Source organism: Ptychodera flava, chromosome 19 (assembly GCF_041260155.1).
Source record: "Ptychodera flava strain L36383 chromosome 19, AS_Pfla_20210202, whole genome shotgun sequence".
In the NCBI taxonomy this organism is placed as follows: domain Eukaryota; kingdom Metazoa; phylum Hemichordata; class Enteropneusta; family Ptychoderidae; genus Ptychodera; species Ptychodera flava.
Window position 1 is genome coordinate 13,765,191 of NC_091946.1, and position 144,179 is coordinate 13,909,369.

General features: G+C 37.7%; 4 protein-coding genes across 4 annotated transcripts in view; 1 reads left to right on the forward strand and 3 right to left on the reverse strand.

The window, feature by feature from the left end:
- The first annotated feature begins 24,652 nt into the window (after nucleotides 1–24,652).
- LOC139118649 (CMP-N-acetylneuraminate-poly-alpha-2,8-sialyltransferase-like) lies at nucleotides 24,653–54,676 on the forward strand. Its single transcript, XM_070682070.1, has 7 exons — nucleotides 24,653–25,160; nucleotides 47,047–47,476; nucleotides 48,746–48,896; nucleotides 49,113–49,225; nucleotides 52,730–52,819; nucleotides 53,182–53,426; nucleotides 54,136–54,676. The coding sequence occupies exons 2-7, from the start codon at nucleotides 47,079–47,081 to the stop codon at nucleotides 54,357–54,359; spliced, it is 1,221 nt and encodes a 406-aa protein (XP_070538171.1). The 5' UTR covers nucleotides 24,653–25,160; nucleotides 47,047–47,078; the 3' UTR covers nucleotides 54,360–54,676.
- A 26,295-nt stretch (nucleotides 54,677–80,971) lies between these two features.
- LOC139118240 (uncharacterized) lies at nucleotides 80,972–83,510 on the reverse strand. Its single transcript, XM_070681519.1, has 3 exons — nucleotides 82,950–83,510; nucleotides 82,297–82,388; nucleotides 80,972–81,335 (listed from the first exon to the last, which is right to left on the reverse strand). The coding sequence occupies exons 1-3, from the start codon at nucleotides 83,384–83,386 to the stop codon at nucleotides 81,208–81,210; spliced, it is 657 nt and encodes a 218-aa protein (XP_070537620.1). The 5' UTR covers nucleotides 83,387–83,510; the 3' UTR covers nucleotides 80,972–81,207.
- On the reverse strand, nucleotides 83,499–95,892 carry LOC139119003 (acid-sensing ion channel 1A-like). Its single transcript, XM_070682614.1, has 9 exons — nucleotides 95,795–95,892; nucleotides 92,133–92,300; nucleotides 88,755–88,961; nucleotides 87,891–88,012; nucleotides 86,271–86,452; nucleotides 85,620–85,782; nucleotides 85,157–85,213; nucleotides 84,280–84,494; nucleotides 83,499–83,516 (listed from the first exon to the last, which is right to left on the reverse strand). The coding sequence occupies exons 1-9, from the start codon at nucleotides 95,890–95,892 to the stop codon at nucleotides 83,499–83,501; spliced, it is 1,230 nt and encodes a 409-aa protein (XP_070538715.1).
- A 28,164-nt stretch (nucleotides 95,893–124,056) lies between these two features.
- Nucleotides 124,057–144,179, reverse strand: part of LOC139118650 (uncharacterized) — a 25,912-nt gene continuing 5,789 nt past the window's right edge. The window contains exons 3-11 of the mRNA XM_070682071.1: nucleotides 131,974–132,179; nucleotides 131,102–131,223; nucleotides 130,480–130,661; nucleotides 129,820–129,982; nucleotides 129,176–129,232; nucleotides 128,355–128,523; nucleotides 126,932–127,498; nucleotides 126,286–126,377; nucleotides 124,057–125,337 (exon numbers count right to left, since the gene is read on the reverse strand). Of these exons, the coding sequence (XP_070538172.1) occupies nucleotides 125,210–125,337; nucleotides 126,286–126,377; nucleotides 126,932–127,498; nucleotides 128,355–128,523; nucleotides 129,176–129,232; nucleotides 129,820–129,982; nucleotides 130,480–130,661; nucleotides 131,102–131,223; nucleotides 131,974–132,095 (1,602 nt within the window). The 5' untranslated portion in view covers nucleotides 132,096–132,179 and the 3' untranslated portion in view covers nucleotides 124,057–125,209. The remainder of the gene's footprint in view (nucleotides 125,338–126,285; nucleotides 126,378–126,931; nucleotides 127,499–128,354; nucleotides 128,524–129,175; nucleotides 129,233–129,819; nucleotides 129,983–130,479; nucleotides 130,662–131,101; nucleotides 131,224–131,973; nucleotides 132,180–144,179) is intronic.

A 144,179-nucleotide genomic window follows, 5' to 3' on the forward strand; every position in this document is an offset into this window, starting at 1 on the left:
AGGGATTTTCTTGGCAAATTGGGAAATGTATCGCGGCCTTTTCCTGTAACAGCTATTCTATTGCACGTGAAGGTTTCCAGCAGTATTGATTCATTCTGCTTATCCCCCTACTCACTTGTAATTGTTACATTTTGGTTATCTCATTTGCTGCCTTCCAGCAAGACGCAAAAATTACATCAATTTGATCTCATCCAGGGCGGAAACCGCCATGTGACATTGTCATCTTAATTAGTTCTCATCTACCATGATGTGTGTCATAGACAGTTTTTCTGCATCGAATTTTATTTTCTGGTATTTTGAAAGCTATCTTTTGCTAGGGTGTTCCTTCTCGGGGTGTGAGATTAAGTCTCGTGTATTCTTCCCATTTTATTTCTTCTCTTTTGGCAGTTACTTTTGCTTAACGGTAAGTTTTAACGGCCTTCAGAAGTACTGCTTTGAGTTTAAACAGCCCGCACGTTGCCAATATGTGAATTGCACGATTTTGAATTGCAGTGATGTGTTTGGTCAGCCTGCAGCTGAGTGCGACTTTTGTTCTTCGTGTTCTGTAGTTTCTTGGATTTAACATGCTAGTTTTCTCGTGTAGTGTGGCTTTACTAGTACTGCTTTTAACTATGGATAAATGCCATCTTTCTGTGCGTGAAGGTTCTAGTGTTTGCGCTACAGCTATATGTAGGAAGATTCCTGCTGATGGCATCCATGACAGAAGTTTTGCTTTTCGTAAGTGTCAAAGGCTGAGCCTTGTATTATTTGCAAGGATTGGGCAGATCAATTATGGCGCAATATCCATAATCCAGAATTGCTGCAAGAGAAGCAAGGTTCGCAAGGTAGGTCTCAGAAGGAGAAATCCAGAAAGTCGGCTAGTAGTACAGCAGAGAGTTTGCCCTCACAATCTTCAAGGAGTATGGAAAGTTTGAAGGTCTTCGTCCCTCATATCTTAGGGAAATTGGTTCTTGTAAGGCCAGACAATTCAACTGTACTTGGAGTTGGGGGACCTCGCGCCCATCTCTCTGAATCCTTACTGGGTATCTAATGAATTGTACATTGTCAGAAACATAGGATTAGGGCAGCCCACATACCAGGCACATGCACTTTGACAGCAGATGTTCTGTCCAGAAGATGACCTATCCCAACAGAGTGGGTATCAAAACACCAGGTTGTCCCTTTTCAAGGTGTTGAACAAGCTCATATTATATAGGTCTGTTTGCAAAGGTGCACAATGCTCATCTACAGGTGTACTGTTTTCTGATACCAGACCAGGAGTAGAGGCAGGGGATGCCTTTCAATTCCATGGACAAACATGTTTGCCGATAGACTTTTCCTCCAGTGTCTCTGATTCCCAGAGTTCTAAGCAAGATATGGCATGAGGAGTGTGTTGTCATTCTGATGGTCCTTAATTGGCCGACTCGGAGACATTCATGGTCCCATCGATTGCTCGACTTGCTCGAAGAGATTCCGATAAATATACCAGAGATCCAAGACTTTCTGAACCAGTCGTTGTCAAGTTTTCTTCACCAAGATTCATCAGTCCTCCAGTTGACTGTTAGGAAACTGTCAAGAAATGCTTTTGTTCAGGGAGATTTTCAGCGAGAGCTGCAGAATATGCAGCAAACTCTCGTCGGTCATCAACCAGTAAATATACAGGAAGTATTCAATGACAGGTGAAGAGAACATGTTGACCTCATGCATCCCCCTGTTAGTTCTAAAGCCAGGGGCGGCAAAATCCAGGGGGGGTCATCGTAAATTTGGAATCCGCGAAGGGGGGGTCATCGCTTTTTCACTGGTAGGAAAGGGGGTCACCACATTTCAAAAAACATAATACCTACAATAAAGTTCACTTTATGCCATGGCCATGATCGACCCTCTTTACCGGCGGGCCGCCTTGGGCGGCCCACTACAATAAATATACTTTATGTATTACCCATAACCCTCTTAACGGGCTGACGCCTTTGGCGGCCCAATCCAATCAGGTTTACTTCATGCAATGGACATGATACCTATAACTGGAGTTCAAATGCAATGGCCATGATCGACCCTCTTTACCGGCGGGGCGCCTCTGGCGGCCAACTACAAAAAATTGACTTTATGTAATACCCATAACCCTCTTAACGGGCTGACGCCTTTGGCGGCCCAATCCAATCAGGTTTACTTCATGCAATGGACATGATACCTATAACCGGAGTTCAAATGCAATGGCCATGATCGACCCTCCTTACCGGCGGGACACCTTTGGTGGCCCACTAGAATAAAGTTGACTTTACGTAATGGCCCATGACCCTCTAACCGGAGGGCTGCCTTTGGCGAACCACTACAATAAAGTTTACTTTATACAATGTCCATGGACATAAGTTATCTATGGAAATTAAGTTAAAAATTGCCTTACAGTCGTCCTAATTAACAGACGTTTGCATGGATGTGACTGAGAAGTTTGTGCACTGGCATCTCTGCTACACGAATAAAGTGCGCCGCATACCGGAGTTCAAATCCAAACCGTGCGGGTAAATTTGACATATGGCTTTGGTTATTTTTCAGCTGGGGGGGGGGGGGGTTAATCAAATTTTTTCGTCTGACAAAGGGGGTCATCTTTTTTTCACGAAAAATGCAGGGGGTCTATATTTTTTTGAACACCGGCGACAAGATTTTGTCGCCCCCCAGGCCGTAAAAACTGAACGGTCCCTAAAATCCCAATTTTTTATCATACTGTGTTGAGCTCATTTCTTCAGATTAATGGTGAATGTAGTGTAAGGTCAGCATCCGCTTTGGATAGACTGGTTAAAGGATCTTTTGTAAAATGTCCTCCTCAGGGAGACATTTGCCTTCTTGGAGTCTTCCATTGATATTAGATTCACTAAGACAAGCTCCTTATGAGCCGATGAGTGGCCTTTTTCTCAGCTCTGGCATTTGGACGCAGACGTAGTAAGATTCATGCTTTGTCTATCAATAGTGCTTAACAGGTGTTAGATTGTTGCCTAGGGCAGGTCTCCTTCCAAGAATGAATCTGTATCTCATGTTGGCACAGATATATAGTAAATTTTCGATCGAATTGGAACTCACAATGTACGACAGCCAGTCACACAGCGAAGACGCCACAGTCAAAACCACTCGTCTAATCCCCCGCACTTAATCATTCCTAATCTTGATAATACGTCTACTGATCCATGGGATAAATTGAATTGTCCTTGTAGGGCTCTTCGCCCATATGTTAAGGCGTCTGCACAACTTCCTGGTAAAACAGACAGTTGTCCATTAAGGTGTTCCAAGGTAAGCACGGACCTGCGTCCGAGGACATTATTTCTAGATGGTTAAGGGATCCGATCCAGCATGCCCATGGCTCTTCCAATGGCAAACGTATACACATGCATTCAATCAGAACACATGATATTCGAGCTCTGACTGCATCGTGGGCTGTGCTTTAGATGTTTCAATTGATGACATTCTGGAAGCTCGTTTTGGGGCATCGTCAAATACCGTTATTTACTTGTACCTCAAGGATTTGCCTATGCAAGGTAGTTTTCCTTTTAATAGCGTCTTTGAGGTGTGGTTCTACCCATGCTGAGGGAATTAGTTTTGATGAATCCTCATCCATATTATCTTTGATTCTGCTTAATTAAAATGTAACAGAGGCAGGAAAGTAGGAGGATGAAACAGAATGAAAGTCCCCCTAGAAACATATTACTGCGAGACCTCGTACCTGTCACTCCTCCCCCTCCCAAACACTGATTTCTCATAGTCTATCAGGGACATTGAGATCTGGTTAATATTAGGATCTTATGGCGGTGTCCTCCCTGGATGAGCTTGAGATCACATGTTAAAACAATTTTGCCTCGTTCTAGAAGGCAGCAAATGAGATAACACAAATGCTAAAGTGACAGGCAAGAATGCTATTCTGGCAGAACTTTCATTTTCTATGTCTTTGCAACCCATGATAAGGGTTTTTGAAGGATAAAAAGTGGACCAATTATTTGTTGTCTTTCGCAGAAAAACCTGACCCATTCGGCGACATGTACCTGTATACCTCACCATGGGAGTATCCGCGGGAATTTTACATATCTCAAAAAAGTTTGATTCCTCAGATACAGCTTACTTTTGTCGCCTCTCAAGTAGAAAACAAATGTCCATTATACCATAGTTTAGCATCTTGATAATTATAGGTTAAACCTTATACATACGTGGCGCTTATTAGTATGTTGCTATGGGTCCAAGCAAAGCACGCCTGATGGGCCAGCCATTTTCATTACTATAGTAGTTTATAATCTTATTATTTATTTTACTGTGCGTAAAAGAATGTTTTCGAATAATTTGTACGGATTCATTCTTAGTCTATGTTCTAATTCTAATGACAGGTACCATGCAATACTTGTATATTATTACATAACAAGAATATTCATATACTTCAGCAATAAAGCACACTCAGCGACGGTATACCAGTCGAAATTTTGACCAGTTCACGACAACGACATATATGCACGAACGATAGCGAGTGCATAACAGTGAATTGGTCAAAATCGAGTATATTGAAATTCAGTCATTGAAAGTCAAAAAAGGATGTTTGCCCAAGCCGAGAGCTCATGCTTGTGCTAGCCGTGGTATATTGCCAATATACCACTGTTTTGTGCACGTCTCGACAAATCAGATCACTGTATTCGCGTTATCAATATACTGGTATGGTATAATATTTGGTATACGCCAGATGATCACGATGTTAATCAGTGTCCTTGAAAATTATTTCAAAAGCGATTGATAAGGAAACGCTCAGAGACCACACAAAAGAAGCTCAGCGACGACACCAATGATGTGGATGAAGATAATACTTGATAACACTTGATGCCAAAAGCGACAAAGAAAAAGACGATGACAAACAACAATGACACATGCTACAAGGGCGAATACAAGATCGAACTGTCGGAACGGTATGAATATTGTTTTAAAAATGTGTCGATCTCATGGATTTTTTAACCACAGAAGTTACCAAATATTGTGACTTATTAAGAAATTAGAGATACCTAGAATGTTGTAACATTTTCACACACAACACCTGGAATATGGATGATGCTTGTCAAAAACATGGTGAAAAGTGATGCACCATTACTGTCATTATATCGATATGCCTGGTGATGCACCGTGCCCTTGCAAGTCATCATCAATGCATATCAAAACTATTCTTAAAATAGACAACACGAGGGACGCAGATTTAATTACACAGAGATAAATTTGTCATGGTGGCGTTTATCCGGGATGCTGCCTTCTTCAGTGTATGAGTAGACCGAAATGTTCACTCTATTAGCTAAGCTCCCTATGATATCCTAACTTCTCAGTTTACATCAGATTCAGTGTACTCGAAGGTAGCGAACGCGTCTTTTGAATTGCAAACCTGGCCACAGTAGTGTTCATAGTCTTTTCAAGATACTGAAAGGATGAGTTCATATTAAAAACTAATTGTATATTACGCTAAAGGTTGAATGCAACAGAGGAATAGATAGTCCGAATCATTTTTTACAAATGCTTTCTGATCTACCATTTGTGGGGGCTCATTTTAGATCTCCTGGAGTGAGAAAGATTTCTTACATTTTCGAAAATCACGAATTATATTTTTTTTTCGATAGATTTAACACGGGGATGGCGGCATTCGAATTTCAAATGTCGGTAAATGTTAGGGAATGTGTTTCTTTAGTACACAAATTTGCGAGGTGACCCCTGATTTTAAATTCTTGGTTCGGTAAGAGAGTGGTTGAAAGTGTCATAGAGGAAAGTTGGAGCTTATAAAATAGGCTGATTTTCCGTCATCGTCCATCCGTCTGTCATCAATTGCCTTCTCCTCTTAAGCCGCGAATCTTCTTCAAACTGCAGATAGCTTTAATATTTGGAATATAGGTTACCAGGGATTACCTATTTGAGATTTTTCAATTGTGCAGAAATATGCATATTTATACTTTTAATGCAATTTTTGTCATTTTTGGTCAAAATGTATTTCACCAAACCGCCGACATATTGTTAGGGGTGATCTTCATGTGATATGCTCAAATAATGATGAAATCTTCAATTCTTTATGTTTCGAGCCATTTTCTGTCAGGCCACTGAAATGAGCTATCAAACATTCCCCCCTTCATCAACACATATGTCACAAATAGTTATTCTTTAAATAACACATCGAGACTGTATCGGCCGTTCGGTCGCTTGTACATTGAAATGAGGTGCATCTTTTTATGGTGTATTTCCATTATTCTCTAATAAGTCCTTGATGATGTTGTTGATTATCAGATAGGTTTGTGCACTTACATGAAAATGCTGAATATTAATATTGATAACATCATCATACATAGGCTCCGATGACGTAATGTTCTAAAATTGCACACTGCAAAGCAAATCTCAAATTATGACAGGTAAAGGAGCTTTTCATTCCGATCCTAAAATATTTAGAATTTAAAATTCGCCGACGACTGTCATCTTTTTTCACGTTTTTGTATAATTTTAGTTTAATGAAGAAAACTAGACAAATTAACAAGACACGGTGAATTTCGTTCGCGTGTTCATACTAATTCGTAAAATGGATCTTAAATCGGTAATTGTATTAAAACAGGGACAAACTGGTTCTTTTTTCATTCCATTGTAATCACTAAGCAAAGTTTTGATTAATTTCAATGTGTTCGTCATCCTGTCGACAAAATAGTCTAGGCCAGGATTTCACTGGATTTCGCAAAACGTAGTGACATCTTGTGCCCTTGCTAACCATATTTCATATATGCAAATTTCAAATTTCCTTTCCTGTTGTTCCATCTTTAAAGTTAGCATATGCGCTGTACTTTGAACTATGGTGGCGCTCTCAAAGAGGATAATAATAGCGGACCAATATATCCGCCTCATATCAGAATGAGATTCTTGTAATGTTAGGAGACTTACGATCATAATACTTATCAAACTTGAAGCATGTTCGAATTCTTTCCTTGATTAGGTGATTTTTGATACAAGCACAGTTATCTTGTATTTCAAGTTTCCGTGCTGTCGAGCTTTATTCGCTTCACGAAACTTTGGAAAACCCCCAAAGTTTGACAAGCCTTTTAAGCTTAACTTCAAAACCCACAATACTACAGAGATTTGAAATGCAACGATTCATCGGACTGGGCTCGCTAATGTTCTGAATCTTAGAGAACCTTTTCCAGTAAGTGCATATATACATAATACCCCTTCAGGGCAATTAATGTCGCACAAATGCAAACAAAATACAATTTGTACCCGCAACTCTCGCATATTTAAAATGACACATTGTAAATTTCTATTTTTCTTTCGAGTATGGCGAGTCAAAAATAGAATCGCCCTGTTTTTACTGAGGCACAATACAGGCTTAGCAGCATCCATGTAGTTTTTATTGCTGTTCATACAACATGTTTGTCTAAAGTTACATTAAATTAATGTTTTGACATTCATTATGTAAAATACCTTTCTATACCCTGTGGTCAAGTCTGTCAAAAATAATACGATTTCTTGTTAGTGTTACCTTCCCTTTTACTTGCACTTTTTTAGTATATACACTTACACATTTACGCCTTTTTACCTTTCAGAAGGGCTGTCGAGAAAAGTACAAAAAATGCCTACATCTCGAAACACAGAAGAAAATAAATTCTGAAAAAACGAGCAAATTAATCGCTCTGTTTTGTTTTCAAAAGACAGAGGTTGTATTACATCACTTGTAGTTCGACAACACTGACATCTCTCGTAGTTTTTATATTGCCAAAATCTGTTTAGGAAAATTTAATTTTATGACATATCTGTGTAACTCCTCTATCGCAGGACATTAAATAACGTTTTTTTAAAGGTTGTTTTAATGACTACTTCTTACTTCTGCCTCATTCATACATGCTTAGCAGGTGTTGTCTTTCGCCTAGTAACCTGAGAGCACTTTAGAATATGACGAGCATACATTGCATTAATTGACTTGCACGGGTATGTGGTTTTGATATAGAAGCATCCTTAGGCATTAGCGAACTTTCAGTATGGCACAAACCATTAATTGTTTCTGATTCATTAAACCGCTGTCACGGGATGAGTGGACACAAATCTTCAGAATATGACACATATGGGTTTGAATGTTGTAGCTAGAATGTAGTTTCCCTGTTCTTAAACTAAAGACCCGAACGGTTCTCTTATAGTTATAAGTGTTTAATGTGGAACGCTTTCGTGTCCCTGTCTGCTAATCTTCAATCTTAGTTGCCAAAAAATATAACTCGTCGTAAGATACATTGATACTGTGAATTACAACACTTGCACTTGTGTTAAGAACGACATGAACGTTCTGAAAATAACCAACCCTTCTGCTATTCCTGAGGATTTCAACCAATAAAGATAGACGGGAAGAAAACACGATGAGTCGGTCCGATCGCCGTAAAGTCGATAATGTCAACCAAATCCAATTTTGACGGCATTTAGGAAGTACGGTGATGCACTGTACCGCTTTCTGCAGTTTACTTTTTTCTATTAAGTAGCGAAACAAATCTGTAAATGTTCTGTTTATTCTCGGTCACCGTCTGCAGAGATCCAAAGAAGCCTACAGCATTGTCTACATTGTACACGCTTCCGTTCTTCATATTTCATCGTAACACTTGATCATTTCCCATTAGTTCGCCCATTTCTGGACATTTACATAGCCTAGGCCGGCAAGTCATATACTGTTCGCCTTTCATCTACTCACCAGAAGTCTATTAGACCTAGAGAAGAACAAGTAATTGATAGTGATCTTTGCTCGGCTGTCAAGTGTAAGGTGATCTAACCACGCCTAGAGCTACAAGACGACGTATTCTTCGGTACGTCGTGCTGTGTAGATTTACATGAGAGAAAAGCTCACTTAACCCTTCGAGTGCCAAAGTCGATTTTTGTTGCCTTTAGACAATAAAATGCCATCAATTTCTTTCAGATCTAGACAATTTTGTCTCATTTTTTACCAAAATTTTAGTCAACAAAGTGTAGCCAATGAAAATTTATGTCCATTTGGTCCAAAATCTTAGAAAGAATTACAGAAAAAAATCATAAGTATTGGTAAAATGTTGCCCTGATGTTTTTTGAGAAAAAAATTACAGTGCTCAAAGTGTTACGTTAAGCTCATTTAAGAATAAGTGAGAAGTAAAATCCTGTTACAAAACAACACTTGCATACTCCCTTTGTACTGTTGTGTCGCCATTAGCAACTGAAGAATTTAAATGGAAAGGTTTAGCAATCACAATTCATGTTTTTTCCTGTTGTCTAATCTACGTAGATATTGGTCTGGGTCTAGAGCAGAAGTCTTTCGCCTTGTTAGGGTAATCTGAGACTCTCGTCGTTTCTGTTCGAGATACTTATTCCTATCTATCTATCTATCTATCTATCTATCTATCTATCTATCTATCTATCTATCTATCTATCTATTGTTACGTGCAGAGAAAACGAACAAAAGGGTGAACTCAGCAGTTAACGTTTAAACAAAATTTATTACGAAAATAAAACTAATTGCTAAGTCAGGGATAGAGTACAAGCTTTAAAAGTGTACAGACTACTTATCTCAGCTGGGACGGCAAAGCTCCAGTCTCAGAGTTGTAACAGTCAGTTGGATGAATGAACAGTCCTTTGGCTTGCAGGCTTGAAGCTGCACAAAGTCCACAGTATAAATCCAGCGTTGGCAGTGAAGGTCTTGAAAAGTCTTGAGAATGACTACTGCTGGAGTTTAGTAACACACAAGAGACACGATCCCAAAAGTCTGACTGGAAGCTGAGCACGTCCCTTTTATAAAGGCATATAAGAACAATCTAGAACTTTTATTGACATGCTAATTACTGTTCTAAAATTATCTCCCTTACACAACTAATCAACTTTCCAGAACATTCCAAACATGACTAATTGAATTCAAGGTTGTGAGGTCATTAAGGGCAGTGACCTTGAGAATGTTCTAGACTAATTGAACTCAGGTCATGATGAGTGTGGGGAAATGACCTACATAACACACCCCCTCTTCAAAAAAAAAGAAAATTTTTCAAAGAAAAATCTTTCTTTTACAAATGTAATCTTGAAAAGAATTTAAGTACTCAATTTTTTTTTTTTTTTTTTTTTTACTCTAAAGTAAAACTTCTTGAAAGCGAACAACAATAAACTCTAAATACGAGAGAGACAGTCTGCAATTAAATTGTCTCTGCCTTTGATATGTCTAATATCAAGATTAAACTCCTGTAACATTAACTCCATCTTAGCAATCTCTGATTTTTGCCTTTAAATTTCTGCAGAAAACAAGAGGGTTGTGATCAATATAAACCACTATTGGCTGATTTGAAGAAGTAACATAAACTTCAAAATGCTGTAAAGCTAATATCAAAGATAAACACTCTTTTTCAATTGTAGAGTAGTTTCTCTGGGATTTGTTAAATTTGCGTGAAAAATAGCAAACAGGATGATCTACACCATGACTATCCTCTTGCAATAAAACAGCACCAGCAGCCGTATCACTAGCATCCACAGCTAATTTGAATGGCAAAGTGAAATCTGGTGCAGACAACACTGGAGCACTTTGCAGTATGGCTTTAAGTGTATCAAATGCCTGTTGGCATTGCTCTGACCAAACAAACTTTACTTTCTTTTTAAGTAAGTTAGTCAAAGGCTCAGTAATTGTGGAGAAATTTGGACAGAATTTTCTGTAGTAACCAGCCATACCGAGAAAGCGCATCAGTTGTCGTTTGCAGTTTGGTATGGGAAAACTTGAAATGGCACTGATTTTGGCATCAACAGGTTTTACCTCACCCTGTCCTACAGTATGTCCGAGGTAAGTTACCCTAGCCCAACCAAACTCAGATTTGGCAAGGTTGACAGTCAACATTGCTTTGCTCAGTCTCTCAAAGAACTTCCGCATGAGCTTGATGTGTTCCTCCCAGGTGTCAGTATACAGGACGACGTCGTCAACGTAAGCTGCACACCCGTCTAGGCCGGATATGACGTCGTTGATCATCCGTTGGAACGTTGCCGGAGAGTTCTTCATTCCGAATGGCATCACCTTGTACTGGAATAATCCGTCTGGTGTAACAAAGGTGGATATTTCACGAGCACGATCCGTCAGAGGGACTTGCCAAAATTCCTTTAGTAGATCAAATTTCGTCACATACTTGGCTTTTCCCACTCGATCGATGCAGTCATCAATCCTCGGGATTGGGAAAGTGTCTGTCTTTGTTAAAGTGTTGACCTTCCTAAAGTCCGTGCACATACGATAACTGTGATCTGATTTGGGAACAAGTATGCACGGCGAACTCCAGTTACTTTTACTGGGTTCAATAAAGTCATTGTCCAGCAGGTATTTGACTTCTTCCTGGAGATATTTCGCTTTTGTTGGATTCAGTCTGTATGGATGTTGTTTTACAGGCTTACTGTCCCCAACATCAACGTCGTGATAGATGACGTTTGTCCTCGTTGGAACATCTTGAAACAGGTGTTTATATTCATGGAGCAGTTCTTTCACCTGTTGTTGTTGTTCTGGCTGGAGGTGTGCCAACTTTGTAGACTCCAGCTTCTCCAGGATTTCTGAGTTCTGAAGCTTGACCGAGCCCAGCTTTGAGTTTAGAGTATTTTCACTCAAGTCAGTTTCAGTATCACTATCTTCATAATGGTTTGAACTGACTGCACTGACAGGCTGAGTTATAGTAGGATTATCCCTATCAAATATGGCTTAAGCATATTTATGTGACATAGCTGTTTTTGTTTTCGCCTGTCAGGTGTTATTATGATGTAATTTAAATCACTCAATTTCTTATCATTAGGTATGGCCCAAAGTAACGAGCATGGAGTGGTTTGCCAGGAATTGGAAGTAGAACAAGAACCTTTTGACCTGGTTCAAACTTCCGTTTTGAGGTGCTTTTATCATATTTGATTTTCATTGACTGCTGAGATGACTCAAGATTTTCTCTGGCTAATTCACATGCTTTAGAGAGTTTCGTACGAAAATCTGACACATATTGCAAAATATTCAGACAATCATCATCGTCTGATAGGAATTTCTCTTTAACGAGCTTAAGTGGGCCACGGACTGTATGTCCAAATACAAGCTCAAATGGGCTAAAACCAAGAGACTCTTGAATTGACTCTCTAACAGCAAAGAGCAGAAAATGAATTCCTTCATCCCACTGCTTCTCTGTGTCAAAACAGTAGGTCCTAATCATGTTTTTCAAAGTTTGATGAAATCGCTCAAGAGCACCCTGACTTTCTGGATGATAGGCGGATGACCTATACTGTTTAATGCCTAGCTGATCCATTACTTGTTGAAAAATTCCAGACATAAAGTTGGAGCCTGATCGGACTGGACACATTTAGGGAGGCCAAATAAAGTGAAAAATTTGACTAAAGCTCTCACTATAGTCTTTGTCTTTATATTTCTCAGTGGTATGGCTTCTGGGAACCGAGTTGATGTACACATAATTGTCAACATGTACTCATTTCCTGATCTTGTTTTTGGTAGGGCCCAACACAGTCTATTAGTATCCTACTAAATGGTTCTTGAAATGCAGGAATTGGCTGTAAAGGGGCCTTTGGAATGGTCTGATTTGGCTTTCCTACCATTTGACATGTGTGACAAGTTTTACAGAAATGTGCTACATCCTGCCTGAGATTAGGCCAATAAAAGTGACTGAGAATTTTATGATAAGTTTTCCTGACTCCTAAGTGACCAGCCCAGGGCGTTTCATGGGCCAGGCGCAATATTTCAGCACGATAGGGCTTTGGAACCACAATTTGATGTTTTATAGCCCAATCGTCATCAACCAAGACATCTGGAGGTCTCCATTTACGCATGAGAATACCAGATTTTGTATAATAGGAAACAGAGCTATCTGAAGTTTTACCTTCATCATCTACCCTGTCAAACAAAGACAAAATATCTGGGTCTTTGTGTTGTTCTGCAATGAGATTTGATCTAGAAAATGTCTGACTTTGGTCAGCAGAAGTTTTACTGGAAGTTTCAAATCCACGAGGGATAACGGAATGATCCGTGTCAAACACCTGACTGAGAAAGGTGTCATTTAAGTCAACATCTGTGACATTATTTTTGAGAGTATTTTGATTCTCGGAAGTTTTCTTTGACATGGCTCGAGTAATGACACACGAAGGGAAAAGGCCGGGAATTTCTTCCTCTATTGGCTCTGGATTCTGATCTAAACTAGGATTATCAGTCACAAGTGGATTAGTAATGACCTTGTCCCAGCAAGGTCGTTTCCAAGAAGAAGGTGAATCCCTTCAAAGGCAAAAAAGGCCTAATACCTAAAGTCACAGGTCCAGAAACAAAGTCCGAAGACAAATAGACATTATGGAGAGGAACAGGAATGTAGTCATTACAATCTACCCCCTTAATAAGAACTTTAGAACCTGAAAATGACTTTTCAGAAAACGGCAGGATATCTGCCAACAAAAGAGACTGGGAAGCCCCGGTATCTCTTAAAATTTTGACAGGGGTAGCGGAAAGAAAATCACTAGAAAGTGATATAAAACCATCATGAATAAATGGTTCGAAAATACCCATAATGCTATCTTGAGAAGAATTGACCTTGACCTCATTAATTGGGGATAAGAGGGGTTTAACCTCAGAAAATGTGTTGCACACATTATTAGACTCTAATTGAGTTGATGAAGAAACAAAGCCGGTTGGCTTAGATCCACTTTGACCACTTTGACCTTCACGTTTTCTTTTCAATTTGAAACAATCTGACAATAAATGGCCGTCTTTCTTACAATAATTACAAGAAAGTGTACCAAACTGTTTGTCAGAAGGAGATTGAGACTTGGGATCTGATGATGTGGGAGTGTTACTTGAACTCTGTGAACTGTTGTCATTTGATTTCTACTCTCCTTTGAAAAATTCTTGGATGAAAAGGACGACTTAAATTTACCTGCATTGTTTCTGTATGAAAAGGACTGGGATGGTTTGCTGAGAAGTGAAGATTTGTGGGTCAATGAATAATCATCGGCCAAACGTGCAGCAACCTCCAATGTATCTGCCTTTTGTTCATTGATAAACGTCTTGATGTCACTCCGGATGCACCTTTTAAATTCCTCAATCAAAACAAGTTGTCGTAATTTATCATAATTCCGACTGACCTTTTCCGAAGAACACCAGCGATCAAACAGTTGTTCTTTTGTTCGAGCAAATTCAACATAAGTTTGATCTTTCGCCTTCTCACAATCCCTAATTTCTGACGGTAAGCTTCAGGCACCAACTCATAGCCCTTGAGAATTAATTCCTTCACAGAATCATAATTTGAAGCCTGCTCTACTGACAACTGAATGTAAATTTCTCTGGCTTTACCCACCAAAGCACTCTGAAAAGCATAGACCAGGACTCCTTAGGCCAATTCAGACTCTGAGCAATTTTCTCAAAATGAAGGAAATATTTATCAACATCCTTTTCTTGGAAAGGGGGGGGGGGTGGGAGGGGGGGGGAGGTGGGGAGGGGGGGGGGGGGAACTAACCTGAAATGCTTAGTGATGTCAAACTTGTCTGAAGGGAAGAATTTTCCTGACTGTCCAAGCTCTAAACGTTTTATTTCTACCTGCAATCGCTGTTCTTCTAATCGCAATTCTTTTTCTCTCTGTCTTTCTTCCATTTCTAATCTTTCCTGCCTTTCTTTTTCTTTCATTTGTAATTCCATTTTCTTAATTTCCAAATCTGCCTGTATTTCTAGTTTTCTTAGTTCAAAAGTAGACTCGGGCTCATAATCTTTCAAGGTGGATTCCTCAAATTGGCCTAAATCAACTAAATGTTTTGCAATAATGTACTGTATTTCCCTCTTGCGCATGGATCTTTTGACTTCTACTTTAAGGAAATTGGCCAGTGCTATGAGGTCATCTTTTCTGAGGGAATCAAATGTGTCCTGATCAAGGTCATCCATTTCCTCTGGTTTAAATTCCGCCATGATTAAATTTCGCTGAGTTCACAGTATACAGTAGTTTTGAAAAGGCTGGCAAAATGTTGTCAAACGGCTCAAAATGTTCGTATCCCGGACGAGCCCCCAATTTTGTTACGTGCAGAGAAAACGAACAAAAGGGTGAACTCAGCAGTTAACGTTTAAACAAAATTTATTACGAAAATAAAACTAATTGCTAAGTCAGGGATAGAGTACAAGCTTTAAAAGTGTACAGACTACTTATCTCAGCTGGGACGGCAAAGCTCCAGTCTCAGAGTTGTAACAGTCAGTTGGATGAATGAACAGTCCTTTGGCTTGCAGGCTTGAAGCTGCACAAAGTCCACAGTATAAATCCAGCGTTGGCAGTGAAGGTCTTGAAAAGTCTTGAGAATGACTACTGCTGGAGTTTAGTAACACACAAGAGACACGATCCCAAAAGTCTGACTGGAAGCTGAGCACGTCCCTTTATAAAGGCATATAAGAACAATCTAGAACTTTTATTGACATGCTAATTACTGTTCTAAAATTATCTCCCTTACACAACTAATCAACTTTCTAGAACATTCCAAACATGACTAATTGAATTCAAGGTTGTGAGGTCATTAAGGGCAGTGACCTTGAGAATGTTCTAGACTAATTGAACTCAGGTCATGATGAGTGTGGGGGAAATGACCTACATAACACTATCTTCTGTCTATTAATCTATCTGTCTATTCGTCTATCTATCTTTTCATTCGTTGTTCGTTCGTTCATTCATTCATTCATTCATTCATTCATTCATTCATTCATCCATCCATTCATGGGCAACAACTTTGTTCGAGTAGAGTGAAATGCAATTTGAAAGTCAATGACCTGATTTATAGGAAAACGTTTTATGAATTATTGCCACTCATATTTAGTCAAACTTCATCGTCCATGAAATGAAAAAGGTGATTGAACAGACGGAACAACCGATCACTACTGACAAGTATACCTTTAACATTGTCTCGAAAGACTGAAAGATCTCGACAGAAAGCGATACACACCGACGAACATTAAAAGGTTAGCTTTGATAGATTCCACATCCTGATATCATCATAACAAGCTGCTTGGCGAGAGAAAAACTATTATGGCTTTATCATTTCTTGTTGTGGTGGATGTTGAATTGTCAGTTGACCCTGTGATATGCTGTTTTCTAATTTTACTTTCGATCTCAGATATAAAATATGGAAATATATGATTGCGCGTGAACATTCACATATAATTATATGATTACAATTATGTAATATGTTTATGGGCTTTGTCATCTTAAACAAAGCAAATAAACTTCAGTAGGTTACAAAATTATATTCAATTTGTTTCTGAAAGTCTTGCCGGTATAAACGTAGCTAGTTCAGTGTCAATGTATCATCTGCAAAACAGACTTGTTCTTTAAAGTGCCATTTTAAAAGCAAGACGACGTGATATTGAGAATTTGGAACATCTGGGGCACACAGGTTGATGTGTTACAACGACGACATCGGTGTGTGTTCGTGAATACAATAGCGAACACCGCTTTCGGTCGTTGCTAGGTCAATAAACTGATGCATGTCAAATTATCTTGATAATGTAACATTACACACCGAGCAGACGAATCATGGCGACGAATGTAACAATCGGACTGAAAACAATTTGCTGGCGGCTACTGTATACGCAGTATAATCTACTTTGGATATTGTCATTAAAGTCACTCTATGCTTTCAACTGTCTGTCGGATAGATTTTACCCGCAGGTTAGGTATTAACTCATCGCTACGCAAGGGTCACAACTCATGACCCATAATGTGGAATATTGACACAAAGATTACAACGACAAGGTCAAATTCGTAAAATTTATAGTTCAGTCCGCGCGCGTTGATTTTGGAAGCAAAGCACAAACACTTCATGTAAATTTTCTTTGTTGGTTTGCTCCATCACAAGACGTGATGTGCTCCATCACAACACGTGATTATATCGTCCCTGTGTTCACATAAGACGATAGCCTTAATTACCATCGCTATTGAGGAACAGTACAAGAGTCTCCAGCCTGTTTGCAGAGCCTGCAAAACAATGTGCATGTTGATTGCGCAATGAATGACATCAATCGATGTGGGAGAAAAAAGGTGGTTTTGACGGCTTAAATGAAATTTAGTATTGATCAATCCTGTAATGACAGTATATTTTTGGTTACATTGCAACACGTTGATTACGGGAATGTGACTATTCTACAATGTAAACGCTGAGTTTGTGTTCAAGTTTCGCGTGTTACTTTGCCTCCCATTTACGCGCTGACTTTCTTCACAATTTGAATAAAAGCATAAAAGATAGTTATCCTTTTTTGTGAAACCACGGCTTTGTAAACAACGAAGGGCATGTCTGTATGAAACTGTTTTCGTCGTGTGCATCGAAATACTGATAGAACAGTACAGCATGACGTTGCAATGCCTCGTTCTTCGACCGTCAGGTGACGTACTCTTCAATCATACTGCCACCGGCGATGTAATTTGAGTAGAATATACCAATTTATCAAACAACCTATGCAGAAGGGCGAGAAGTGAAGCGTATTAATCATTACAGCACCATGTGCCGATAATATATCTGTAACATTGTATAACCTGGAAAATTGTCTCTGTAGGTCTGTACTTATCGCCATAGCATGACAACCACAAAATCCTCGAAAATTGTTAATTGCGAAAACGATGCAGACAGCAGCTGCCACCATGGTTTATTAGTCACAGAGCGGTATAAGACACAGTAGTCTCCTTCGATCGTCATCAGCCAATACACCGGTCCAATTAGACGCGCCATTGGGGCGCTAATACACAGATGAACGCTTAAAGCGCCTTGCAAGATAACAGTTTTGTGACTTTCACCAATGGGCGCCATGAGCACAACATCCAAAACTTGAATGGGATGGCGTCTGCCTATACCTATGACACGTGGAATAGCGGAGAAACAGCCGAGGATTATAACATATTTTATATATATATATATATATATATATATATATATATATATATATATATATATATATATATATATATGTCATAATATATATATATATATATACATATGTGTGTGTGTGTGTGTGGGTGGGTGTGTGTGTGTGGGCTGAAAAAACTTTCATATTTTATACTTACCTCCCGAGGGCGCTGTGTTTTTGAAACGTGGCTTTATTGCAGACTTTGAGACAACATTTTTTGTAAAACTCATTATAAGAAATGATGTAGTATTATTTTACGATTTTATTTTGACAACTCTATCGTCTTGTATTATTAACTCGTCTTTTCTCGTTTAGTATCTTGCTGAATAATTTGACCACAATGCAATTGTTCTGATTATAAATATCTTGCCACGTCAACAATACGCCGTACACCCTTGCTGCTGTCGTTGACGTTTCATCACCCTGTCTCTAGTCTTTACGGATCACGAGTTAATCAAATTTGCGTCTCATTGAGTGAGAAAAAGTTTGTCTCCAAGAGAATACTGTTGACCGACACTGTCATGGTCTACACCTTTATTCACTGAGTTGGGGTTAGACGTAATTTTCCTGCGAAATATTTCCACCTGTATAATTTTGTTCGTACTAGAAAACTTGTAATTAGCGTTACGAAGGTGACGTGTCATATGGACTTGACACATGGCATTACTCTAACTTGACAAAGACAAAGATTTTTCAACTTTTCCATTCGCATGTTCGAACCCTAAAATTATTTGCTGTGAATTTACAAATGTTTTTTTCTCTCGAAAGTTACGAATTATTATTAACATTGTCGAGAGATTTTCTATTGATTTTTCAACTGTTTCTTTGTTATCTTTCAACTGATTCTTTTCAAGTGTAATTTCAGAGTTTTTTTTGTCTATCTGTGTTCCAACTGATGTCCAACTGGAATAAAGGTTGATGTCTACATAGCACCAGTCCTGTGTGTCATTCTCCCTGTTATTATTAACCAGGTCACAATTGGCGTAGTCGGCAGTATAGGGATATTTATAAGTTTTGTGTGTGGTGACAAGATTTGTGGCTTTCTATCAATTCTGGGAATCGGATCTGAAAACTACTGAAGAGGAACCTCAACGCTGGAGTGTTAACTTTCTGTCCCTTCAGAAGTGGAACATCGTAAGATTCAACCAGTTCAACTACGAAGAGTTCGACCTTCCGACAAGCCACTACATTTTTGTCATATCGGACACGTGAGTTAGTCAATTACTGCTGCCATCTGTACTCTCAGCGGTGCCAAATCAACGAACGTTTTCTTAATCCGTTAAACACTGACTTAATTGAACGAGCTCTTGAAGTATCAATGTGTATTTTTATTATCAAGACAATTCAGTATTTATTTATATTATTATTATCACGATAGTACAATATTTTGGAACAAAAAAAATACTATTTTTGAAGCGGTTTGATAGTTTCTGATAGCCTGTATTTAGCATTTTCGAAGACTTTTGAACAGTCTTTTCTCTGCTTAGTTATTAACTCTGTTTAATTATAAGCATATATACCGGGTATTTAATTGACAAGCTCGTATTAGATTTCGTTTTTGCTTGAGTATCAAACAGATAGATTGCGGCCGACCAACTTTTGTCCTAAATTAAAAAACTAGTTCTAGTTGCTGAATTGCCATAATTGTTGAATCTCTGAGTGTCAATATTTAATCTAGTTTGTTGAATTCCAAAACAAGAGTTGACGGCTGCGGGCGTACTCATTTAAATTGCATTTTTGTGTTGATTAATATAGAGTCTCTCGCGTTTTCGTTATAATTGTAGCTTGATTATTATTAAAGTTCACGCTAGTAATATTGAATTTTTTTTATATTGAGATTTGAATTTACTCTCGTATTGTAATATATATACTGGAAGGTTAGTTAAAATTAATGATGAACTTGAATAAATAGTAGTTAAGTAATTATGAATTTTGGCGCTGCGAGTAAGTAGATTTAGATTTCTAAAATTGTTCTGCTGTGAATTTACGAATGTTTTTATCTTGAAAGTTACGGATTATTATCAACATGATCGAGAGATTTATTTTCTATTGATTTTTCAACTGTATTTATTAACCCATATATATATATATATATATATATATATATATATATATATATATATATATATATATATATATATATATATATATATATATATATATATATATATATATAATGAGAAGAACACATCAAACATTGGTACCTTTTACTCGAGTTTCGTGTATTCACGTGATCGTCGGATGGGTTGATTTTACTGTCTGAGATTTGCTTCAGTTGTTTACACATACCGCTAAGTATCAAGTTGGGCCAAACAATGCGTGGTGATGGGTTGGATCGAAATTTGAAAAGTTACATTTGTTATCGTGTCGGCTAACTTAGAACGCATGTTTAACAAGTTGGACCTATCTGCATTGATTATGAATGGCAGGCCAATTCTCTGTAAGACAAAGATGGCATTTCTTAGACACATTTGAGTAACTGCTTGCTTTTGATAGAATTGACCATGATATTCTGCATGCAGCTGTTGCTAAATTTCACTGTATTTCTATTGAGAACATTGCGTAATTTTGAATATTTTGAAAACTACTTCTCAACTAAAGGGAAAAATTCCTTTCCGACAGTAGTTTTCACACTCTCGCTAAATGATTATTTGAACCATGTAATTCTACGCTGTTTGTTTCTTGTTTTCTTTGTAGGCTTGTAAACATGTATTTAAACTGGTCATTGTATTTACCGGCCTGTGCCTCACTATAAATATCCCTATCTGTTTTGTCGAACATCCCTTCATCACGGGATATAAACTTAATTCGGATGCCTAGGTTCAAAGCCTACGAGGGTCATGTTTCCAAGCCCGGAAATTTTTGTAGTGTAGAGACGATCAAATGTATTTATGTGTATTTTCTCATTACTAGTTTGAACTCTATCGATGTCTCTACCAATCTCTCTCTCTCTCTCTCTCTCTCTCTCTCTCTCTCTCTCTCTCTCTCTCTCTCTCTCTCTCTCTCTCTCTCTCTCTCTCTCTCTCTCTCTCTCAATACTGTTGCCATCCCATGTATGCCAAAGTGGACGGGATGATGGCTAAAGAAAGATCACTAGGTAAACCAATTATTATAAACATATTATTAAAACAAATACATCTTTAATGAAAGGAAACTAGGTAATGAAAAGGCCAACAGCAGGGTATTACATATATTGTGCGACTTTGTTTTGTAGGTGATGAAATTACCAGGACCATCCAAAGACTTAAACGAGATGGTTGTCATTATTATGTATTGTAATCGATGATTGCTGCTGTGCATATTTTTGTCAGGTCATGTGTTTCTTTAGTATCAAACTTTGCACGATGACCCCTGGCCTGACCTGTTTTTTTTTTTGATTTGGGAAGAGTCTGGTTGAAAGTTTCATCGAAGAAAGTTTGAAAAAAGTTTAGGTGTCGATGCACGTACTACCCTTGCATTATCTGATGACGTACGTAGATAATCAAATATTAAGGTAAAATGCGCCTTTGGTACAGATATTCGGACTCTCAAAGTACTGCAATTCTTTTCTGATCTACCACTTGCCAGGGATCATTTTAAAGCTCACGGGGATAATTCTCACCGTCTATAATAGTTTTTCGAAAACTCAAAATTTATGTTGTTATTGTCGCTTTGCTAAGAGAACGGTTTAATTTGAGTATAACTTTGTCTTAACTTTCGAGGCGCATATTACCTTAATGCGAAGATAACTCACACGGAGTCATCATAACCGAAAAACAAAACCGTGAATCCCCAGGAGAAAAAAGTCGTCTCAGAGTCCATGGCACATCCTCACACCTCAAGCATTGACAGTGGTACAACCAGCGGCTTGGATTGTTGAATAAATCAGACTTACATAAAGAGCGCCACCACAAAAATGATCATTCGAACGGAAAAGGTCTGTTCTATACAGCCTTCAGGCAAATCCTCAGACTAAAGCTTTCAGTAAATGAACCGTGAGTTGACTTTGCAAACGAATAAACAAAATTTGACCCTATCTTTGGTATATAAGCGAGCGGACTGACATAATCTCAGTACATCGAGTAAGGTCAAATTTACACTCGCAGGTCAACTGGACGCTAGATGCGTCAAGTGGCCAGAAACATAATGAATATATCATGTCAACGAAAGATGTTCCCCATGACAACCGTAAAATTAACTCAAGCCAGCCGATAACAAATGAAATCTGTGACTCAAAATGACTCGATTCGGTGTTCAGGCCTGGCCTATTTACGGCACAAGCATGACCTTGGACGTCCCGTTCAATGAGAAAAGGCTCGCTAGATCGCAATGTCATCGTAACTGTTGGAGAGATTTGGAGAGTGGTGACTCTGCTATGTTCAAACAAACCACTTAGTTTGGGCAAATACACAAATAGGACAAAGGAGGCATCGACTTAAGGGAATTACAGCAGTCATCGACTTTGCTTCAATAAACCAATATCTTCTGTTAATATCACAATTGAAAACTTAAAAACATAAGTCAAGTAGTGTGGAGTGAAGAAGTGGCGATTCGCAGTGAACACCCACAACACATGCGCGCAAGATTAAATACGAATAAAATGGTGTGCATCGATTTTTGTCGATGGCAAGATGCCACACTAACTAATTACGACGAAGCCACAGATCTATTAACAGCTGACATCAGGTGAAAGTCACGGATATAAAATGAATGACATTCAAAGACATCAAATCATTAAAATGTACCAAAAGTAGTTATAGAAATTCCGCAATAGTAGTAAATCGAAGCCATTTAATCCCTTTCCTACAAAGTTGCACATCCTCCATGCACCTGCTAAGACATCGTCACTATTCGATCACAAGATACTGTACTGAAGTGCAGTCGAGCTCCTTCTGTGTGTAAACAAACAACTGATTTATTTAAGCAGGATGAAAATTTTAATGGTCCAGTACTTCCTTTCGATAGCGGAAACGATTTTCTCTACAAACTAACACATATCCTATACAGTCATAAAATAGAGAAAAGTGACGAAAAGCTACATGTTTCTCGAAGGGTAAATCTAGATCATCTCCATCACGTCTTGAAGCATGCTTTCATATGCAAATTTGCTAATATTTGTAATTCAAAAGTAACCTAAGTCTGGACTTTTGCAACTCAAATAAATATGAACTTTGAGTTCAACTAGAGGGTCATCTTATATTAGTTCAGAGCGTGCTTCAACATGTAAATCTGGTCTAGTACACACCTTAGCTAGGTAGCTAAAATACATTAGTTAAGGTTGGCACGCTGGTCCTGAATACATAAACCCAGGTGACTAATATAAGTCAAATCAACTTATTTCCGCTTTAAAATATCACAACAGAATAATGGTGTTTACGGTGTTACGTATCGTCAACTTGTCTAGTTCTGTTTAATTCTGTAAAATCACGTGAGACATTCAAAGTAGGGTAATCCTTTGGTCCTGGCTTTGGCTAGTCAAGATAAAGGCGAACAAGGAGGACCCTCACAAACTCCTTTTCATATCATGCCTATACCTGCGTCCTTACGCAAATCATACTGGTGAAGCCCTTAGCTAGATAGCTACAGTGAGCAGAGGGTGGTCCCGAATGTATAGCAACCGGCCACAGAGAAAAATAGAGTGGCAACGCCTGCATGCCTTTTGTTCCATGTTCGTCTCGGTAGACTATTGGCTTTTCATATTAAAATGAGCTTCAAAGGTGTTAAACTTTTTGGAGGCTTTGTTTGTGGTTGATAATTACACGAGATTATGCGAAAAATACGACGAGATGGCATCGTACTGCCAGTCGCGTAGCAACCATAGTTACTCTGTGAGCTCTCAGGCCAGAAACACTGCTTCACGCCAATCAAAACATAACACGCCAGCAGTTTCATAAACATGTCCTTCCTTGACGCACGTGTAAAAGACGGTATGACCGACCGTAAACCATTGAGTAAAACCAGACAGTATCGATAAAAGACTTTCAAATTTGGTTCAAACACACTCATTATATATTCATAAAAATATGAGAGGAATTTTTAAAACGGTAAAACTCACTTTCCTGAAGCTCAAAACACTCCCGTTTTCGCAAGCACGTCAATTCCGCTCAGCACCACACGACAACAACAACACAAACTTTGCCGAACATACTTTCGCTTAACAATTGGCGAAAATCCGAAAATTACCGAAGGATTCATGGTCGACACTCTTCGGAAAAGAGAGGCGAGAGCAACCTGAGGCGAGGCGAACATGGATGGGTTACGTAACTGCTTCACCCTTAAACAATACCCGTTGCGACTCTGTCTATGTTCCTCTGTGAACCGGCGAACAAATAACATCTTTTGATTTCGGATTTAAAATTATTGGAGTTAACATTGCAACATGCTAACATGAAATTAACTCGATTTGCCAAAAACAGATTATCATTACAAGTAACACTGGTTAACTAATTCGTTAAGCGGTGCAGTTTGACTCCAATTTTGCACATGGCCATGCTTACATTTTATTGATGTGACTAATAATTATAAGCTTTTATTAAACTTCTTTAACATGGATTAGTCACATCTGGAGACTGTCACTAAAAGAAAAACTGCCATTGATTGTCATTGATGCCATTAAAGTGTATTGGTGCCACTTTTGTATGGGAAAATATCTTTAATTCAATTCTCGTAATGAACGCAACACTTCTAATCGAATCAATTAACTACACTTTGCTTTCTTTGACTTCAATCACGCTGATAAACAGTCGTTCAACTTCGCGAGAATAACCAGTGTAAATTTGAGGTCTCTTTCGTAGAAGTAAAAAGGTCAACAGGACACCGCACGTCGAACAAACTTGAACTGATCTGTTAGAGAGAGCATCCGAACCGAATTCGGGGGAGGTGGGTTCGAATCCGACATGGGTAATTTCTCAAGCCCAAAAATTTGGAGTGTAGAGACAATCAGATGTAGTCGTGCGATTTTTCTCATAAGTTGATACTATAAATTTCCCCGTTTATCTTATACGGGAGGGCAAAATGCTGTGCTGTAACCTGTGCATAAACTGTGTGTCATGCGGACGGGACGACGGATCTGCGCATGCTCAGGTTGAATTACACCGAGTGATCCCAAGTTTCCGGAAAATTTCAGTGTCTTGCTTTCTACGTTTGTCCTCTGGTGTTGGAAGACACGCGGACGAGGGTTTCGGTTATCATACTAAAGGAAATTGTGAACGTTCGAGGTGATCTACTGCTCGAATAAGACAAGGAGAACCAGTAACCTAGTACAGGACCGGACTCGGAGAAGAGCAGAACAGAACTGTCAAGGTCATCTCAGAAGGTAAAACCCCGTACCATCATTTTCGCAAAATACAACTGCAATGTGCAAATATTATGAAGGAGTTTGGATAAGCATACCTCTTGCTCGCCATATCAAATTCCATCGTTGATAGTTACTCACTAGATGTATCCTTGAGAACTAAATCAGCCTTTGGTTATACAGTGATTAATTTTTAACTTCCGAGCACTTTGAAAATGACCGGTATCCCGTATAGAAGTCAACATCCGGGCCTAAGTTATTTTTACGATACATTTAACACATCCTAAGAGAGGGTTTTTAGCTAAAATGATAACAATTATGTCCGTTAATAGTTTAGTTCGTCATGGAGTTGTGTAAACACAATGAAGGATTTTAAGGACACTGACGAAATTCAGGAACAGTGATTAGTTTTTGAATCAAGTAACGCAAGCATCCGGGTATAGAATGACCAGCATTCACGTGGGTCACTGCATGAGTTGATCGATAAGACACATTTCGTGTCAATATTGAGTCTTATTTCCACCATGTACCAGGACAGACGGCTTTACCTCTTTACCATGCATGCTTTCGTAGCACTTAAAGAAGTCAGACATTTTGAAATGAAACGCCTTACAATTTTTTTCTCTGATCAGAAATGTGTTACTACCCTCCGAGTCAGGTCAGGGAAGAGAACAATGGAAATATCGCCAAAATAGTGGACATTTTGACTCAGTAAAATCTGTTGAATAGTACTATACCTGAGTACATCTGTATGATCGCTGAATAGTAGGATGTATGAAAATGTTGCCGGTAGCCCGAGATCTTTCCGGCCTTTGCTGGAATTAAACAATGCCAGGTAATAATCATTAGGAGGTTATCTCAGGGCCAAGACAGCTGGTTGGAAAATATCAAAGGTCGGAAAAATTGCATGATGAAATGCTAATAAACCTGTGACTTAATATGTAAATTTATTTTGTGTATCAGGCCAGACGAAGTCTACCGACTACACTCTGAAAGACATTTTCAGCGCAATAAATTTATTGATGTAGTCTGCTAAAGACGTTCTGCTCGTCTTGATGACCTACTCTTGTCGATGACACTATTTCGCAGAGTCATGACTGTAGAACCTCGTCTGTTTTCATGAAATTTGGAACTTGTCAGTTTCGTCGGCCTAGGGGTGGGGAGGTGGTTTTTAGCTCACGTGTGTAAACACGTGGGCTAATGTCATAGCGATGTCTGTCTGCCTGTCCGTGTGTGCTTGTGTGTGTGTGTGTTAGTGGTGTGTGTGTGTGTGTGTGTGTGTGTGTGTGTGTCTGTCTGTCTGTCTGTCTGTTTACACAATAAGTCAAAAACACCTGAACGGATTCACGTCAGATTTATACATTGGTATCATATGCTACTTGGAAGAACTGATTAGATTTTGGTTGGTGTGGCTTGCATATTAATGAAGTTATGCAATATCGTTTTTTTTCCCGCACAATGGTTTCCCTATGGAGACAGTAATGACAGTGTAGGCATATATCAAGAAATACTGCAAAAAATTTCTTTTCACAGATGACAATCTCAGAACATTATGATGATACTGTGAGTGTCATGTCCATTATCTTCTCATTTGCATATTTAATGAACTTTTGTTATTAGTGAGATAACTCTGAAACTCCTGCACCAAACTTGATGATACTTGAAACAAATATTGATCTGATATATATCTAATAATACTTAGAAGCATTGGGCAGTGTCAAGTTAATAAATAGCTCATTTGCATATTTTATGAAGTTTTGTAATTAGTCATATAACTTCGATGTAACTGCACCAAATGTGATGAAATCTGCTGCAGATACTGATCCGACTGATATCTAACTGTAGTGTAAAGCATTTAGTAGTGTGAATTAATTAAGGGTTCATTTGCATATTTAATGAACTTTGTAATTAGGTATATAACTCTGAAATTACGGTACCCAAGTCAGTGAAATTGGCTACAGATATTGTTTGATAAATATCTAATTGTACTGAGAAGCATTTGGCAGTGTCAAGTTAACAAATAGGTCATTTGCATATTTTATGAAGTTTTGTAATTAGCGATATAACTCCAAAATAACTGCACCAAATGTGATGAAATCTGCTGCAGATACTGATCCGACAGATATCTAATTGTGGTGTAGAGCATTTAGTTGTGTGAAGTTAATTAAGGGTTCATTTGCATATTTAATGAACTTTGTAATTAGTGATATTACTCCAAAATTACAGCGTTAAATTTGATGAAACTTGCTACAGATGTTGATCTGATAAATATCCAATTGTACTGAGAAGTATTGAGCAGTGTCAAGTTAATAATTAGCTCATTTGCATATTTCATGAAGTCTTATAATTAGTCATATAACTCCGAAATAACTGCATCAAATGTGATGAAAACTGCTGCACATACCGATACGAAAGATATCTAACTGTGTTGTAAAGCATTTAGTAGTGTAAAGTTAATTAAGGGTTCATTTGCATATTTAATAAACTTTGTAATAAGGTATATAACTCTGAATTTCGGCACCAAATATTGTGAAACGTGCTACAGATATTGATTTGATAAATATTTAATTGTGCTATGAATCATTGAGCATTGTCAAATTAATTTAGGGTTTATTTGCATATTAAATAAAGTTTGTAATCAGTGATTAAACTCTAAGAGTACTGTGCGAAGTTGAAAAAAACCTGCTACATATAGTGATAACATATATTTTATTGTTCTGTGAAGCGTTGTACTATTAATGAACCTGTTGTAAAACACGTGAGCATATTCAGTTCATATCTGGTTATTTTTGCGGACATGAAAAGTGGTTGACCCCTCGTTGAAAAAAGACATTTAACACTTGCTGACCCCAGTTTCCAACTTTCGAAAGTAGGATGCATTCAGATGTCCTAGCGGAAAATTGCAGTTCTAGACGTTAAAAGCAGTTTGAGTGTTATAAATAATAATAAAGATTACTTCTCGTATATGTAATAATATCTTTTTTCATGCATCCTGCAATTTTAGACATATAAACGGAACTATCAGGTTAAAGATTAAGGTGAAGTACGACAAATTCATACTAAAATTAAAAGTAATGTCATTTTCATGAAATTTTGCAAATATTTTTTTATTATAGCATCAATTTTAAAAAATGAAATGAAAAGTTGGGGTCAACCAATCCGTTTCCATGAAAATTGGATCTGAATAGAGCTCCCTATAAGATATGGACAAATGCAAATTTCAAAATACAGTTGATTTTAACATTATAAAGTACGGGCAATTTTTTGTGACTTGTGAAGATTTCCATAAATTCAATCATGTTTTCAAATAACTGCTAATACAATATTTCAATGCCGACTACATTCTAAAAAACAAGATATGATATCTGAATGTCAGTATGATAGGGAAATAAAGATTTCATTTTTACCACCGTATACTTTCTACTAATGTCAAATTCTTGGAAACTCATAAATTGTAACACAAGCTTAACTGTACGCTTATTATAAGCAAATAAAAAAAACACAGTGTATCACGCTAATTTTCTAATATATTTAGATTCACCACATGGCGTGATTGAGAAAACTATGCCCCACTATTAACAGATAACAACTAGTTAACAACCTGTATAAAATAAAATGAGTAACCTAGGGGGTCATGTCGGTGTGTGGGTAAAAGGTCAATGAGACCCTTTCAAATAGACAATGAACTGAAATGTCTACATAAAGCTATAGTCATGTCAATTGATGCAGAACAAGTCATTGACAATGACATAGTCCCCACTTGTAATAGGAGTTTTAGTCTTGATTTGCCAGGGAAATGTGGTCATTGAGAAGTATCACTGGAGTGTATATGTTGAGATCTATAGGCACATAGGTCTATGTCGTTGTTCCGAATTTGAAACACTGAGGCATGTCTAAGTTATGGTTCTAAATCGGAAAAAAGATCAGACCTCTAGCTGTATTGGCCAGCCAAGAAATACATATGCGCATAATAATGAGGTACAAGATGTGACATCTTAAGGTCTAATATCCTATCAGAATTGGAGGGTATAGAACTTGTGGTTACTGAGTTAGGCATATATATGTATAATCAAGGTCAAAGGTCATAAGGTCACGAGACATTTTGAAAAAAAATTGTATTGCTAATTAATACCTATATGCCAAAAATCAGACCTGTAGCTCTATTCCCTTGCCCAGGATTAGATATGTGCATAATTAATGAGGTAAAGCGTGTGTTGTCATAAGGTCTCCCATCCTACTAAATATAAAGGACATAGCACTTGTGGTTACGTATTTATCGACATAAACGTATATTTCAGGTCAAAGGTCATCGAGGTCACATGACATTTGGTCAAAAAATTTCTATCCTATAGTTATCCCTATATACCAAAAATCAGACATCCAGCTCTATTGGTTTGCTCAGAATAAGATATACGCATAATTAATGAGGTACAGTATGAAGCATCATAAGGTCTCCCATCATACCATATATGAAGGGTGTAGCACTTGTGGTTACTGAGTTATGGACAAATATGTATATTTGAGGTCAAAGGTCATCGAGGTCATGTGACATTTTGTCAAATAATTGTATTGCTAAGTTATCGCTATATACCAAAAATCAGACCTCTTGCTCTATTGACTCGCCCAAAATAAGATATGCACATAATTAATGAGGTACAATATGTGGCGTCATAAGGTGTCCCATCATACCATATATGAAGGGTGTAGCACTTGTGGTTACTGAGTTATGGACAATATGTATATTTGAGGTCAAAGGTCATCGAGGTCATTTGACATTTTGTCAAAATAATTGTATTGCTAAGTTATCGCTATATACCAAAATCAGACCTCTGCTCTATTGGCTTGCTCAAAATTAGATATGCACATAATTAATAAGGTACAATATGTGGCGTCATAAGCTGTCCAATCATACCATACATGAAGTAGTAGCAGTTGTGGTTACTGAGTTATGGACAAATATGTATATTTGAGTTTAAAGGTCACCGAGGTCACATGACATTTTGTCAAAAAAATTGTATTGCTAAGTTATCCCTATATACCAAAAATCAGACCTCTAGCTCTATTGGCTCGCTCAAAATTAGATATGCACATATTAATGAGGTACAATATGTGGCGTCATAAACCGTCCCATCATACCATACATGAAGGTGTAGCACTTGTGGTTACTGAGTTATTGACAAATATGTATATTTGAGGTCAAAGGTCACTGAGGTCACGTGACATTTTGTCAAAAAAAATTGTATTGCTTAGTGATCCCATTATACCAAAAATCAGACCTCAAGCTCTATAAGCTCGCTCAAAATTAGATATGTGCATAATTAATGAGGTACAATATGTGGCGTCATAAGCTGTCCCATCATACCATATATGAAGGGTGTAGCACTTGTGGTTACCGACTTACGGACATATAGATATATTTGAGGTCACAGATCACCAAGGTCACGTGACATTTTGTCAAAATATCTGAGATATCTGCGTGAACGGATGGACTCACGGATGGACTCACGGATGGACATGACCCAACTATAAGCCCCCTGACTTCATCCGTGGGGACTAAAAGCTGTGTCACTGCATCCTTTTTGCAATATGAACACGATAGTCGATTTGAAATTTCATGAACCTAGAAATGTTCTATCCTATGAAGCTTTTTGTTGATTTGCATTCATATGGATGCATAAAGCAATTTAAGCTTGGTTGCCCAAAAATTAATGTTGGGCAACTCTCGTAATTTGCATAATCCAAGATGGCCGCCAAATCATCTGTAAAATTCAACCATGGACCTACAAATGTTCTTTCCAATGAAGTTTTTCGTTGATTTGCATTCATATGGGTACCTAAAGCAAATTTAGCTTCATTGCTGAAAAATTTATGTAAGCAAGTCTCTTAATTTGCATAATCCAAGATGGCCGCCAAATATTATCTAAAATTAAACTTCGACCCATAAATGTTCTTTTCTATAATTTTTTTTGATGATTTGCGTTCACATTGGTACCTGATGCAATATTAGCTTAGTTGCAAGTTTTGTGGGCAATTTGCTAATTTGTATAATCCAACATGGCCACGATATTATCTCTAAAATTGAACTTTTTACTAAATTGTCTTTAAATAATATGCAATTCTTCTTTTTTAGGGTATTCATGGGTCTCGAACCATTTCTGATATTAATTTTTCAGTTGCAGCTCAAGTTCACGTGCTTAAGGTCAAGACACGGTAAATTGGACCTATTGATGGACAACAAATAGGATACTTCATTGAAAAGGCAATAACAATATACAGAAAGGATTGTACGAATTCGTGTAATGCCAACGTTTTTTCCAATAGGCCTCTTTTGAATAAACGTAAGCCCACTCACGATTGCAGTGTTATATCTACAAATCAGCTCTACTGGTTTTATGAGATTGCAGTACAATCAAAACACACATGCGTATAGACATACAGGAACTTCTACGCTTGTCACCGCATATGGTTTTGTTTATACCGCTGTCTGTTCGAATTCCAGATTATTAAGCCTTTTGTACAATATGTTTTCCGGATTTGAGATGACTGACACATTATCTGGTGCTGGGAAGTGCCTCCTCCCGACCTGTGGCAGATCTGGACAACTTAAAACGTTCAAGCTGCAGGGTGTAGAACGACTTAAAGTTGTGCAGTAGAAAGGCATAATGATGAAACCCGTAACATAATACAGGCTATTTTGGATTCACAAGGAGAGGATGCATTTGTAGAAGTTCATCAAGGCTGTTACCATTCATTCACTTCCAAATACCATATCTAAAAAGTTGTTGATATGAAGAGGAAGGAGAGTTCAATAGACAGTGATAAGCCCCTACCGCGAGAATAAACGATCACAAGTTAGAGAGTTCAATTTTAAAAAGCAATGTTTGTTTTGTGGTGCAGCTTGTGAGCCCATTGATCCAAAACATCCTGATAGGTGGGACAAAGTGGTACAGTGTGAAAGAATAGGTGTTAAGGATGCTCCTCCTTTTAAGGCTATTGCATTACAGTATTGTGATGATAGAATGATTCATGGAGTCGAGAGGATGCTATGCGTTGTCATGGTGTACATGACTTATTAGCAGCTGAGGCATAGTTTTGATTTTTCCATTTTCCAAATGGTTGCCGTGAGACACATGCCATGGCAACAGAATTTCATATGCATCCAGCTGGGATTATTGAGACTGAGAGTACTCAGCCTGGACTCAGTACACTTTTAATCCCTCGCCTTACACCTAAGCAAGCCAAGTCTGTTGGCAAAGGCAATAACACTTTTACACTACACTGGCCCTAAGAAGGTAATTCCTCCTGCAGTATTAACTGATAACGTGACCACCGGAATCAGTTTTAAGGAAGTACAAGGTCGCTGGGCCAGTCTCGTAGCTGCACAAGAGAAGGACACACAATGGCTCAACAGTCTACACCATGGACAAGATGCTATGGATTGGAATTGTTTCAACAATCAGCTGGCCAGGAGCAATGGCGTACTTGTATTTGCTGGTTGACACCAGCAAATCAAAATTGTCATACCAGCCAAATATGGGTCCAATTGTTCGAGTAAGCCCCATCATCCTGTGAAGCATGACAGCATTATCACCAACATATTTTGCGGAAACGCAGTACCTCATTATATGACACAGTGTATCCATGTTCATTTAATATATGAATGAGATCACTGCTACCAACTTTGAGGTGTAGTTTGACACCCAAACCAAAAGTTGTTTGGTTTCGTGTATTGGTGATGTGATATTGTATGGACTGTGATAAACTCAGAGATGCTTTTGTGATCTTGCCCTTTAGATACAAGCTTTGAGACAAGCCTATAAGCAGTGTTGTGCTTGTGTGTTGTTTTGGCAGAGGTAGAATCACCAAGATCATAGTTTCCGTTGCTGACTGGACTATCACGCGCCTCTGTTGTGATCTTTCGCACCAATGCATCCTCATTTATTCATCCACAGTTTCTACTTTTACAAACTTTAAAATTCTGCCAAGAAACTAGCGGAAACCAACAATAGATGCACAACCTTCAGAGCTAAGTACTACCACATCAGTTCCAAAATAAGAAACAAGCTTTGTACACTGCAAATTTTTCTGGTTTGCCGGCCAGCTAAATTCAAGCCAAAAATAAACCGGCTTGTTTGTCAGTAAACGGATTGTTTCGAGTTGTGAATTTTGGCTTATATTTGGCTTTCTGGCATGCCAAGTCTGGTTTCTGTGCATGCCAGTTTGGGTTTTGATACGGCATATATACATGCCAAGTGCAGATCACTTCAGCTTGCCAGTAAGCCAGTTAGTACTAAAGAATGCTTTACAGGCAATCCACTATTATATGAACTAGGCTTGCTAGCAAGCCATGTTTAAGATACTGTGGCTTGCCCATATACCAGATAATGCTGAACAGTAGCTTATTTTTAAACCAATACCACACTTCCATGGATCAATACAATAGTAAGCCAATTCTGGTTCCATCTGGTTTGAAGATAAGCCAATATTACTGCAATGTGGCTCACAAACCAACCAATTTCTGACTAATTCTGGTTTACAGGCAAACCACTGTAAGGATTCCTCTGGTTTACCAACAAGCCATTACAAGCTGGCTTGCAGGCATGCCAATCTATGGCTTTTTGTAGGGCTTGCTGACAAACCAGTTCAATATTAGCCATATTTCCGGGGGGGGGGGGGGATAATTATTTCTGACCATCCTTCAAATTTAAATTGGATGTCTTCAAATTTTGTAGACACAGAGGAGGATTATCATCCCATGGAATGGCCTATTGGGTCCTCTATGTGATGGAGCTACACAAAGCAGGACTGTAAAATATCTGAAACACAAACAACAGCTGAAATAGTTAGAAATCCTGCAAGCTACATTAAAAAAAACAACAACAATCATCAAAATGAATTTCAGACTAACATTTATTGCAATTTACAAGAAATGAAACAGTCTTTGTTGCAACATAATTGAATCTAATACTTACAAGGGAATACTAAAAATGACATTCTTATGAATGCTACTTGTAAAATCATACTGATAACATCATTTAATGCATCTGATGCAAAATGCTAGCTGTTTCACTGGGAAATCCCCTGTACACTGCAGACCACTCATAATTGTCAGCCCATTTACTTCTCATCCCAGCTTTGTCAAGCCAGAAGTACTCTACAAATTGAAATGTTCCTCTCACACATCTGATGTAATCAAAGTTTGAAACCCTACATAACTAAGCAAACCTAGCACAACATTGTCTCTTTCCATGCTGCAGAATATAACACCTTCAAGAAACAACACAAACTGTTTCCTCCTTTATAGACAAGCACACCTAAACAGGGCTGCTGCTTTGCATCTCGTCCAGAGAATCTGAGTTTCCAGCATCCTGCAATATAAAAGATGCAAACATTCAAACTAGATGAGCTCCTGGTAAAACACTCAGTGCCCAGCTACTTGTACAATGAGGGCAAGGCCTAGAAACTGGTATGTTTAGGGAATTTGTACAAGTGTATATCAGTCATGTTCTTAAACACATATTTGACTGCAGGAACACAATTTTCAAGTCTTTCTTGGTGCATCAATAATCTGACATGACTGCTCAGGGCAAGTCTCTCAGTATGACAAAGATAGCTCTTACAAGTTACTGTCAATGTCATAGGCTTGCTGCAACAGTGCACCGGCAAAAAGTGTGTGAAACTACGGAGTGAATTTCACGATAATGAATTTCAATTCAAGAATATCAAAATGATTATTACAAGACAAGATATATCAGAGTCACAGTGCAATGTCCTTTTGAGACTTGCAAAGAAGTTAGTAGACCTTTGAGAAAGCATTTTATCACTCTGGCTATGCAACCCTCATCATTGATGATATACTTCACATGTATGTAGTTTGAAATAAGTAAATGAGGCTCCATTAACTGTAACTTTTGTCTACTTCTTCAGTATTTCAGTACTGTTTATCAACTACAATTTCTTGGTCTACTTTCCACAGCATACTAAAATGCCAAGTTTTATAGCCTGTATATTTGATCATTTTTATAATTGACTAATGAAGTCTTGTACGGCCCTAAATGAAATTTTCAACAATAACAATGCTACATGTACATATTGTATTGAGTAGCTAAACATTGGGATTTCATCATGCTTCAATGACTTGAATGGGAAACTGCAGTTGATAAGCAGAATAATTGTACTGGACTGTTCACACACTAGGTACATGGATGTAAATGCAGCTGTGCTAGTTATTTTTTCTGACTATGCTATACTGGGGATATTATTTTAATAGCTGGTAGTCTCTGTTGCTTCTCAGGGCTTGTACAGCTGTGTGTACATCCCTGAACCAGCCCTCTGAAGGTAACAGGGTTGTATGAATATTCAAGTGTAGTGTTACACAATGTCCATACACTGAATCTGACAGTAATCAAATCCAGCATGTTGAAAGCTCAATCAGCTGTAACTTTTAGCAATTTCCAAGTAATTTTATTTTATGCAAAAAAACTGCAGTTTCTTGTTCTACTTCTTAAGGCATGATGAGTGTCAAAAATACCTTATCAACCCAGTTCATATGTGCATATTTAGCATTGTTACTGTTGAAAATCAAATTTCAGTCTGGAATACACCCTTTGCGCCTGTCCTGAGGGGACATGGAACTATGGGAAAATACTAACCGGACGTGCGGTAAAACATATGACCTATACTTTAACATGGAAAGGTGCAATTTTCGAGTTGAAAAAGTGAAATACGAAGTGAATATTTATGCTACAACAAGAAAACACTAGTGGTGCATGGAACTAGCTTAGGTAAGTGTTTGTGTGCATTGTTTAGCAAGGTAATATTTTATAACTGTAGATATCGGTGATTTTTGGCATGCGAAGCGGGCGAGTTGTAGACTTTCATTTCACTATGTACAATGTATGACGGCGTAACATGGCCAGTATGTCAAAATCTTCAGAATTAAGGGTAAAAATTCAAAATTTTAACGAATTCATACTTTGTTGACTTATGTTTTCATTGCTGTGTTTTTATTTTTGAAATATTTGAAAAAAAAAGAACATTCACGTAAATTTGTTTCCGCTGAGCTACTACGGGTCCCTTAGGTTCGGGAAGCGCACTGTCATCATACCGGCGCTACTGTCAGCAGGGCCATGTGACACAGTTTGCGTCACCCAATCTCGTATCGAGTCTACAACTTGGCCGCATCGCAGGCTGAAAATCGCCGATATCTACAGTTATAAAATAATACGGAGCTCAACAATGCACATGAACACTTACCAGAGCTAGTCCCATGCACCATTAGGTTTTTCTTGTTGTAGCATAAATATGCATTTCATATTTCACTCACTTTTTCCGCTCGAAAATTGCACCGTTCTGTGTTAAAGTATAGAAATCGTCATATGTTTTACCACACTTCCGTTTAGTATTTTCCCCTAGTTCCATGCCCCTGGCGACAGGCGCAAAGGCTATATAGAACTCATTTGTCAACAACAACAACAATGGTTGTTAAACATGTACACAGTACACTGTCAAGCAGAATATTGGTATTCATGAGACTGTTATATAGCTATCAAAACTGCAGTTTGTACACACAACAATGAAGATTCAAAATTGCTAAAATTTACAGCCAATGTGCCTTTACTAATTTGAACAGAATTATGGTAACAAATTTTTTCAACAAGCAATACTTACGTCAAAACCATAACCATTTGTCCAACTGCAGTTTTTCCACAAAAGACACTCTTGAGAACCGAGAAGTTTGATGCCTGTTTAACAATCAGGAAAATGGTAAATTATGTCAATTCTATTCTACTTCTATACATCAGACTAAGATTCAATATCATAAACTAGGTGCATGCAAGTGCCTCCCCTCATGTGATTGATTATTATACACCTGCTTCTGTAACCTATTGAGTTTCGTTGTACAGTAAGTTTCAGTATCAGAGGATGCAGAGTCAAATAACTTTGTGGCGAAGTACAATAACATTTGGTGTCATTGGACGCTATTTGACATTTGCTCTCAAAAAACCTTACGTCAGTGCAGGGAAAAAGGAGAGATGATTTTAAATTTTTAACAAAAAGTATACTTCTAAACATTCAGTACTTCACAACGTTACTAGTGGTGAATCAAACCCTGTGAATTAGAGTTAAATTATGCTGCTGACCTACAATTTCTATCATGTACACTGTGCTGCGCAGGTTTGAGTTTAGTTGACACGCTGAATGTGTTCTCAGTTTGCTTGCAATCGCCTGGTGAAGTATGTGACGGGCATCCCAAAAACACTTTGACTTTTTTTGCGGAAAAATTGGACCAAAAAAGGTGTATAATAATAATGCTATTCACAAAATACCGAGATTTATGTCCTTGTACATCGTACGCTTTAGCATTGTCCGAGAGGCGTAGCATCGAGGACAATACCTCCGCTGCACTATGTACTCGGACATAAATCCCAGAATTTTGTGAACAACCTTAAATTACAATAATAAGTGTAATGCTTATCATGTATGTTGTGTGACTACGACAAAGATATGTCACAGATATGTAATAACAGCTGAAATTTGAACAAAACCCACATTGTTAGAGTAATATGTGGAAATATGAGGAACATTCACGCCTAACATGATTATTATCGCTGCACACAACGATATTTGATCACCTTTTATACCCACTTTCTGAGTTCCACCATATCTGAGGGCAGAGTCTTCATTCTGTTTCCACATTGTGCTCAGAGAATCCATTGTTAATTTGTGGAGCTGAAGGCATTTTCTGTATCAAGTATATCATGTCCTGGACAATCTGTTGAAAAAGAAACAAATAATTATCTATTACCGGTAAGTGGAAGTCAATGGTCAACATTTGTACATGAAGTTATTTGCTGAAAATGAATCACTTTAGTATGTACCTGTCTTGAATGACAAGATGGCTCACAAGATTTGTGTAAGCAATGATGTTGAAGGACCACAGTTAAAATCAAGCTTTGGAAACATAAAGTTGTCTTGAATAACAGAATCAACCATTACGTCATTTCAGACAAATGATTTGTGAGGTATGTTTGTCTGTATTAAATCATCTAAGTTGCCAGGTCGAGGTTATTATCAACATAACCAAGAAATATCACTCATGAAACAGTCTAGTTTTGTTATTGAAAGAATGGTATGAGGATATCTGCATCTACACCATGGCAAGTCAGTTTGCCGTCATGAAAGCCATACAAACACCGTATAAAAGGGACACACACACATCAGGCCCATTGTTACATCCTTGGCAATCATCATTGATATGAATATATGCACTAGCTGCAAAATTTGAAGCGCTACGGTGAGGCGGTTGGGGAGTTTTGGTTTTTGTGACCTCACTCACCAGTAGCACTACAATGCCGACGGCCGTGTGTAGAGTTCCACCACATACATGAAATAAGCACATCCCACTGGACGAGGCGTGTTGATGTGAAATGCTACATATTTGCTGAATTTGGTCGTACCGATTTATCACTACTGAAGACAAACACTACACAACACTAACCTTGTCGTTTATGGGGTTTGGAATTTGTTCAAACATGTCGATCGCGTTCCATAAACCATGGATGTAAATTTTTTTTACATCCATGCATAAACATTGACTGAGCGTAGGGCATCCGTGTTTCACTGAGCCGCCTGTACCGGAAGTTGAATGGCGGCTCCCAGAAATGTTTTCGGAACGCGATCGAAGTGTTTGAACAAATTCAAGCCCGGTTTAAATTAATGACTTTGCACATCTTACACGGAATATAACACGGAATAAAGCTTACTTGCCTCAAATTCCAAAGACGTCGGTTCTTTCTTTCTACCTCCATGTACAGATCTAGCGGGACTGTGCTCCATCGAGTGACTCGATGCAGGTAACTGGTCGTTTCGGCACCAAGTCGTTTCGGCCCAAGTCGTTTCGGCCTCACAATTTCCGTCCCAAAGTCATTTCGGCACCGCAACCCAAGACGTTTCGGCATCCCTGTTTCGATTTGTTTTCAAACTATTTTAGTAATTGACTGACCAGTCATATTCGTAAGCGTGACCTTTGCGTTCTGACCAGTACTTTTCTGTGCATTTGTGTGACATTTGCCGTGCTGTTTTGGCACCGCTTTCAAACATTTGCCGTGTCGGCGGCTATCGCTATCGATAAACTTGTGTCACAGATTTAAAAACGATATGAAGTTTTTTTTCTTACCATGCTTACGGTCTCTTACTATGTTCTCACGAAGTGAAGCATAATGTACATGAATGTTATTTGACACTACTTTTTTAGTGCTTTGATGTGCAACATTACACTCCAGCACTAGTTCCCTCAAATAGCCCTGAGCAGTGCCGAAACGTCTTGGGTCGCGGTGCCGAAACGACTTGGGGCCTGAAATCGGGAGGCCGAAACGTCTTGGGCCGAAACGACTTGGTGCCGAAACGTCTAGAAACCCTCGATGCATGGTTGAACGAATGAACACAAATACATGTAGTTTCGCTGTACATAACATGTTCTTCCAAAGTCATATTTCGTCGGTGATGGAAGCCATTGCTGTCGACTGTTATATGGGAAATTTTGGAAGTAAACTGACGGGGACTTCCGTAGTTCGGAAAGGACTTCGGAAAGGTTGGACGATCGTAGACTGCGTAGAGTACTGTCTCGGCTGCACTGCATCTCGGCTGTGGCTTGGCGCGCAGACAGAGGAATTCATACGCCACTCCCTTTGAAGTGAAGGGGTGAGGATTCCACTAGCCAGCGGTCACTTTAAGAGTACGATCAATCAGCAAGTACAATAATTCTTACATAGTATCTACAACGAAGTTCACATTGACTCGGGGAATCATTGTGTAAAATTGAACTATGTTAAAGCGTAATGTTACAAAGGGTGAACCATGGGTCAAAGGTTACGTAATGACCGCGACCGTTGACTTTATTGAAACACGTCACGCGTGGACACACGTATACGTAACGCTCTAAATTATCATCAGCGGTGATCTGGCTTGCATATTTTTGGCACGTCATGAGCCATAAATTATTGTGGTTTTTACTTTCGTTGTTCTCGCGGGAAATGCAGACAATCCGACCTATAGGCCCAACATTTATTTTTGCATGTTAATGAAAGAAAAATGACGTCATTTGCGATCAACACTATTCAGTATTGTCAATTAATTCCTTCAATTATTGTTTTGATATTTATGTACCCGCATACTTGAAGCAAGTTCATATCTTATGTTCAATTGAAAACATCCCAAAATTGTACAATACGACAAAATTAAAGCTAATCAATCTGTCGCACTGAATGCAGGCATTGATGCGCACCGTCCTCGCTGTTATCAATGTAGTGACGTGATGTACGATTCTGGTTTAGATATTAACCAGTGACTGTCATGACAATGGCTTGAAAACAGGCCGATTAATTTCAAGTGCATGGATGGTTTAAACTTAAACCATGCTCACAAAGTTGCTACTTGTGGTTGTTTAAAGATGAGCCAATGAATTTGTCGGTATATAAGCAAACCAACGATGCCAGTGGCTCAAATTTAAACCAATGAGATTAGACTATGAAAGGCTTAAAAAGAAGCCATTCGGCTTAAATTTATGCCATGACGGGCTTGATAATAAGCCACCCATGTATTGGTATGAATACATGCCATTCATACTCTTTATGTGGTGGCGTGACTGCAAACCAAAAAATCTTAGTGGATTGCGGGCAAACCGAAATATTTCAAACTGGTTCACCCGCAAGCCACATACAAACCAAGTGGTTATATTTCAAGCCAGAAGAATTTGCAGTGTAAACATTTGCTTTCGTGTCAACTGACCACCATAACTAAGATACTTATCAGACAATTCAAGGGATGTCCAAGTACATAATTTTCTATTTATGTACATCTCATATATAAGCCCTTTCAAAGCGGCATCATCAACATAGGGCTTTGGTCAGCATACAGGAATTTTCCTGGATTCATCGTAACAACGTACGAGATACTGTGCCCCGGCTGCTAATAAGTCATGTACACCATGACAACGCATAGCATCCTCTCGACTCAATGAATCATTCTATCATCACAATACTGTAATGCAATAGCCTTAAAAGGAGAACATCCTTAACACCTATTCTTTCACACTGTACCACTCTGTCCCACCTATCAGGATGTTTTGGATCAATGGGCTCACAAGCTGCACCACAAAACAAACATTGCTTTTTAAAAATGAACTCTCTAACTTGTGATCGTTTATTCTCGCGGTAGGGGCTTATCACTGTCTATTGAACTCTCCTTCCTCTTCATATCAACAACTTTTTTGTATGGTATTTGGGAGTGAGTGAACAGTGACAGCCTTGATGAACTTCTACAAATGCATCCTCTCCTTGTGAATCCAAAATAGCCTGTATTATGTTACGGGTTTCATCATTATGCCTTTCTACTGCACAACTTTAAGTCGTTCTACACCCTGCAGCTTGAACTTTTTAAGTTGTCCAGATCTGCTACAGGTCGGGAGGAGGCACTTCCCAGCACCAGATAATGTGTCAGTCATCTCAAATCCTGGAAAACATATTGTACAAAAGGCTTATAATCTGGAATTCGAATAGACAGTGATATAAACAAAACCATAAGCTTATGCAGTGACAAGCGTAGAAGTTCCTGTATGTCTATACGCATGTGTGTTTTGATTGTACTGAAATCTCATAATATCAGTGGAGCTGATGTGTAGAGATATAACACTGCAATCGTGAGTGGGCTTACGTTTATTCAAAGTAGGCCTATGGGAAAAAACGTTGGCATAACACGAATTCGTACAATCCTTTCTGTATATTGTTATTGCCTTTTCAATGAAGTATCTATTTGTTGTCCATCAATAGGTCCAATTTACCGTGTCTTGACCTTAAGCACGTGAACTTGAGCTGCAATTGAAAAATTTCCAGACCCATGGATGCCCTAAAAACGACAAATTGCATATTATTTAGGGACAATTTAGTAAAAAGTTCAATTTTAGAGATAATATCGCGGCCATTTGGATTATGCAAATTACGTTAATTGCCCACATAACTTGCAACTAAGCTAATATTACATCATGTACCAATGTGAACGCAAATCATCAAACAAAAATTACAGAAAACAACATTTAGGGGTCAAAGTTTAATTTTAGATAATATTTGGCGGCCATCTTGGATTATGCAAATTAAGAGAATTGTGTAACATAATTTTTTCAGCAATGAAGCTAAATTTGCTTTAGGTACCCATCAACGAAAAACTTCATTGGAAGGAACATTTGTAGGTCCATGGTTGAATGTTACAGATGATTTGGCGGCCATCTTGGATTATGCAAATTACGAGAGTTGCCCAATACTAATTTTTGTGGGCAACCAAGCTAAAATTGTTTCAGGTACCCAAATGAATGCAAATAAACAAAAAAACTTCATAGGAAAGAACATTTCTAGGTTCACCATTGGAGGTATACGAGTGTCAAATCGACTACGATGAGAAACTAAATTTGTATTTTTCTTGGCCTTATGCATGGGAGTCTATGGACTGCCTTATACATGGGAGTCTATGGACTGCCTTATACATGGGAGTCTATGGAGACTGCCTTATACATGGGAGTCTATGGAGGTGAAAACTAAAAAGTCCTCTAACACGGCCAAATTTGATCACATTGTGAACAAATCGACTTGCATCTGTATGGGGTAGGGTGCTATCCTTGTGCAAAGTTTGAAAGAAATTGACCTGGGCATGTCTGAGATATCTGCATGAACGGACGGACGCACGGACGCACGGACGCACGCACGGACGGACATGACCAAACCTTTAAGTCCCCCCGGACGGTGTCCGTGGGGACTAATAAAACCAAATGAGACCCCCTCTCAATTGCATAACTGTTAGTCTAAAGATTGTACTTGCGGTAAGCACGGGCCCCTTTTGAATTCAGCGCAGTTATACGTAACCTTTTTACCTAAAGTTAGTTGTGGCATAGACACCACTTTCTATGGTTGCGGGGAGTCAACAATCTGAAGGGACTGCAAATTTATATCACTGAGGCTCTTTTAAAGCCTCGACCTTCAGATTCCTATATCAGGCCCTATTTAAATTCCGTTCAGTCTGATCTTCACCATGATGGCCGTCTTAACCAGGAAGCTTTATTACTACCTAGTACATGTAGTTGGAATTCTGGATCAAGTAAACGCTTGCTATCATATCTCTGTGTGGTTAATCAGCCTGTGTTGGCTTCACTGAAGATAACGGAAAAGTAAACATAAATCGTTCTCAGTCCCTAACAATAGGAAGCGTGAACAGGAATTCCTGATAAGCATAAGTTACAAAAATAGAAATACGGTGCTGTCATGTGCAGCTGCTGCTTGTGTCGAATGAACAACTCTGCGGACTCGTTGATGAGAAACATCAGAAAACAGTTGAAAATTAAATATATTCAATAAAGCAATAAGCTCATATATATAAATATTGTATTAAAATGATAGACTTTTGGGTATGTTTTACACTAGTACAGAAATTTGCGAGAAATTTGCGAGAAATGGACACTTTCTCGCTGTATTGCGAGAAGTAAGCGAGAATACACACTTTCTCGCGATCAAGCTGCGAGAACTGTGCTTTCTCGCATGCATCTGCGAGAAATTGAATTCTCGCAATCAATCAGCGAGAACTATGTTTTCTCGCTCTGCATCTGCGAGAAATTGTGAAATTTTTGTGAAATACTTACACAGAAGAATACAATTTCTCGCAGATGCAGAGCGAGAAAACAAATTTCTCGCTGATTGATTGCGAGAATTCAGTTTCTCGCAGATGCTGAGCGAGAAAACACAGTTCTTGCAAGCTGATTGCGAGAAAATTAAATTCTCGCTAAGTTATTGCGAGAAAGTTATATATTCTCGCTTACTTCTCGCAAAAAGCGAGAAAGTCCATTTCTCGCAAATTTCTCGAAAATTTCTGTACTAGTGTTAGCAGCACATTGAATGCATATAGCGAGAGTGTATCGTTCAGGTTCTTCTTTGTTGATTGCTAACTACATTTAAACAATATAATTAATGACGTCATGGAGTTAATGTAAAATTAATGATAGAGGACTGCTCTGGTAAAAATAATCATCTAGCCTACTTCTGAAGTATTTTGTACTTGATTCGACACACTGGAGACGATTCTCAGTTTACAACGAGGTATATCAAAACGAACTGTGCCATTAAATGCCAAGTGCCGAATTGCGTTTAGAAATGTCAGAATTTGTCCACCACTGCCTTTGAAAGGCCAAGCTAGTCGTATCTGCAAACAACATGATAATGGTGTGTGTATTTGATCAAATAGAGCTTTACAAGTGTATTTACTCCCTGTAACCAATTTACTCACTGGCAATTCTGTACATTAGTTGCCCAATGGCGGACGCCACATTGTTGTCTGGGCTACATCATATTTATTGAATATATGATAAGATAGACAGTAAATGATATTCCCTTTAATTGACCTTACAAAAAATGGAAATAGCAGCATCGAGGGGAGTCAAATTAAGTAATATAGCAGTATGTGTCAATTCCATTGTTTATTAAATGGAAAAATGGCTCCATCCATCCATCAGGTCAATTTCAGTAAGATGATTTAACGACTTGTTCAGGTCATTTTCATCGCTATTTGCTTCAAAATCCATTGCAAGACGTCGCTGAACGGAGACTAACACTGTGTGCTGGTTTTAAAGGTTTTGACCCTTGTCACAGGTAGTTAAGTTTAGGCTAAACGTTGAGGGCAGGCCTAACCACACTTTTTGAAAGTCCAGTCTGGCTTGATAATCAGTCATGTAATCAGAATACTCTTGCTATCTTTTCCTGCTGGTCTGTTATCCTTGTAGTATGGAAAGCCCTCACTGTTTTCGGGAGCTATTTCAGTGTATGATGTGTATTTACATTATGGCGATACCAAAAACACTTTGGCGAGGTTCATTTATGTAGTTGTAATATCATTGACATTATGATTCGCATTTACATCATGATGATGCACATTTACTTTATAATCATGCCCATTTACTTTGTGAAAATATCATTCATATTATGATGATGCTCATCTGCATAATGATGGTGATGACTTACATTATGATAATGCCATTCACATTCTGAAAATTCTCATTCATTTTATGACGATGCTCGTTTACATCTTGATGGTTCCCATGTACATCTTGAAGATGCCCATGTATATTATGATGATGCTCATTATCTTTATGATTACGCTCATTTCTATCATGGTGATACCATGTATAATTTGATGACGCTAATTGACATCATGATAACATATTGACGATCCGAGTGAACTTTATGATGATCCCCATTCACATCATTATGATGCCCATTAACATTATGATGATGCTCATTTACATAATGATGACAAACGGTAACATTATAAAGACACCCCTAAGTTACGATGATGCTAATTTATATTTTGATGATATTGATTTACTTGCTGATGGTCATATGTTTTGGAAGGTGCCCATTTAGTTTGTGATGCTATATAAACTGAGTCTCCGGGGTAGCACTTATGTTTTAGCAAGTAATAATTACAGTCAATCCACAACATTACGATTTTAAAGCCTCTCTTTGATGAACAGGAGCTACTTTCAAACTTAACGTGTGGCAATAAAAAAAAACATTCCATTGACTGATGAAGGTACCCCCATATCGGTCCCGGAACACCGTCAGAACGAATCGGAAACATAAAAACGTTTTCCAGGGACCCAGGTCCCATGACCAGGGTCAAAGGCCGAAGCTCTGTCGATTTCCCGGTGTCTCGCCATTTTTCTCGTTATCATTAAAGGTATCACTGACAAAGGTAGAACCGATGCGTGAAGTTGCCCTCATTTTCTTCATATTATTACCGTAACATTAAAATGTTGCAGTATTCACAGGAGTCCTCTCACATTGCACATTTCAAGTTCAAATATGCCACTAACCCTACATACAATATGTTTTCAGAAAGCTGAATATTTGTATAGTTACCCTTTAAGCAAAAAAATGATTGCCTATATTAAACTAGAAATGATTATTGACTTTGCTGAAAGCTCATGAATTTGTATTCTTTCACTTACTAAACATAACATCAACAGGTTATGTAAGATTCTGAATATTATACATGAGCACACGTGAAAAATAATGATTTCAATTTTCATATCGATGCAAATTATGGGTAGAAATTAGGTATCAGAGAAATGAGATTCATTAATTTAAATCTAAAAACTCGTAAAATTCAATACTCACATCTCAAAACGACTTTAAGAACACTTTTTACTCGTTAAAAAGCCAAGGTGAAATATTGTTTGTTTTTTTGTTTTGGTCACAAATCGGGAACATATCGCATTTACAGCTGACGAGTACCATGACTTTCAAGGTACACACATGTTGCACATCTTCCTCTATATCACCTTACATGACATTACTTGAATTCAAAGCTATGTGGAAAAATAAGTTGTCTACGATATGCTTGTCCCCCTACTCCAAACACGCTGTGGTCAATCAGATTCAAATTGGTATTTACCTCTTGCCTATGTGTAATTGATTATCAATCAATCAATGCAGATAAATTAAATATTAAATGGCATTTGCCATTTGATAATAGTTATATTAATTTTGGTGATATTTTCGGTGACGTTATAATATACTATGGTAAGCCTTCAAAGATAATTTATCATGAAGCAAAGAAGACATTGTTAGTTGTTTGCACATTGTCGGTGATTGAAAATGTCGCTTCGATTGATTTCATTGTGCGACACTTTGTTCTGTATATGGCCACAATTTCACTTTAAATCGGTCTTTTCAAGTGTTATGCAATCCGTTCAACCAAGAACATACCTACCTTCATCACTGAAAACCGTTGACATCGTTATTATAATCGCTAATTCTCTCTCTCTCTCTCTCTCTCTCTCTCTCTCTCTCTCTCTCTCTCTCTCTCTCAGAAGTGTGATAAGAGTGTCGTCAATTTCGCATCATGAAAAGTCGGAAGATAATGATATCTTTGCTTGTCATTGCTGGATTAGCAAATTTCACAATATTACTTATTTCAGTCGGTTCTAAGTTGAAAGTAGCAACAAGAAACAAATATTATATTTTGTCGCCGGTAGAAAGTTATCTCATGAACTTTACACCCGTGATTCGAGCAGGAGGTGTAAAACGTAGTTGTAATGTTTCTACCCATATTGAACATTGCACCTTACTGACGACAAACCCAAGTGCCGCGGAGAATAATGGGAGTGAAAAAGAGGCACGCCCAAACGAAAAACAAGTCAATGATACCCGTGAATCGGGGACCTCTGTTAATGTGGTGGATAAATTTCGAAGCATTAACTCAAATTGGACTTTTAATACCGAACAGGCAAATAAATTACGGTAAGTCAATATTTTTTTGAACTCAAGTTCAACTTATGATCTTGATAAGGCAAGAGCTCCGCCGAATGTACCAGGCCGGGGTGCCTATGAAGAGAATCGTAGGTTTCGAAACACTTACAGCATTTGGTTGGTGGCAATAACTTAGCAGTAGGAACACAACTTTATGTCATACGTATTTCTCTGCTCCTCCTAGATCCTCTGTCTTGAGACTCGACAAATTGTAAATTAAATATGCAAGAGAGACCATGCTTACAGTGCGTGAAATTGCGTTCCTAAAATTATGGAAAGTGCTAGCCATGATACTAATAATATTCTGCCTTATCAGAATTCTGCCGTATCAGAATCGGAGAAGCTGACTCGGCGAAGCGAAGTCAACTGCAAACTCACACATTAGGGTATCCATCGAAGGGCCAGACATGATGACATTTGTAAATGAAAAGACGTCTTTCTTTCGAAACAGTTAGGACGTTAAAGTGTAGATTCTGAGAAAGAGAGCAAATACCAATTTGATAATAAGCTACAAGCATGTTGTCGCCAAGGAGTTCAAGGGCGGACTCGGGTGAATTCCAACAACTTTTCGAGCACTAAGGTCGTAATATCGTTGCGTTTAATAAAAAGTGTATGCCATTAAAGTTACCAAAATACAGGGTGAAGTACAGGGCATGTGATAAAAGTTTAACACAAATACGTGAAGGCAATTATGTTTAATGAGGTAGAATGCTCCTCGGGGACAGATATTCGGACTCCCAAACTTTTACACTGTTTGGTGTACCACTTGTGAAGCTAAGAGGAAATAAAGTCTTTACCACTTTATATTTGTGAAAATAAAACTATCAATTTTACCCATTGAGTTAACAAGGCTTTGGGTGTCATTTTAAATTTCAAGTGTCACCGAAAATATTGGGTATTATTTTCTCTAGTACCGAATTTTGTACACATTGACCGTTGATCTCTATTCTCGATTTCGAAAGGGAATTGTTTAAAGTTTCCAAACGAAAAGTTTAAGCCAAACTTTCACTCTTTCAATTTCGAAGCACATACTTCCTGAAACATTTTTTTCTCAAAATGCCTTGTTTTAGGTTTTATGGTATAGTACTCTCTTTATTTCGTCAGATTTTATTTTCCTTACACTCTTTATGTGTGTGAAGGGGCTATTAGATCTGACAATCGGTGCAAACTAGTTTAGAACTAACCCTGGGTAGATATCAAGCTTACGTTCAAGTAGGATTTTTTAAGTTGCAATACATTCCACAATCTGATTTGCTTCAGGTCTGATCTCGAGGAGTACTGTAAGACGTCCGAAAGGTTTGTGCTTACACAGAAAATCGTCAATTTGGATGTGAATGGGACATTGAAATATGATGGTCAAACGAAGTGGCAGATAAATGTAACAGTGGATGTATATAACAGATTGCCGAAGGTAAGGCATGTTCTAAAGTGAGCAATAGTCTTTTTCAGGCAGGTAAACAACGCTCCTAATATATGTTTGTTGTTCCCAAATTAGATAGTTTAATGAAGTTTAACTGGCCGATTCTACATCAGTATAGTTTCCATACTAGTCTGAATCTTAACCAGTAAAATTGTGATGGTGCAGAGAGCTGTAAATTATATAAAAGTACATTGTGTCCAACTACAGGAAATACCGTACCAGAAAGAAATGTTTAAGAAATGCAGCGTGGTCGGAAATAGTGGCATTCTATTGAATAGCAAATGTGGAAAGTTTATAGATGCAGCTGACTTCATAGTTAGGTGAGTCTATTGTATCTCAATTGTATCAAAGTAACTGTGTACTGCTTTCTTTTTATGTTCAACAAATTGCAGTATCTTTACTTTAATGTGGAAATGCAGCATATGTAATAGCTCACAATATGTTCCAGATGTGTCATTTGGTAAAAGCTGCAACACAAGAAGTTTTTATTCTAAAGCTGTATGATTTTGCCATGTGGTACGCCATGTTTGTGCAGGTTATATTTTCTCGTATAATCACAAAGGAACGGACAAATTCGCTGCACATCGGACACCAGTGAAGATTCATACCATATCCTGTGTTATGGAGAATTACCATAAGAGTGAAATTACGTTCCGACGCACCTCTCACATTCCTTGTGCTTACACATGATTCATATCTTTTTTATAATATTCAACACATGGATGATCTGCCACAGCTGAAATAGTGGGATCAGTGAATAATTATCAGTTTGTTTATTTTTCTTCGAGATCAGGATGAACAATTGCAGGCTGTCGCATTAGTGTGGATAGCACCCCCTAAGTTATAAACAAGGTTTATTCATTCAATGCTGAAACGTACTTCGTACATGCTGTTGCAAAGTTATGATTTCTTTCCAATCGTCGACCAAGTCATTTGCTTTGAGTTGCCAACCTATGTAACTAGAGTTTAATTTGAAGTTGACTCATCGTATATGCTTCTAATTGCATCTTCAAATTCTAGATTTTATATCAGTAAAGTATACGTAACACGATTGGAATTAATTTGGGATAATTGGATGGTGAATTCGTAATGTCTTTAAAGTCTGCAAATGTAAGCTCATCTGCTTTCTTCCTACGTTACACACTTGTGTTTGTGAGTAATTTGTAATATTGAGACATTCAGCTATAGGGCACTAACATTATGAGAAATTTGAAAAATATAAGATTCCAAATATCCCAAATTACTAGTTCCAATTATATTTCATGCTCTTTATCATAAGTTAGTTAAATTTAATTGAAATAGGAGACCAAAGTTTTAATCTTTGTTAATAAATATAGTCAAAGGCATCTGCTCTTCACTCAACATTTAAATTGCAATTCTTATGTATCCGTTACTGTCATTCATATAAAGAGGCAAACTTTAAATGAAATCACATCGTGGCCGTGATAATTCTAAGGGAGTCGTCATTATTTACGGCCTGGGGGAGGGTCGGAGGAATTGCTTTAGAAACTCCAAAATTTCGGGTAACCCCCCCCCCGCCAACCATGACGTGTTTGAGTAACCTCCCCTCTCTGCTACAGAAATTTTGAGTGACCCCCCCCCCCCAAAAAAAAAAAAAAAAAAAAAATTGAGAAAGTGAATATCTATACAGTAAAATGGATTGCTGCTGCGACAGGCCCTGTACAGACCCTGATTAAACCCTGTGGTACAGGTCTATGTCGGATAGAGGTTCCATTGCTGTGACAGAGGCTGATGTACAGGTCTGTAAACAGTGCTCTGATGATATGCAGTGTTCTCCGAAGGATTTTTTACAAGAGGGCGAAGATGTGGTGCAAAAGCACCACAAGTGACCGCGCAAGCGGTCGCGGGGGAGGTGATGAGGGGGTGGGGTGCCCCCCTCCTGCTGTTGGAGCTTTTAAAAAATAGAGCTTAAAATGGTGTTATTTGGTGGCACTTGGGGAGTCTTTTTCAGATTTTTTTCGTATAAAAAACTCAAAGGAACGGAAATCTGAGACAGTATTCAAAAACTTATATTCCAGTTCACTGATTCCGATGAAGTTTAAATTTTTTGAAAACGAAAAAATAGCGACAGACATACATTTATTCACATTTATTATTATTTATTATTGTCCTGCAATAAAAGATAGGTTTGTTGTCAAGGCATTCCGCTGGTTTTAAACTTTATAGAATCAGAATTAGCTTGTTTTACACATTTTTCCCTGTCGGTTCCTATACAATGTCGAATATAGAAAGCAGGTGTTTCTCATGAATGATCAGGCAAGTATATCAATCTTTAATCAGGAAATACTGAAAAATGTACTCAGTACTAGCCTCTGACATAAGGCTTACCATGTCGAATAGCTGATCACTCTCGTCTGAAGATCACAATAACGTGAAACACAGAGCGTAATGAGATTTTAGCCTCTACTTGAAACCACCTGTATTATGATATATATATTTAAAAACTATCTACTGTTGATTGACCAATCAGAGTGCTCAATTCAGGGTGTTTTATTTACTCGTAAAGCCTTGGTCACCAAATTCCAGAAACGAATGACAACGCCGTAGTAAAGTACTGTCCAATCAAAAGTGAACATGTCATATTCTGTAGACATCTGGTACGTTTTAATATTCAAATTTGGTAACACAGCGGAAACAAACTGCAACACAAAATCTGCTGTGGTACAAACATAAACTAATGTGCCCTAGGGCATTTATAGGATGTTCCATTACATTGGAAGGCTATTTCACAAATAAAAGTTTTAATTCATATCCTAAACATGTTACATTGACAAAGGGGACGGTTGACGTAAACACATTGAAAACGAAAATATATCAGTTAGGGGCGATGGTTTTTAAGTCGGATAAAACCCTCGTACTCGGACTCTTCTGGTATATAAAGTCCAACCCTACGATAAAATGTCTCGGCCTGCGGCCTCGACATTTTATCGTTGGGTTGGACTTTATATACCAGAAGAGCCCTCGTACTCGGGCTTTATCCTATACATACACACACACACACATATATATATATATATATATATATATATATATATATATATATATATATATATATATATATATATATATATATATATATATATATATATATATATATATATATATATATATACACACACACACACACAATGGTTTCAATCGGGCTTGAACCCACAACGCACGTTACCCAATCACCTAGCGCAGAGGCAACAGACAAAACCGCTCAGCCAAATCCCCAATGTATAATGATTGGTTCAATAACCGAGCTAAGGATATATATATATATATATATATATATATATATTATATATATATATATATATATATATATATATATATATATATATATATATATATATATATAAATATATATATATATACATTAATATATATATATATACATAAATATATATATATATACATAAATATATATATATATATATATATATATATACATAAATATATATATATATATATATATATATTACATGTGTGTGTGTGAGTACATATAACGGGTATGAACATATATATCTCAAGCATACATATTGCTGTTTATTATTGTTGTATTAATTCATAACTTCACTAAATGCTTTGGTACATATCAACAAAATTGAGTAGCCCCCTTCTTGTTCTCCACTTTTGAGCAATCCCATTCGTAGCTTTCAATTTCTTGAGTGACCTTCCCCCCCCCCTCAGATTCCTCCGACCCCAAAGCCATAAACAATGACGGCTCCCTAATTCTGTAATGTTGTTCCTGTCGTAGCAAAAACGATCTTACATGGAAGAAGTTTTGTAAACGCTCTTGGTTTCTCTTGAATTTGTAGAATAAATATGGCGAGAGTCTACAATTACTCTGAAGATGTTGGATCAAAAACAGATTTGGTTACTTGTAATCCTTCAATGTTCGCTTTAAAGTAGGTGATTCCAGTTTTCGGACATACTTTACATCACATGAGGGTACATCTTTCTATGATCATTGGTAGTTCAATGTTTATTTACATCTATGATCAGAATTGATACATGTATTTCTAACTTTAAGATAAACATGAGATGCATTATTTGCTTTTCAGAAGAACTGCAAATAATAAATTTCTGATAAATTCCCGCCAGTAAATAAAATACTGAGTCGGTTTCAAAATGTCACATACATACATACGTACGTACGTACGTACGTACATACATACATACATACATACATACATACATACATACATACATACATACATACAGAAGGACTTGCTATTTTTACAATCTTAATTTGTCGTTCGTTTTCTAGTTATTCAAAATTCAATGAGCCAGGAAGTGAGAAATACAAGAACGACATCATCATGCACTTTGAAAATGCTACAGTCTACACGACAGGTTACTCTTTTCGGCGCCTCAGAAAGTCTACCTTTCGAGCACAGAACATACATAAGTCTGTGAACAGTGATGTGATCTTCGCTCATTCCCATCATATTTCGTCTGTGAAAGGATTTTACAGGAAAAAATATAGTGTTAAGGAAAGCTCTGTGTCAACAGGTGAGTAAAATGGTGGCTATAGATAGTCATCTGCAACCGATTACACGTTAAACTTGACTTGATGATTGAGGTAACAGCTTGGTCATAATAGATGAAAGAAATGCACTTGTTGACGAAAGTATTTTACATCAACATAAATACGACGGAAGCCAGTACTTAATCTTTGTATCTAATACTTTTGTACTTATGTACTACAGTGATTTGTTTAATGAACTTTGATTGTTTAAACCATAAAATCATGATACATCGATTTTGCTTTTAAACTTCAAAAGTTACATCAGCTGAAATTATATCACATAGTGACGGGAATTCTAATTCTATCAATATTTTGTAAAAATGAAAAAAAGAAATTTGCCTCTATACCGGTGTTTTCGACCCGAGGCTATCATGGAATTGCATATTTTAACGACAAAATGCCTTATATTTGTTTCCCACGGAAATTTGAGTTATTTTAATGGCCTGCGACGATTATAAGAAGAACGCACAATCATTGTATTCATGTATTCTATCATAGAGTACATGAGGAGTACTTCGTTGAATCGTCATTATGAAGACAACGGAGCTCTCCTATGGGGCCATCTTAAACTTTTGAAGCAGCTGGACTCCCCAGAGTCATGATACTTTGTAAAATTGTCGTGTGTGGGCTGGGTCCAGCATTCTCCAGTTTTGCCTGAATGCCCCATTAATAACTTTTCTTTCCTCTTTTAAGGGTTACTTATGTTCACAACCGCATTGAGTTTCTGTGAAGAGGTCCATCTCTATGGATTCTGGCCTTTCTCAGAAGATCAAGAAGGCAAACCCCTCTACTATCACTACTACGAAAAATATTCGTACATGAAGCAGGTCCACAACATGACAGCCGAGTTTCAACTGCTCATGAATTTACACAACAAAGGTGCCATCCGATTGCACGTTGGGAAATGTGACAATTAATGTTTACAGGCAGCGGTCACATATAGTGCTTCACTTTTGCTACACGATAACATACACTTCTTCGTATTTTCTTTTCTTCATTTTATAGAAAATAGAACGAAGAAATCTGGAAAGCAGTATCAATTTTATGGATTAGATGAGCATCATGTTCTTTTAAGCATCTCGTTTTTCGTTATTCTTTGCACATGTGTTAGAATACATTTTCGCAAGTTACATGAATAACAATAATATTGATGTGTAACGATTTTTTTTTCTAGTGTGCAAAAATTGATATTGATAATTTTCCAAATATTAAATAATAATGATTTTTCACGTTACATTTTGCATTGTTCTTATTCGATCATTTCGAACTGAATTTGCTCTTTTAGGAATTGGATGACGACTTTGAAGTGGTTACCTGAACGTCGAGATATGCTAATCTTCTAAGCTTAGAAATTCGAGACGACCAGTGGTCTTGGTAGTCACATATATGTACCTTGATTTGGTTTAGAGTTAGCACTTGACACTAATGTAGTCCTATTTAATTTTGCATTCATTTGTGATGAACCAAAAATGGCAAGAATAGGTGGCTGCAGATACCCTCCAGCCGGCAAATTGAAATATCATGCATCCGCTGTAAAATTATCTTACTTACCCTGCGGAGCTAATGACATCAAGAACTTCCTGTCTTTTGTTATTTTCCGTACAAATTCTATAAAAAGAGATAGTAGAACAACAATTTAAAACAGTGACAAACGTTATCCAGCAAGTAACTAATCAATAATAATTGTGCTTAAAAGTTTATCAAATCAGTGCGACTGCGTGTCACATTCACTTAATGATATGTTTGCGGCCGCTGAAAGCAACTCCGCAGTGCGTGTCAATTTGATCGTCTTTTGAAAATCCAATATTATCCTTGAAAACCGTGCCACAGGAAAGTTACAAGAACTGATGATTGGGCTCTTAGGGACAATTCGCTTATGCGCAAAAAGTCAAGTCCTTGTCTCGTTTTGCGTCAGATTGACACCTGCAAAGCAATTAATAATGCAGCAGAGACTTCCATTAGAAAGTTATTTGCCTTGAAACTCTGCCCCTTGGTGTTTGTAAAACCGTGATATCAGGACATATATATTGCCAATTATTCAAAGAGCGTCAAGACTTCTACGGTTAAATATAACATTCATTAAAATGGATGAAATGCAGTTTACCAAACTGCTTCAAACTTTAATATATGTTTAAAATTGATTAGTTTTTGACTCACATTAAGAAATAGGAGTCAGCGTAGACATCGGTTATTGTTTCTATCACCGATAGATGTTTCGGATTTTGCTTTCTGTCAGACTTTGTAAGCTTTCGGCGTGCTGTCATCTATGTTTTCAGATACATCGTACTGAACAATATTGCTACTGTATGAATTGATCTCTCATGCGGTTCACGTTTTTTAACAATTTGTTTTTCACCCAAATGATTATCAATTCTATTCAACATAAAGATTTAACACGATTCGAACTAATTTGGGATAATTGGATTTTCATATTATTCAAATTTCTCAAAAGTTAGGTGCCATACAGCTTAATGTTGGAATATTGCAAATGACTCATAAAAACTAGTGTGATATAAAAAGAAAAGCAGATGAGATAGCATTTGTAGATTGAATCGACATTACTTCACCTTCCAATCATCCCAAATTAGTTCCAATCGTGTTTCTTTAAGGAAACGAAGCTGCAATGCCGATCTAAAATTTGAAACAATTCTCAAAACCGTGAGTCAAGAATTGTTCAAAATTAAGCAGACACTTGACAGACAAAGAGTCAACTGGTCAAAGTACGATTGGAAGCGAATTCGTTACAGAATGATGAAGATTAAGGTCAGAATGTAAAACCACTGTTATTTTTAAGTTCCCGTGTACCTCGAGCTAAGCCAAGTGAGTGAAATTCCCCGGCGACCAAGAAATCTATGTTGACGTTCCCCACGACTTCATTTTTTTATTTGACATAAAAACCGACAAATGGCGATTTGACAGTATAGAGTGCGCCTCCTCAGTCATGAATAAATGTAATCTCGAAGAATATATGCCCAGTAAAACCAAAGTGACGCAGTTGAATGCTTACCGCAAATTCATGAAATAAAGCATAAAACGCCCGGTAATTGGTATTGTCATCCAACAATAAAAATAAAAATTTAAGATATCATAGGATGATGAAAACATCATCTGTGCTGCGGGTATTTCGCAAGATTTTCAATTGTCAATCATCGTTTTCATTTGAATGAAAAACGTTATCTATGTTTTGTATATCCCTGAAATCTAGCGAATTATCAAGTTTACTCTTCGCATTTTTATTTTATGCTATCAGTTTTCTACTGATAGCCAACTCCGTAAATATGCTAAGCCACAACAAACATTTCTGTTATTTCACCACAAATTTTAAGAGCTGTTTGAAATACTGTACAAGTATTGAACATTAGAAAGCATATTCGTATAGTTGTTTTTCATTAATAAATCATTACATCAGCAAATGCAGCAGTACGACCATCACTAAATGCCCTAGATAACCGCCCAGTGGGCAAAAAACTACTTCAAATACTAGTTACTGAATCGGCTACACACCAAACCAGGTACAATGTTCCAATGGAAGGAAGGCTATTACTTTGTTGAATTTTGTAGGAGATATCAAAATATTGTGTACGTAACGTCTTTTCTCAAAGCGGTTACAGTACCACACGTCTGTAGGTGTTGCACTCGGGGACAACAAAATAAAGTTGTATGTGATCCAGAACATTTTCAAAGTGATGCAAATTTCACATTTCATTTCACTTTTCTCCTAATTACAAACTGATGAGATTACCTCAATTTATTGAGTTTTTCCACTGACTTAAAGCGGCGGTCCAGGATCCCTGTTTTTAAGTTGTTAATAGTATCTAATCCGCCTAATCGAACTCGGGTCAGTTCCAGTCTTACATTAATTTTGCTTATTGCAGTTTACACAGATTTATTCTAAACGTTTAGCACCTTTGATGTACGGTAATAGAAATTGGAAGAATGCATGAATATTCGGTATCAACTGTCGGTAATCTAGCTAGGTTCTAGAGAGGTTTTCATATGACTGAAATTGCACGCGTCTTAGTTCTTTAGACCGAAAGGCTGTATCATCTAATTTAAAGTAACATTTCAAAATGATGAGATGTTGATAGTGATCCAGTGCCGACGACAGAAACAATATTGCAACACGTTAAAAATACTGAACGACTTGTTGATTCTCTGAGGCACTATAGCAGTCCAAATTGTTTGCCATTTAAGATTGGAATTTTCACAAATTAACAACTTTATTAATATAGCAATTATATGCGACATACTGAAATTGAGTAAATATTATTTTGCTACAAACACTTTCTGTTGCACTGCATCGATTCGTCATAGCTAGACTGACCCCAGATGCTTGGCTTTTTTCGGCAGTAGAGGCTGACTTTGGGTCATCGCGCTCTCACCGCGATCCTTGCGGCGGCCTTCTACTAACTTGGCTGCCTGCTGAAGTTTATTCGTTCAATTTACTCTGTTTGGATATTTATATACCCACAGACTTCAAGCAAGTTTAGGTCATAGCAACTACTACTATGGTCAACCGATGAGCAAAAGCGAGTCATTTTGAAAGGAGTCAAGCATTGTTTTCATGTGACGTTTTAAAAGATCAAGGATTTAATGCACACCTATATAGAGATTTACGCTGTAGATTGCACAACATTCGATTGGCAGTGACTTTCAATGGACAAGTGATCGTTTCTGGTCTAAATTGTCTAAACAAATCAACATGTCAGCGCTGTAATAGAGCTTAATTTTCTGAAGCTCTATCCCATGTTGCCTGCTCCGAGGCATCCTGCCTTGTGAGCGTCGCTGCCATATAATATTGCTCCTCTTTATATCCCACCTGCACCCCTTTAAAATATACACTCTTTTCCTTATTTGGCAATCTATGGGTAAGGGGGAAGGTAGGTCAACGAATAGAGTGAGTTTAAAACTTTCTGACAGGATATTATAAACAGTTTGGTTGTTTGCTTATAATATGACCAGACTTGTTTGACTTTATACCTAAGAAGGGAGAAAGGCAGGTGTAGTAGTAATGCGGGATATAACGAGAAATAAAGGTACCGTGTGGTCCCATGCCATGTGAGGAAAATATAAAGCTATGCTTGTAATAGAGGTGAACCCATGCAGACGGTTAAGAAGACCAATAGTCTAGAGGTAGGTTTCATAATAAATAACTTTAGGCAAAAAAAAAAAAATATTGTGCTGTTCCGATTACATGGTTTTCAAAAATAGGGTAGGTAGGTAGGGAATTTTTTTTTCATGTTTTTTAATTTCTCAATGTGCATTTTGTACTCGTTCAAACAAAACTACCAGTGAACAATTTCCTCATGAAACACACTCAAATTGAATACCGATTTATTAAAATAAATTATTCATCAATAGAATTGAAATGTGTGGTTTATTAGACTGCCACGGAAATTGATATGGCTGAATTACAATTCTTTGACAGGAAAGTGAACTGTTTATCCACAGGTAAGTCTGACTTATAAGAACTGACACAACACAATATTTACTGTCATCAATGCAGTGTTTCATCTAGGATACTATACCAGTGGGATTGGTCCCCCTGTACTGGAAGTTTTGAGGGGGATTTTAAAATTTTGTTGGGATTTAACTGAAACATTTAATGATATCTTATATGTTAGTTTAAATATTGCAGTGATGTAACTTGTGTTATACATACTACAAGCCATAAATCACTTGCTTACACAATCCAAGCTGCTGGCTCCAAACACCATCCTCTATAAGATTTTTTCAAAAGTCAACAAATTTTGGTATCACTGTTGTGAATGTATAGGGCTTCCAAGAGTGGCGGACGGCTCATTAATATTCATAAGCTTTAACCTGTTCACTCCCAATTCCCTGTATACAGGTCCACAATTGCCATTGATAACAATGGGTTTGGGCCAAACCATGGTGGTGAAAGGGTTAAGATCCCTAAAAATTGTAGCATATTCCCTCATGCTTAAATATTCTGTATATTTGTTTGTACATATTCTGTATGTTTGCTTTCTTAGGGCTTAATGTACATTCAAACATAAAAATTAACAACAGCCAGCCATTCCCACTGTACCTTCAAGGGATTTTTTCATTTTTCACTGAACTGTCTGCACTACACAAACCAAGAAAAAAATCTATTGTAGTTATAAAAGAATGTTTTGTAGCTTCTGAAAAAAATAATGTGCTTGTTTGTCACGTTTTTACTGTGCGTATATCATCCCTCACTACTGTAAGTTTGGATCAACATTGCCCTTTACCAGTGAGCTGTATTTTTCTAGTGACCTAGCTGGTCTTGTAGTTTTGTGCGCAGACTCAGTAGAGCTAAAACGAACAACTTAGAGGGTCAGATCCCTTGTTTTGAATTGAATACGGAGTCGAGTTTTTCTCGATGTCAGATTTGCTCCAGTTGCTTTTTTTCAGTCATTTTAGAATGGGGAAAATAACAAACAGAAAGGTTGGTTGTCACCGACAGTTAATTTTAGGGTTTATTTGCCCCGAAAAATGAGTCAGTGTCTGTTCACTGAATTCAAAAACCGGGCCCATTGACACCACAGCTTGCTTCCATGCTTGTGCAGTCTGCACTGAACACGTTTCTGTGACAGTAAAGTCCAATTTTTCGTGTCAATTTTGCTATCAGAATTATTTTCAGAGTGTTATGGACATTCATATGATGCACAAAAACTTCAGTTTGTCTCCTTTTCTCAATCGTACAGAGATGATGTGACACAGAAACCTTATCGGGCTAGGGCAATGAACTTTTGTGAACGTAACTTTCAACTGGCTGATAGGCTTTCATATGCAAAATCAGCGTACGGAAATTAACGCGTGGTATAGCTTCAACAGCATTTTATTGAAGCAGTTCAAAAAGTATCAAACTCGAACTAAAATTAGTTTCATGCGTTTCACGTTTTTTTCATATCGTTATTTTTACTTCCGTGTTTACGAAGCTTAAAAAAGTCTAGGGTCGGGGGGATAAAATTGAGGTAGGTCGGGTAATCGGAACAGCACAAATTTTTTTTTTGGCCTTACAAACCAAGAGAAAGTGTTCAGTTAATGATGATATTGTCGTACAGTGGCTATAACTTTTTTGATGTTTTTAAACGTTACCCTTGTTTAATCGGCTTGTCCTCAATTGATTTAACCGAAGTATAAGTAATAGACATGGATGACCGACTGTTCGGTCGATCAACGTGTAGAGTTGTACACTACTTAGGTCTTGAAGACTCGATCTCACTCGAAATACTCCAGTCAGTGGTTAGCGATAAAGCCCAAACTAACTCCACAGGAACCGTTTTTGCAAATTATTACCACAATACGACAGATATTATCACAAAACTGTACACTTCAGTATTATTCGTTCACGTCAGATACTATACAAGCACAGTTAGCCTGTTTACATTCAGCTGCCTTGCCTTTTCAGTCTGAGCTGCTTCTTGCGAAATGTGGCATGCCTAACATCATGCTTTTGAAGAGCGAGCCTCCTGTGATAGGGCGCACACTCCATATAAAGTCCGCTAAAATAAATGTCTGAAATATACATCTTTTTTTACACTTTATGTAACCTTCACCCTGGGAATGTATGTACCTGAATTTCGAGACGACCAGTGGTCTTGGTAGCCACATATATGTACCTTGATTTGGTTTAAAGGGTGCACTTGACACGATTATTGTCCAATTTAATTTTGCATTCATTTGTGATGAACCAAAACATGGCAAGAATAGGTGGCTGCTGATACCTTCCAGCCGGCAAATTGAAATATCATGCATCCGCTGTAAAATTATCTTACTTACCCTGCGGAGCTAATAACATCAAGAACTTCCTGTCTTTTGTTAGTTTTTGTACCAATGCTATAAAAAGGGATAGTAGAACAACAATTTAAAACAGTGACAAACGTTATCCAGCAAGTAACTAATCAATAATAATTGTGTTCAAAAGTTTATCAAATCAGTGCGACTACGTGTCACATTTAATTAAAGATCTGTTTGCGGCCTCTGAAAGCATCTCCGCAGGGCGTGTAAATTTGATCGTCTTTTGAAAATCCAATAATTACAAGATTGGAACTGATTTGGGATAATTGGATATTCATATTTTTCAAATTTCTCAAAAGTGTTAAGTGCCCAATAGTTGAATGTTGTGATATTACTAATTACTAACAAAATCAAGTGTGTAACTCAAAAAGAAAAGCAGATGAGGTTACATTTGCAGATTATATCGACATTACTTCACCATCCAATTATCCAAAATTAGTTCCAGTCGTATTTTTTATCCTTGAAATCTGTGCCACAGGAAAGTTACAAGAACTGATGATTGGCCTCTTAGGGACTTCGTCACTAAGGAACTATAAATAACATTCGCTTATGCGCACAAAGTCAAGTCCTTGTCTCGTTTTGCGTCAGATTGACACCTGCAAAGCAATTAATAATGCAGCAGAGACTTCCATTAGAAAGTTATTTGCCTTGAAGCTCTGCCCCTTGGTGTTTGCAAAACCGTGATATCAGGACATATATATTGCCAATTATTCAAAGAGCTTCAAGACTTCAACAGCGAAAAGACAACATTTATTATAATGGATAAAAAGCAGTTTACCAAACTGCTTCAAACTTTAATATATGTTTAAAATTGTTTAGTTTTTTGCTCGATATTAAAGAGGCACTCCCACTTTGTAACATTTGAAAAACACATTTTTAATGCCAACGGTCGATGTTTGACGTGGCGACCGAGCGCGGATCGCGAGATATCGATAAAAACATGTCATTTCCCGAGCGTATTTTTCACATCCCGAAGTTTTGCGATCGTTTCTGATTATGCCCCGAAATCCCCGAAGGTTTGTAGTTGTGCTGATTGACGATATTCTAGGGAGTCCATAATAAGTTCAAACGACGCAGTTTTACCTCCCACTGCGAAGACTTTATATATACAGCATTATGCCTTCACTTCAGGTAAGTTTTTTTTTTAACTTCTCCTTAGTTTTTGTGGTTTTCATTATTCTCAGTCAGTTCTATTATATTTTAACCAATGCCACATAGATATCGTCTGCCGCAGGGATACGCGTGGCCGCCGCGTGCAGTATGCGTGCATACCTGGCGTCCGTCTGTGCTAGTCACTATGCGAATTCTGGTGGAATTAGCAAACTTTGTTTCCCGTTGTTCACTTCGAGTCAGTAAGACTCGGCTTTCCCCCACGGGGCATGACCGATCACCGACGCGAGTGGTACTGTGGCGTACAGCAGCTTTAGCGTAGACTTGTACTCCATAGCTTAGTTGACAATGGCCACAGTGCCGAATGTTCGATGTTCGGGAAGCTGAATTTAGGTGGGCTACTGGAATTCAAACTTTTACTTTGTGGAGGACATGTTTTTATCCATATCTCGCGATCCCAGCGCAGTCGCCAAGTAAATGTTACTAAGTGGGAGTGCCACTCTAAGAAATCAGAGTCAGCGTAGACATCCGTTATTGTTTCTATCACCGATAGATGCTTCGGATTTTGGTTTCTGTCAGACTATGTCGGCAGTGGGCGTGCTGGCATCTTATGTGTTGAGATATATCGTACTGAACAATATTGCTACTGTATGAATTGATCTTTCATGCGGTTCACGTTGTTTAACAATTAGTTTTTCACCCGAATGATTATCATTTCTATTCAACATAAAGATTTCTGAATACACAAGATGGAAATACATAGTGATATAGACTCGTACTGAGACGTTTTTGAGTTTGCATTCATTCGCAGATCGTTTATATAAAGAAAGAAATCTTGAACACAATTGGAAGTAATTTGGTATAATTGGATAATAAAGTAGTATAACGTTTAATCTGCAAATGTAAGCTTTATATCTGTGTTTCTTTTTAAGTTACATGGCATTGCTTGTTTTTATAAGTAATGTTTAATATTGCAACATTCAGCTAGAGGGCACCTAACACTTTTAAGAACTTTGAAAAATATGAAGATCAAATTATCCCAAATTAGTGAATGCCGATCGTGTTCTGTTTTTGTAACTTGGCATGTTGACACCAATGTGTATACACACAAAGTGACTGCTCTACCGAGTAAAAATATTAAGAAAATGACAAGACTGCAACGACATTTTCTTGCATTTCTCAATGTAGGTCTATAGTCTCAGCTAACACCGCGCTACCTGCAGCGGGCACTGGCGGTCATCTACCACTGGAGCTCGCGTAGGAATGCTGGCATAATTATTGCCCTAGCGGTTCTTATGATCCCATTTTTGTAAGTAAACATAAGACTTTCGTCAAAAAACTTTAAAAATATTATTGAATATTTTATTTAAAAATAGATAATATAACAACTCACAGCCAAGCAATACCCAAGATTTCGGATAATCGATTATAAAATACAATCATTCTAACACTTCAAACTTTGGCTGAAAATTTCGAAAGAAAAAAATTATAAAAATCACTTCATTTTGATAATCGCAGTGCGAAACGAGGGGCCAATGTGCAAATATTTTGAACATCGAAATAAATTTTTGAAACATCGATGTTTGAACATAAAATAGCAACCAATTGGAAAACTGGTGGTCATTTGGAAATGAAAATTATCTATATTTGTATTCAAAATGGCCCCTTCACTCATTTTTGGCGTTCGATTTCTACATAAAACAAGAATATGAACACTTCATGTACTACATGATTTAAGTCTACACATCCAATAGACCAGAGAAGTACTGTAAGATTTGGCGAGTCCAAAAAAACTGTCCCTGAGGCGCGTTAACTTGTTTGACCTCCGATCTCAAACACCATACTCTAAATAAACCATACGATTGAGAAGACATCTTTACAGGAACGTTCGTCAAGTTGTTGAACAAGGATCGTCTTCAATTTTTTCTCTCAACTTTACGGGAGTAAATATAAAAATTTAACATACATATTTCGTTATAGCTCCATCGTCGACAACCTGCTCCTACTAGACTATTCGATTGATTTTGAAATTGTAAAACAACTTTCTTTTAAGAGATTACGACTTAGTTGAGAGTTAACAATGTGTTGGTTTCATACAAATCAACCGAAATAATTGGCAGTTCAATGTGTTCTGTGCATGTGAGACAACTTTCTAGACTTTGGTCTATCGCAATACTTTATTAGGGGATTACGGGGGCGCTGCACCCAATACAGCATATTTTACTCAAAAATCACGTTTTTGCACATATCATTCAATTTTAATTGTTTTGTTAACCCAGGATTAAAATATTGGTTGGGTTTACCTTTTAGCTTGTCAACCAGTCAAAAGTTGCGTGATAAAGAAGTGTTAATTAATGCTAATGTATGCAAATCACCCGATTTCTTGGCTTCTTTTTCCTCCCAATTTCAAAATTTCCAAAGAATTTAACTCCACTCTGGCTTGGTCAAATTTTCTGGAATTTTCATATTATGTTACTTAAATGCTCTACAAAAACGACTATTTTGTTTGGCAATGAAGTTCTTACATTTTGAATAAGAGGCATTTGAATTTTGCTAATCATGATTTTGATCACTTTTTTGAATGTCCGTATTTAAACCCTTACCATTTTTGAATGAGGATAGATAATGCAAAATAAAATAGTCGTTTTTTGCTACACATACTCTTCTTTCAAGTGAAATATTCGATTTCAGAAAAGTGTAAAGCTTTCGACTTATATTAATTTTTATCATTAATACCCAAATTGAGGTTTTTTACCCCCAAAATACACCCACTTCATCTTTCGAGTAAAATACTGCTACCATACCTAACTTAAGAGTCTCTGCTCTTTGAAATATATAGTATGAGGGGGTTTTCTCGTCATCTTTGATGAGTAACATTGCTTTGAAAAAAACTGTGTTGGCAACATGTAGTTCCACCTTAAAAGGGAGTCTAGGACGGGAAATCACCAATGGAGTCGCACTAAGTGAATGCTACAACAAAGCTACAAGGGGTCTTATAACCTTCCTCTGAACATGTGTCAGTTCCCTGCTTGCAATACTCGGGAGCGCTGCAGACGCTCCCTTCCCTCGAAGGGTAGTAATTATTCATAGATCCTGTCATCTCCACGTCGTTCAGATAGGAGAAACGCCGTTTCTTCTTAAGCCAATACCGATCCTGTTGAAGTAAGCCCGAACCCTCCAAGCTCAGGTCACTGCACTGGCTCTGAATGCTTCCAACGCTGCGCTGCTTCAGGGAGAACTTCGTCAACTGTTTGCGTATGTTCAAAGCAGTGCCTATCTCGTCGACTTCTCCGAAACGGAGCCCTTGGAAGTGGGTTTCTTTCACTTCTTCCGTTTCTCTGATCGAGATATCGCCTCTGGTCACCGTGGTCGTCTGCGAAGTCACGGTGTTTTCAGATTTGACCGTCAGGTGGATATTCGATGCTGAACAGCCCATTGTCTGTTTTAAAAGGAAAGCACGTGTAAATGGCTACATGAATGTCATAGTATTAGTTTCAAAGACAGTTTCGAATATCTATTGTAACGATTTTTGCTTATTGTATTCCCCCTTTCCTTGTATCACTTGTTTGCCACAGCAATGTTATAAAACGTAATGCAATACGATATCAAACAAAATACAGTTCAGCAATCAATATTATCAAAATATCACATGTAAATTTGATATAGATAGATATACCCTAAATAGATATAGAAAGAAAGATTGGCAGAGAGATCGGTGAACAGATGTATACGTATGTCTAGTGGAGTAAGTACTGAATTCATAGGTAAATTGATAAGCCCATAGGCAAGTAGATAGATACATAGATAGACAGACAGCCACACATAGATTGATAGATAGGTAGATATATAGATAGATAGATAGACGATATAAATATAGATACACAGATAGATAGATAGATAGATAGATAGATAGATAGATAGATATATAAATACATACATACATACATACATACATACATACATACATACATACATACATACATACATACATACATACATACATACATACATACATACAGTCAGCCTGCCTGTCAGCCATACAGCCAGCCAGACAGAAAGTTTTTAATATGCATTATAAGCTCAAAAGCGAGTAACCGTAGCATGGTTTCACTTTCATCGCTTGTCGCCGGAGTAACCTTGTAGTGGGCCGAGGAATGCTGTTTTTGATGTGTTTTACGCAAACATAAATGTATCAGTTTTCCTAATATTTGAAGCTGAGAATTTATGAATTTCCTAATATCCTTATTTATTATCTTTGCTATACGAAAAACCCTGAACTTAGGGATTGACAGAGAAGAGGTGTATTTCCGTACTCAATGTAATTAATTTTAATGCTAATATAAAGAATATATAAAGAATAATATAAAGAATTATCCAATTAAAGTACAGCATTTGGTGTTCTATTTTACAGCTCTGTTTCATGCGGTTGAACAATTCACCGCAAAATACAGAGAGATGATGTTCTTCTTACATGAAATGCACATGGAATAGAAGACCTTGCAAGCCAAAAAGCTACAAATGGACATGACTCGCTCAAAGAGCACTTACCGTGCTGTGTCCTTCTCTGCGAATAGCTTCTTCTCTTTGCTAAAAGGAATCCCTCGCTTTGTTCAAAACACACTCACCATGATGTCTGTCGTTATCTTTGTTTCACAGGTCGAATGGGGACAGAGAGCACCGATGCCAGGGTTTAATCCGACTAACGTGATACTGGAGTAAATGGGAAGACGTCAAATTACAACCTCTTTATAATTTGAGGCAAAAATATGAGGCGTTGCCTGGATACAGCTGCTGGGGTCATTACGTACGTCAGCAACTGCCTACACGTGCAAGTAATGTGCAGCTTATGAATAACAGAGATTGCGTAACGATTTGAAGCTCTCGTCACGGCGCAGTCTCGTAGTCTATGCAAAGTACCAATTTCATATAAATCTTTTGATTTTCCTTAAAGCACAACCTACCTGTACGCACTCGATGGCAAAGTCATACACGCATTTCAAGCTACAAATTTGAAAAGGGGTAAGGGTCATGTTTTGGACTACAGTACTGTACTTGAAAGGATAATTTTACATGGTTTCTTCCGGAAAACGCCCTCACAATGACTGAAAGCTCCCTTACTAGAAAGAATAAGCCTAATTGAAGAGCCAGGTGCCGGCGTGCCAAATTTTAAGGGTCACGATTTAGTCATGCAGTTTAAGCTAACAAAGACCAATTTTCACTCCGACCAATTTACTTTGTCGATTAATTAATAAATCACCATAAGGGCTTCAAAAGCGCCTTCTAGGGACTGGTCAGTTTCTTCGGCCGGGAGGGGGATGATTCAATGGGGGTATCCTGTTTTTGACTTTGGTGATAGGGAGGTCACCATGTTTCTGAAATGCCCAAAAGGGGGGTCAGTGTGTTTTTGACACAACACAGCTCATACTTGCTGAAAGTGCATTGTGCTGGCCACAAATTTCATCATTCAGTTGCATTTTTCAGCGCGCCCTTCGGGCGCGTAACTTTAATAAGAAGAAATATTTTTCATAGCCCCGTCCTAGTCCAAAACTTTAATATATCAGACATATACATATCTGAGATACCTGTATGTTTAAAATTTTTCGGCGCGCCCTTCGGGCGCATCTCTATAAATATCAAACAATATTTTTCACCATGCCCTTAAGCTGCATGACTTCCGTATATCACACACACACACACACACACACACACACACACACACACACATATATATATATATATAATTATATATATATATATATATATATATATATATATATATATATATGTATATATCAGAGATATATGTCAGAAATATCTTGATGTCTGTAAATTGAAAGTCTGTTTTGCAAAGTGTACTAATCATTATGAAATCTGCAGTTCATATGAAAAGCATGACAAGTTTCTGATACTTTTCTATTTCCTCTATGAGAATTCAGTATTAGAAAGCAACGTGCACTAATATTTCACAATCACATTTTTCTTACAACAGTTCTTGACATCTGGTTATGCATAAAAAGAGTGGAGTACATTCACAGCTCATTCAAAATACTGTATTCAAACTTTAGAATTGACACTTTTGTCAACTGACATGACAACAATTTCATAAAACACAGAATGACTGAACGTTCAAAATATACCCCAAACACTATATATATATATATATATATATATATATATATATATATATATATATATATATCAACACGCATACACTGAATTATTCAATTTATATTCCACCTTTTGTTTTACCTTTGTCGAGGGCCGGGGGGGGGGGGTTCACCCTGTTTTTCCAAATTGGAATAGGGGGTCACCCTGTTTTCGAAAGTGGAATGGGGGGGGGGGGGCGATAGCCACTTTTTGACGTCGGCAAAACATAATCCATCGCCCCCCCTAAGGCCGAAGAAACTGACCAGTCCCCTATATGCATGAGGTGGTGACCTGCTAAATGTGTTTTTACGAATTCTACACGTATACATGCATTAATATGTAGGGGCTAAGGTTATTATAGTTGAACTAAATAGTGGAATCGTGGCCCAGCCAAGGAACCTAATGGCCTGAACAAATTTCAACTTTCCTTCAATACAAACTTTGGAAAGTAAGCTAACTTGGATGCTGCGAATGGCCTATCAAGGGTTTCACATCGTATTTCCTGTCATCTCCCTTTTTGTCATTTTTTTACGCATAATGAAGATACTTTCATTTGAAAGTCGTCCAAAGCTGGCCCAAGCTGTCAGCCTACACGTGCACGTAGGTATAATGTCAAGACGAGAGGTTGCTCCTGCTATAACGTGTCTGTTGGAGGTCACGTTAAAAAATGTAAGAAATTTGGCTCTGAATCTTCTTGGGAAATACGTGATTATGTAGAAATAAAGACTTAGTAATTACCGATTGAAGTCTCAATAGACAAACGAATTACCCTGGTAATTGGCGGATCTACTGTTTGTTTATATACAGTTGCCGGTAAAGGTCTGAACATCAGCTGTAACTTTTGGCTACGCTTATTTTCGCTCTGTGTATTATCATCATACGAACTAAACGTAAATTTGAAGTAGACACGAGGCTAGCTGTGGCTGCAGAACGTGAATTGTAGCCTGTGAAAGTTGGCACGCGGCATGTGGCTCTTAAATTAGGCTCACCCAACTAGAATGGTGCGGTTTATACCATTTGCTTCAGTACTGTAACTTTGCAGATGGTCTATGCGTTTTCTGATTGCTTTTGAAACAGAAAAAAAAGAGTGTCCATCGCCTGGTGTCCCCTTGAAGTACTTTTGCCAAAAATGACACGTGCGTATAGAATCTTTACAGGACAGACCTAAGATCTAAGCTGGAGTATTTTGTATGCAAATTGAATATCTTGTAAATTTACTTCGCCTCAGAAGAGATTCCGAATTTTCTATAGAATGAGTCAAATCTTTTTTCCTAGAGAAAATTACACACAACCAGTATTTTCTCTGCACATTCGTTCTCTTTGCACGTTCATTGAAAGGGACATTCTGTGGCCAATCCGGGGGCAGACTTGATATTTTAGGGGGCAGTCGCTATTGATGTTGATTTTGCCTTTCTAGCAAGCTCTTTCTCCATATCATTACGATCGTCACCCGGTTGTGTCGTCTATGTCGCATGCAGCACCCGTACTAACATCGACACTATGATGTTTGTCAGCTTGTGATGAGCTCGGCTGCTCTCCATCTTCTGTCAATTTGTCACCCACAGGTTTCTCCGACTCAGAATTTGACGTACTTGTTCCCTTGGACTTGAGAGTTTATTGAAAATATGCGCCGCAAACGGGTCACTTTTTCACAAAAAATCCCTAAGCATGGGTCTATTCTTCATTCGAAAAATCCTTGCATGGTTCGATAACAAAATAAATGCCAAACGCTTCAGTTACATTAAAACCTTCACATCATTCAAAAAATAGTGACAACATCACTGTTCGCTCCCATATAGTTATCAAAACAAGTCAACAATTGTATGAAACATGGACATACATATACAGACAGATGACATACACAGACTGGCACAGAGTGATGACATTGACCCCAAGTGTGCCTTGGCCCATGGAGAGTGATAAAGATATAACAAACAGCTGAATGTAATGATAAAATAGTTAAGTATAGGCCTATACAGGCACTGAAGGTGAATATGTTACAGCAATTTGATTAGTTTCTTTTCCTTTTCTACTTCTGTGATAATATTTAAGACAATCAATCTGCAAGGCAGTTTATGTATTGACAAATATGTTATCTTTTACAAGCACACAGTAAACTGTTCTTGATTTTTCATTTACAATATTTGACATAGACTGAAATACATGACATGCAACCAATGTTTACACTTTGCCCATACATCAGATACATGGAGAAATTTCAACATACAATCATCAACTCAGAAACCCTACAGGAAAAAGTAAACATTGTTTTCTTCCAGAACAGCTGGTACATCCACATCTGGAACAACTTACAAACTTAACCAATTACACAAGGATGATGACACAAGAGATAAAGTTAAACTGTGGTGAACTTGACTATTCCTTTCAAATCCTTACCTAACTTGACATCTTAAACTAAAATACACTGCATGGTTAATGGTGCACAAAAATACATCGGGGTGGACCATTTGATAAGGGATGGTGTCTGGAAGATCGATGAGACTGTACATTATCTGTTTTATCCGATCCATTGTACATTCTTTTTTCCCCACTCTCTCACCTTTTCTTTTTGTCAAACCTTCTCTGGCTGAATTTTTTTTATTGGCATTTGTTAGGAATTTTTTCAAAATCTGCCAGGATTATTTTGCCGCATTTCAACACCAAATACAGTTTACCATATCAAATGCTTACTAAATCACCACATTATATACTCTTAGTTCCAGTAGGTATAAAATTACCAAAAAAAATCTTAAAAATACAAAATTAAAGATATCCCAGTGAAACTGAAAGTTTCGCAAAGTTGCCCTAAAAATTCAAAATTCCGGATTTCAACTTAATTTCAATATATCTTATTAACAAAACCCTAAGGACCGGTTTACTAAATGTCAAAGCAATCAGACTGGTAAATTTGAGAAACAAATTTTTTGACCAAAATTGAGAAAAATTGCCCCCAAATACAAAATTGCAGATTTCATCCTAATTTTAAATATATCTAATCAGCATAAACCCTACGAGCCTGTACACTAGATATCAAAGCTACCAGATCAGAAGTTTTTGGAGAAAAATTTTTTGACCAAAAAGGCAAAAATTGCCCCCAAAATAAAAAAAAATTGCCAGTTTCAACATACCTTCAATACATTATATTGAGATTAATCTTAGATACCTGTATAACAAATACATGTATCAAAGCTATCAAATCAGCAGTTTTTGGATTAAAAAATTTTTTATCAAAATTGGGAAAATTGCCCCAAAATTACAAATATGACAATATCAATACAATTTGTACAAGCATGACTGAAGTCATTCTGAGGAACATGAATATTAAGTTTCATAGCATTCAGACGAGCGATTTCAGAAAACGAGACTTTTTGACTAAAAACGGAAAAATACCCTAAAAATACAAACATGCAAATTTCATCCCAATTTTTGCACACATAACTAAGAATACCTAAAGGAATCTGCATACCAAGTTTCAACCAAATCTGACCGATGCTTACTGAGTTTTAGCCATTTGTAGGATTTTTCCTTTTTCCCCCCTCATTTGCATATTTTTGGCACTGACATGTTCATTTGAACAAATTCACATCTCCACCCCTAGGTGCACCTGTACACCAAATACTAGTACAGTAGGTGCTACGGTTTAGGAGTTTTTGATTCGGACGGACTAACAGACATACATACATACTTACATACATACACACAGACGCCATTTTTCCACCTTATACGAATACCTCCCATTTGCATATATACATATGCATATATGGGAGCGTAAAAAGGGCGAAAATTCACCAAATATGTGAACCAAATCCCTAACATGTGCCATACTTTTTGAATATACACGGGTTGATGTTTTCGACTTGGCGGCACACCCCGTAAGAAAATATCAGGAGTACCCCTCCCGGGCGCCTATCAAACGACCGTGTTTCATTGCGATCGTTATCGATTGTCACTGCAGCGTGCTACACAATGCTAAAGCGGGAAGTTTCCATAATCCCATCATTGGTACAGTGCTTCAAGTTCTGCTTTCGAACTTTACCGTTATCAAAACATGAACATCAAATTGCACTAGTATCCATGAAACGATTGGAACTAATTTGGGATAACTGGATTTCATATTTTTCAAATATATCAAAAGTGTTAGGTGCCGTACAGCTGAATGTTCAACTGATATCGCAAATTATTCATAAAAACAAGTATGTAATATAAAAAGGAAAGCAGATGATATTTCATTTGTAGATTAAATCGACACAACTTCACCATCCAATTATCCCAAATTAGTTCCAATCGTGTTCCATGGAGACTGAGGCGCAACTAGGTTGTTTGCTGTTCTTTTCCATGCGTATACTTGACGTCATACACACGTCACCAAAGCTGAATGACAGGCAGTATTTTGTCTTTTCAAAGGAATTACGACTAGAAACAAAATATTCACAGGTCGCTATATTATGTGCTTGGGACACCTCATATATGGGACGTCTTTGTTTGCTGTGTTTTCAGTGTGCGCGATTTCCGCGCAGTCAGTAACTTTTCGGACAGACAATGTCTCGAAATGCGCAGTTTGCGCAATTGTGCAGTCGAGAGAAAACTCTACACAACCATATCTATCTTACAGGGATTGAGCTTTGCCCGATATTCTTCGATCTCGAAGATCTCGAAAGACAAGAACTCGTCCTTGACAATTATGCTAATTTTAGTTGTTACAAAAACACTCACATCCGTTTTCCCTTCTCACAAACCGGATGGAGCATCAACAACTTGAAGAACTGCCCTTATAAGGCAAAATAATCTGTACGGCGTCGACTGAGCGCACTAATCATCTTTTCACTGTCTCACATCAACAAGAAAACTTAAGACACAAAAATAAACTTTTCTTGCGTGTTCACTTGATATTAACAGCACTTTGAATCTCCGAAAATGTTGTGTGATGCCAGACCTGCGGTATTATATCACCAACATTTTAGACAGGCGGACTTGTAATTTCAGAAGGGCATCCTTGTTACCATGTTACAGGCTATACTCGTTTTGAGCCCAGTGTAAAACTAGAAACTTTATATATTACAATAGCTTTACACATAGAGGAATCATGGGCCAGAGGCTAGAGCAGTGGACGCACGATCACAGGATTGTGAGTTCGAGCCCTGGCATGGCTATGGTGTTGTGTAAGCAAGGCACTTCATTCCTAATTGCTTCTCCCCACCCAGGAGTGATGGGTACCTGGAAGGGCAGTGGTTATAATGTGTGCGTTTAGCTCTACTGCGCTTATTAGCTGCACATGTGAGTTGAGGGTATCATATTAGGTCCAGTGACCAGGGGTAATGATAATTGTAAAGCGCCTTGATCACATGTACTTGTGGATATGTGCGATATGTGCCCTTTCTGAGCACCAGTAGTCAACTGTATACTGCAGCTATACGCGTCCTTTTTATACTAATATTGCCCCTCTAAGCCATCATTTTGTTACATCAATGAGTCGATCCATTGCCAAATGCAGCAACATAATATAACTGCATTCTGCTCACTACGTCAACTTTAAAAATAGTTCTAAATTTTTCAAAAGATGCGTCTGGTACGATAAGAGAAGGGTCGCACAACCAAACTGTGGCCCTGAGCGACAGAGCCCAACCCTTCTTGAAATACAATACAGGTGTTTATCAGTTCGGAAACTTACCGAATATAGCAAATTAGGATGTTTACTACGTACAGTAAATTTTTCACCAACATGATCTCTGCTTGACCTCACTCTATACTGTTGCTAAGGGACAAGTATATGGCAGCCACAATGAAAGTCTCCCCGCTAAAACCCGATTTTCAACATTAATTCAACCTTTTCTATATACCTATATTCCGGATTCTAAATACTCTGAACTACACAGAAGTGGGAGTCTTATTCAAATATACTCTTTTTAAGTATATAGTAACCAAAACTCCCACCAAGACTGACTCAAGGCCAGGTAATGCTATGAGGCCTAAGCCTAGTTTTGAAAAAAGGTTCTATATCTTGTAAACATTCGTCAAGTAAAGATATTGACAGTATTTAATGATTTCCCGAATTGTTTACATCTGCAATTAGCGCTATCGACAGAGAGCTACCGTTTTGTTGTCAATTAACTTCACCCAGTGATAGGCAAACAATTGTGAAGTCCTTCATCGCTCAGAGGTGGTCCTCACAAGTACGATACAGGGACAGTGTCACAAGCTACCGGAAAGTCGCAGTGGGAGCTATTACTCATGCGAGCAAACAGCGACACGTGTTTGATGACGACGTTTGTCGTTCGCCATATGGCGACTTGAGACATTACTGCGGTCACGGCGCACATCGCATTCTCTGGCAATATCGCTAATTGTGGTCAAGTGTCCGCCATATTAAACGCCTCGCTTGGAACACCACATATAAACACGATTGGAACTAATTTGGGATAATTGGATCTTTACATTTTTCAAATTTCTCAAAAGTGTTAGGTGCCATATAGGTGAATATTGTAATATTACAAATTACTGACAAAAAAGTGTGTAACTTAAAAAGAAAAGCAAATGAGCTTACGTTTGCAGTTTAAATCGACCTTACTTCACCATCCAATTATCCCAAATTAGTTCCAATCGTGTTACATTGCCCACTGATATTGCAACTGTCTTTAGAAATCGTTATCAAAAACACACTATGTAGACAACATGAAGATCAATTCATTTCTCGATTCTGCCTCGACCAAATTTTATTGAAAGAACTCAAACAATAAGCGAGGGGATTCCTCAGTATATTATGTAAAATTACAGTGACTTCGTATTTATTTAGTTTTTACCTTTAAAGTTGTTAATTTTCTTTAAATGGTATTAGTCTTACCTGAAACGGTTTATATGGTTTTAGTACATTGAACTACAAAGGCGATATAATACAACCAAATACGATGAAATTCACTTAATGATAATAGTGAGAAAAAGTTCATTTATTCGTGATACTTATGGATAAAAATGGGTCACTATCGGTGATAGAAATGGATGTATGTCGCACATCTTCTGACTGTTGGTGCTATTGATGTGCAATAATTTAGTGAAATTTACGTTAATGAAAGAGTAGCGAAGTAATTCGTGGCACAATTCGGCCAACCAATAAACCAATTTGCATTTTCAAAAAAGAAAATCGAAATGGAGCTAATTTTCAATTTTCAAATGGTTTTATCATCTTGATTATTAATTTTAGGTCTATTTCTAAATTTAAAATCTTTGGGCTGAGATTAAAATATAGGAAGCAGGTGTATACTGCTGTGAGGATGGCACTTTACGGCCATTCAAATTTCCCTCTGGCAAACTGTATTTCCCACAATGCGTATTTCCGTTTTTTTCAATTTCCAATATACCAAATGGCCGATTTTCCCATTTCATTTTGGGCGTGGCCCAGTATTTTTTCATACTATGGCGGAAATAACTGTAACATTTTATCTTAGTGTGACCAAATGTACTTGCCAATGGGCGGGGCTTGGTTACGATAATTTGCACAAGATACTTTTAAAAATAAGCGGGAATGAGGGACTGGTCAGTTTCTTCGGCCTTGGAGGCCGGTTTATTCATGGGATTCACCCTGTTTTTCACTTTAATTGGTGATGGGGTCACCTATTTTGATATGCCCTATTAGGGGGTAAATGTGTTTTTAAATTTCGACACGGGCTCATACTTGCCTAAAATGCATCAAATGCATCGTGCTAGCCATGAATATTATCATTCAGTTTCATTTTTCGGCGCGCCCTTCATTTATGAGGTTATTACGCAAACATCGCAAAGGATGCACGAGGACATTGGCGCAGCGTAGAGATCGACGCGAAGCGGAGGGTGATGCACAGCGCCAATGTCCTAGTGCATCCTTTGCGGTATTTTCGTGATAATCTTATTATTTTACATCTTACATTCTTCACTGGGACATCCGAAATTGTCTAGCTGTGGAAACGCAGCTATCTGTTGGCGGGGTAGGGTGCGTGGCTATGCAGGTCATCAAAAGGTCAACGCCGCCTTTTGATGATCCGTATAGCAACGCACGATACCCCGCCAACAATAGCTGCGTTTCCACAGCTACAAATTGTCAGAGTAGTGACCGTTTTTAATAGTGCAATGTCAACATTTTTTCTTTCGATTTATAGTGCAAATGTAGAACGCTATCTCAGACGGCTTCTGCAAGCTCTGGAGTGTGTATACGTACGTACAGAGTGCGCGAGGCTGAACAAACTGTCTGTCCCTAACATCGTCTCACATACTGGAAGACAAAAACCCCCTGTTCTTTGGTTGGTAGAGTGCGCGCGCACTTCAGGCAATGAATTTAAGTTGGTGCGTTCAGTCGCAAGAAATTCAAGAAATGGGTGATAAAGGAAGAAGTCACCGCGAAATAGGTGTTCATCTCCAAAATGCTTTGCTATGATTGGGTACTTAGATCATTATGAGGAGAACATAATTGCGTACAAAGATTGACAGCTGAATAAATTGATCAGATAAAATTAATTGTGGATGCCACACTCCGATTTGGCTGATGGCTGTCACAATTTTACACAACGTTCCAGTTTGCGACGTTGACGGGAAGCGCGCAAAACTTCAGCAGGTCAGGTCAAACTGATTTATGTCGGACTTTTCTTTCCGGCGGCCGCAACACTATTGTTCTCAGTGTATGTTCGTTACTCGATCCATTGAATGAGTTACCCGCGCAAATAACTGTCACAATTTGATGCATTCCTAGGCCAGAGATAGATACTATCAGCTGCCACGCCCAAAAGAAAATAGAAGAATAAGGTATTTGGTGAATTGAAAATTGGAAAAACGGAAATACACATTGTGGGAAATAAAGTTTTTCAGAGGGAAATTTGAATGGCCGTAAAGTGCCATCCTCACAGCAGTATACACCTGTTTCCTATATTTCAATCTCAGCCCCAAGATTTTTAATTAAGAAATACACCTAAAAGTTAATAATCAAGATGATAAAACCATTTGAAAATTGAAAATTAGCTCCATTTCGTTGTCCTTTTTGAAAATGCAACTTGGTTTATTGGTTGGCCGAATTGTGCCACGGATTTGCGCGGCACAGCTATTTCGAACACGATTGGAACCTAATTTGCGATAATTGGATGGTGAACTTATGTCTTTAAAATCTGCCAATGTAAGCTCATCTGCTTTTCTTTTCACGTTACACACTTCTTTTTATGAGTAATTTGTAATATCGCAACATTCAGCAATAAGGCACCTACCATTTTTGAGAAATTTGAAAAATACGAAGATCTAATCTAATTATCCCAAATTAGTTCCAATAGTGTTTTCGAAATTTTTCTAATATATTTTCAATATGTCTTCAAAATTTCAAATCTCTGCCTTCCATGTCATTATACGAAATCGTCGGTGATGGGTAGTAATCACACTCCTCGTGCGTCGTATTTGAAAACCACGGTTTCTAGGTAAGGGGTACATCTTTATACCAACAAACAAGTGATTCCATTGTTATAAATATACTGATGTTAATAATAACTATTTTAAGCGTTTTAAAAAGCGTTTAATTTGAATGTTTCAACTTAATGGATTGACTCTGAAAATTAGAGATAAACGAGTGCATAAACATCCACCCAAAAACTAAAACTAGTGAGTAAATACTTCCATAATAGCAGATTGGTTGCACTTCGTTTGCCCCTACCTTGTCCTTATTATGTCTAATTTTATCTTCTGGTTGCATATTTTAAGCGTTTTAAAAAGCGTTTAATTTGAATGTTTCAACTTAATGGATTGACTCTGAAAATTAGAGATAAACGAGTGCATAAACATCCCCCCCAAAACTAAAACTAGTGAGTAAATACTTCCATAATAGCAGATTGGTTGCACTTCGTTTGCCCCCTACTTTGTCCTTATTTGGTCTAATTTTATCTTCTGGTTGCATATTAATCAGGCGTTGTTTGCTAAATTTGTCCACGGCGAGGGACCGTGATTTGTCGGACAGTTAAAAATGGTGACGACACTTCCACATTATTTGCAGTCCTTCATGCAAATGTGTAGTATCGGGAATACCAAATGCAAAATGTATCAATTACAGCAAAAAGTGCAGCGTCATGCGTCAAGATAAGGGCACAAGGCACAAACGCCTGAACGCATGCGCACAGTGCAAGTTGTATGATGGCAACAGACATTTGTGGATCACTTTATTTTATTTGCAAAATATATTTTAAATAGCCCCGCCATGTTCTTATTTTTCAAACATTGGTTGAAGTTACGCTGCAAAGAATGGATTTTGATTAAAGTTGCAGCTATTAAGAGCTATGGACTTTAAATTTTGAAAAAAATAGTATGACATGCATTCAGAGGTCCTGTTTTCTTTAAAGCTGAGATTAATGAGCTCCCAGGCGTCCATTAGTGTCTATTTGGAGAGCGAGTATTGTTATCTCAGTCCTCAAAGGACAGGGATAATAATCAAACGTCTACCGATTTGCTATTTCCTTTCTATCCACTCATTAAATCGGCTAATAGTCATGACAGTGCTTTCGCAAACACTGCTGTTACAGTTTTCCCATGGTCCTGATTTCTATGATTGTATATATTTAGGCTGTCAATATACTACCAAAAATAGTCATATTTTAATATCACGACAGCCCTCATCGTAATGTGTACAGTGTTTTGCATTCTGAATATAACCATTTACTTACATTGCAAATATAAGATGATATTATTTGTAATTGAATTATTACCACTTTAGGTATACCGGAAGAAAAAGGGGGAAATAAAAAATGCGGATATACGTAAAATGGTATCGTTCTAAACATGTTCGGTCCGTGTCCGAAGTATAAAATTCAAACCAATCACCCTCAGGGACATGTTACAGTCAGCGAGGATTGCTTATAAGGTAGTATGCGCCTGCAAGGTTTTGACTTTAACCTTTGCTCTAACTTTACTAAAGAAAACGTTAAACAAATCTCTTACCAACTCAAGAATTAAAATCAGAGATCACTTTGAAAAGTTTTTCACAATAGAGACGAATTACCTAACATTTACAGATATTTGAAGTTCAAAATAGCCGCCTCACGTGTTGTTTTTTATTTTCGAAAAACTAAGACGGTGATTTTTCTTACTGCAAGAGCTTTGAAATGAGTACCAACAAGTGGCAGGTGAAAAAGGATTTTAAGCTTTTTTTAGTCCAAAAATTCACTCTGAAGCGCATTCTATCTAAAGTATATTCGAACAAAAAATAGAAATGTACATAGTCATGTATCTCACTAACTTTCCTTGATCTACAGGTCGATGGGCGATTCTCAGACCCTTGGAAGTTCAATATGTATAAATTACCACTCAACGATGTGTCACAAATGGTCGGCTTCTGGGGAAGAAGTGGGGTGCACTTCTATTATTTTCATACGGGGGAGTGCCCATGTTGAAAACATCTACTCATTTATAATCCAAAAATTTTAAACATCGTTAAAGATTTCTGGATTTTTTTTTATAAATATAGGGACATTTCCTATGTTATCGATCTATGTTTAGGGAGTTTTCAGATGACGATTGATCCATCTTGAGAATTTTGCGTGAAAAGTGATCCACCGGAGTATACCTTTTTGTTGGGAGTACCCCCGGGTCGGCTATAATGACAAATTGTAAAGATCTTTAAAAAAGATTTGTCATCGATGAGATGGTCTCCTTATTATCGACGACACAATTATCAATAAAGCTGTTAAGTGACTCATGCAACGTAAATGTTTACAAGAATCTTTACACTATCTTCATCTCAATACTCCAGACGTGGCCAGTCTGAGAACAACTTTGGAATGTTTACCTTTTAAATTGTATAAAAGAAATTCATCAAAGAGAGAGGGTATTTATAATAGAAGTAAGAGAAGACTGTAAGATTTCATTATAATGTAGAAATAAAATGTGATGATAATTGTGTCCAATATCATTAAGAATATCTAATAGAAGGTAGCATTGGTAAAATTTTATGAACAGGCTCAGTGGTGTGCATGCGCACCTGACCACGTGCACAGTGTTTGCACATGGTGTCATAAATCCTGGCATCACCAGGTACAACAGTATACACATATTGACTGACCATGAGGGCAACAGCATACGACTGTACCCCAGGGACTGTGAGTCACCCCCAATACAGACTGTTTCCCGAGACCGTAGGCCGAGGGAAACAGTCTGTTTTTGGGGTGACTGACAGGCCCGAGGGGTTAAAGACGTATGCTGTTACTCTCAGGGCCAGTCAATGCGTGTTTTATAACACACCTCATCCATAGCCATGCATAAGAACGTACAATATACAAAACTTGTCGCGTGTATGATGTAATATGTTGGAGTAGTTCGGCAAGAAACAGTTTTTCCCGACTGGGTCGCAATAATTCTGCAATATGTTCAATGTACCATTGATTATCGTTTTCGCTCGATTCGAGTCCTTGTTGGAAACCAGAGCATTCAGTTCTTCTTCAGAAAGAAGGATATACCGAGAAATTTCTCGACTATCGTTTTGCTCGGCCGCAGACGACATTTTTGTTTACTTTCCACTTCGCGCATGCGCCAATGTTTTTCTGACGTCAGCGGGCATCATTTTCGGAACTGATGCTTGGCAAGCAACTGTTACGACAAATGATGCCTGATGACGTTGTTTACGTGGATCAGCACAAAAAGATCGTATCCCACATTGCTATCACTTGGAAAATTAGAACACAGACTGCGGATGAGGTGTGTTATAATCTGAACAGACGACTGCTATATCGTCCATTAGTCAGGGTTTGTCGCTGGCGTCACCGTCTTCTTACAGCATCTCCTCAAGATGAGAAAATCAAAAATTTCGAAAACGGACAGCAAACTTGCTCCGAAGAACAAACCAAGAACACCACCGATATCGCCTGCAAGAGAAAAACGTGATGTATTCGCAAGAATTACACACTGGCAAGGTTTCATTTTTAATGGGGTCGGTAGGTTATGACAGGCCTGATAAGTAAACCCTTTGTATTAAAAACGTTCATTACCATACTAGCATGCAGAGCTATTGACACCTTGATCAGAGTCTTCTCAAACTAGCCGTCTCGCCTCCTGAGGTAATTTCTAAACTACAAATCCTAGCATTATTATATTAATTTGTTGCCGTAGGCGTAGACCAGTCAAAATTTCACGTGTTCTGGGGTGTTCAGATAAAATTACATAACCTGCATAGTCTGATGCCCTTGAGAAGGAACTGCATTTAACAAATCTTCAATTAAACTTCCCTAATGAGCATTCAATGGTATGACAGTCATATTCAGCCTAAAAATTACAACTGTTACAGCAAATTTAAAGACATTTTCTGGCAGAGTCTAAGGTAGCAATAAATGAAATCAAAATACCTATTGCTATATTGTTAAAGGAAGGGTTTAACAAGTAAACAACAAGCCAGTGAGGCTGTGGATTTTAGTTATTCTTTATCAGTAGTAATCATAATGAAGTCGGACAATAGATTATGATCGTAGGTCATGTGAGGAAGAAAGATGTATCAGCGAGTGTTGAACTGAAGCTTTAAAGTCAGGTTCACACATAACGTGACAGGGAGAGCTATGTGGGTGGTGAATTGTAGCAGTCATTGTCATGATCGTACGACACGTGACTGGGCATGCTATTATTCTCGCTTCTGTGATACCACGTGGAAACCAGTTGATTTATTAGTCAAGAACTGCTACCTTCGCGTTGTCAAAATTGTGCTTAGTGTTGATCAGCGAGCATGTACAGTCAATGTCTCAAAGTTCTCAATATCAATCATCATCTCTCTTATATCACAACATGCATTAAAAATAAATTCGTGCTGAGGAAGAAGCAATGTCTATTTATATTTACATATGACACTGAAGACTTGGTAGTCAGCTCTTTGGGTAATGATTTCCACCACCATATCTTTGAAATAGACATTCACTTTAACCACGTTTTGCCTGAAAATATTTGAAATTATTTAGTGTGGCTGTGACTGATGTTCAAATATTTGTATACCGAACTATAAACTTGGCACCCTATCGCTTTATGATTGTATGTATATACTCAATTGCACATTTCAAAGGTTTCTTACAAAGACGTTGACAAGTGACACGAAGCAGCTTTTTTACACATTTTGATATTTACATTTTTCCTGTCTGTACGCTGAAAATATTGTGTGTTTCAATATTATACACACAAATATTCAAGTCAATGAAATCTTCGGCCTTTCAACATTTTTGTCCCCATAGAAAAATGATGGGATCAGATGAATAACCCCGGGCCTGTACATATCATAGAGTCATGCATTTTGCAGGGTTAACCAAAGACATTCACTGAATATGCTACAAGCCACAAGAACTGAAACATCTATGCAAAAGTACAGGCAGATTGACCCTTCCAGAGAAAGGTATTAATCGAACATTTGATTGTATGAATTTTTGCGAAGCTCTGTGCGATAAAAATTAATTGATAGATTATAATATTGCCCTTCAATTTTCAGACGAGACCCTTGTACTGACCTGACATGTAGAAAACAAATTTCTTCGCCTGACATTTTTTCCCGCAGACTTGCAAATCTCTCCTCAAAACAGTCTCTGTAAGAATCGTAAATCGAGTCAAAAATTTCATCGTAGGCTTTCATGAAAGTGACAAGTAAAACTCTGCTGGCGGCGGCGCTGTCGATCGTCTTGTTACCTTGAAACACTTGCGAGTCTTCAAACGTGGTCGGAATGCTCCTGCTTAGGAGAATCTCATACCACTGTCGATGTATGAGATGCTCGTGTGCAGCATTGTACGTACGATTGTAGATATCACCGCCAACGGTGAGGTCGCTAGTGTCGTTTTCGTTCACCATGTCGTAGGCTTCCCGGTACATGTTAAGTGTAACAATGAGATTCAGTTCATAGTATATATTCTCATAGAATACAGGCAGGGTGGCATTCAGCAATCCAATCATGTATTCGTACTGGATGTTCTTTGAAATATTATGGCCGTAGTATCTAAGGTGTGTCGATAAAAGTGTTAAGATAGACTGCAAATCAGTGGCCTTTAGGCACGGTATGTAATGATCATCCGCTATAGCCATTCTGTAACAAAATGAAAACATTATATTAGTTTCTAGTTCAGGTTAGTTAGGTCTACATGTAAGCAATCACGTGCACAATTTATTTGTCCCAATTTTTCACTGTCTATGGTTTGGCGATTCCAGCATGGTAAGATGCAATTTAATGCAGTTTTCGTATTGTGAACACGACTTGGAAAGATTCATGAGGTAGATATATCGTTGTAGATGGGACCACCATGGCGTAAAGGTAAATGTATTACAAAACGAAGCTCTTTGCGCTCTCACGTTTTTTCTACGTATCAGCGCGCGAGGAACTGGCTGGCATGCAAACGCCAGTCGCCGGTTAGCAAAACCCTGAAAAAAAACGTCCGATGGACGAATGCAGAACACGGTTATTTGCTAGGCTCGGCAAAAGGAAGAGTAAATCACACGGTAGGGATCCAGAGATGAGTATATATACGGGGAGCTTTGCAGTTTTGGATACATCTGCTTTTTCTGGTAAGATATCGGGCAGGCCACAAAAAACTACCGGGTAAGAGAGGGAAAAAGTTTTAAGTCGTATTAACTAGTTCAGTGCATACATTTGCATTTAACATTTCTGTTACAAAAAAAATTCAGAGTAGGGATGCAACTTGACGTAATTATCACACTTATTGTATGACTAAAGTATAGGCCGTGATGGATTTAAAAAAGGTGGTAAATATATGAGGCTAAAAGTAATGGCCGTTTCGTTTGTTTGCGATCAGTTCACATGTTATTATAGCGATACTTACTGAGAACCTTACCCTGTCTGGTAACAAAAAAATTAAAAGGTCGGTCAGAGAAACTAACCTAAAATAGTCGGCGTAAGCATTACGACACATCACATCGCCCTTTCTGTTCAAGTCTCGTACCACTGGGAATGACGGGTAGGATTGATAGGAGAGCGACATATCATAGGAGACAAGGTCACATGCATCTTGGCAATGTGTACAGAAAGAAGTGTTCGTTGCAAGGTCCTCTGTAGCGAATGAAAGAATGGCACCGTACTTAAGGAGCCGTAAATCATTAAAATCACTCACTTAAAATTTGCATTTACATACATATAGTTGAAGAGGCTAGTCAGCTGTCATTACTCCAATAATTAAGGTAAGAAAGCAATTAACAATAATAATATATCAACTTTACTGAATGCAATTAGATCATCTGAAGTATTTAAGGTTCCTAGCCAACTTGAAGTGTTTGGCCCAACCTAAAAAAATCGGTCAAAAATGAACTCGTAAGCCTATTAATGTTTATATTTTCAGAAAGCACAGATATTGCAAAAACTGTACTTTGTATTTTGTAAGCATTGTTTACATGCCGATCAAGCGGAGGTTAGTTTGAATAACCTATCGAAAACAAATAATTCAATCATTAAAAATAAAAAATCGCAGCATTTATCAACATCTTGGCTTTCATTTAATTTATACTTTACTGGGGTTTCGAGCTAAGTTCTTTGCATAGATTTCATTGCTTGGAAGAGCAGTAGTTGTCGCGCACCCTTAAGGCAATAGGGGATCATGATTATCCAAACGAATGCGATGATGATGATGATAATGATAATGATGGTGATTATTAAGATTACTGCGTTGACGATGATGCGGACGATGATACATTTACTATTAAATATATTGATATTACCCATCGCTTCAAAATAGCAGTTACCCATTTCTTCTGGTAGGCAATAGCGTGCGTCACCTGTGAATATATGATGTGCATTATGTGAGAAATGGTGCGATCATGTGACGTCATTGCCTCATAACTTGTAACAATCTATCGTCAAATGTGTTTGTCTGTCTGTGTAATGTATGTATGTATGTATGTATGTATGTATGTATGTATGTATGTATGTATGTATGTATGTATGTATGTATGTATGTATGTATGTATGTATGTATGTATGTATTCATGCATGCATACAGCCACGCAGGTAGGTAGGCCGGTAGGTAGGTAAGAAGGTAGATCTACAGGTATATATATCGGCATGCGTGGTATGCATACACGCTTGCGTACATATGAAGGTATTTATATAATATATCATGATACAGTGTATGAAAATCAATATTCCTATTTAAACTTTCCAATTAGTAATGAAGTGCGTCACCTGGCATATAGAAGTATCTGCAGCCACATTCGTCCAAAATGTATGACGTCACACATTCTATGTTACACTTTGACCTGGAGTAGTCGCCATTGAAGTATTTCATCCTCGCCTTGGTCTGCGTGATGCAGTTAGAGTGACCTTTGGGTTCGGGGAGGAGATTTTCCTACGGTGTTAGGAAAGAAAGGTGGGTAGAAACTGCCTTATACATTTAAAGGGACATTGCGTAAGCTTGAGTTCGTATATTTTTCTGTTTAGCAACATGACATTGAACTTGTCACTGCAGTTTGATGAGTTTCACGCGATGCTCGAGCAAGCGCTTTGAAACATGCTATTGAATATGGGTCTGGACCAATTGAATAAAGCAAAATGCATCACACACACACACACACAAACAGCAGATGTATTGACAAGGTGATAAAGTGATTCCTTGTAACCTAAGAGCAAAATTGGAAGAAGCCACGGATCGATTTCTTGTGTATGCAGAGGGGTGTGAAACTTAAAGGCATGCAGCTGAGCACGTAATCATTAGGTTGAACAGCATAAATATGTCATGATGAGTGATATATCAGACCCGCAAGTGGTGATATATCATGTAGCACCATGCCATTCATTTGATCAACGGTTCCACAAAATTATCGCTAACGTTCAAACCTTTTTCGGTGCCAATGCTACGAGAGTATGTGTCCCTGGAGAAAGAGCAAATCCCAGGTCCTCGATGTTTGGGACGTCTCCTTGGTCGTGAACCATGGCTTTGAAGCCAACAGTATCCCGTGGACCACTTATGTAGTCTGCTAACTCCACATTAAGATAAACCATGAGACCATGCCGTTCACCTTAATTTTATTAGTACATGTATATAGGAAACACTATATCATTAAATATTATAACATGCATGAAAAGTTGTCTGACGCTGGTCGCGAAAGCATGAAACTCAGAGTCACAAATACAGCAAATAAACAGGATGGTTGAAGAGTCTCATTACGTTTACATTATTACAAGTTTTTGTAGATAACATTCTAGATAAAAGAACCAACTCATTTAAGTGTCTGGATAGAACACACGAGGGACTGCTCAATTACTTGTGTTGAGAGAAAAGACCGAAGTTATTAGGACAGCACTCTGGCCAACCATAAGACGTACTGATGTCAATCAGTATAGACACACAAGAATAAACAGTGGAGTGGAGTGTCACTTAGACGTCTGTCAAGTTTTACTTCTTAGAACATGCATGCCCTTCAACTTTTAAACACCACTCACTACTTGTTCTAGTTTATTTGACATCTACAATATTGTTATTACATATTTTAATCACATTGTCAGAGTCTATGGAGACGTTTTTTTACAGTTCAAAATCCCCTTTATTCGGTATTGAAACATATATTATAGCTATACCATGGCATTTTGATATTACTAGAATTGTTGACACCATGAAAACCTTAGTCCTAGCTTCCTGTAAACACAAAACAGGCTGGGCAGCGAGATGTTTAATTTTCAGTACAAATGTTATACTGTATACATGAAAGCCGATGTGTTGTGTGGTGTCCATGGCTCAGCGTTTTCATTAAAAATCTTTTCATTAAAGCTTCCATATGACAGAATAAAAACCAGTATTCAAAAGACATTTCTGTCTGACATGTGGTAATCGCTGCTTCATTAATTCCTCTCAGAGTCTCACTGTTTATCCATGTGTCTCCCAGAAAATCCTAATCAGCATCTGTCTGCATTCATTGTATCATGTTTGGTCTACCTAGAGTGTTGACATAGACCGACAGCAAACTGTTTAGATATCATCAACATAATTAGCATTTCGGCACCTCCGTATCCAAACACTCAAATGAGTAGATCCGTTTTATCTACAATGTTATCTACAGAACTTGTGTGGGACATACAAAAAAGTAAACGTAATGTATATGGGACTGTTCAACCATCCTGTTTTTGTAGTAAGTTGAGTTATTATTGAAAAACTATGAGTGTGTGTGAGTGTGTGTGTGCGAGCTTCCGTTTGTTGCCATTTGTGAAGAAAACTTCAGTAAATTTGGTATTTCTAATGGCTTGAGTGAAGTGTTGATGTTTCAAAACAACAGACGAATGACGAACGACCATTATTACTGGGCCAAATGAGTGTATGTACTTACAAGCAATGTGACATGCTTTCAAAGTAACTTAACACACTTTTAGTTTCATCAAAATTATCTGCTTTCAGTTAAGCGGCGAATATCGTAGAGGTCACCCAGCGACGATCTTATTCTACCTCATTTTATCGATACTTACCTGAGGAATACTCATGGTGTACTTCCCCAGACTCTCCAGAATTAAATGTGAAGCACACACCATAATTTGTGACTGTCTTTGTAAAATTCTCTGGGCCGCAATTTTCACCTCGCCAACGACACCTGGTGCAAATTAAAGGACTGCGATCAAAGATTATGTCAGAGATCAATGATGTAATTTTACCTTCAATTAACGGGGAAGATGTTAATGAAGTTCGTTGAAGGCACTGAAATGTTTGAGAATGGCCTAAGCAGCCACGTAACCATGTATACAACCTTGGGATATTAATTGTATTAACACAAAGTATTCTGAAGTGCATCCTAAACGATACTCTAAATTAGCTTTTCTAAAGATTTGTCTCAAAATAAAAAGATACCTAGATATTGTTTTCATAGCACATGTTATTTTTTTATCTTCCGCCAATTTGTTTATGATTTAGATTTCTATTGTTTCAACATGCACGGTTTAATATTTGTATAGTGTATAGTTTTACTGCTTTTGTTTCAAGTTTTGTTTTTCGTGCGTCTTGCGTTGCATTTCATATTCTTAATATCTTAGTATTTTGTATGTCTAGAGGACCTTGGGGAAGATTAGCATTTATGCTAACCAGGTTTCCTGTCTTGGATTTTAACCCTCTTTAAATAAAGTCTAAATAAAAAAACCATAAATAAAATATTAGTGATTTTAGCACAATGATTATTTCTTTTGGTACTTAACGTTGGATTAAACAACGAAACACGATGACGGCATCTTTCATTTAATCCTAAAAGTGTGAGACATATATAAAACATCGCGTTTAGATAGAAATCACTCAAGGCTCATATTTTGGTAAAGTAGCATTGTAAGGTAGATCAAGATTATTACCAGAGGATAGCATCTTCTGTTTTGTGGGCCACTGCTTCCATGTAGCCGAGTAAATCCGATCCGAACTTGACGCCATAGTCGGCTCCTCGATAGTCTATATCGGTATACCGTTCAATCCCCATGTACTCTCGGCTAAAGATAGTTTGTGAGACTTGCTGTGAGATCTCCAGGTTTAAATATCCGGCATCCTCAGCGAGAAGGGATTTCCTGTATAACAAAAGTAGGAAAACTGAAATAATTCGAAGTGTAAATTTGGAAAAAAATGCCCGCCGTTAGCTTTAAATCGTTCTTGTTTTGCAATATTTCTTATTGTCCAATCTTTAGGGTGTTTTGGCCAACTTACATGATCATAGCGTTCATATTTGCCAGGGGTATCCATGAATTCACTATTTATGGTTTCAATAATCGCAATCATACCCATCCGTAATCCAATAAGACAAGGTAAAAATTCGTAATACAATAACATAGACACAAAACAGCACAGAACAGACAGTAAATAACCGGTCCACGCAACAAAGTCAAATTCATGAAAGAAAGATATATGGACCTCTGGCAAAACACCAAGAAGTGATTTTAGGTGTTTCGAAAATAGTAAGCGCATCCTTCCCCATATGTGGCACCCGCCATATATCAATCTGTAGGTCAAATAGGTAGTGGTCACTGAGGTCCGATGTCATTGATGCCATTACCGATCATTTGTCGAAGAGACATATTGTATTTATCTATCAGCTTGCGATACCTGCCAAAAAGCGTTGAATGTACAGACAAGTCTTTCTATCGTGTAACCTTGATTTAACAGTTTGTAAGAGGGATGGAAGTTTGCATATAAAGTTTCATGTTGTATGTTAAGAATACTTGAATGATTGTCCTTCAATAGGTTCTGTTAAGTTACTCAGTTTGGTTTGCAAGTAAAATTAACACGATTGGAATTAATTTGGGATAATTGGATTTTCATATCTTTAAACTTTCTCAAAAGTGTTAGGTGCTCTTTGGCTGATTGTTGCAATATTACAAATTACTCATAAAAACAACTGTGTAACTTAAAAAGGAAAGCAGATGAGCTGACATTTGCAGATCAAACAGACATTTCTTCACCATCCAATTATCCCAAATTAGTTCCAATCGTGTTCATTAGGAATATATGCAAAACGTTATGGTTCATGGGGTTTGAATGTTTCCCCTTTGTAAAGCAATACTTCATTCGTCTAAACTTGTCTCTGAACATGTGAAACACTGCGTGTAGACTCTGAACGATCCATACTGAAAGTGATTTATAACAATTATTATCATCAAAATTTCTTACAATTATTTTAGATAATATGACGGAACCCCATGATCTGTCAGTGCCAGCGCGCCGTACTAGTGGTATTTGCACGAGTGCTGCGGTGTATTCGGCGGCAGTCCTTTCACAAGCGAAGTGAGTGAGAGGACAGCCGAATACATCGCAGCACTCGTGCAAATACGGCCAGTACGGCGCACTCGTACTCACGGGCCATGGGGTTCTGTTATCAGTACATATGTTCTATCTTTTATTTGCATTATCCATAGAGAAAATCGACGATTAGTCGTGCGTACTACTTGTCTGTCAAACCTTCAGCTCGACCCGGCGGAGTTATATAACATTGACATCACTGTAATGAGGCATCGAATCAGCTTTCACTTTCATTGGTCAACGCCACCACACCCTCTATTTAGAATGGTTAAACCACAGACAAATATATACAACAGACTAGCAACGGGCATTGTTCAAGGTGTGAAGCGGTTACGTAAGCCCTCCATGTTTGCCTCGCCTCAGGAAGCTCTCGACTCTTTTCTCCGAAGAGTGCCGACCATGCACCCTTCGGTAGTTTCCGGATTTTCGCTAATTTTTAAGCAAAGTATGTTCGGCAAAGTTTGTGTTGAGTTGTTGTCTTGTGGTACTGAGGAGAATTGGCACGTTGGCGAAAACTGGAAAGCTTTGAGCTTCAGGGAGGTAGTTTTACCATTTTAAAAATTCTTCTTACCTTTTAATGAATATATAATGAGCATGTTTGAACCAAAGTTGAAAGTTTTTTATCGATACTGTCAGATTTTATTCAATGGTTTACGGTCAGTCATACCGTCTTTTACACGTTCGTCAAGGAAGGACATGTTTATGAAACTGCTGGCATGTTATGTTTTGATTGGCGTGAAGCAGTGTTTCTGCCCTGAGAGCTCACAAAGTAACTATGGTTGTTACGCGACTAGCAGCACGATGCCATCTCGTCGTTTTTTCGCATATTCCCGTGCAATTATCAACCACAAGCAAAGTCTCCAAAAAATCTAACACCTGTGAAGCTCATTTTAATATGAAAAGGCCATAGTCTACCGAGACGACCATGGAACAAAAGGCATTCTGCGTTGCTAGTCTGTTCTACATTTGTCTGTGGTTAAACTATTTTTTATACTTGTTTATCAAGAATAACGTCAGAGGAACGTCGGAGAGCTCAAACTGCTTGCGATCGCTCACACATACGTAGCAACATGCCATAGAAAGTCAAACGAAGATAACTTTGGAAATGGAACGCTCTTTACTTTTTCACATTTTGAGCTTGAATTCTTCTAAATGATCGATACAAATAACAGTTCAAAGATTTTTACGTGAATTTTAAGTGTCAGATACGGCAAATGTAACTTTACGAACGGTCAAATTTAAGTGTTCATCGTGGCACACGGCGCTCACTGTTATCAATAGCCTGTAGGACACACAAGCACAGAGTAAACTGCACGCAAAAATGACTTTCTAAATATTCTTAAGGATTGTAAACAGGGAATTCCAGTTTATAAAACTACCGGCAAAAAAATTCTCTGAAAATGTTAACTGTTTAATTGGTTCCGCTGTGTCCACAGTTGCGTGTGTTTCGATACATGATGGGCGCCGTGGCTATGCACGGCCACGGCCGGCGGTCACCGTGTATCGAACCACTCGTAACCGTGCCTCCGCCGACGTCGCCTGTAGTCAATGTTTTTGCTTCGTAGTTATTTTTTGGTAACGTCATCCATTTTAAGGTAACTAGCATTGAACTAAAGGGAAATGAAATCTTGTAGCCGACATTTTTTGTGTTTACAAACAAAGTAGTTCCGGGTTAAAATTGGTAAGTACTCATTAACATAAAGAAATGGCATAATGTTTTTGGTATTGCACTGCAGTGCAAATAACGGTAGTACGCGCGCGCTTCGATGCAAGTAAACTGTCGTACATATGTAATAATCTTTATTATTTGTCATATGACTTGGCATTTCCTTTGCCAACGATTAACAAATTTATCGGTTACCTTCTACGGCATAAACAAATATTCCACTACTGTATGAGATAGTAACGGCTAGATGACGGACGTACGCAAAAAACCCTTTGCTCACCTTACAAGATTGTTGTTGCAGAACGTTAAGGCAGGGAAGGGCATTGTAGGGACTTCCAGACGTTCAATGTTGATGGAGACGGGTTTCATCATGAACGTAGTCACAATTTTGTGACACTGTATACCGAGAGCAGTCGCCGCACCTAGCACGATTAATAGCCAGAGGAATCTATAAATTGACGAGAGACATAGTTATAACTTCATGTGCTAGGTTTTGAATCAGCTTCGGAGCCAATTGTTTACCTGTAGGACTGAAACCACACAAACAATCAACGTCAACAATCATTAGTGCGAGAACCAGGAATTGGGGAATCCCGCTGTCAAAAAGACGGTAATATTCAGAGGTTATTTTTATGCACGACGTGCATTATCCAATGAGATCCTAATTTTGGAAATCCTGTTTGTACGGGCACGGTACTTTAGTTTAGTTTAAAGGTACTCTGTATTCAACTTCAATAAATAAACACGAAATGCAACACGCACCTCGAAATAGCATTGACTCTAGATTTTTGCTAGACTTTCATAAAGAAAAATTACAAGCACAGAAACATTAAAAACCATTCTCTTTAGTGCATTAAAGTATAATTCAAGGATCAACTGCGCAGTTTTGGTGTAGAGAATATAATTACATAAAATTGACTGATATTTTAATTCATGGCTACACTTTATTTCGTTCATTCTGCGTGGAAATATTCGTTTTAACGGTTTTCACAAAATAAACAAACAAAAAAAAAAGAAAATTAAAACAGCAAGAGCTTCAAAGGCATTCAAATGAGTCCATTCAAACGCCAGACTATGAGAATATTTTATAAATTTATAGTGAGAAAATGGTTCCCCGGAGACGTATACTGCCTTAATTCTTGTCCGTGACTAACTTGGCAAATGTCATTTACCTACTCTCACTTATTTATCGTTTCTCATGACCAAATGTTGCGCTAAGAGCCGAAATAGGAAATAAAAATAGCGTGCTTCGCGGCCGAAATGTTTTTTGTCGAACAATGTTAAACTGTATTAATGTCATTAATCATTTATATTGATAGAAATAAAAGGGTAGAACAGAAACATGTACAAGGTCGATATTGGACGGATTTTTGTGGTTGTAACAAGTTCCAGATTATGCCCTGCAAATCAAAGGAACAGGAATTTACATTCAAACTTATGTTTAAACTTTTGTTTGATAAAGGTATTGGACAATGAAATTTTATGCCGTACAAAATGTCAGTTTGGGTAATGAGGCAGTTAAATTCCATTCATTAAAACGCTGATCAATCAGATTTGCCCTGCGCGTAATATAAATCGTTCGTGTGTGATGTTTACTTAACGTGTTTGCTTTTGGGGAAAGCTAATAGCTCAATTACAATACAGAGTGGCGTTGGTTTTTGAAATATGGCTTCAGGGAACTATGCAAATGTTTACGAAAGCACAATATTTCACGTAAAGCAACGTCACAGTTTATTTCTTTTCGATCACCTATCGTTGTTAAAACTAGAATATAAGGTGTCTGTTTAAAACTTTGACCTACACATATACCTTGCTGTAGGTCGGCTGTAGAGTAACTTTAAAGATCTAAGTTCTTTAAAAACATCATTCATCAGTGTTCTAACCGCGAGCATCGAACAGGTCATTTATAATCAATTGATTTATGATCATAGAACAGCTATTGTCAACAGACTGTGATAGTTATTGTTGGTGCGATGTAATTAGGAGAGAAACTGAAAGACTAGTCAATAGTATTTATTGGATTTTACACTTTGGTATCCATTTCGCCTTTAATCTAGAAAGTAATTAACGTAGAAGCTTTTGGATGGACGAGTTACTACTCTATGCAAAGATCGAAAAGGTCGCAGAGGGTACCGCCATGGCTGGTCGTCAAAACACGACTACAGCTTGCAGCATCTGCAACATGGAATTATTTTGTGTTGCTTTTTCCCGGGAAACAAAAAATAACGACGTTTGCTCCCTGTAATACATACAATTCTTTAAATACAATCAGCCGGGATCTTCTTGATTGCGGTCGAAAAATGATGATCATAATTTAATTCGAAATTGAAGAAGTTCAGTTGTTGGGTTGAGTTCTATTATTTTATTGATGTTAATTTATTTCACACAATGTTGAAAATATTTAAGGTAAACAGTTTAATTATAGTATTGACACAGGGATTATCATCTATTCATACAGGTTCCGGAGCAGAGACACTATGTAATATATGTACATTGTGTACACATAGATGACTCCAAAGGAGGACTTTTATTTGTGATTCTCCTCTATAGTGTTCATCAGTGTTTTCAAGTTTTTAATGTTGTCGACTACGGACATGGTTTTGTACCCCAACGCTCTGTAATAGTGACTAAAGCGCTTGATCAATGAATCAAAATAAGCAAACTAAACCTTAATAGACGCTTGCATTATTGTAAGTGAAGCATTTCATCATATGATTGCTCAACGTTTAGATGTTAAAAAAAAAGAATTGCAAACTTTTAAAAGGGTGATATCATTAGTAGCACATGGATAACATTACAGAATACCCTTCCACATGTCTGTCTTTGTGTCTGCCTTTGTTTCGACGTCTGTCTGTCTGTCTTTCTGTATATCTGTCTAAATGTCAAGTATCTGTACGTACTAATTTTGATCTGTGTAGTATGTACGTATGTATGTATGTATGTATGTATGTATGTATGTATGTATGTATGTATGTATGTATGTATGTATGTATGTATGTATGTATGTACCGATGTGGAATATATAAGTCATTGACCGTATGCTGGCATCTGAGTGTCAGAAAATATACCAGTAGCTTTCCGTCAATGTTTAGTCTAGTCTGCCTTTGTGTCGATGTCTGTCTGTCTGTCTTTCTGTATATCTGTCTGTTTAAATGCTAAATATCTGTATGAACTAATTTTGATCTGTGTAATATGAATGTATGTATGAATGTATGCATGCATGCATGCATGCATGTATGTATGTATGTATGTATGTATGTATGTATGTATGTATGTATGTATGTATGTATGTATGTATGTATGTATGTATGTATGTATGTATGTATTTACTATTTATGTATGTATCGATGTGGTATATATAAGTCATTGACCGTATGCTGGCATCTGAGTGTCAGAAAATATACCAGTAACTTTCCGTCGATGTTTAGTGAGAACACTACCAGGTGTCATATCAGTTATGCATATCGATTCAAAATTTAACAGGAAAGCTGTATAGCTAGTAGATTAAGGAGTACTGTCTATTTTGTTGAGACATTAACATTTTTACCACACAAAGTTGATGGCACTTTTCTGTCATGTACATTACACGGTAGATTATTTACATGTTAAAAGAAACCTTATAGTATATGCCTGGTACATGGCGTCATGAAGGCATGCATCTCGCGTCTATTGTCTATTATTACACACAAAATATGTAAGATGATACGTTAGCAAAGAAACCATTCAAAACGCCAAAAGAATCAGACAAGCCTTCGTATCATATTCTGATATTCATTTCATGTGAAGAAGCGTATGACGCGCAGATGACCGTGAACGATTTTCTTCAAACGGATTCACGCCTTGGTCGAAACACTTCTGTTAATTCAATACGATTTATAATATCCATCTCATCAGAGTTCAATACTGCAGCTTCGGATCCTTAACTGAGAATGTGTTGATTACCTTCTAAAACTGGCCGATTCCCTGTCACCAACGTACTTGATCCCGCCGATACTTGTCTCGTCTGCAAACGAAGTGGAGGCTGTGTCTTTGGAAGCCATGGCTTGACATAGACGTAGAGGACATCTATCTACTGGCGTCTAAACATGGGCTGTCCTCCGATCGGTTGATTTTTCAACAAAAGCGTATGAATTTCAAATGGAGGTCTGCTATATATTTCCATTGACAACGCGGAACAAAAGGTAAAGTGGCGTCATCCTTTTATATCCGGTGTACATTATCAAGGAATGAGCCCGCTGGATGGGGGAGTTTACGGCACTTAAGACGTGCCATTATCTATCACCTCGAACTTCATTGGTTACATGTGCATGGCTGTGTAATTCGCTTTTATTTGTTCAGTAAGCCGCACTATTTGCACTGGACGATAAATGCAAAGCGAGTAATTTACTCTCTCTCTCTCATCCTATGCAGCAAATCGATTTTAAAACCCGCAAAAGCGCCGCCAGAACTTTCCTTTGAATACTAGCATTGCACTAATATTGCTCTACAACACCAGGATCACAGAAGCAAGCGCCATAAGTTTGTCCGATAATTTGGGATTAGTATAAATATAAAAGACTACCATATGTCGCCAGTGACATCAGGCACCATGTCGATTATTTGATCACACTAAAACACAAGCCATACGATTTAGAGTGTAGAGGCCTAGATAGTGTTATACCCTACCTGTTTAAAGGGCTTGGAAACGAATAATGTTAAACCATGCGTGTAATCTGTCAAATGACGCAATTGAGTCAGAGAAAGGTACTCCAATGCATTCGATATAAGGGTCACTAACATAGGATTTTCATTAATGATTTACCATAAGAAAACTTTGTTCTCTAATTTATTTTAACGGTTACGCATCTATCCTCTGCAAAAAAAGAGCTCAAAGCTCCATTAAAGTTTTTTTTCCAATAGTCAGCGCATCAGCGAATACTATGATTTGTATTTTGCGATCATTTTGTCAAAGGTCTAATTACTTTTCCACTGAGTCGAAATTGGCACCCACGATTAGCAACACAATGAACCCGAAAAGTATGTCTGGGATTTTTTTTATCTGTACAAGTTTCTGTTTGTTACGGACTCTTAAAGGCATTGGAAAAGGAATCAATTACCAACAGGAAATTCCAAATCATAAATACAATCAAACAAAAATTGCCCATGCGGTTTGCAATATTGCCACAACAGCCCTTGATCACGCAAATTTCAACCTGAAACATTGCAATGTTTGTGCATGGGAAGAAACAAACATTTAGAGGTTATTCAAATTGACTGTCATGTGATCCGTATGTGAATAAAATGCTTACCAAATTAAGTAATAATATTTGCCAATATCAGAACAGAGTACTTTAATAGAGCTTACACCAGACCTTATGACAGTCAATATCGAACGAAATTGTTGACATTTTCGACGCAAACCAAGCACAGTTTAAGTGATGACAGCTGTAAATTAATTAAAATTAAATTGTCATCATTTATTTTGTAAAGGAAAAGTATTATCATTTTCTTCTTTGATTCTTATCCTTAAAGTTTCTATATAAGGGTGTATTAACAATAGGAGGGCGAGGCAGGAGATTCTAAAAAAGTTCTCAGAATTTTTAGATAACCTCTTACAAACTCATAATGCGTTCAATTTCCCCCTTCTATAATTTTGAAGTCCCCTCCAAGTAAACCAAATGTGGCTGATATAGTGCTTCATCCAAAATATCAAATCATAATACATGGGAGGCTATTGACCAAACTACTAACATTTTCCCATAAAAACAAGCTATATATCTACATTTATATGTGTTTGATAATTTTTTTTAAATGTACTTTGCTTGAAGTGGCAGGTAAAAGGTGCACACAGGTACAGAAACACTCATTTATTGGATTTCCATAGATAATGTTGCTTCACAATACATGGTAGTTCATGAGAAAATTATGAATATTTATTTCCCAATGTAAAACTGGCAAAATATGTTTATCTATAGACGTTTGATAATTATCATAAGTGTACTTGATCAGCATGGGGTGTTTACAAGTGTATATGTGTACAAAAAATTTGATTTTGGAATTTCACTGAAGATGTTGATCCACTATACATAGGAGTTATGACAAAACTGTGAATAATTTTTCCCAATATAACCGTAGCATATATGGGTCCTGGATTAATTGACATAATTGTACTTGATAAGAAGAGGGTGATTGCAAGTGCATTTGTGTACAAGAAATTTGATGTTGGAATTTCACAGAAGATGTTCATCAACTTTACTTGGGAGTCTTATGACAAAAAGGTGAACATTTTTTTTACCAGTACAGAACTTACTATACTCGTGCATTGAATATTTGACAAAAATGTTCTTCATTAGAGGGGGTTAGGGTGTTTACAGATGCTTAGTGTACAAGCAATTTGATTTTGGAATTTCGTCGAAAATGTTGATCCATTATACATGGAAGTCTGAGACAAAAATGTGAAAATTGTTTCAACTAGAAAACCTGAAATATTTGTGCATATATAGACCCTGGATAATTGACATAATTGTATTTTATTAGAACAGTTTGGTTCAAGTTCCTTGTACAATAATATTTGAGTTTGAAATTTCACAGAAAATGTTGATGATACACTGGAGTCTATGAGTGAACTATTAATATGAAACTAGCTTAATCTGTGTGTTTACAGATGCTTTAATAACTGATATTTATGTACTTAGGAAGACTTGGGTTGTTATAAGTGTATGTGTGTGCAAGAAATTTGATTTTTGAATTTCTCAAAAAATGTTGATTCACTATACATTGTTGCCTATGAGGAAACTATGATTTTTTTTTGCAATACAAAACTAGCTAAATTTATGCTTTTATAAATGTTTGACAATTGATATAAACGTACGTAATGTAAAAAGGTTGTTTAAAAGAGCTTATGTGAATAACAAATATTATATTGGAATTTCACCCAAGTCATTATTTGAAGAGGTTAAAAAATTATTCTATAAAAGTTCAAGTATCAAATAAGAAATTATATGACAATCAAAATATTATTGATACAGACTCTGACACGGTGCAGGGGAGGGTCAGTGTTTTTTGTGCATGGAAATGAGGTAGGATCACTCTTTTTATTGCAAACACTTTTGAACTGTGGAAGGGTCATTGTTCTATATAAAGGGACGGTGGTCATGCATTTTTCCCGTTGAAATGAATTTCACGAGTATGTGGACACATAGTTTATCATCTCTTCATTCTTATTTGAAGGTTTTTGGACCTAAAGCTTCTAGTTATTATTGATTCTATATAGTATGTATTCTGTAAAAGTTCTCAAAATATAAAAAAATATAAATACGTACATACGGCGACATGAACGTTCGACACTGAGTTAGACAAAATGTATTTTCAATGGGAGAATGTCATCAAACAAGTTATCTCCCACACTGTTATTGAAAGGTTAAGTTAAAACTTGTAGTCATTATAGAGGACATTTTTGGACAATAACATGCAAAACAGAGGGGCTGGGTAAATAGAAATCATGAAAACCTAAATCTTTTATGTCGAATTTGCTGCTTGAATCATCAATAAATTACCCTAAAACTTATGCCCAAAGGGCGCGCCGAAAGTGATAACGGTAGGAAATGAAAGTACCGGAAGGTATTTGGAAGGAAGTGATTTGATATAAAATTTCAAGTACCTCTTTGCAATATCAATTTTTTGTCAGATCCCCCTGGCATAATGTATACCCCCCCCCCGAAATCTCCCGCTCCCCTCCCGATGCTTTCTCCTAAAGAAGAGAGCATTAGTCTCGCAAACTTGCCAATATTCAATAGTAAATGAAAATTTACATGTACACAAAGAGACATGAATAAAATACAAAACAGAAATGCACAATAAGTTATAACAAGTCTTAGTCTACGAAGCAAATTTTTGCTCTTGAGACAAATAATTTATCTGCTTCTAATTACAGTAAGTAGAAATAAAACGTCTTTAGCCTTTCTTTTTAACATCTTATTACCGTGCGTTTGTCCTACGTACCGCAACTCAGTGTATGAGACGGACACAATTCACGTACAAAATACACAATTAGCTTGGGTATCACGGACACATTTCAAAGCCATCGACTCGACTTGATCTACAATGTAAATGTTTCTTTTGCAATTTTAGCTAATATTTCAAGAGGTGAAGGCATTCTCAACAGAAACTAACTAAAAAGTCACACATTGTAGATCAAGTGTATCTCTCAGTCTAGACAGAGCGGCTGCCCAATGCTGGTTTACTGTAATTAATCAATAAGTTGGTGACTTTCAAACGTGTCGTGATACCCAATTGGGCTTATCGTTTGTTTTGTACGTGGATTGTGTCCGTCTCATACGCTGAGTTACGGTACCTAGGTGAAACGCACTGTAGTACACTTGCATCTGATTCAAGTGAATTTCAGCTCACAATGATTTCAGGACCAAACGTGTGTCCATTTACAACAAGCAGCATTGTGTTCAAGAATTATGACAAATGACTTAACTTACAACGTTTACAGTCCATTGAGGCATACAGTGCACTGACATAGCGAACGTATTACCATTAACATTGACACTAAATAATAGAACCGGCAGCCTGTCTCGATTAAAAACGGAGAAAAAATAATGGGCCTGTTAAAATCTTCGACAAACGGTAATATAAAATGTATTGAAAGTCATCAGGGTTCGTTACTTTTGGATCTTAAGTTTTTCTGTATGGTTCAATCGCTTGTTGTTATTCTGTGTTTTCCGTTACCTGTTTCGCATCTGACAAGAAATGGGGTCCCTTTCATTATTTTAAACATCGCTTAGTATAACTGGCATTAATAATGAAAGCATTTGGCTGAATAGGTCATCCTGGGAACTGTGTAATATTATTACTGTTTGATGTAAAACTTTAACAAAAAGTGGCAATATTAAGGAGAGAGATATGCATGATCATTACGACGTGGTGGTCATGACGACGACGATGATTGTAGAATCGATGGTGATTATGACGAACTTGATGATAATCATTCAAACTTTTCCATACACAGAAACTTGCCCGATTGGGAGTATAACACATCCACTAAATCTACTATTGTCGACGTTTATCTACAAATATTAGAACAGCCAAATGTTTATTCACCTTCCCAGAAATGTGTACCTGGTTGGTCAAAGTGGGTGTTCCAACCATTTGTATGGCCCCTTGGCCTATGCACTATTGGGTGTTAATGTGAGATTTCGTGTTGCCAATTAATAACTTCTAAACTTCAGTGATCATGACGTTGTCCGAACCATGCAGAGTTCACAGAGAAAATCCAGTGTGATTGTGAAGGTCCTAAAATAGTCTTGAAGTAAACACTGACGTGATCCAAAAAGGTCTAACTAAAAAACTGTACCGTCCTGTGTTTATACCAAAATGATTCTATCCAGAAAATATCTGGTTCAAAATTGCCCATCAATATGCTAATAACGGTTCTAAAATATCTTCAGATGTCATAAACATGACCTTCTAGAACGTTTAACTTGACTGATAAAAGTCAAGGTCATAAAGCAGAATGACCTAAATAACACGATTGGAACTAATTTGGGATAATTGGATTTTCATATTTTTTAAATTTCTCAAAAGTGTTAGGTGCAAGATAGTTGAATGTTGCAATAATACAAATTACTCATAAAACAAGAGTGTAATGTAAAAAGAAAAGCAGATGAGATAACATTTGTAGATTAAATCGGCATTACTTCACTATCAAATTATCCCAAATTAGTTCCGATCGTTTTACATGTAAAACTCTGCAGTTAACTGTAATGCCATGTATCTTGAAAGTAATAATGTTTATTACCTTTTAATGTTTCAGCTCGTATCAATACTACTAGTGCAGTAAAACAGGTAATTATATTCCGTGTCTGCCGAATATACTTACCATTACCAGAAGAATATTAAATTGGGCGTTATACGTCGTATGTAAAATTTATATTAAACAAAAAAATTTGACGATTTTCAGGACAAGAATTGTAATTATTACATTAATTCGCCATGGCAATAGATTATTATGTTGGATTTCTTGACGACCGTGCATTTTATCTTTATGGTCCGTGCTTGCTCAACTAAGCCTTGAGCTAAGGGGACTTGTACTTACTATTTCTCTATACGGCCATATTAGTCGACGGCCGCACAGTATCTCTTGAAGATGAGTAAATCAAAAGTCTCAAATACAGACAACAAACTTGCTCCGAAGAACAAACCAAGAACACCTCCGATATCGCCTGGAAAGAGGGGAGGAGGAAAGAGTGACGCATTTATACATGGTCCATTTCCAAAGGGTTTTTTAATCCAATTACACCATCTCAAACGTATGAATTCTTTGGAAAGAAACAACACAAAAACAAACTACTACAATGTACGTTAAACACGATTGGAACTAATTTGAGATGTTATCTCATCTGCTTTTCTCTTTACATTACACACTTGTTTTTATAAGTAATTTGTAATATTGCAACATTCAGCTATAGGACACCTAACACTTCTGAGAAATTTGAAAACTATGAGTATCCAATTCTCCAAATTACTTCCAATCGTGTTGTTAATACAGTGAATTTGATAAATATCAAATGTGTTGCAACAGCAAAACGCATGGTGCGCAAATTGTCGTTCGAACGGGCCAATAGCAATATACGAAAATAAAAACCTATGCTGATACATTTCATGATGTGTGATATATCGATTTTATTTAAGTTTCAAACTTGTCTCTTCATCTATATATCTGAGTGGGAGGTGTCATAAACTTATTGTTTAATTATAATGAGCTAATTGCAGATAGTACGAGTGGTAAGGTGATGAAGTGTTGACAATTCTTAACATCACACAAGTCGATTTATGGTGATTGCCACATGGCCTCTCCTGTTGATTGTTGTTTTGCCAGAGGTCAATGCATCTTTTTTCGCAAATCTGAATTTGATATGAATGTTGCATGTGAACTGTGTGATGTTGTTGTGTAGCTCTTATTGGCTATGCAAATATCATTATGACAAAAGGTATGTGGATGATGGATTTGTATTAACGTGTTTACTTCATTATCATTTATAAATAAAGCACAGTTAAAATCAAACGTGATTAAATAAGAAATATACTTACATATAACACTGAAGACTTGGTAGTCAGCTCTTTGGGTAATGACGTTTACCACCATATCTTCGAAATAAACATTCACTTTAACCACATTTTGCCTGAAAACAGTTTTCGAAACATAATAAAGAATTATTCATTTTTAAAAACCTACTTTTAATGTCTTAACTGTACTATAATTATTGCACACTGGCGCTTTACCAATGTACTGTAAGGACCTGAGTACATTGTCCGATTCTATAATGACAAACCAAATGATTGGGTAATATGCACCTCGAAAGTGAAATAATTCAACTTTTGTTCAGATTTTCCCGGTGAAACTTCCTTTCTCCTACGAAATCAGGAATACAAATCAGTGATCAGCGAAGTTTGATACAAGAGACATAAGTTACCAAGCATTGACGATAGTAAATCAAAGTGGCTGCCATTACCTTTTAAGAGAAGGAATACAATTTTCGATTGATGAAAAAGCTGTAAAGGAACATTTTTGACTCCCGGCGAGAGCTTTAAAATGAGCCCCTTAGGTGGTTGATCAGCAAAAAGTCGCCAAGGTGCATTCAGCCTCAACATCATTTGTAATTTTCATTATTCATATCTTATGTGCTTTATTAAAAGCATTTGTACATGATTTGTATTTTAGAAATAGATATAACTGAATTTTAAATTGTTTGCCCTTTTTACATTAGTGTAGAACCAGGAGTTTTTTACCATCTTCTCAAACACTTTTTTGTCGTTGAAAAGCAATGAATTTACTATTGTTTTCATTTAATGAGTTAACAGCAACCAAACACAACTTTGCGACGACTAGGTGCACATGCATATTTTGACGTTGGCCTTGTAATAATTATATGGAGCGGAAATTCAGAATCGCGTATTCTAACTACTGAAATTGTTCACACATTTATACTTAAATCGAAGCTGTTGAGTAGATTGAGTAAATCTATCAGGTACAATTGAATAACTCTATCAGGTACACTAATGCGAATGAATACACATGCAGCTGATTCGAATGTATTAGCTATAAGCCATATTACAGAAATATGAATCCAGATGTATGGACATATTTACCTTTCTTATCCCTTTGGAAAAGATTCATGAAGGTTGGGATTTATGCGAAGTTCTGTACAACATAGTGATCAAAAATAGATTTATAGTTTTGTGATATACAAATACAATATCAAAACGGAAGAAAATGAAGGAATTAACTTTAGAAGAACGTCGCATTAGAGATTGGCTGTTGCGTGGATTGTCGGGTAAACGAGTTTGCCCACAGTAACTGCGGCTGAGAAAAGCCAAACGATTGGGCATCAGTTTATCATCGCCCTGTATAGTATCATATACATTCAGTAAATGTCTATAACACTTACAATTGGGTCATTCACTATCTTTTCAATATTTATCCTGGAGTATGAGACTTTTAACTGACCTGGCATATTGGAAGCAAATCTCTTCACCAGACCAACTGGACATCGCCGCCATGTCTGCCAACCTCTCTTCAAAACAATGCTAGTGTCGTTTCCTTTCACCATATCGTGGGCCTCCTGGTACATGTTAAGTGTAACGATGGGATTGAGTTCATAGAATAGAATACAGGCAGCGTGGCCTTTGGGAGTCCCCTCATGTATTCGTACTGTGTGTCTTTTGAACTGTTATTATTGCAGCAGCTGTAGTCACTTAAATATGTCAAGAGCAAGTCTGAGGTCGGCTTCAGATCAGTGGTATGTAGACATGATATGTAAAGAGTTTTAGGTGTAGTCATCCTTTTAGAAGGTCAAAATAGAAAAGTTCAGTTTTAGCTTGTTGTGTTACATGCTTCATGGGGGCATTAGCAGTATAAAGGTGTACATGAGCAAGTCATGGGCTGGTATGCAATCGTCAGTGGTCGGGGAACTTTTAATTATTAGTAATTTGACGATAGAGCAAAGCGGGGAAAAGCCCAAGCTGGTTTGTTTATGTGTTTTGAAGTATATCGGATTTGATTATTTGCTAGTTTTGGAAACCTCAATTCTTATTTCACTGTTAGAGGAGATTGAATTGATTTTCCAAACATCTCAAAAACCCTTGTAATTTCACCATTTTCAAAATCGTCGAGTAAAGGCTTTATTAGCAAATGCAAGTAGTTAGTGCGAATGATTCATGAACCCTAAAGCGTTCGGAGGAGTCATGGTCAGAAAAATGGTAAAAAAAACTTAGCTCGGTAATTCAGCATTTTTGACGGTTGGAATTTAACCGACAGATTTTGATTTTGACTGTGATGCTTTTACTTGGTGAGTTAAATGTGCCGTACGTTGCGATAATCACTGAATGACCCTCGCTCTGTCCAGTAACAAACAAACTTACAAAGTGGGTCAGAAAACAAACCTGAAATTGTCGGCGTAAGCATCGCGACATAAATAGGTTCCATTTCTGTCCAAGTCTCGTACCACTGGGAATGAGGGGAATGATTGATAGGACAGCGACACGTCATAAGATGTAAGGTCACATGCATCTTGACAATGAGTACAAGAAGATCGGTTATTCACAATGTACTCTGTAATAAATGAAACAAACAGCGCCACACTTAATGAGAACTCAATAATCGCTTTTTGATTTTCGTATCGACAATTTCTACTCATATGACGTCAGGTTATCATTTATTAATTTTTTGCTATAGGAAAAGGTGATAATAAAAAACAACAGCAAAAATTAGCAAAAGCCATATCGATATATGATTTAACGATGAATAAAACAGAATTTACTTATACAAGAAAATAATGAATACTAGTGAAAATACTATGATAATGGTGACGATAGCGATGACGACGACGATGTCGACGATAATGAAGATTAAGATCCAGACGATGTATTCGCTTTTAAATGTATTGTCTTACCAATCGCTTCAAAATAGCAGTCGGCCAAATCTTTAGGAAGACAATACCTTGTGTCACCTGCAGATGAATGATATCAGTCTGTGACCAAAATTGAAGTCTCTGTAACCTCAGTCGATCGCTATTAGCAATAGTTTAATGGTGCCACTCGTAAAATTTGTGAAGAAAAAATCCCTAAAAGTCCCTTAAAATATGTGTGAATGTATGTATGTAATGTATGTATGTATGTAGTATGTATGTATGTATGTATGTATGTATGTATGTATGTATGTATGTATATGTATGTATGTATGTATGTATGTATGTATGTATGTATGTATGTATGTATGTAAGCATGTATGCATGCATGTATGTATGTGTGTGTGTGTGTGTGTGTGTGTGTGTATGTAGGTAGGTAGGTAGGTAGGTAGGTAGGTAGGTACATAATTTTGAGGCTAATTGCGTGTAAATGTAAGTTGTGTAACATATGGCAATAATTCCTGAATTTCAGAAAATTGAATGCTGCTATGTATGATCAGAGTAAAAACAGAAAAATACAATAATATTTCGCGCACAACAAAATTGCTCTATTCACATTTGACTTGACCAGTTTAAGCGATGTATGCATTGCTTTGATAAACAACTTAACTCGGTTACTGAACCACTGTGTTTGAGAGTGGGGATTTGGCCGATCGGTTCTGTCTGTTGCTTCTTCTCTGAGGTAACTGGATGCCGTATGTGGTGAGTTAGAATCCGACTGTAAACTGACCGTTTTTTTTTACCCAGGGTTGTTAACTCCGCTGGTGGACAGAAATAGTCCCCGAAGCTGTCTTTTGCTCAGTTTATAAGCGATGTATTCATAACTTCGATAAGATTTGTGTGTGATATGTCACGGTGAGTGTACGAATTTGAGTGCTTCATGAACTCTATAGCGTGTGGAGGGCTCGCAGTCAGAAAATGTAACAACTTAGCTCGGTTAGTGAACCACTCTATGTTGGGAATGAGGATTTGGCCGAGCGGCTCTGTCTGTTGCTCTTCTTCGCTTGGTGACTGGATGCCCTATATTGTGAGTTCGCACCCGATTGAAAACTTTCCGTAAGATCTCTCTCTCTCTCTCTCTCTCTCTCTCTCTCTCTCTCTCTCTCTCTCTCTGTTATCGACATCAAAGTATCTTCAAACTTTGAATTCCAGAAAAAGCTTTCTTAACCACCTGGCATATAGAAGAGTAGTCGCCATAGAGGTATTTCATTCCCGCCTTGGTCTTCGTGATGCACTTAGAGTGACGTTCGGGGAGAAGAGTTATCTACGTTGTAAGGAGGCAAAGCTGAGTTAAAAGCTAAAATTGTACCAACCTAAACTTTTTAATCATGGTTGATTAGTTGTACGCAATGTTTAAGTATGTACAGTAAATACAAGTTTGAATATTGGTCAAGACCGACAGTTTGTCCATAAAATATTACATGATACATGAAACATAAAGGACGGTGACCGATGCTTTGTTGTAACTTAAAACAAGCTGCAAGAAGCACAGAGATGTTTCTGATCATGTGTATATGACGTTAAACTGGTCCAATAATCATTTCAGTCAAGGTAATATATAACCAGATCCATTTGACATCTGTGATTTACAAAGTTAATTAGGACCATCCTGAACCAACGATGGTCAGTGGTGGTACCAGGTTTCTGGAATAGGTAAGTGTACCATGCTAGCATATACATCCATCAGGATTGGTCAAAAATTGCCTAAATATCGTATGAAGTGATACAGTATATGAATCACTGTAGTAAGTCAAAGCCGGAAATACTGTCGCTAATCATTTGAGTGACCGAGGTGTCGTATTTGACCACAATGTCGTCATATCGACCACAGAACGTGTTTAAAGTCCTCACTAGTCCTTGTCGTGTGTATTCCTAACTAGTTTTGATGCCAATGAGCTCATTTGAAAATAAGCATAGAAATCACAAGTTCTACAATATCTGAGAAGTTGAGACACATACACACCAAAAACAGGGGCAGACGGTTGAAGGCTTTCGAGTTAGACACAGCCTATTAGCTCAAAATTTAGTGAGGCAAGGATTCTCAGAAAGTAGATCAGTGAAATCATTTAAGAAGTTCTACAGTAGATACGGAGATGTTGTATCAAAATATGACGTGTCTGCTTCTGGAATGATGAGTAACAGCATACCAAATTTTGACTCACAAAAGTAATTTGGTTATTTCACAAAATAACAATGGGTTTGTCACTTTGGGTCAATCTTGACGGGTGCAGCTAGCTGGCAGGGTACGCTTACCCATTCTGGACACCTGGTACCACCACTATTTCATGGTTCAAGATGACCCCATTGTCTTTGTCATTTTCGATATGTTCCTTGGACCTGGTAAATTTCATACCTTGAATGATAACGATTATTGGACCTGATTTGATGTCTATTGACCAATGGGGATAATCTAAAATTTCAAAATAAAAAACAACACGCTTAGAACTAATTTGGATAATTGGATTTTCATATTTTTCGAATTTCTGTAGTGTAAGCGCCTTATAGCTTAAGTTGCAATATTACGAAGTACTCATAAAAACAAGTATGTAATGTAAAAAGAAAAGTAGATGAGATTACATTTGTAGATTAAATCGACATCATTTTATAATCCAATTATCCTAAATTAGTTCCAATCGTGTTAAAATCATCCCTTTTGTCGTACAGCTTAGAGTGTAGCCCATTTGTACCCACTTGTAGGAATATATCAAGATATGAAGCTGAGTTCTTACCCTCGATATTTTCTTTTATGTCCAACTCATCTGGATAAATATGATTTAAGTAAATTTATATGTCTGAATTTTCCAGACTAAACAGATCATCAATATATCTACTAGTTTTCAAATTGTTAAAACGCATTGCAAGTTTCTAGACCAAGCGAGAAGGGGTGCACAAATTGTACATTGGTATGCCGATAAGATTGTTGAATTGTCAACAAATAGAGCAGATCACTTGAAAATTGTAAGTAAACATGAAGATTCGGTGTGCATATACAGATCAGACGCCTGCAAATCTGCATGAGATGTAACATCATGCCAATCATCATGAGCAATAAGGTTGGTAAGGCTGGGCTTCTCGGAAAGTAGACTTGCAAGATCGTTTAAAAGGTTAGCGTAGATATTAAACATGGTTTCCAAATACAACATATCGGTTACGCAAATGATACGTGACCTTATTCCTAACTTTGACTTACAAAGTGATTCAGCGCCTTAACTGGAAAAGTCCTGAATCGCTATTGATTTTGTAGTGCCACTAACAAAGTACGCTTACCAATTCCTGACACCTTGTACCACCGTGTATCTCTTATATGCGCGATTCGAGATGGTCCTTCCTGAACATTATTAAGAATATTGGCTTTGTTTTATCTCTAAGGATTGCAGCGAGATGTCCAAACCTTTTCGGTGCCAGTGACATGAGAGTATTCGTCCTGGGAGAAAGTGCGAATCCCTGATCTTCAATGTTTGGGATATCACCATGGTCATGAACCATGGCCTCAAAACCACTAGTATCCCTCGGACCACTTATGTAGTCGGCCATTTTCGTATTGAGATAAAGCGTAAGGACATAGCGTTTACCTAATAATAATACATAGATTATCAAAAATAATTACCCCATGTATTCCCTAAAACATACTAATATACACGCTTATTATTTATAAATGTCTAGTATGAGAAGTACGTTTGTAGTCATTTGTTACTTGTTCGCTAGATTTTAGATCGGGCACCATATGAACGCCAATGCAGCCAAACACATACATAAATATAAGGGTCCAGTAATGCTAACTTTTGATGATATTTCACTATTTTTGTTTTCAATGTCATTCTTGTTCTATTCCCCTAACCAAGTGCATGTTGTTATAGCCTGTATTTAGCTTGTAAACTCAGCATGTATATGTGTAATTTGCGTAGTCATTGTTGACGGGTTAATTCTGGTCCAGACTAAATTTTAAACTTTAAACAATATTAGTGCTTGTTACATATATAGACGCCAGATGAACATGCTGAATATTAGGTATTTTATGAATCTTTAGGGAGTAGAATACGAAGTTGCGATTGGTTTACAAAATAAAAAATCATTTATTAAATCATTAAAAGTTAGCATCAATGGGTCATCAAGTGTGTAGACTTGCACATCTAATTAGAGTTATTGTAATACATTGTAATGAGATGGATAATCAGCATCTGTGGTATAAACTGACCGTTAGTACAGTATTGCACTTTTCAAGAAGCACAAAACCTTGAGCGTTCATCTGTTCTTTATTAGTAAAAATTTCAGACTGAGATTTAAGTTGATAAAAGCACATTTTCCAGGCTCCCCTACATGATATGAACGTTATGTAGTTATACAAAATGTAAATAAAAGTGTAGGAATGCCTGTCTGTCTTGTGGTGAGAGCTACGTCTATACGTACCTATGTAAGTATACGTACTATATATGTACTATATATTTGTTACATCAATGAGTCGATCCATTGCCAAATGCAGCAACATAATATGACTGCATTCAGCTCACTACGTCAACATTAAAAATAGTTCTAAATATTTTCAAAAGATGCGTCTGATACGATGAGAGAATGTTACAACCGATAACGTAGTAACTAACAATAACATATCAAACCAGATAAAGTGGTAAAAATTTACCGATAACGTAGTAAATCAACCGATAACGTAGTAATGAACCTGTAACGTGGTAACTTTTTCTAACCGATAACGTAGTAAACATTTACCGATAACGTAGTAATTTTTCCTAACCGATAACCTATCAACAAATTTACCGATAACGTATCAAATCAACTGATAATTTAATCGATCGAGTGATTCATGGGAATAGATTCATTATGACACATCTATCCTCGAACGATCGATCGATTAATCCATTGATCAAAAAATTTATCGATAGATCGACCGATTGATCGATCGATGCACTGATCTATCAATCGATCGATCTCTCTATAATAATAAATAATAATATGTATTTCTTACACGCACTACACATACGTCTCAGTGCGATTTACATATTAAAAAAAACAAATTTAACAAATACGAAAAACCAGCGACAGCAATAGAAGAAAACGAAAGCAAACAATGTCAAAATCTGTCAACACCTGTACCATTCTCGTACAATAAACAAAAGACGGTGATAAAAAACATTATGAAAGTAGCAGAATAAATTAAAAAGTCCCAGTTAAAAAATCCCAGTTAAAAAATTCCAGTTAAAAAGTCCCAGTTAAAAAACCATACAGAAGATAATCCTAAAAACTCAATCACAAATAGCACTGATTAAAAAGGCGAGTTTTTAAAAGACGTTTAAAACAGTCTACAGATCTATCGATTGAATGATCTATGATTACTCGACTAATAGAACGATTGATATATATATTTCAATAGATAGATTATAAAATTATAAAATTTTGTTACTTACAACGCCAGTGTATCGAAATGACAACAATTCTTTACAATGTAAATCTCATTCTTGGACTGAATTACAGGTAAATCTGGACTCATTGTTCAATTGAATTCCTTACAATAAAAATTCATTAATTTTGCAATTACTCCTGTAAGCAAGCCAAGTCAACAGATTTTGTAGAAAACATATTGATTTTCTTTCCTTTTTATCCTTTTTGTCATGATTCATGTCAAGTCACATCATATTTGAAGTAGGATTACTTAGGTGAAGAAAAATAAAAAGTTTGTTTCTCATTCTCGCGCGCGTCTAATTCAGACCTGCCACGTCAACGTTTATGCTACGATAGTGCATAATATATAGCTGTATAAAACACAACTGTAATTAAAACAACTGATACTAACATTCCATTTAGACTGTACACATATGTCACTGTCATATTAAGCAGATAAAACTGTGTATTGCTGCACTAAAAGTCAAACCTCAGAACTTGCTATACAAAAATACTAAAGCAACACTCCTGTGCATTTATTTCTTGCGTTTATATGTCGTTTCCATGTTTTTTTGCGCGTTCTTGTTAGTTGAAGAATAACAAAAAAATGAGAAAAAAACCCGCATCACCGCATTTTTGAATTATATATAGGATGAGAAACAATTTTTATATTTTTCTTTGCCTTACAAGAGTTCACTCATACATTTATATTAGGTTCCTGCATATTAATCACAGATATGCTTGCCTTTTTCAAATCCAACCGATGGAGATTTCCAATAACATGAAAAATCGTCAAATGAACGAATAAATTATTAATATTCTTTGATCAAACACTAATACGCAGTTATTTCTATCGGTGACGTATCAAATATATATTTTGTGTGGGAAATTTGCAATGTTGGCTGTCGCTGATTGCGGCATTGCAATTGGTTGGAAAAAAGGTCTTCCGTTTTGTAGCTTGTCCGATTACTTTGTTAAAAATGTTTTGTGATGATCATATTTATATGCAAAGCAAAGTATTCTCCCGACTTGCCAGTGTATAACTTTTTTTGCAGCACGAACGACTAACTTGATCATGACGTTGCTACACTACTGGAATGGGTGTGGAAAGTTGTTTCTAATTTTCTAATCTTGCTATTACAACCATACTTTCCGTCTGAAATTTGTAACATTTACGCTAATTGAAAAAATTAATAGAAGAAAAGAAAATTGAGTACGAGACAGTGTGATAACAAATCGATCTAAAATCTATCTATCTATTGACCAATTTATCGAATCGAGCGATCGATCTATCGAATTGATAGCTCCTTCGTTCTATCGATCGATCGATCGACCGAGCATCTATCAAACATCGATAGATAGATCGATCTATCGATTCAGTGATTGATTTATATATCGATAAATTTCTCTATCTATTTATCTATCTATCTTATATCTATCTTAATATAAATCGATCAATCTATCTCTTCTATGCGGTACTGGTTGACGCTTCTACATTATCTGTTTATTCAATCCTTTATTGGTTCATTGATACGTTATCGGTAAATTTGTTGATACGTTATCTGTTAGGAAAAATTACTATATTATCGGTTCTTTACAACGTTATCGGTTGATTTACTATGTTATCGGTAAATTTTTACTACGTTATCGGATTTGATACGTTATCGGTTAGTTACTACGTTATTGGTTGTAACAGAGAAGGGTCGCACAACCAAACTGTGGCCTCAGCGACGGAGACCAACACTTCTTCAAATTCAATAAAGGTGTTTATCAGTTCGGGAACTTACCTAATATAGCAAATTAGGATGTTTACTACGTACAGTGAATTTTTCACCAAAATGAGGCTGTGATCTCTGCTTGACCTCACCCTATAAGGGACAACTATATGGCAGCCATTATGAAAGTCTCCCCGCTAAAACCAGATTTTCTGTTGATCTTAGTCGCAACATTAATTCAACCTTTTCTATATACCTATATTCAGGATTCTAAATACTCTGAATTACACAGAAGTGAGAGTCTTATTCAAATATACTCTTTTTAAGTATATGTTAACCAAAACTACCACCAAGGTCAGCTAATGCTGTGAGGCCTAAGCCCAGTTTTGGAAAAGGTTTTTTATCTTGTAAACATTAGTCAAGTGAAGATATTGACTGTATTTAGTGATTTCCCGAACTGTTTACATCTGCAATTAGCGCTATCGACAGAAAGCTATCGTTTTGTTGTCAATTAACTTCACCAAGAAACAGGCAGACAACTGTGAAGTCCTTCATAGCTCAGAGGTGGTCCTCACAAGCACGATACAGGGACAGTTACAAGGTACCGGAGAGTCCCCGTGGGAGTCACTCATGCGAGCAAACAGCGACACATGTTTGATGATGACGTTTGTTGTTCGCCATATGGCAACTTGAGACATTAGACAGGTTTAGCAACACGTTTTACGTGAACGTGAACGCGTAACGTCACGAATTTCTGCGATGATGTCATCGAATTGTGCGTACGTTCTCCATGTACATTGAGCCGGCGTCGCGTATTTATGTGGAGACAGCTGTTTTCACGTAATTTGTAAACATGTAAATTTATTCTCATCTTTACGTATCAAAACATGATATAAAGTGTGAACCATTCATGTACGATGTTAGTTGAAAATATGACAGTGACAACCTCAATGATATTCATGTATTTTCGTTATTTTTCATGTGAAATTTCTTCGTCGATTCTCGGCATACCTGGTAACCATTGAGCTATTCCTATGATGCGCCGGCACTGTGCACGGTCTACCCCGAACAGGTACGTTTTCATTTGTGCCATTTCGAAGCAAGTGAGTACAAGTATTCGATTCTTGATCTTAGGCTTGTAACACAACGCAAGGATATGATTTCTCATATATCTCTGGTGTTAGCATGCAGGTGGTTTTAAAATTCAGAGGTCAGACGAAACCAGGTCTACATACATCAGTCATCATGATCGACCTCGACTGGTAGAGCTAGAATTTAAAGATTCAGTATTTTGTTTTGTGATTGTTATGGTGCAAAGCCGTACAAAGTGTGTGCCAAACTACTGTGCTTGCTTTTGTATTCATGGCACTGCTAAATATCAATAGCAAATCTCTTAGCCACATTTTTTATCCGTATTGAAACCAATGAAGGTTTGACTTTTCCAGTTTAAAAACACTCCTTTGGACAAGCATAAGTAAGACAAAATGCTTGTGTAAGACTGATCACTTTAACCTTAGTGGTGTAACACACAGCGGTATACACTCTTCTACCCTCGTTGAGCGCAACAATTGTTAGCATGTTTTTTAAATTCACCAGTTGTTTCACAGTTGTGTCAAAAGAGTCAAAGAGATGTCTTAAAACACTTCAAAGTCTATTTATTTACAAACATTAAGGTGTTTACCCCAGATTTATATTATCACTTTTCTCTTTATAGGATGCATGCTTCAGTAACAACTGTAAAAGATGCTCGAAGCATTATAGACTGCAAAGAAGCAGATATGTCCTGCAAGCTTTGCCCAGTGAAGATGTTTAGTCCTACGAAATACAAGAGGAGAGTGAAAATACACATTCAGGCCAACATAAAATCCTCAGTATGTTGAGGAGGTAGGCAGCTAAATATGTTTGTTTTTATTGTCAATGTGTTCTGATGTATAAGCTTTAATGAATGTAATTAATGAATTTAATGAATGAATTAAAAGTGTCACCTGGTTGCACGGAGACTCCAGTGCATCTCTCTTACTCTGCTAAGGCTGTGACTTTTAAATTTTCTCATTGGTTCTTATCTTCTTATGCTTTCACTTGATTTAACTTGTCTAATCAAAATATTTTGCAGGATCTGCATTTTTAGCATGCCGAGTCACAATGTATCACCTGGTTGCACGGAGACTCCGATGCATCTCTCTTACACTGACAAGGCTGTGACTTCTAAGTTTTCTCATTGGTTTTCATCTTTGTATGCTATCACTAACTGATTTAACTTGTCTTTTCAAAATCTTTTGTAGGATCTGCATTTCGAGCATGCTGAGTCAAAATGTTTCACCTGGTTTGACGGAGACTCCGGTACTTCTCTCTTACTCTGCTAGTGCTGTGACTTCTTTTCCCATTGGTTTTCATCTTTGTATGCTATCACTAACTGATTTAACTTGTCTAATCAAATTTTTTTGCAGCAGGATCTGCATTTTCAGCATGCTGAGTCACAATGTGTCACCTGGTTGCACGGAGACTCCAGTGCATCTTTCTTACACTGACAAGGCTGTGACTGCTAAGTTTTTCATTGGTTTTCATCCTTCTATGCTATCAACAACTGATTTAACTTGTCTATTCAAAATTTTTTGCAGAATCTGCATTTCGAGCATGCTGAGTCACAATGTTTCACCTGGTTACACAGAGACCTCTCTCTTACTCTGCCAAGGCTTTGACTTCTTAGTTTTCTCATTTGTTTTGCTCTTTTTATGCTATTACAAAGTGATTAAACTTTTAAAATCAAAATTTTATGCAATCGTCTGCTTTTGGAGTATGCTGATCAGTCACAATGTGTCACCTGGTTGCACGGAGTCATGTGGTGCAGCTATCTTACCCTTTTAAGGCTTTGACTTCTAAGTTTCTCCTTGGTGTCGCTCTTTTTATGCTATTACAAAGTGATTCAAGTTTTCAAATCTAAATCTTATGCAGGAATCTGCTTTTAGATCATGCTGAGTCAGAATGTGTCACCTGGTTGCAGAGAGACTTTGCAGTGGTATAAAACTGCTATATAAGGGGCGCTGCACCATACACATGGTATTTTGCTCCAAAATCACTTTTTTGCAATCATGCATTCAATTTTAATGAATTTGTTAACCCAAGATTAAAATATTGGCTGGGTTCATCTTCAAGGTTGTCAAGATTTCGTAGGTTGCTAAATAAGGAAGTGTTAATTTTTGAAAATGTTTGCAAATCACCCAATTTCCTTGGTTTTCTATTCTTCCAATTTCAAGATTTCCAAACAATTTAACTCCATACTGACTTGGTCAAATTTCCTTATATTTTCACATTATTTTCTTTAAATGCTGTTAAACAAAACTTTTTTTATTTGCCAATAAAGTTCTTACATTTTGAGTAAGAGGCATTTTAATTTGTATGAGGATCATGTACTGTTAAATATGTTCAGAAGTAACCTGCCAAATGAAGGAAATGACCACCATGTTAAAAGTGATATTTTATTCAAATCATATGTGTCACTGCCCATTTAGGGCAACTGTTTTCAGCTCCACTTATGTATAACCAAGACTGATATAATTTTTTATAAGCAAAGTAAAACATAAACAGTGTCTTTTGAATGTTTATGGCATGTCTATTGAAAATAGAGAGTATTAATAAAAAAAGACTAATTTTTAATATGAAACGTCTGTTAACGGTGTGTATTGTGATGTAATGATGGATTTTTATTTATTTTGACAGTATCTTTGAATGCTATGACACTGCCTTAACAACAGATGGTAAGAAGCTTGATTTGGAAGAGGAATGTGAAAGAAACGTCAATGTAAGTAGGGTATTATGTACGTATGTTGCTTCTCACATTGGTGTAACCATTTTGTAGTTACAACTTCAGCTATATCTGGTGAATGGTTTTGGGATAATTGTGTAAGTTATTATATTACAACTCTCAAAATTTAAGGGACCATCAAATTTTTACTGTTGATCTACAAAATTGAAAAGTGGCTGTTAAAACGGAATTCTGCCTACGCACCAGGATGCTGATGTTTAAAACAAATCCTTACGGCTGCTTTCGAATACCAGTGCAATCACACATACAAATGCTTTGTTGACAAGCTAAATATAGTTTTTTTAACATTCTTTTCGTAGTAAAATAACAACTTACAATGGACAAATATAAATAATGAAAAGAATTAGCAAAAGTAAGCATTACAGGCGTATAGGCTACCACATAGCTCAGTCGCCAAAAAAAATAAATATCAAAAAATTTCATCGTCACACGTCGACAACTGGTTATCTATGCTAGCTGACAAGCAAGACTGGCTGTAGAATGCTAACAGTGAACACATACCTTGTAATCGGCGAAAAAATTTTGAGAGCGGCAAATTTCTGCTTCCAGGTTTATTGTCTGCTGCACAGATCTACGTACGTGTTGCACAATTTTTGTTATGGTTCTTACCTCTTGACCTCCTGACCTCTTAATTATTCAAATGGCGTACGGAACTGGGACAAGGCTAATTGTGGTAAATACGCGTGAGTAAGAACTCTGCCGTGCATGCCGCGGTGCAGAATGATCGGGTGTGAGAGAAAGAATAATCAATAGGCCAAACCCGAATTCGAATCCACCACGGTACAAACAAAGCCATGTGCGCAAACGCGCATAGACGTATGTGTATTTCCGTACGCGTTAGTACACATGTGGTTTGTTTGTACCGGGATCACGTGATTATTTGGGCGTCCTGAGTCTGTAGAACGCATCGCGTCCTTTTTATTCCGGAGTAGAACCATTGGGTGAATCAGCAGAATGCGACTGTCTATTCCCTTTTGTATTAATGATACCTCATTTATATTGAGGCTTTTATTTTTTAAATCACAATGTAAGTTCTCCAGGGTCAAACAGAAAATAAAATACGAAATCATGTTACACGCTTTTACACCATCATTTAAGAACAACAGAATGCCCATGCGCGAACGTGTACGCCAACGCAAACGTGGATTCTACGCGCTCACGATCAAAAAAACGTGTAGCCAAACCTGTCTACTAGTGCGATCAAGGCGCACGCCGCATTCTGTGGCATATCGCTGATTGTGGTCAAGTGGTCCACCACATTAACCGCCTCGCTTGGAACACCGCATAGTAGCTCTACAGGGGCGCAATAAGGTTACATTACCCACTGATATTGCAACTGTCTTTAGAAAACGTTATCAAAAACACAGTATGTAGACAACATGAAGATCATTCATTTCTCGATTCTGCCTCGACCATATTTTATTGAAAGAACTCAAACAATAAGCGAGGGCATTCCTAAGTATATTATGTAAAATTACAGTGGCTTTGTAATTATTTAGGTTTTTACCTTTAAACTTGTTAATTTCTTCAAATGGTATTTGTCTGACCTGAAACGGCTTAGACGGTTTTAGTACATTGAACTACAAAGGCAATGAAATACAACCAAATACGATGAAATTTACTTAAAAAAGAGATAGTAATGAGAAAAAGTTCATCTAATTGTGATACTTATATATGGATAAAAGTAGGTCACTATAGGTGATAGAAATGAATGAATGCTTTATGTCACCAGATGCTTCACAGTATGTACAATAATGAAAATTATAAGAAACTGTGTCTTACTGAAGTTGTACAAAGTCAAAGAAAAGAAAGAACATTGCAGTATTGTAAAATCTGGTGGGGACCATGGAAATAGTCTAAAAGGACTAGTCGAGTTCATGGCCCGTGAGTATACTAATAATTATTCAGTACAAGCTTAAGTGTGACGGAGTATAGAAACAAACACAGTTTTAATGTAGATTCAGTAAGTGATGTTTCAATGCGGACTTGAAAACTTGTCTACTGACAATTGTTTGAGATAGTCAGGCAGGGAATTCCAGTGTTTCAGAGCTGCATACATAATGCTATGTTGTGAAATTGTCAAATTTGAGCCAGGAATACGAAAATTTTCAACTTGTGTTAAACGTGTTGGATACGAGTGCTTTGGAATCTCAAAATAGTGTTAAACTGCATGAGGAAGATTGTTATGTTTCAAATCATAAACAAACATACAAGTACAATATTTACTCAGTTTGTAGATCTAAAATATTCAGTTTGTAAAACAGAGGTTCGGAATGAGCGATAAAATGAGAAAAGGTAATTGAGCAAAGATTCCATTTCTGAAGGTGAAAAATTGGCTCTAAATAGCTGGAAAAAGTGTTTCATCAGATTTCCAAGCAGTACATTATATGAGGTAAGATGAAAGCATTATATAGTTGAATGAGAATGGATTTTGGAACATAGTGTCTTAGTCGTGTAATAATACCAATTTTGGGTGTAATTACTTCAATGACCTTTCGTATATGATATTTCCATGACAAAGATGAATCTATCGTAACTCCTAAATAGCTGGCACAAGAAACTTGTTCTATTGTATCATTCCCAATTGACAGATTTCCTTCAAATGTGGTGTTTCGCTGAGGTGTCTTTATGATCATATAATTGGTTTTGTCAACGTTGACTGTGAGTTTGTTGGCCATACACCAACTGATAATTTCATTAAATTTGGCGTTAATTTGAGTTAGATTTACATTCTAGGTAAGTAAAAATTTAAAAATGTTGGTATCATTTGCAAAAAGTCTACAATTAAAATAGTCGGTTGAATTACAAATATCGTTAATATATACCAAGAATAAAGTCGGACCCAGAATGGAGCCCTGCGGTACACCACGTTTGATTTGCCTGTAACGAGAAGATTAACCATTGACCATTACAAATTTATTACGATTTATTAAATAACTATGAAATAACTTTAGTGATGGGCCCCGCACTCCATAATGATGCAGTTTGTGAAGAAGGATATCATGATCTATAGTGTCAAAGGCTTTTTTCAAATCAACAAAAATGCCTAATGTAACATAGCCAAGGTCCATCTTCTCTATAAGATCAGTAACAATGTCAGCGAGGGCATCCTTAGGACTGTAATTTTTGCGAAATCCATACTGCGTATCAATTGAAATATCGTACTTGTCAAGAAAAGAAACCAGCTGTTTGTTGATAACTGCTTCAAAACTTTTACTAAAGACTGGCAGAATTGAAATTGGTCTATAATTACCAACATCAAGTGGATAACCTTTTTATAAAGAGGAGTAATTTTTGCAACTTTTAGACTATAAGTAAAAACACCATTTGAAATCGAAAGGTTGATAATATGTGAAAGAGGGCCAGCGATATACTCATCTGCATAAAAAGTCAAAAGAGGATGAGTAAAATCATAACCAGGTGTTTTTGTGGAATTCAGGGAGAGTATTTCTTTTATAATGTGTCCTGGTACAACTGGTTGAAAAAAAAAAAGAATTGCTCTGCTTCAAATAATTCTGGAAATTGATAGCAGTGGAAATTTTGGACGCCAAATTGGGCCAAATATTAAAGAAATGTTCACAGAATTCATTTGCAATATCTGTACTCTCTGTTATCACCCTGCCGCCACTTTCACTAAGTTCTAATTTGTTGTTGGGCCATACTACTCCCGTTATTTCTATTGAGAATTTCACTTATCCAGAATTCCCACTTACAGAGTTTAATTTATTACAATAATACATTTTCTTTGCGTGTTTTAAAACCTTGGTTAAGACATTACGGTAATTCTTATATATCATTATAACATCATCGTTCATGGGACGCTTCTTAATTTTTGAGAAAAGCAAATGTTTTTTCTTGATGGAAATAAGCAAGCCTTTTGTTAGTCCCCACGGACACCGTCCGGGGGACTTATAGGTTTGGTCATGTCCGTGCGTGCGTCCGTCCGTTCACGCAGATATCTCAGAGATGCCTGGAGCGATTTCATTCAAACTTGGTACAAGGATTACTTCATATGTCATACATATGCACATTGATTTGTTTTGTGATACGATCCAATATGGCCGCCAGGCGGCCATTTTATTACGATTTTTTCATGTACAGAGCCATAACTCAGACATGATTCAACCGATTTTATTCAAAGTTGGTACAAGGACATTGACCAATGTCATAGATATGCACGTCAATTTGTTTTGTGATACAATCCAATATGGCTGCCGTGCGGCCATTTTGTTACAATTTTTTCATGCACAGAGCCATAACTCAGGCATATCTCAACCAATTTTATTCAAAGTTGGTACAAGGACATTGACCTATGTCATACATATGCACGTCGATTTGTTTTGTGATACGATCCAATATGGCCACCAGGCGGCCATTTTATTATGATTTTTTCATGTACAGAGCCATAACTCAGACATATTTCCACCACTATCATTCAAAGTTGGTACAAGGACATTGACCTATTTCATACATATGCTCGTCAATTTGTTTCACGTCATGTAGCAGTATCATGTCAATTATTGAAGTTTCGTAATTAGGCTGATTGTCAAGAATACTGCATCAAATTTCATGAAAAGTTGTACAGATGTTAAGTTCACATTGCTTTAACAGTGAAAAAGACATTTATCAGTGATTGTTTTAATTAATTTTCAATTGCATATGTAATGAACTTTCCTAATAGAGTGATGTATCCACAAATACAACGTCAAATTTGATGAAACTTGATACAGATGTTGATCTCATATTGTTGTAAATACTGCATCAAACTTTATGAAATATGGTACCGGTGATAATCTGTTAGTGTTAGGTTAGTAGGCAAAAATGTTTTGCAACATCCTGTCGATTAATTCCTAGTTGACTCATTTAATGACCTTTAGGATGGTGGCCTACATTGGTTTTATGTTTCATCAGCATGGAACTCATTCTTGGCCATTGAGCGCCATCTGTATCAAAGTATTTTTATTACAGACCTAATTAATGAAGAGGACTCTATCCTCTCCGAGGACTTGTAATCAAAGTACCCACTAACAAGTGGGGACTGTGTCATTAACGATGACTTTTGTTATCCATGGGTTCCGAATTGACTTACTACGGTGTTTTTTTGTCGTCAGGGTACATGTTTCATCGCAATAACGTGAAATTTTGTTTCAGTGGATGTCGCACACCTTCTGACTTTTGATGCTATTGATGTGCAATATTTTAGTGAAATTTGTGTTAATGAAAGAGTAGCGAAGTATTTGCGCGGCACAGACATTTCGAAATGTACTTTCAATATGTCTTCAAAATTTCAAAGCTATACCTTCGATGTCATATCATTACACGAAATCGTCGGTGATGGGTAGTAATCACACTCCTCGTGCGTCGTATTTGAAAACCACGGTTTCTAGGAAAGGGGTATAATATTTATACCAACAAACAAGTTATTTCATTGTGATAATATACTGATGTTGATAATCACTATGTTTAGCGTTTTAAAAAGCGTTTAATTTGAATGTTTCAAATTAATGGATTGACTCTGAAATCGAGAGATAAGCGAGTGCATAAACATCCCCCATAAACTAAAAACTAGTGAGTAAATACTTCCATGATAGCAGGTTCGGTTGCACTTCGTTTGCCCCAACACGATCAGAACTAATTTGGGATAATTAGATTTTAATATTTTTTAAATTTCTCAAAAGCCTTAGGTGCCCGATAATTGAATGTTGCAATAATACAATTACTTATAAAAACAAGTGTGTAATGTAAAAGAAAAAGCAGATAAGATTACATTTGTAGATTAAATCGGCATTACTTCACCACCAATTATCACAAATTAGTTCCAATCGTGTTGCCCCCTACTTTGTCCTTATTTGGTCTAATTTTATATTTTGGTTGCCCATTAATCAGGCATTGTTTGCTAAATTTGTCGGACAGTTCAAATGGTGACGACACTTCCACATTATTTGCCGTCCTTCATGCAAATGAGTAGCATTGGGAGTAAGTATATAATGTATAATATAAGTAAATGCAAATGAGTACTATTGGGAATACAAAATGCAAAATGTATCAATTACAGCAAAAAGTGCAAGTTATGCGTCAAGATGACGGCTCAAGCTTAATATGGTACAAACGCCTAAACGCATGCGCACAGTGTATGATGGTAACATACATTTGTGGATCACTTTATTTTATTTGCAAAATTAGATTTCAAATAGCCCCGCCATGTTCTTATTTTTTAAACATTGGTTGAAGTAACGCTGCAAAGAATGGTTTTGATTTAAGTTGCCACTTTTAAGAGCTATGGACTTTCAATTTTTAAAAAAAAACCAGTATGCCATGCATTCAGAGGCCCTGTTTTCTTTAAAGCAGAGATTAAAATAATGAGCCCCCAGGCGTCTATTAGTGTCTATTAGGAGAGCGAGTATTGTTATCTCAGGCCTCAAAGGACAGGCATATTAATAAAACATCTCCAAATTTGCGATTTCCTTTCTATTAAATCAGCTAATAGTCTTGACAGTGCTTTCGCAAACACAGCTGTTACAGTTTTCCCGTGGTCCTGATTCCTATGATTGTATATATTGAGGCTGTCTATATGCCACCTATCATAATCATATTTAAATGTCACGACATCCCTCATCGGCAATGTGTACGATGTTTTGCATTCAACACGATTGGAACTAATTTGGGACAATCGGATTTTCATATTTTTCAAATTTCACAAAAAAGTGTGAGGTGCAACATAGCTAAATGTCTCAATATTGCAAATTACTCATATAAACAAGTGTGCAATGTAAAAAAAAAGCAGATAAGATTACATTTGTAGATTAAATCGACATTACTTCACCATCCAATTATCCCAAATTAATTCCAATCGTGTTATTCTGAATATAATCATTTACTAACATTGCAAATATAAGATGATATTATTTGTAATTGAATTAGTACCACTTTAGGCATACCGGAAGAAATAGAGGAAATAAAAAATGTTGATATACGTAAAATGCTATGGTTCTAAACATGTTTGGTCCGTGTCTGAAGTATAAAATTCAAACCAATCACACTCAGGGATATGTTACAGTGAGCGAGGATTGCTTCTAAGGTAGTATGTGCCTGATGCGTTTTGACTTTAACCTTTGCTCTTACTTTACAAAAGAAAACGTTAAACAAATCTCTTACCAAATCAAGGATTAAAATCAGTGGTCACTCGAAAAGTTTATCACAAAAGAGACGAATTATCTAACTTGTACAGATATTTGAAATTCAAAATAGCAGCCTCAATTCAATGAGTAAATATTTTTTTATTACTTTCAAAAAACTTAGACGGTGATTTTTCTTGCTGCAAGAGCTTTGAAATGAGTACCAAGAAGTGGTTGGTCAGAATAAGAGGGTAAGATTTTTTTAGTCCAAAAATTCACTCTGAGGCGCATTCTACCTTAAGTATATTCGAAGACAAAATAAGCATGTATAAATTACCACTCAACGATGTGTCACTACTGGTCGGCTGCTGGGGAAGGAGTAGGGTGCACTTCTGATATTTTCATACGGGGGGAGTGCCGTCCATGTTGAAAACATCTACTATGTATAATCCAAAAATTTAAACATCGTTAAGGATTTCTGGACAAAAATTGAGGAATATGTTCATGTAATTTCCCATTATTATATGGCGTGTAAAGGTTTTCATAAACCATAGGGGAATTTCCTATGTTATGGAGCCATGTTTAGGGAGTTTTAAATGACGATCGACCCATCTTGAGAATTTTGCGTGAAAAGTGATCCACCGGAGTATGCCTTTTTGTAGAAGTACCCCTGGGTCGGCTATAATGACAAATTGTAAAGCTGTTTACAATGGATGTGTGTCATCGCTGAGATGGTCTCCTGATTATCGACAATTGTATTAATAAAGCTGTGAAGTTACTCCTGCACCGTAAATGTTTACAAGAATCTTTACCTTGCACTTTACACCCATCTTGAGAATTTTGCGTGAAAAGTGATCCACCGGAGTGTGCCTTTTTGTAGAAGTACTCCCGGGTCGGCTATAATGACAAATTGTAAAGCTCTTTACAATGGATGTGTGTCATCGCTGAGAGGGTCTCCTGATTATCGACACAATTGAATTAATAAAGCTGTGAAGTTAATGCTGCAACGTAAATGTTTACAAGAATATTTACACTTTCTTAATCTAAATACTTCAGACTTGGTCAGTCTGAGAGCATCGTTAGAATGTTTACGTGTTAAATTGTAAAAAAGAAATTCATCAAGGTGCAAAGGTGTTTATATTTTAAGTAAGAGAAGACTGTAAGCTTTCATATAAATGTGATGACAATTGTGTCCAATCTCATCAAGAATCTCTTGTAGGAGGTAGCATTGGTGAAATTCTATGAACAGCCTCAGTGGTGTACATGCGTACTAGATCACGTGCACGGTGTTTGTACATGGTGTTATTACTCCTGGCATCATCAGACACAACAGTCTGAACTGACGATTGCTATTTCGTCCATTAGTCAGGGTTTGTCGCTTGCGTTAGCGTCTTCTTACAACATCTCCTCAAGATGAGAAAATCGAAAATTTCGAAAACGGACAGCAAACTGGCCCCGAAGAACAAACCAAGAACACCACCGATATCGCCTGAAAGAGGAAACGTGATGTATTCGCAAGAATTACACACTGGCAAGGTTTGATTTTAAGGGGGTCGGTAGGTTATGACCGGCCTGGTAAGTAAACCTTTGTATTAAAAAACTTTATTACCATGCTAACTTGCAGAGCTATTAACACCTTGATCAGGGTCTTTTCCATCTAGCTGTCTTGCCTCCTGCGATAATCTTTAAACTAAAAATCGTGGCATTGTGATATTAATTTGTTGCCTAAAGCGTAGACCAGTCAAAATTTCACGTGTTCTGAGGTGTTCAGATCCAATTACACAACCTGCATAGTCTGATGCCCTTGAAAAGGAACTGCATCAAACAAGTATTCAATTAAATTTCCCTACAGAGCATTCAATGGTATGGCTTCCATATTAAGCCTAACAATTACAACTGTTACAGGTAATTTAAAAGACATGTTGCTGGCAAAGTCTAAGATAGCAATAAATGTAAGTAAAATACCTATAGCTATATTGTGAAAGGAAAGGTTTAAAAAGTTAAAACAAGCCAGTAAGATTGTGGATTTTAGTTCCATCTGATAATAATGATAACGAAGCCGGATAATAGGTTATTGGTCGTAGGCCATGTGGGGGATGTATCAGCGTGTGTTGTAGTGAAGCTTTAAAGTCACGATCACACACCACGTGACTGGGAGAGCTATATGGGTGGTGAAGTGTAGCTGTCATGGTCATGATCGTACGACACGTGACTGGGCAAGCTATTATTCTCGCTTCTGTGATACCACGTGGAAACCAGTTGATTATTTGTCAAGAATTGCTACCTTCGCATTGTCAAAATTGTGCTTAGTGTTGATCAGCGAGCATCTACAGTCAATATCTCAAACTTCTCAATATCTATCATCATATCTCTTATATCACAACATGCAGTAAAATAAATACGTGCTGAGAAAGAAGCAATGTCTATTTATATTTACATATGACACTGAAGACTTGGTAGTCAGCTCTTTGGGTAATGATGTCCACCACCATATCTTCGAAGTAGACATTCACTTTAACCACGTTTTGCCTGAAAATATTGGAAATTAATTAGTGTGACTGTGACTGATGTTAGAATATTTGGATACCGAACTATAAACTTGGCACCCTACCACTTTATGATTGTATGTATAGACCCAATTGCACATTTCAGCGGTTTCTTACACAGGCGTTGACAAGTGACATGAAGCATCTTTTTTACACAATTTGATATTTACATTTTTCCTGTCTGTACGCTGAGAATATCTGTGCCTTTTAATATTATACACACAAATATTCAACCAATGAAACCTTCGGCCTTTCAAAATTTTGTCCCCTACACAAAAATGACAGAGATCTGATGAATAACTCCCGGGCCTGTACATATCATAGAGTCATGCATTTGCAGGGTGAACCAAAGACATTCATTGAATATGCTAAAAGCCACAAGAACTGAAAAATCCACACAGACAGATTGACTCCTCCAGAAAAAGTTATCAATCGAACATTTGATGGTATGAATTTTTGTGAAGCTCTGTGCGCTAAAAATCAATTGATAGATTATAATATTGCCCTTCAATTTTCAGACGAGACCCTTGTACTGACCTGACATGTAGAAAACAAATATCTTCACCTGACATCGTTTCCAGTAAACTTGCAAATCTCTCCTCAAAACAGTCTCTGTAAGAATCGTAAATCGAGTCAAAAATTTCATCGTAGGCTTTCATGAAAGTGACAAGTAAAACTCCGCCGGTGGCGGCGCTGTCGATCGTCGCGTTACCTTGAAACACTTGCGAGTCTTCAATCGTGGCCGGAATGCTCCTGCTTAGGAGAATCTCATACCACTTTCGATGTATGAGATGCTCATATGCAGCATCATACGTACGGTTGTAGATGTCACCGCCAACGGTGAGGTCGCTAGTGTCGTTTTCGTTCACCATGTCGTAGGCGTCCTGGTACATGATAAGTGTAACGATGAGATTGAGTTCATGGTATATCTTCTCATAGAATACAGGCAGGGTGGCATTCAGCAGCCCACTCATGTATTCGTACTGAATGCCCTTTGAAGCATTATGTCCGTAGTATCTCAGCTGTGTCGATAAAAGTGTTAAGATAGACTGCAAATCAGTGGCCAATAGGCACGGTATGTAATGATCATCCGGTATAGCCATTCTGTTACAAAATGAAAATATAGAAATTAGTTTCCAGTTCAGGTTAGTTAGGTCTACATGCAACCAATCACGATTTATTTCTCCCAATTTTTCACTGTCTACTATTTCGCGATTCCCAGCATGGTACGATGCAATTCAATGAAACTTTCGTATTGTGAACTCGACTTGTAAAGATGCATGAGGTAGACTTCTCGTTGTAGACAGGACAACGATGGCGTAAAGGTAAAGGCAACACAAAACGAAGCTCTTTGCGCTAACACGTTTTCGCAGGTGCTTTTGCAGAATGGCGAGCACTATTTTCTACGTATCAGCGCGCGAAGAACTGGCTGACATGCAAACGCCAGTAGTCGGTAGCATTTTATCTGCCGGCTAATCAAAAATCTGAGAAAACGCCCGATAAACAGAAGCAGAACTCGGATATTTGCTAGGCTCGGCAAAAGGAAGGGTAAAATCACACGGTAGGGATTCGGAGATGAGCATGGGGAGCTGTATTGTTTGAATGTTATATCTGCTTTTTCTAGTAAGGTATTTGGCAGACCCGAAAACTACCTGATAGGAGAGGGGAAAACATTTCAAATCATATTAATTTGTTCAATTCATACTTTATTTAACATTTCTGTTAACAAAAAAAGTCTTGAGTAGGGATGCAACTCTACGTAATGATCACACTTATTGTATGACTAAAGTATAGGCTGTGATGGATTACGAAGGTGGCAGATATGTGTCCCAAAGTAGTAGCTGTTTCCTTTGTTTGCGATCAGTTCATATGTTATTATCGCGATACTAACTGAACAGCTCTCCCTATCCGGTTACAAAAACACTACACTGACACTTGCAAGGTTGGTCAGAATACTAACCTGAAATAGTCAGTGTAAGCATTACGACACACGACAGCGCCATTTCTGTTCAAGTCTCGCACCACTGGGAATGACGGGAAGGATTGATAGGAGAGCGACACATCATAGGAGACAAGGTGACATGCATCTTGACAATGAGTACATAAAGAACTGTTCGTCGAAAGGTCCTCTGTAGCCAATGAAAGAATAACACCATACTTAAGAAGCCGTAAAAGATTAAATCACTCACAAAATTTGCATATACATACATATGTTTGAAGACAGTCAGCCGTCATTAATCCCATAATTTAGGTAAGGAAGTAATTAACGAGAAAATGTATCAACTTGACTAAATGCAATTAGATTATCCGTAGTATTTAAGGTTCCTGGACAAGTATGTGGCCCTACAAAAATAAAATCCGTCAAAAAATAGCTCGTAGGCCTATTAAAGTGTATATTTTCTGAAAGCATAGGTATTGCAAATGCTGTGCTTTGTGTTTTGTCAATTAACATTGTTTACATGCGGATCAAGTGACGGTAAGTTTGAATAACCTATCGAAAAATCAAACAGATATTAAACTTAAAAATCGCAGCATTTGCAAATATCTAGGCTTTCAGATATGTTTACTTTACTGGGGTTTTGAGCTCTCTTATTTTACATTGAATTCATTGCTCAGAAGAGGGCAGTACTTGTCCCGCACCCTTAAGGCAATAGGTGATGATGATTGTGAAGACGAATACGATGATGATGACGATAATGATAATGATGGTGATAATAATGACTACTGAGTTGACGATGATGCGGACGATAATACATTAACTTTTAAGTATATTGATATTACCGATCGCTTCAAAATAGCAATTACCCAGTTCTTCTGGTAGGCAATAGCGTGCTTCACCTGTGAATATATAATGCACATAGTGTGAGAAATGTTGCAATCATGTGACGTCATTGCCTCATGACTTGTAACAATCTATCGTCAAATATGTATGTATGTATGTATGTATGTATGTATGTATGTATGTATGTATGTATGTATGTGTGTGTATGTATGTATCAAGTGGGTAGTTATACATACATATGTATATATATATATATATATATATATATATATATATATATATATATATATATATATATATATATATATATATATATATATATAGGCATGTGTGAATGCATGTACCCATGCATGTATATGAAGGTAATTATATAATATATGATGTTACTGTGTATATACATGCCAGCTGTGTTTTTATGCTAATAATTAAGTTGAAAATAACTTACGCTACAAGGTAACGTCATACTTATCACCTAAAAAGGAATTCTGATTATCTGAGACCCTCATGCTGTATCTAACTTAAGCCTTAATAAAACATAACAATTCAAATATGCCATCCCCTTCGTAATTCTCTCCGACTCTCTCCTCTCGCATCAAAATCAATGGTCTTCTTTAAACTTTTTCAGAATAATGAACTTCGTTACCTGGCATATAGAAGTATCTGCACCCACATTTGTCCAAAATGTATGACGTCACACATTCTATGTTGCATTTCGACCTAGAGTAGTCGCCATCGAAGTATTTCATCCTCGCCTTGGTTTTCGTGATGCATTTAGAGTGACCTTTAGGTTCGGGTAAGAGCTCCTCCTACGGTGTTGGGAAGGAAAGGTGGGTAGAAACCGCCTTATACTTGGATCTAGACATTTAAATGGACATAGCGTAAGCTCGAGTTCGTATATGTTTCTGTACAGCAACATGACATTGAACTTGTCACTGCAGTTTGATGAGTTTCACGCGATGCTCGAGCGAGCACTTTGAAACAGGCTATGTTGTCAGGTTGAGTATGGGTATGGACCAATGGAGTAAAGCAAAACGCATCACACACAAATAGCAGATGTATTGACAAGGTGATGAGTGATTCATTGCAGCCTAAGAGCAAAATTGGAAGAAGGCACGGATCGATTTCTTGTGAGTGCAGCGGGGTGTGACACTTAGGGGCATGCAGCTGATCACATGATCATTAGGATGAACAACATAAATATGCCTTGATGAATGGTCTCAGACCCGCAAGTGGTGATATATCATGCAGCACCATGCCATTCATTTGATCAACGGTTCCAGCAAATTATCGCTAACGTTCAAACCTTTTTCGGTGCCAATGCTACGAGAGTATGCGTCCCTGGAGAAAGAGCAAATCCCAGGTCCTCGATGTTTGGAACATCTCCTTGGTCGTGAACCATGGCTTTGAAGCCAACGGTATCCCGTGGACCACTTATGTAGTCTGCTAACTCCACATTAAGATAAACCATGAGGCCATGGCGTTCACCTTAATTTTATTAGTACATATATATAGGAGACATTATATCATTATAGATTATAACATGCATGCACAGTTGTTGACAGTTGTCGCGAAAGCACGAAACTCAGAGCCACAATTAAGTTGAATTATTATTAAAAAATCTATGAGTGTGTGTGTATATTGTGTGTGCGCGCGCGCCAGTTTGGTCGCATGTGTGCAGAAAGCTTTCGTAAATTTGGTATTTCTAATGACTTGAGGGAAGTGTTGATGTTTCCAAACAACAGACACACGAGGAACGGCCATTATTACTTTACCCTAAGAGTGTATTTACACGCAATGTGACATGCTTTCAACGTAACCTAACACACTTTTAGTTTCATCAAAACTATCTGCTTTCAGTTAAGCGGCGAATATCGAAGAGGCCATCCTGTGACGATCTTATTCTACGTCATATTATCGGTACTTACCTGAGGAATACTCATAGTGTACTTCCCCAGACTCTCCAGAATTAAATGTGAAGCACACGCCATAATTTGTGACTGTCTTTGTGAAATTCTCTGGGCCGCAATTTTCACCTCGCCAACGACACCTGGTGCAAATTTTAAAGGACGACGACCGAAGATTATATTAGAGATCTACTGAAATGTAATTTTACCTTCAATTAAAACTGAAGATGTTAATGAAGTTCGTTAAAGGTACTGAATATTTCAGAATGGCCGCATCAGCCACGTAACCATGGATACAACCTGGGATTTAATTATGACACAAAGTATTCTGAAGTGCATCCTAAACGATACTCTCAATTAGCTTAAAGATTTGTCTCGAAATGAAAGATACCTAAACATTGTTTTCATAGCATGTTATTTTTTTATCTTCCGCCAATTTGTTTGTGTTTTAGATTTCAAGTGTTTCAACATGCACGCTTGAATATTTGCATACTTGTATAATGTATAGTTCTACGGCTTTTGTTTCAAGTTTTGTTTTTCATGTGTCTCGCGTTGAATTTTGTTTTCTTAGTATCTTTGTTTTTTGTATGACAAGGGGGCCTTGGGGAAGATTAGCATTTATGCTAACCAGGTTTCCTGTCTTGGATTTTAACCCTCTTTAAATTAAGTTTAAATAACAAATTATAAATAAAATATTAGTATGATTTTAGCACGTGTGATTATTTCTTTTGGTACTAATGTTGGATTAAACAACGAAACGTGTTGACGGCATCTTTTATTTATACACAATCCCTAAAAGTGTCAGACATATTTAAAACATCGCGTTTAGATAGAAGTCACTCAAGGCTCATATTTTGGTAAAGTAGCATTGTAAGGTAGATCAAGATTCTTACCAGAGGATAGCATCTTCTGGTTTGTGGGCCACTGCTTCCATGTAGCCGAGTAAATTCGATCCGAACTGGACGCCATAGTCAGCCCCTCGATAGTCCAGATCGGTATACCTTTCAATCCCCATGTATTCTCGGCTAAAGATAGTTTGTGCGACTTGCTGGGAGATCTCAAGGTTTAAAATCCGGCATTCTCAGCGAGAATGGATTTCCTGTATAAAAAAGTGGGAAAACTGAAATAATTCGAAATATCAATTTGGAAAAGTACCCGCCGTTAGCTTTAAATCGTTCTTATTGGTTGACATTGAATTTGTTTTGCGATTTTTCTCGTGTCCAATCTATCGGGTGTTTTGGCCAACTTACATAATCGTATCGGTCATATTGGCCAGGGGTGTCCATTCACTATTTATGGCTTCAAGCTTGCATATGCAGTTTCATGTTCTAGGTTAAGAATACTTGAATGGTTGTCCTTCAATAAGTTCTGTTCAGTTACTCAGTTTGGTTTGCAAATGGAATTGGGAATATAATACAAAACGTATTGGATCATGGGGTTTTAATGTTTCCTCTTTGTAAAACAATGTTTCATTCGTCTAAACTTGTCTCTGAAAATGTAAAACACTGTCTGTAGACTCTGACCGTTCCAAGGTGATTTACAACAATGGTTGTCATGAAAATTTCTTACAATTATTTTAGATAATCTTTATTATTATGATAAATCTACCATCGAGAACAATAGGATTTGGCGTGCACTAAAAAAGCCGTACGGAACGCCCGTTCCATAACACGTACGGTTTCAAGGTGCCACATCCCCTGCGGCTGTATCTGCGCCAAGGGACCCATTGGACGAGTGCCAGAACATGTCTCGCGCGCGCTCTGTACATACGTACGTGTGTAGTGCACACACTCCAAAATTCGCAGAAGCGCGTCCGAGATAGCGTTCCACAATGGCGCGATAAAATCGGAAGAAAAATTTTTGTCATTGCACGAAAATGGTCACGACTCTGACAATTTGATACCCCTGCCGGTAATATAAGACGTATAATAATAAGGTTATCACGAAAATACCGCAAAGGATGCACTCGGACATTGGCGCCGCGCATCGCCCTCCTGTTTCAAGGGACCCATTGGTCGATTGCCAGAACATGTCTCGCGCGCGCTCTGTACGTAAGTATGTAGTGTAGTCTGGTTGCCTGGCCCCTTTCTACCGCTGGCTGCGCTGTGCTAACAAAAAGGGTCAGGTATGCGCCAGCTATTTTGCTAAGATTTTGGGGAAAATGGCGGATGCGCGAGGCGCGTGATGTCAGGCTGGAATGTTCGAAATGACTGCGCCCTTGACAGTAACTCAGCAACAAAGCAGGGAGCCGGAGGGCAGTTACCAATCTCCAGGCAGAGTCATCTTATCGCGTATTACCCACAATTCCTGATGTGTTCGATTCGGCGATAAGTGACTCTGCCACAGGTGTCCTGTTTACGTGGTAAATCCCCCACATACCGATCCGCAAACCGGAAGTCAGCTCGAAAACCGACACTGTGACAAACTCGCTGAAAATACGAAGTCCATCCTCTGTGCAAAAATGTTCATCGGTTTGTAAAGTAATTACTAGAAGTTCATAGCAAAAACGATCTGGAAAAATATAATTGCCATTGGAACTACTTTAAAATAGTGTAATTATTCGGGAAGAAACAAGGTTTTGACCTGTTCTGACCTTTGGGCAAATCCCCTGTTGTATTGTCTGCTGATGATGTGTTTTCTTGAATTGTGACCCCTCCTGCACTCGAAGTTATTTACCAAGGCCGTATATATGAATACTCAAAAGAAAGAACGATTAATAAACACAGAAAAGAGAAAATTGCGTTTTTATTTGAATTTGTAGATAACTGTGCGCGTGCTTGAACGAATTCGAACTGCCGCGCGTTACTGTAGCAATACCATGGCTACAGTGCGCGACAGGTAAAAAAGTAGTTCATTGACGTTCCAATGACCTCGAGGTCACATGAATATTAATCTGCCTGTGCCAGAGATACTTATTAACGTACGCGCGATAAGAACTCTGGTTCCGAGATTGGGCAGTTACATGAACATTACACAAGTCTTAAAAAATCAATCTGTTTCATTATGCAAAACGTCGTACGAGGTGATGTATTTATGAAAGAGCGTACTTCATCCGATTGACAGAAATGACTTAGGGAGCATTCGTTTTTTACAGGGAAGGGAGGGGGGTCGGTGGAATTTGAGCGACAAATGAAATGTAAAAAGCGACCCCCTCCAAATCAAATTTCTTTAATTTGACCCCCCCAGTGTGCGAAATTAACGTCGGTCCGACGGTCCGAGACTGACAGATATCTCGTGGGGCCGAAAATTTTTAGCAACATGTCGGTCCTAATGACCGACTGGAATTTGGAATAGTCAATGAAAATTTCTCCGTCAAGACCTGTAACAGATGCAGATGATGACTTACTTTGAATCATGTGATTCAGACTTGAATGTCATGCACCTATCAATGTTTTCCACCCTGGGAGTGCGGGGCAACAGGGGATATTGATTGCACTTCGTGTCCTGGTAGTGGGGAATTCGATCTATGGTACGCCAGACAGGGAGGGGGTTGAAAATGTTGCAGCATAGTAATTGTCTGTCGTGCGACGTTTTACATTTACGAAGAGGCTACTTCCTCCGATCGACGCGCATAGCAGGGTGCAGCTGATTAAATTCAGCTCACAGGGGGCTCTTCCACCTTGTTTTATGTGTGTGTGTGTTTGTTTGTTTGTGTGTGTTTGTGTTTGTTTATCTGTTATTTTTAATGAAAAAAGAGCGAAAAGCTCTTTTGTTTATATTCGTCAATAAAGAGTGGTTTATTTATTTATTTATTTGTATATATTTCCGATGGTTAGGGTTAGGGTTAGGCTTAAGTTAGGGTTAGGGTTAGGGTTTGGGCTAGGGTAAGTCACTCCCTCTATATTGTCTGGTAATATAGAGGGAGTGACAAGCCCTAGCCCAATACCTCACCCTTACCCTAACCCTAATTTAAGCCTAACACTAACCCTAATCATCGGAAAGACATTCAAACAAACAAACAATAAATAAATAAATAAATAAACCACTCTTTTTGACAAATATAAACAAAAGAGCTTTTCGCTGTTATTTGAATAAAAATAACAAATAAACAAACACAAACAAACACACATACACCTAAAACAAGGTGGAAGAGATCCCTGTGCAAGGACTATATGTTACACGAAAGCCCACTTGTGCTACCTGCAATCGACAGTCAGTTCACGTTTTCGCTACGTATGTTTGTGGACCGCTAGAACAGCTTGCTTGCTCGTTGGTCTTCAACCAAAGTTCACAACGCCAACTGTTACCCGGGCTGTTACCACGATATATCGACGTGATAACAAGTGTACATTTTATAAAACCGAGCGGCCTTATCATAACTTGGAGTGCACAGTCTCGGTAACAGATCCGTCGTGAATACTCTCAGAGGCCGAGAATAGGGCTTCAAATTGCTTCGATGTATACCGTTTTACGACGGGCATGCAAAACTCACGTCATCCTCGGCTGTAGGCCTAAATGTTGCAACAAATTACGTCTTTTAAGATTTTACGGTATCATTAACTGATCGTTTCGCGATGGTTTCAGCAGTATAGAGTGTCTGTCAAACTTAACAGAGTCATTTTAATACTTTAAACTTTCAAAGGGAGATGAGACCCAGCAATCGCTCAGGAAAAAACTTTTCGATCAGAAAATATGCATTCATTTCCGAGAGTGGCGATTTGTGCCATTCATGTTGCCTGCAATTTCTGTAATCGAGAAAAAGTTTCGATACTTGTTCTTTTAATTAAAAGTATAACTTCATCTGTTTCTTCATGAATGCAACAGAGGCCAAATTTAAGCATATTTAGTTTTTAAAAATTTTTGAAAGTAATCCACATGTCATATCAAAATACATAACAGGTATTTTCTCCCTTATGTTTTACATTACAATAAAAAAGACATAGTGATCAATGTTTGCATAAAAATTTATTCATACACTCCCCTTACTCATGATTGTTTTCAGGGTACTAAGCCATTAACGCACTCTTTTAGCACTCGTGTTGGCTAATTTCAGAAGTGATTTTCAGCTCGCCAACCAATTTCAAATCACAATATCACATGCCCTGGTGTAGTGTACGTTTGTACACTGCCATGTAGAGAACATCATCCCCCATAGAAAGTCATGAGAGACAAACTTTCTGGCTTTCATAATCCACATGAGCCTGTATTCGCCGGCCCCTGGGTGTTTCAAATCATTTTATAGTCCAAGAGTGGGGAATTTGACATTGCTAAAAAAAATCTCGAATTCTCCTGTTAGTCCCATAATCCCCCAATGGTGGAAAATATTGATAAATGTCTGCGCATTACAGTGAGGAAGATGAGGGCTGTGATCTTTTTCAGAATCCAGACCATGTAGATGAATGATTCATGATTATTCATTTACACTATTCTGCAATTTGTGTGAACAATAGTCCTTTTGAGTAAATACTTACTGACTCTATTGATTAAAGGACATGAAAAATAAATACTACAACATTTAAAAGCATAGTATTGGTGGAGAAGTTGACTTTAATGTTCGTTAACAACTGCATTTATTGAGGACCGGCAGTTTTCTGAAAGGACCTAAAGCTTTGGCTAGGTGTAGGCCCTTACGACCTGAAGCTATTTTCTCTTAATTTCGCACCTCTCCTAAATACTGTTTTCATGAATAACTGCATGTTTTTTGGACTTCGAGGTAGAGATGAACACCACAAAATGCGTTGGTGAGATGTCCAATTGCTACTAAACCCGGACGGCAGGGAGTACCTTGAGTACAATGAGCGTGATAAATGCGTTCCGGTCAAGTAAATAATGGAAGAGCTTTCAAACAGAAAGCATTCGCAACACCAGAAAACCCAAGTGACTGTCCCGTAAATGTTTACAAAAAAAATGCTAGTAAACGACCATCGGACATGAACAAGCAGGATGATCCATTTTACCTGCAAATTAACCACGCTTCATCAAAACCTGGTGACATTTGGTTCAAACGGCAGCCTCTTGGAGTGCACAGTCTTGGTAAAATCATATCGTCCGCAGCTAAGCAGGCCAATTTAGTGGGCCGGAAGACAAATCACAGTTGTCGAAAAACCATGATAACAGAATTACTCCATTCAGGAATTCATCCTACTGAAGTTGCACAACTGTCCGCTCATAAAGACGTCAACAGTCTCGTCCATTACGCGACAGCGTCGGAAAAACAACAGGAACACATGTCGGACATTATTGCAGGGAAATTACGGGTGTGTCAACAAAGTCACGCAACTTCGAACCGAATTCAGAATTAATTGACCTCCCTGAAACAAGAGGCCCAGCCAGTCCGTAGGAAACCAGTCAAACTCACAAGCCTTACCTGTCATCGCGCCAACGTTGCCATCAATTCCAAGTGCCGGCACTAGCTCTCATCAACAACAGTGTAATTTGACCTCGTTCAGTCACGGAGGACATAGCGGTATGTTTGAGAATGCTACCATTGCCAACTGTAGCTTCACAATTAACATTACAAATTCCTCAGAAGCAGTGTCTTCCGGTTCGCAATGTCCAGCTAAACGCCGACGACCATATGTCCTGTACGATGACGATGACGAGTGATCTATTTTCCTCACTGAGTTCCACAGTCCAGAGTTCATGATTTTCATCGCTGTTGTGTTCCTTTTTAGCTATGCTGTTATAACATTTGTTTTATTTGAAATTTTTCATGCTCTTGTGTTCTCAAATAAAAACATTTCTGTAATGCAAATCTATTGTGATTACTGGCGTGCGAGCTAATGAGCGTACCGACATACCGTGTGTGACTGGGACGTTCTATTTTTAGGTGTAATATGCAAATTTTCAGGGGTTTGTAGCAATTTTATTTCAACAATCGCGCGCGTTCCACTCATATCGCGCGTGCCGCATCCCTCAAAATTTACCATAGAATTAGTTTATACGGACGATTAATGGAGGGAGGTGTATAATAATAGGGTTATACACAAAATACGGCCCTGTATGGACTCTTGCACTGCATAAAAACCCTATAATACTTGCTGTATTAACATGGATTATTGCCTGTATTTTAGCTGAAGAGTGCATATACAGATGAATACAGTCAAGAATCCATTTTTGGATTCAGCAAGCCTGTGTTCATGTGGATTCATGTGAATTCACGGGTATTACACTATAATACAGGCAACTCATTAATGTGAATTTATCTGAATTATTGGGTTTTCATGCAGTGTTGCTCAGTGAGTGACGTATGGACTCGCCTTCGACTCATCCAATACGTCACTCACTGAGCCCTCGTCCACACAGGGCCGTATTTTGTGAATAACCCTATAGTCTATAAATACACAGATTTAGCTAGTTTTGTATTTAAAAGAAATTATTCATAGCTTCTCATAGATTACGTATGGAGGACCTGTGTATTTTCTATTATAGTCCAAGACGGGAACTTTCCACAGAGTGTTTTATGTTGCATGCTGCACTGGAAGGTTTCAGTGTCAGCGTGTGCTTTTTAAGTCAGATATTTCTCTATCTTGAGTTTTACTCAAGTCAGCAGATAAAGAAACTGGTGAGTGGCAGAGATCGAACTTTATGCGGATCGGACTGTTTATTTAAACCCTACGCCATCCTCTTCTTTAGTCGATCGAACGAACATTGCTCACACAAGTGAAAGCCGTGCCGTATATTTGCAATCAATGCACTGCACGCTGAGATGATAATATCAAATTGTGTGTTAACTGCCAACTTTATTCCGTTTATGAGTTCAGTCAGATGTCTGAGATTGTCATGAGAACATTATTTATGATTGTTCCACTGAATTTTTGTCGATGCGCGGAGTTTGCAGAGGAAGACTTCAGATTAGTTCGGCATGTCCCCGAAGAACAGACCGGAAGTAAACAAAGATCTAAGATGGCTGCGCCCGCGGTAGCTGAACTGGATGCTGCTTAGCAGTGATTGCGTGCGTTCTCGCCGACTTTCATGTGCGAACATTACACATACTTACAATTGTGCTCATCATCGAACATTAGTTAAGTCGCGTGTGAACTATTTGTGTTTCCGAGCCGCGTGGTCAAGTCTGAGGTACCTCTGTGGTAACGTTAAGTTTTCCATAGAAATTGTTAAGCATTTAGAAAGGGTTTGAACAGAGTTTTTTATTCAAAGCCTAAGCACACAGTGAAAATATTCCGCCAGGTGTGAACTCATAAATATTCATGAATACAACAAAGTATAAAGTAGTGCCCAGTTGACAAGGTGTCATTCCTCACACAGACAGGGCCCCGTCTACATAGAGCATAGGATGGCTTCTCCTCCTTCCAGCAGCGCTGCTTCAGCCACACCCCAAGCCGCTCCACAGCATAGTGAGCTACAGACTCAACAACCAGCTCCTGCGGTTGCTTCGTTCGTCGCCGCTCATCAGCCCATCAGAATGGAGAGCGTCGCAGGACCTTCTGCTCCACCTGCTCCACCACGTGCTTCTAAATCAGCACCCACTACTGGTACGAATTCGGCCAGCACTACCGAGGATGCTCAACCCTCGAGCAAAGACAACAAGCAGGTATGTGTATTTTCAGTCTGAGCCGCTTCTTTTCCGTATTGAGAATATTTTATTTTCATAGTTATCCCTGTGAGGGATGAAATGTAAGGTGGCTGCATGCGATGCCCACCATGTCTGCCCTGCGAGGGTATTGAAAATATGGTGACTGTGGTCACGTCCATGAGGGACAAATTTCTCCCTGTGAGGGATGAAATGTAAGGTGGCTGCATGCGATGCCCACCCTGTCTGCCCTGCGAGGGTAATGAAAATGTGACTGTGGTCACGTCCATGAGGGACAAATTTCTCCCTGTTAGGGCTGAAATGCAAGGTGGCTACATGCGATGCCCACCCTGTCTGCCCTGTGAGGGTATTGAAAATGCAGTGACTGTGGTCACGTCCATGTAAGATGAAGTTCTCCCAGGAACGGTTGAAATGTAAGCTGGTTGCATGCGATGCCCACTCTATTTTCGCTGTTAAGGAATCGAAAATGCTGTAACGGTGGGCATTCGTCGTGGTTGAACACCCGGGACGAATTTCTCCCAGTGACGGATGGAATGTAGAGTAAGGTGGTGCATGTGATGCCTACCCCGGCGAGGATATTGAAAGTACAGTGACTGTGATCACAATCACATGGGGCGAAGTTCTCCCCGAGAGGGATAAAATGTATAGCGAGGTGTTGCAAGTGATGCCTAACCTGTCCTCCCTGCAAGTGAATTGAAAATGCCGTGTGTATGGTCACGAACACCTCGGACGTATGTCGCCTTTTGGGAGGATGAAATGTATGGTAAAGCCTGTGCATGCGACGCCCACTGGTACAGTTTCCTGAGAGGAAACTCGTAGACTTTTAATGCGTACTATTCTGAGATTTTTTGTGTGTGTATGTGCTTACAGATGCAGTTGCAACTCTGTGAGTTGCAGAGAAAATTTGATGAGCTGGAGAAGTCTGCAAGTACGTCATCAGTTGAAGATGCGCTTCAAAAAGTGATGGAGCGCTGGCCCACACACCATATTGGAATGCCCGTCCGCAACTATTGAATGCATTACGTGTCCTGGTCGATAGAGCCACTAAAATAGCTTACCCAAAGCTAAATCGTTTCAGAGCTGTGCTTGCCCAATTTGAAACAAATGATTTTGGCAATGATGCAGGTCATCTCATCCTCTTGCTTCTAGGTAATAAGGAAGAAGAGGAAATTGCTTCGAAAGTGTCTAAATTTTTGCAACGTTCTCAGAAATATACCAGGTTTACTCCTTACCGCAACCGTTTTCAACAGGACAAGAATACACAAAAATTTGATGAGGTGAAATGCTTTGTCTGTGGTGTTGTTGGGCACATTGCAAGAAATTGCAATTGTAAGAACAAAAAGTAGAATGTTGACAGAAGGTTGCATGCAACTGTTGTGTACTTTTCGAGGAATTTAATTCTCGTTAACTCTCTTGAAGATTATTAAAGCATAAACGCACGATAAATGCAATATGTTGTGTTATGTCTTGATATTAGTTCCCTTAGACAGGGGGCGAATACTAAAAGCCCTTGCCTTACGGCTGCCTGCCAGTTGCAGGATCCTGTCTGGGGGCGCCCTCTGTACGTTTCACTAGGGTTCTTTTCCTTTCTTTTTTCCAGTTTGATATTCCTAACTGGGAGATGCTATATCCGGTTGATCGCAGTATACAGCGACGGACAACTTTTTCCTGGGTAACTCTAGAGGGCACCCCCAGACAGGGATCAGACTCTGCTGTCCCCAGTATAGAGGCAGCTCTGGCAGGAAGTAAAGTCTCCCCTCATGACTTGATTTTTAGAAACCCCGATGATTTTATTGCTGGAGAAGTTCATAATGACATGCCAACTTGGCAGTTATTGACACAAAATCTTGCAAGTAAATCCCAAATTTTACGTTGGCTCTCTGAAGGCGTAAAAGTATCTGAGTACATAACTCCGTTCAAGGGCACATTTCGAGGGGAATGTTATGATCACCCATCCCCGCCTCCTGTGACACTTCAGAATAACCTGTCATGTAAAAATTTTGGCAAGTTTATTGCATCCACCATTTCTGACAGATTGATATCGGGAGCAATTTCGGTTTGGGGTAAAGTGGGTCGAGATGCTCCCCCTACTTTAGTTATGCCTATTACTGTCGAGCCCAAGAAGCCTCGTATGTGCATCGACATGCATTATTTAAACCTGTGGATAAAAGATGTGCGTTTCAGTTTAGATCAATTAGTGGAAGTTACGAGATATCTTGAGACAGGAGATTATCATTATAAATGTGATGACAAAAGTGGCTATGATCACGTAAAAATGTTCGATGACGACAGAAGGCTTTTGGGCTTCCAGTGGTCCGGAACATGGTATGTCTGTAATACGCTCCCATTTGGATGGAAGTTGTCAGCTTTTGTTTACCATACTTTAGGCTATTGCATCACTAGTTATGCTAGGTCTCTAGGAGTACTGTGTATGCAGTATATTGACGACAGACATGGTGGCCCATTAGTTCAAACCCGCGATTGTCAGAACCGTCGTAACCGAAGGGAATTGGCAGATACAGCTGCATTCATACTCGCTAAATTGTGTATTGACGCGGGATATTTTTTGGCTTTGCACAAAAGTGTCCTAATACCTGTCCAATCACTTGTAATGTTGGGTTTTACCGTTGACACGGTAGCAACGGCATTTAGAATACCAGAAGAAAAACAAAAAACGTTGTTAGAGTTACTTGATATCGTCCTGAACAGCCGAGCTGTACCTTTGGTTATGTTGCAACGTATCATAGGCAAATGCATTTCATTCACACTAGCAATTCCATGCGCTGGAATCTTCATTCGCCATATGGCAAAGGCAGTAGCACAAGCCGAGTCGCGGTCAACATCCCTAATTCAAGTACGGAATGATCTTCGTAATGAAGTCAAAGAATGGAAAGACATTATCAGTCTGTCGGGTAGTTTTAGGTGGCTTCCAGAACATCACTTGGCTAAAACCATGTTCACTGACTCTAGCTCATATAAATGGGGGCTATTCTGAGAAATGCTGGCCCAAATTGTACAGATGTAGAAGTAAGTGATTTGTGGGACGAAAAGTGGCGTAACCTCCCCATCATAATCAAGGAAACAGAAGCCCTGCACCGAGCTTTGAAGGCGTGGCAGGGGAAAATCGGAAATGCGCGGGTAGATGCCTATATCGATGCTCTGCCAGTGGTACAAGTGTGGAATAAAGGTGTACCGGGAGCAAAGTCTACTCAGCTCAACGATATTATTAGAAAGATATTTTGGCTCTGCCTTGACAATGATACTAAACTATCTATACAATATGTAGAGTCGTGTAAAAACCCCGCTGACGCACCGTCAAGAAATATTAGTTTGGTTCATGCATCTCTAGCCGAGGAAAAGTGGAAGTACATCGACGCCATGTTTGGCCCACATAATATCGATGCTATGGCAAGCGAATCAAACACGAAACTCCCCAGGTTTATTAGCCAGTTTCAACAGCCAGCCAGCGATGTAGTGAATTTTTTCAGCCATAAATTTCAACCGATGGACAGACTGTATGTGTACCCTCCATTTAAAATGGTACACTCTGTAGTAAGACATGTAATTGAGAATAAATTTCACGCTACAGTAATCGTACCCAAGAGAGATTTTCTTGACCCAGTATGGCTTTCCATTCAGAATTATGCCATAAAGGAGGTAGTGATCGGAAGAGTAGGCGAAAAAGGAGTTATTCTTGCCCCTACCAGATATGGATACACAGACATCCCACTCTCCCGCGAGCTGTATGCGGTAAAATTCGCACCTGTTTCAATGGGAATGTAATCTCAGTATATAGAAGTATGCAGGAAAATAGTTTAGTGCAAGCATAAAATTCGTTGGTTTGTTCATGTTTAATCTGTTTTGTTTTTCCGTTTTCCATCTTAATTTGTAGAAATTCTGCTGGATTTGTGGTAGTAAGACAACGGGTGGAAATATCACATGCCTTTTATGCGATACTACACTCGTCTCACCTGCCGACCCACCCACTATCATGACAGGAACTGGCCAGGAGCCAAATTTTCACGCCATCGATCAACGCATGCAGGAAATATTGGGAGAAAGATTGGCATACGAAAAACAGAAAGACAGTTTGATTAAACCACTAGAAAGTTCCCTTGCTCTCCTCCCAATTTCTAAATCAGTAGTTGAAGCAGACCCTGACGATATCGTTAGATTTTTTATCTATAAAGAGAAAGATGCGAAAATGCATGTCCTCAAAGACACGTGTGAGTTTTTTGGGTTTTCGGGGATGTTGCAATGCGCATGCCCGAAACGTCTAAAAGCGAATACTTTAAAAAATATGGTCTCAAAATTAAAGGCGTACTACCGTATAATTTATAAGGAATATTCGATACAACGGCAAAACTAAGCAGATTCTGTAATGGTTGACAGATATGTGAAAAAGATATCGGAAGAGCAGGCAAAAGCTCATATAACCACAAGACAAGCGCCACTTTTGTTCATTCAGAAGATGCAGCTAGTGTTTGACCTCATATTAAATAAAATTATTACCGCAACTACTCCAGCTACTGTGTATATTCTAGCTAGAGACCTAACATTCTTCAAGCTGTTAATTTTTCGTGCAGGGGATCGTGCAGGGATTGGGAC

Bases quoted from the DNA above. Each gene is read 5' to 3' on its own strand.
- LOC139119003 (XM_070682614.1), bottom strand. From the start codon at position 95,892: ATGGCTTCCAAAGACACAGCCTCCACTTCGTTTGCAGACGAGACAAGT. The intron at 88,013-88,754 runs GTAATAATCTTG...AATTTGCACCAG, and splicing joins ACAGAAGATGCTATCCTCTG to GTGTCGTTGGCGAGGTGAAA. The intron at 85,214-85,619 runs GTGACGCACTTC...ATATATTCACAG, and splicing joins CAGATACTTCTATATGCCAG to GTGACGCACGCTATTGCCTA.
- LOC139118649 (XM_070682070.1), top strand. From the start codon at position 47,079: ATGAAAAGTCGGAAGATAATGATATCTTTGCTTGTCATTGCTGGATTA. The intron at 47,477-48,745 runs GTAAGTCAATAT...GATTTGCTTCAG, and splicing joins GAACAGGCAAATAAATTACG to GTCTGATCTCGAGGAGTACT. The intron at 48,897-49,112 runs GTAAGGCATGTT...GTCCAACTACAG, and splicing joins TATATAACAGATTGCCGAAG to GAAATACCGTACCAGAAAGA.
- LOC139118240 (XM_070681519.1), bottom strand. From the start codon at position 83,386: ATGATTGGATTGCTGAATGCCACCCTGCCTGTATTCTATGAGAATATA. The intron at 82,389-82,949 runs GTCAGTACAAGG...AAATATTTTCAG, and splicing joins ATTTGTTTTCTACATGTCAG to GCAAAACGTGGTTAAAGTGA. The intron at 81,336-82,296 runs GTAAATATAAAT...TTTCTCTTGCAG, and splicing joins CCAAGTCTTCAGTGTCATAT to GCGATATCGGTGGTGTTCTT.